Below are 124,190 nucleotides of genomic sequence, written 5' to 3' on the forward strand. Positions count from 1 at the left end.
GTCGTCGAGGGACAAAGTTGTATATTCGAAGGCAACATCCGAGGGACTATAATTTATTTTATGATGAGTTAACCGAAGGGTCTTTGCTAAGGGTATCCCCATATTCGCGGGACATGACCGTTATACCGTAAGGCAGCAAAAAGAGGTCCAAGATCACTTATTTAAAGGTCATATTTTAAAGTCAATTAAGTAATTAAGTCCATACTAAAATCAATGCATTAAAATTAATATATTAAAATTAAGACATTAAAATTAACACATTAAAATTAATTAGGCCACTTAGGGTGAGTCTCCACAAGGGTATCCCACAAATAAAGTGGAAGACCTAAACAGCAATCTTTTCCTGGGACATATGAACCTTTGCAAAATTCAGCAAACGGGTTAGAATACCAAATCAGGATGCAATCGAGAGTTGCACCAAAGTAATAGGTAAACAAAGCATGGTTATGATAACACAGCGGCATCCATTACAACAATTCAAAGTATCCAGGCATATTTAAGTTACATGCAAAGCCTCAACTATATTTATGAATCTCAATTATGATATCACATGTGAATTAGGAACATAAAGCGATAATAGTAACGCAAACCTGTTTGCAATTGAGTCGCAACCTTGAATTGGCCGATCGGATAGAATTGAGCGGAGGTGACCTTGCTGCCGCCGTAAGATTAGATTCGGTAAAAAGGCACACAATAGTTTCCGTTGTAGAAACTATTGTGCAAAAAGAATCAACTAAATACCAAAAGGGAATCAGGAATTGCAAAAGAAATAGTGTAGCACTTGTAAAACACAATGCCTAAGCTGCTGGAAAAGAAGAGAAAATGCAAAGGCGAAAACGGCAAAGGAAAAAGAATCTCGGCAAAAGCTCCCCCTTTTAGGTTTTCAAGGTGGCTATTTATATTGGTGTCATTAGGTCATGCATGCTGCCCAAAAAGGTCTTCAACACGTACGTGGATATAGGGCCCAACGGATCTTCAAGTCTCCGAAGCGTTGCCTGCGCCCACAAAGTAGGGGAATGGTGTGACGTTCGTCACACCATGTGTGACGCCCGTCACAGGGGTGTGCGAGGCGTGACGCTCGTCACAGCCTCTGTGACGCTCGTCACAGATGCCACACCCGTGTTCTTGTACTTTGGGTTGGGCTTTGCTGTTTGGGTCGTTTTCTTTCCTTTTTGCACCCCTTTTCCTCCGCTTCCAAATAAACCACTTTCATATTATCATTAGGTGAGCGTGTAGCGAGTAGGCCAGTTTGAGTCATTCGCGAGCTGGGCCTTTGTTCCTTTAAGTGTCATAAAATGAGTCGGGGTGCCCTGAAATGTCTTGAAATATTAATGGGCAAATTTTGGGGTATGACAGTATAAATTATGGAAAAATAAAATGAATTTTTTCATAAAAAGGGATGAATCGTGTTATTTGGAAGGCTATGAAGGAAGGCTAATTTGTTCCTACACACGGTGTCAATGGTGTTCTAGTATACCCTGAAAAGGATTATACAAAAGAAAATTAAGAAAATGTACAACGTGGTTTGAAAGCATAAACTATCATCCCTGCCGCTTTTGGTCTTAATGAATTATTGCGAGTTTTTCACTGTGATATTGCAAAAGAAATATGGGACATCCTTCAAATTACCCATGAAGAAACTACTGAGATAAATAGGGCAAGATTTGACACATTAATCCATGAGTATGAACTCTTCAGAATGAAAACTGAAGAGAATATTAATCAAATGCAAACATGATTTACTCATATTGTGAGTCATATGAGAACCTTGTGAAAAATATTTTCAAATGAATAACTAGTTGTAAAAGTTCTTAGATGCTAAATGGTAACCCAAAGTAACTGGGATTTTTTAATCTAAGTATTTAGCAACTATGGACACACACACCCTTTTTGGCAAATTTAAGGAATATGAGATGGAACTAAAAAAACTTTCCACATATAAGGAAAGAGAAAAAAGAGAAAAAGTCTATCATGCAAAGATGAGGAATACAACTTTGATGGTGAGATGTCTCTCATAGTGAAGAACTTCAAAAGATTCCTAAGAAACTAAAAGAAACAAAGAGGGGAACAATAAAAATATGAGGAAAAATCCTCATGCATCCCAACATGTTACACATGTTGAAAGAAAGGGCGCACCAGGCCACATTGTCCCTTAGCTAAAAAGGCAAGTCAAAATAAATATACGAACCCTAAAAAAAGGGCAAGAAATCATATATTGTATGGTAATATAACAATATAGAATCCTCATACAATGAATAAGAAGCCAACATTTGTCTCATAGAAATTCATTAAGATTTTGAGGTAAGCTTTTACTTCTCGTATCATGATCTCTTTTCGCATATGTAAGAAACTAACAAAAAAAAAACAAGAACATTGGAACAAACTATCCCCACGTCCAGGGATATTGTTTCCTATCTTGAACTTAAAAATAAAAACATTGAAAAGGATGAACCTGACAAGTGCAACAAAAGTAATAGTCTGAAAAATGAAATTTGTGACATTCGAAAAACACTTTGTCTCAAAATCTAAATGTCGTCTTGATAATAGTTGTTCAAAGCATATGACCAGTGACAAAATCATATTCTCACTCTTCTTTCATAATGAGGTTTTGTCTCTTATGGAGATAATAATAAAGGAAAAGTCATAGGTTTTAGCATTGTTAGTAATGCTCCCGGTCTAATGATTGGGAAAGTTCTCTTGGTTAAAGGGCTAAATTATAATTTACTTAATATAATTTAATTATGTGACAAATGTAACAATTAAATGTTTTATTCTTCTGGTTACAGGGTTATAAAATCTCAATAAAATGAAACACTATTTACGAGTTCAAAAAGTGGTAATACTTGCACAATGAATTTAAATAAAATTCACTCAAATGATGTATTTATTTTGAGTAACAAGGATGAATCTTGGCTATGTCATTGGAGAATAACTTACATCTATATGGGTCACTTAAACAAGCAGGTCCTCAAAGTTATCGTAGACGGTCTTCCAGATTTATGTTTTTATTTCAATTTGATATGATGTGTTAACATGTCCATTATTTTCACCATGGTCACTATACCTACATCATTATATCATTTCATCATATCATTTCATGATTCATTTATGTTAGCATTTTAATTCAATTTGGTTCATATGTTTAACTAACTTTGGTTCATGTTTGTGTCCACATGTGAGTTTGAGCTTCAAGTACTATCCAAGTTATCCATTGCCTTTAACCCATTCCATTAACTTGTATTATATGGAGTACCATGTCACTTGTATGTTTTAGGAATGATACATGGTTTGTATTTGTCTACTTCATTTCCATTTCCATTTATGTTATATTGCTTACATCCCCCCATTGTAGGTCAAATATCCCCCTACCCCATGAAAATGTAATAGCCTAGGTGTATTTCCTTTATTAGATCATCATGCATGCTAACTAAAAATATAAAAGCAATGATAAAAATAAATCATTTCAAAAGAAACAAAATGTACTTGATCTAACACCAAGTTGTTTTCTAAATAAAACTCACACCATTGCAACGCGAGCGCTTGATCCAATGTCAAGTATCTCCCATCCACTCCATAATCCATGATCCACATCTCTTCTCCATTCTCTTCTCAATCTCATTCTATCTATCTCCTCCATTCTTCACACACTCTTTCATAAGAAACTTAAACACTTGATCCAACGTCAAATGTCTTTTTTCAAACCCGTTTCATAACAAACGAAATTCAAGTACTTGGATTGTCGGCCGTACCTAGCTTGAGGACCCGACACTTGACTTCTCCCTTAAAACATCTAATGATTCAAACAAGTTAGATATAGGTGCTATGAGGGAGAAAAAGAGTAGTTAGGATACCATTTTCCTCTCGACTCCCGAGTATTCTAATTTTTGGCCGTACTTAGTCAAGGGTCAGATGCTTGTCCCCCTTTAAGTTCCAATGATTAGACTTGCCAAACCTTTTTTCATAATTCAAATCTCTTTTGGATGAAAAAAATGGTTAGGATAACATTGTCCTCTCAACTCCCGAGTTTTTGGACTGTTGACTGTATCTAGCCAAGGGTCTAATGCTTGTCTCCGTACTAAAGTAAACCCCAACAAATCAAATCATCTTTTGCTTCAGTGCACTTCTTCAAACCTTTCAAAAAGGACGTGTTACTTTCGTTTTACCGTGAATGACGCATAAGCATCCATGTGTGAACAAATAATATTTAACTGCTATAGTGCAATCCAAGCACATCCACTTTACCGCAGACGTGCAAATACTTTCCGCTCATATAACAGAGTATACAAACAAGTGAACAGTAGCACACGAACGTTAATACTGTTCATAAAAACAACCAAACACATACTCTGTTTTTAGTGGAACTACGGAACAGAACTACTGTATGTGACAATATTTAATGTCTAAAAAAGTTCTCTAATATGATGTGACAACACTAATATATGCACATGAGAGAATCAAGATCTAATGGTTACTTAAGTCATCCTAAAAAAAAGAGAAGTAAAATAGTAGTTGTAATATAAAGAATAATTAATTATTGCAATCTAATTGTTTTTTTCAAAACAAAAATTGATTAAAAAAATGTGACTTAAATATTCAAAATAACTGTATTTGTAAGGAAAAGTAATTATAGAAGGATCTATTAAAAAAAAGTGACATAAATACTCAACTATGATATTAAAAGTAGAAAATAATATTGATGAATTGTGTTAAAATATTAAAATAACTTATCAATTATGAAAATAATTTCTAAAATCAGAGGACCATTCATAAGTAAAAGAGAAGGAATTTCAAAAATAAAGATTGAGATTCTTGATGAAACCACCAAACTTATCAATATTCCAAATGACTTAATTGGATCAAACACCAAATTACATGATTCAGAAGTAGATTACAAAAATTCACTTTGAAGCAACAAATTGCAGACTGTAATATTTCAAACTCATGCCAAATCCAAGAGGAAATATTAGCTAAAAAAAAGAAAATCAATCTATGTTCTTGCATTATTGAAAACTTAGTAGTAAGTTTTTTAAGAGTTGAAATCCTACTATAGCCTAAAAAAAAGTCTAACAAATGTTTTTAAAACATTTTTAATAATTAATACATTCACATGGAAGCTCATTATCGGTAAGGAAATAGAAAAAATAAAAATCATAGATAATAATTAAATTTTAAACATAACTTCTTTTGTAATCTCAATTATTAGATCAATTCATATTTGCTTGCCTTGTTATCACACATTTCTTGCTTATGCTTTATTTAGCAATAACTAATCAATAATCATATAGGTCTTTTATTCAACCTGGCATAGTTTATAGTTTTGCACATTAAGATTTTAAGAATAATGTATCATCTGTCTGTATGAACATTAAGATTTTAAGAACAATGTATCATCTGTCTGTGTGAGCGAGTTTTAAGATTTGTTTGGATTGATGGAAATGGAAGGAAAAAAATGGAGTGGAATGGTGTTATGTTCCATTGTTTGGTTCTAAAAAAATGAATGGAATGGAATGTGATGGAATCTATTCCATTAATACTACTATTTTAGCTCATATTTCATTCCATTCAATTTGGAGTGTATCCAATGAAATGAAATAAATTAGTAACATAATTACAAATTTATCCTCCAAATTTCCACTTTCGTTAACCATATTAATGTTTTTGAAGTGAAGGGTAAAAATGAAATAAAAAAATTATAATGTTTTCCGCTCTGTTCGATTCTAAACAATGGAATGTAATATTAGTTCCGCTCCGTCGTAAAATATCAAAATAATGGAATGAAGTTTATGTCCCATTCCATTCTGTTCGGTTCTATTTCGTTCCGCTTAAATAGTTTTAAATTATCCAAATAGATCCTTGGTCATGGTTTTAGGGTTGAATTTTTTAGTATTTGTGCTCTTTCTTTTCCATGCTTATGTGCATAAGTCTATTTTGTCTGTCGACCAAAAGTTATCCCTTTAATAGTATATTTGAACCCTAAGGATTGACATGTTGGTGAAGACTTGAATTCTGAGATAGTGTTCCTCTTAAGGTCTCAGATTCAAATTCCTCTAGGCAGGGACGGAGTCAGAAAATTTAGTTTGTGGGGGCAAAATTTTATATAAATTTATAACAAAAAAATGTTATTCTCTTTAACTTTAATTATAAGGCTATTTCACATTTTTTATCCTTTAATATAATATTTTTTACAAATTTTAAAGTACATTAATTTTTATTTATTAAAATTATTAATTTACTTTAAAAAAAAATATATCTATAAATAAATGATAATTTACTAATAGTTATTTTAAAAAATTATAATAAATATAATAATAACCATTTTATATGGATAATAATATTTGATTATAAATGAGATTGAAGAGAGTATATATTACGGATAATATTTATTAGAAATTAAATAGTTTTTGTGTTTTTTTTAAATTATCAAATTAGAGAAAAGTTTTGTTAATGACCATAATTAGTATTTATAATAATTTAGAATAAATATAATAATTTAGTATTGATAATGAGTTATTTAAATGTTATATTATTTAATGTGTAAAAAGATTGCATGTTTGAAATTAGATAGTTAGTAGTATTGTTTAATATATTATATACTATCACTCTAAATTTTAAAGGGGGCACATGCCTACATAAGCTTATATGTAGCTTTGTCTGTATCTCTAGGTCTTTATAATTTCTGGATTGGGACGGTTCATACAGAGTTTTACCCTGACTTTAAATGATATGAACCTCCTGCTAGTAGATTGTGGGATTTGTTCTCTTAGATTAGTGAATCGCAAAGTCAGATACCAAACTTTAAAGAAATATATGTTTGGTTTAGTGACAACTTTTTCATGTCAACTCTAAAATCATGATAAATTTTCTCGTTTAAGTAGAAACTTCATTTTGTTGCTTCTGGAAACCACATCTACAACACAGTTGGATGTGAGTTTGGAGGCTTAAATGCCAAATTAAATGTTCACTAAATTTTTTCCTTCAGTGTCTAAAGGTATACAAAAACAAGACTTTTTTAGTCAAAATGAGAGGTTTATTTTAGAGGGTATAATGGAGAATCATAACCTTTGAATTGAAAAAACAAATAAGATAATCTGGTTTTCTCTTGGCCTAACTTCCTAACATGCTTACTTATGTATGTTTTCTTGTTCACAAAGTGCCTTTGTTTTTTGTTAGCCTTTCACTGTGTATCATGTGGAGTGTTTTTCTTCAAATTGTGGAGAAATTATCTGAATGTGCACTAAAAGATTAAGCATAAGTGGGTGAGAATAACATTATCACCATTTTAATGTGTAGTTTTTTATTTTGTTGTTGTGCTATGGGTATACGCTTCAAGTCAAGCAGATAGATGGAAACTTATTATTGTTCTTTTGTTATGACTTATAGCCTCTCAAGTTAAGGTTAAAGAACTTTTTGATTGACTATCCGTCCTTTTCGGAAGTGGTTTGGTTTTTAAGAATCTCGACAATAATATCATTATATATTTTAATAGTATGCGCGATCTTGATGTTTATACTACATATATGATTTGAAAAAGATTGATAAGTGTTTATGGGCATTATTGTAATCTGAATCATTAGTATTCTTATATATGTTTGTAACATTGAAACTCTATTGTGTAAAATTCAGAACAAATCAATAAGACAAAACTATAACTATTCTATAGTTGCAGACGTAAATCATTTGACAGAACTGTGTGAACAAATCTTTTGTTTGTGTCTCTCTACTCTGACCTTTATACGCATAACTATACCAACAATAAATGTTTTTTACTCTTAGTTAATCTAGGCATAATGCTTTGGGATCTTCTTTTAGATATAGTCTACAATTCTACAAATGTTAATATGGATGTTTTGTTCTAAAATTGATTAGAGAAACCATAATTATTGTTGCATAGAAGTAAGTGCATTGAGACACTTTAAAGACAGCTTCAAATCCGGACTAGTAAAGTAATTAGGAAACTATTTATGTTTCTTCTTTTAAAGACTATTAGGAAATTTTTGAACTTGCATTGTTAACTTAACACTTGTCATAGCTTGACTTGAAACTTGTAAATTAGATACCATTTATATGCTTCTTCTTTTGCATTTGTCTTTTGAAGATTCAAAATGGTATATAAGTATTTATACAAACCAGTATAAATGAAAATTTTTGGTGCCCAACAAAAATGGGGCCCTGCATAGGCAAACCACTCTCTGGCTTCACATAGAAAACTAGTGTGATCAACAAGCTGCATTATTTTCATACAACAAACTGCATACTTGTTCATTTAAAAAAAAAGTAAATTCTTAATATTTAATGATCTATTGATTACTTTTAAAAAAGATTACAATTGGTAGCTGGTCGACATGAAAGGAGTATTAACTATGATTCAGGCTTACCAACATAACTAAATAACATTATGGCTATTAAAAATGAGCCAACCACCCTTTTGATTTCAGAGTAGTCAATAGCGGCCTTATCTAGCTATAGCGGCCGCTGTGGAAAACACTGTAGCGGCCGCTATAATGCTATAGGGTAAATAGCATGTAGCGGGAAAGGAGCAGTTTCTGTCCCGCTATCATTTTTCGACCCGAAGCACAGTAGTTTCTGTAGAGAGCAGTAGGTAAACGCTCCTTGTTGTAGAAGCACCATGGCCTCTTTTGTAAAAGTTTTGTCTTCTTCATCTGTTCATTTTTGTTTTCTTCTTGTTTTTCTCTTTTTCTTTTTCTTCACATATTTGTCTTATGTTTTGCTTTTCGTTTTAGCAATGAATCTCATGAATATGAACATTAGCTTTTTCGTATCAATTATGCGTGCGCTGAAGGTTTATGAAGTACTTTTACTTTGCATTATCAGAATCACAATTCATTTTTTTAATAAGTAATTGTTATATGCACGTGAATAGTTATAAAACTTTTTATATTAAGAGAACATAGTACATTCCAATTAGTCTCTATTTTTATATGGTCTAGGTACTGTTTCAATTTTTAATTTATTTTTTTCTCTCTTCGAATTAAATCAATAGTTATAAAAGATGTATTTTATATAAGGTGTTGATAATTTTAGCGTATACTCCGAATAATTTCACATGATATTAAAAAGAGAAAAAGGAATATGCACTGACAGTGTAAAATATTTTTATACGGTCAATCAATGACACCCATGTATTCCGTCACATCACGTTTTTATTTTTAAAATACTGTTATGATTTGACAATATAAAATATTTTGATTGGATGTCAGTGTAATATTTCTTTACACCGACAATACATTACCTTTAATCTCTTTTAAAAGACGATTAAAAATTGTGCACATTACTTTGATCATGCTGATGATGAAGCGAATATAAGTGATTTTCCAAGCCTCGCAATCTGTTTTAAAAACTAACAAATCTTTAGCATGATTAATCACGTATAATTTGAATGATTTCACATGTTCAAAGGCTGTTTTCAGAATTAACCAAATGTTTTGCACGATTAACCACATTATAACCAACAATTAACCAATTATTTTATGCGCACCAAACTGACACAATGTACACTAAATAAATGTTGTCAACCCATATTTAGAGTTTTTATATTTTTGAAAAGCTATTGAAACAAGATATATCTACTGGATCATGGCGATAGGGTGAGTAGTGGCATCAACTACGGCGACAACGATGCCAACGGCATAAGAGGGGAACTATGAAGAAGCTAGAAGTGGAGATGGCGAAAACAACTACAATAATGAAGAGATAACGAATTTTCTGAATATAATTATTTTATATTATTATTTTTTAAAATAATATATTGCAGCTTGTTTATTGTATGCTCATTTTTCAAACAAATCACTATTTGTTTTTAATCCTACAAAATAGTGATATGATTTTCAGCTACATCATGAAATAAATTTACTATCAAATGTTGATAAAAGTTGACACTTTGCGTCAAAAGATTAAGAAGAGATTTAAAAGGTTAACAAATAGAATACAATAAAACACACATCAATTGATATGTTTCACCCAAAAACACATATTAAAACTATTTTGTAACGAGATTAGAAGGATTTTGTTGAAGAAAAATGTTTAAAAAAAATTGACCAAAAGAATTTGAACACGAAGGAGAAGATCATAACATATTAAAATGACGGTAGAGAGAGAAACACTTGTGGCGGCGGCGAGAGCAGCGGTTCAGTGAAAACAAATTTTTGTGACTTATAATTTCTAACTTTTATGTTTTAGAGTTGATTCTAGAGGTGTGTTTTACTGTTATCGAAAGAAGTATAAAAGAGAATGATTGGATCAAAATTTAGATTTAATAATGTGTGAATAAAAGATTTAGAACGAAATTATATCCATTGATTCGGTTCATCGATTCGACGGTTTTAAAAAACTAAAATTGAGAATCGAAATAAACTATATCAATTTTTATTGATTTGATTTAATTTTAGAATCGAAGAAAAACAACCAATTTTATTTCAGTTTAATTTAATTTAGATTCTTGATTTAATTGATTGTTTATTACACGTGTTAGTGAATGTTTATCATTAGTGTTTAATTACATCATGGATGTAAACAATCTTCTTATTGTGAACCTATTACAATTAAATAAATAACTTTAATTACATTTAAACAAAATCAAATATTTTTATTGATGGTACAATTATGATTTATTGGCCGTATAAAATAATTTTTCACTATTCAAAACCTAAATTTATATGTTAAAGTTAACATAATATTCATTTGTATTTGAAACAAGTTAAAATGACATTTCATCTTAAAGAAAAGGATAATGTATTTATTCTAAAAAGGCAAAAAGAAATGAACACGATTCTTTCCCCCCATAATATATAATAGGACTTTTATTCAAAGGCAAATAAAAAAGAAAATTTATCTTTTATTAATATATTTGTAAAAGATATCTTATTAGAGAGTAAAAGTCAATTGATTAAGTATATGTTAGAAAATATTGAGCCTGTTTTTATCTCAAAAAAATAAAAAAATTCTTTATATTTTTAAAAATGAATTTTCTAAAATCATTTTTAAAAATATTATAAGTTTTTTTTATATATTTTTTTAAATAAAAAGATTAATTTAAACAATCTATAATATAAACATATATTATTGAATATTAAAATATAATTGAAATCGTAATTTTTTAATTATATTTTAAAAATTATTTTTATGAAAAACTATTTGAAATAACTTCAAAATTAAGTGATTTTTTTAAAATTTTGATATTCAACAAAAATGATATTTAAAATAACATTTTAATAATAATTATTCAAATAAAAATTTTATTTAAAGTTTTTATGAAAAATTTATTTATAAATAATTTTTATATAAAATTATGTTATATTATAAAAATCAATTTAAAAAAAAATAAAACAAACGGATCCATTACAACACAACTTAAAGCCAAACAAGTATTTTTGATCCTTTTTTCAAGAAGAGAATTGATTTTGAAATGAGTTGATTCTGTTAAATTAATTTTAATTAAAATGAATTGAATTTAAAATAATTTATTTTGATTTCTATATTTAACTTTTCAAAAAAAATCATACTGTTATCGTGTTGAATAAAAGCTTACCGTTGTAGTGGTAGCTTTTGAAAATCACGGTGGAACTTTGTCTTTAAACATTAGATAAAAAAATTACATTAACTATATATGAAAAATAATATTTTATTAAATAAAAATATTTTATTATTAAAATTAATAATTTTTTAAAGAATCAATCATAACAGACAATTTTATTTGAGAGAGATGGATATGCGTTATAGCACAATACACGTTTGGCACGTGGATCTAAATTTTGATTAAAAATATATATATGAAATAACAGTGCTGTTCTATACTTTATACTTTTCATCTATAAATACCTTATCTTCCTATTAAACAAATCACACACCAATCTTCTTTCTCCACCACACTATACCAAATATCTAGCATTTGAGCAAAAATGTTTGGCATCTTGAACACTAACAAGAGCCAGAAAATCAAGGGAACTGTGGTGTTGATGCCCAAAAATGTTTTGGACTTCAACGCCATAACTTCCATCCCTAAGGGCAGTGTTCTCGACGCCCCCGGAAAAATCATCGGCGGTGTCACCGGCATTGTCGGCGGTGTTGTCGACACCGCCACTGCCTTCTTAGGCCGTAATGTCTCTATGCAGTTGATCAGTGCCACTAAAACTGATGGTTTGTTTTCTATACCTTCCAAAAAGATAAACCATCAACTTTTCAACTCATTCTTCATCTTTAATGTTCCTTATCTGTTAATAAGTTTTTTTATTGACATTAATAATGCTTTTAGAATGATCACACAATTATTTAATATGCTTCCAAGCTTACTGGCCCCACCATTAAACTTGCTAAATGACAAATAATAATAATAATAATAATAATAATAATAATAATAATAATATAGTATGTATTATTTACATACAAGTGTCATTTTCTTAGTGATTTTTTTTTTTGTGATTTTAATTTGTAGCCGGTGGAAAAGGACAAGTTGGAAAGGAAACGTTTTTGAGCAGTCATCTTCCTCGGTTACCAACATTGGGAGCAAGACAAGATGCATTCAGTATTTATTTTGAATATGATGCAAATTTTGGAATTCCTGGAGCTTTTTACATAAGAAACTACACTTCTGCTGAGTTCTTCCTTGTCAGTGTGACTCTTGAAGATATTCCTAACCGTGGATCTGTTCAGTTTGTTTGTAACTCATGGATTTACAATTTCAGAAGTTACCAAAAGGACAGGATCTTCTTCACCAATGATGTAAGCTTTTTGAAGCTAAATTAAGAGTTAAATATGTGAATGAAAAGTTTAAATAAAATGTTAAATTATTATTGTTATTATTGCAGACGTATCTTCCAAGTCAAACACCAGCTGCATTGAGTCACTTTAGAAAAGAAGAGTTGCTGAATCTAAGAGGAGATGGAACCGGTGAACGCAAGGTGTATGATAGGATTTATGATTATGATGTTTATAATGATCTTGGAAATCCAGATTACGGCGACAAATTTGTTCGTCCGGTGCTCGGAGGGTCTAGCACTTATCCGTATCCTCGTAGGGTTAGGAGCGGTAGGAAATCAACCAGAAAAGGTTAGTTTTATAGTTTATAATTTTGATTCGACCATATTTTCAGATTCATTGAATAACTGATGTATTTGATAATTGATATATACAAAGGCTGTGTAGCTTGATGTGTCTGACATAATGATGGTTTTGGTGTTCTAATTTTTTTTTAATGGTATTTGATTCCTGACAGACCCTAAGAGCGAAAAACAGGGTGAGATTTATGTTCCGAGAGATGAAAACTTTGGTCACTTGAAGTCATCCGACTTTCTGATGTATGGAATAAAATCGATTTCCCAAACTGTCATGCCTCTGCTTAAATCTGTGATTTGTGATGAGTTCAGTAGCTTCGATGATGTTCGAGGACTTTACGAAGGTGGGATTAAGCTTCCTACTGATATACTTAGCCAAATTGCCCCCTTACCGGCTCTTAAGGAAATCTTGCGCACCGATGGTGAACAAGCCCTCAAGTTTCCGCCACCTCATGTAATCAAAGGTACATTGTTCATCTTAGTCGCACTGCCAATAGATATAATGTTCCTCACATTCGTATATTAGTATCGCGTTACGCAACATTAGAAGTTGTTTTTTGAACAGTTAGCAAATCTGCGTGGATGACTGATGAAGAATTTGGAAGAGAGATGGTTGCTGGTGTAAACCCTTGCGTGATTCGTCTTCTTCAAGTAAGTACGAAATGAAGAATTAATATTAACCAAGATATCTATCTATTTGGTTGTCAATTGCCAAGCATTTATATGTTTCATCTCATCGAGTTATTCTTTGATATCGCAGGAGTTCCCGCTGAAAAGTACTCTTGATACTGTCGTATACGGTGATCAGTCTAGTACAATAACAAAAGAACAGTTAGAGACGAACCTCGGTGAGCTCACAGTAGAACAGGCACTTAATGAGAAGAGATTATTCGTCTTAGATTACCATGACGCGTTCATGCCGTATCTGGAGAGGATAAACACAAGAGCAAAGGCTTATGCCACTAGGACAATCTTGTTCTTGAAAGATGATGGAACTTTGAAGCCAATAGCCATTGAATTGAGTCTGCCACACTCAAATGGGGTTCAATATGGTGCTGAAAGCAAAGTAATCTTGCCTGCAGAAGACGGCAGTGTCGAAAGTACAATTTGGCTATTGGCCAAGGCTCATGTAATTGTAAATGACTCATGCTATCATCAACTCATGAGCCATTGGTATGAAATTGATCTCTGCTAACTCCTATCTGCAAAATAACTTTAGTATATGCAATGTATGACATGATTATTAACAAAAAAAAATTCGGTCTTACAGGTTGAATACTCATGCGGTGATTGAACCATTCATCATAGCAACAAACAGACATCTAAGTGTGCTTCACCCGATTAATAAGCTTTTATATCCTCACTTCCGTGACACGATAAATATCAATGGACTTGCTCGACAAGCCTTAATCAATGCCGATGGCATTATAGAGCAAACATTTCTGCCCGGCCCAAATTCTGTTGAGATTTCTTCAACTGTTTACAAGAATTGGGTTTTCACTGATCAAGCATTACCTGCTGATCTTATCAAGAGGTAATTTTCCATGTAAATATTGGAAACAATAATCTAGTCAAATTTTCTTGTCATTTTGAATGTCATTCTTGCCATATCTAATACAATCTGTTTGCTTGATTCAGAGGATTAGCTGTTGAGGATCCTTCTTCCCCCCACGGACTTCGTCTTGCCATAGAAGACTACCCTTATGCTGTTGACGGGCTAGAAATATGGGATGCTATCAAGTCATGGGTCCAAGAGTACGTCTCGTTATACTATCCAACCGATGAAGCAGTGCAAAAGGACACTGAAATCCAACCTTGGTGGAAGGAAGCTGTAGAAAAGGGTCACGGTGACTTGAAAGACAAGCCATGGTGGCCTAAGATGCAAACTGTTCAAGACTTGGTTCAATCTTGCTCCATTATCGTATGGACTGCTTCTGCTCTTCACGCAGCTGTTAACTTCGGACAATATCCTTACGGAGGATACATCCTTAACCGTCCAACTCATAGCAGAAGATTCATCCCAGAGAAAGGAACTCCAGAATACGACGAGATGGTGAAAAGTCCTCAAAAGGCATATCTGAAAACAATTACATCAAAATACCAGACTCTTATTGATCTCTCCGTGATTGAGATATTGTCAAGACATGCTTCTGATGAGGTGTACCTCGGCGAGAGGGATAGCAAGTATTGGACATCTGATTCAAGGGCGGTACAAGCCTTCACAAAGTTTGGAACCAAACTAGCTGAAATTGAAGGGAAAATCCATAGCAGGAACAAAGATTCTAGTTTGAAAAACCGCTATGGACCTGTGCAATTGCCCTACAGTTTGCTGGTTCGAACAAGTAAAGAAGGTTTAACTTTCAAAGGAATTCCCAACAGTATCTCTATTTGAAAACTTGGTGTGGTTTTCTTATCTTGTATGAGTTTGTGCTTTCCAATAACATTGATGTGATGAATGTATGTTTATGATTCTTGTCTGTGTGTCTGTACTACTACCACTACCACTACCACTACTGTATCTGTGTGCTCTTGTTGAAATATAATAATGTGTGTGAACTTTGTACTATGTTTTGCTCTTTCTTCTTTCAACTACACCAATTGCATTTGTTATTTTTGCATAGAATCTCCAGTTTCTGAATTTATAAAATCCAAATTAACACAAAGTGACAAAGCAATGGGATGACTATGATGATTATACCTTTCAAATATAAAAATGTTAATATGACAAGTAAATATAAAGTATTTTGCATCATAATTTCAAATTAAAAAATTATGTGAAGATATTTTTAATAATTGATATTATATTATTTACTAATAGTAACTACAATTTTCATTATATAAGTATCGCCTAATAAAAAATTTAAGTACTAGATAAGAAGTATAAAATGACTTTTTTTAAATAACTATTTACAAACACAAGTCATATAGAAACTGAAAATTTACCAAATAGAAAATAATTTTCAACACTAATTGTATCTCTCAAATCTTTTATTTCATTTTCTATTTAGTCAAATTTAATTATATATGAGTGGATTTGACTTATATTGTTTGATGAACAAAGTCATTTAATTTTTTTTGTCAATTTGTTTATGAATAATAACATTCAATCAAAACTAAGGGTTCTTCACGAAGGAAAAAAAATCAACTTCATAATGAAAGAGTACAACGGAAAAAGAAAATTTTCGCGAACACATGCAATTCTTTAATGAGCGTTTGAACTACTTCTATGCTGACAAAACTTCCAATAACAAATATTTGCACTGACTTTAATGGGATCTGTCAGATTGTGGTTCAATATTTGCATTGACTTTAATAGGATTTGTTAGACTGTGGTTCAATACTATGCGAGACCTTTGCAACTCATTTCACGGTCCGGAAAAGGAAGCTAGTGATAGGAGTTGTCTTAAACGGGATAAAGCAGGGAAGGAAGGAGAAGTTACGATCTTACATCAGTCATTTCACGCAAGTGGTCGTGGAAGTAGAAGTCGCAGAGGAAGGTCTTAAATGCTGGATATTCGAGAATGACCTGCTGCAGGATAGCCCCTTTAGGTAGAAGTTGTGAAGAAGGGAAGCTCGTACCGTAAAGGAACGACTGAACATGGCTGAATCTTTCATAACCTGGAGGAGAAGTTTAATACCGGTTCGACAACCCGATCTCTATTGACGCCAATTTAGTCCGCTCGACTGGGAATTACTCTCACTAACAAAAAGATGAATTCTATTAGATTTAATTATTAGATTTAATTCATATTTAAGTTTGTTAGATATTAGATTTAAATATTAGATTTGATTCATATTTAAGTTTGTTAGATATTAGATTTAAATATTAGATTTGATTCATATTTAAGTTTGTTAGAGGCTTATAAATAGGGTGTCAATCATTGTAACTTTTAATCCTTTTTGTAGCCATCATTCTCTGAATAAGAATATTTCCATTCATCATATATTCTACCTTTGCACCAACAATTGGTATCAGAGCTCCGGTTCAGATTCATTGGGAAACACGGGAAACACGAGTGAACGTGAGGTCTTGTGTGTTTGATTTTGATTCTTAGATTCGTGTTGAATCTTGAACAAAATCTGATCAGAATTTTAATTCTGTGGGTTGGGAAACACTGTGTGAGAAATCTGAGTGTATTGTGCAAGGTAGAAAGATGAACGGAAACGGCAACATGAACACCAAACTTCCAGTATTTGACGGTAAAAACTGGAATCGTTGGATGATCCAAATGCGTGTACTGTTCGGTGCTCAAGATGTTCTAGATCTTGTCACTGATGGTTATGTTCCGGTAGCAGCAGATGCGACGGATGAACAGAAAAACACGCAGAAGGAAGTAAGGAAGAAGGATCAGAAAGCATTGTTCTTCATTCATCAATGTGTTGATGTAAATGTGTTTGAGAAGATTGCAGATTCAACGACAGCAAAGGCTGCGTGGGACACACTGGTTAGATGTTATGGTGGTGACGCATCAGTGAAGAAGGTGAAGCTTCAGTCCTTGAGAAAGCAATATGAGAATCTCAACATGAAGAATAATGAGAAAGTTTCTGAATACATCTCCAGAGTGATTCTGATCACTAATGAGATGAAAGCGTGTGGAGAAACTCTTTCTGAAGAAACAATCATGGAGAAGGTATTGAGATCCCTTACCTCTCAATTTGATTACATTGTGGTAGCAATAGAACATTCCAAAGATCTGAGCACCATGAGAATTGAAGAGCTGCAGAGCAGTCTAGAAGCGCAAGAGTTGCGTTTGACTGAGAGAACTTCTGAAAGGGAAGTAGAGCAGCAGACTCTGAAAGCAACTTCTGATAGGAGGTATCAGAAGCAGTCAGAAGCCAGGAGAAGATCTGATGGTGGTCAGAAGTCAGAAAGCTCAACCTCTGATAGACAAAAAAATGCTCAGAAGGGAAAAGAGAAGTATGACAAGAAGAAAATCCAATGTTACTGCTGTAAGAAGTTTGGTCACTTTGCTAGAGACTGTTGGTCAAACAAGGAGAGAAAATCAGAAGAAGCAAATATAGCCAGAATTTTCTGATGACGAATCTGTGCTATTGATGGCCTCTGAATCTGATGATATGGATCTGATAGACTGGTGGTATATGGACACTGGTTGTTCAAATCATCTTACTGGAAACAAGAAATGGCTGGTTGACTTTGACTCTGAAAAGAGGACAAAGATCAGATGTGCTGATGACAAATATCTTAATGCAGAAGGTATGGGAAATGTCAGAGTGACTCTGAACAATGGGAAAACAGCATTGATTCAGAACGTGTGGTATGTACCTGGCATCAGAAGCAATCTGATGAGTGTGGGACAATTAATTGAGAAAGGTTTCTCAGTTACCATGAAGGACAATCTTCTGAAGCTGTACGACTGTAATCAGAAGTTGATTATGGAGTCAGAACAGGGAAGGAATAGAACATTCAAGGTGAATGTCAGAACTGCAGACTCAGAATGTCTTAGTGCAACAAGTGCTGAGAAGGAGAGTGAGCTGTGGCACAGAAGATTTGGTCATTTGAATTTCAGAAGCTTAAAACATCTGAATTCAAAGAAGTTGGTACATGGAATTCCTGCAATTAAGAAGCCTGAAAAGTCATGCAAAGTTTGTATGGAAGGAAAACAACCACGATTGCCATTTGCGTCAGAAACTGCTCCAAGAGCAAAACATGCCTTGGGAGTTGTACATTCTGATGTGTGTGGTCCATTTCCAGTAGCATCGATGGGAGGGAATAAATACTTTGTGTTATTTGTTGATGAATTCACAAGAATGACATGGGTATCCCTTATTAAGTTTAAACACGAGGTGTTTGATGAATTCAAGAAGTTCAGAATGAAGGCTGAGAATCAGAGTGGTCAGAAGTTGAAGATTCTTAGAACTGACGGTGGAGGTGAGTATAACTCCAAAGAATTCCAGAAATTCTGTGAGGAGAATGGAATTGAGCATGAGGTTACTGCTCCTTATACCCCTCAACACAATGGTCTTGCTGAAAGAAGAAACCGCACTTTGCTTGATATGGTGAGAAGCATGCTAAAGGAGAAGAAACTTCCTCAGAAGCTCTGGGGAGAAGCTGTTGCCACTGCAACGTATGTACTCAACCGATGTCCTACGAAGAAGTTGAAGGAAATAGTTCCAATACAGAAGTGGACTAGAGATAAGCAAAGTGTTAGTCATCTGAAGGTGTTTGGTTCTGTTTGCTATAAACATGTTCCAGAAGCCAGAAGACAGAAGCTGGATGATAGAAGCAAAGTGATGATTCTGATAGGGTACCACAGTACAGGTGCATACAAGCTCTATTGTCCAGAAACCAATAAAATTGAATTCAGCAGAGATGTGATTGTGAAGGAATCAGAAGTTTGGAATTGGGATAAGTCTCAATCTGATTCTGATGTTAGAACTTCTGAAGAAAGGTCAAAGTTCAGAATTTCTGAGGTTGGAGTAAATTCTGACGTTGATTCTGACTCTGATAGTGATCCAGAATCTGATGTTCCAGACTCTGATGTTCCAGACTCTGATGTTGCAGACTCTGATGTTTCAGACTCTGATGATCCTGACTCTGATGACCCAGACTCTGATGGTAATCCAGATTCTGGTGGCAATTCAGACTTTGGAAATATGCCAGAACCTTCAGATGGTCAAAGTTCTGGAGGAAGTCAACCATCTGAAGGTAGAAACTCTGAAGTTGAAGACTCTGAACAAGTTCAGAGACCACAAAGAGTCAGAAACATCCCCAGAAGATATGCAGAATTTGACATGCTGAAAGACACTGAAGTAGACTCTGAAGGAGAAGTTATTCAGTGTGCCATGTTAGTAGACTCTGAACCCATAAGTACAGAAGAGGCTCTTAAGCAGAAGCTCTGGCTGAAGACCATGAAAGAAGAACTTGATGCTATAGAGAGAAACAAGACTGGAAGTTCTGAACAAGAGATAGCCAAGTTCAAGAAAGTTCTGATGAATGAATTCGAAATGACTGATCTAGGCAAAATGACATACTTTCTAGGGATGGAGTTCAGATACTCTGAGAAAGGTATTATTTTGCATCAGCTCAAGTATGAATTAGAACTTCTGAAGAGATTTGATCTGAAGAATTGTAAGATTGCTGTTACTGCATGCCAAGCTGTGTGGATTCTGAATCTATTGCAGGATCTGAAGATTAAAGTAAACAAACCTCTGAAGCTGATGATTGACAACAAGTCTGCAAACAATCTTGCCAGAAACCCAGTGTTGCATGGGAGAAGCAAGCACATTGAGACCAAGTATCATTTTCTGAGACATCAAGTTCAGAGGGGAGTGTTAGAAGTTGTACACTGCAGCACTCAGAAGCAGTTGGCAGATGTTCTGACGAAAGCTATCAAGACTGATCAATTTCTCAGATTAAGGGATGGAATTGGTGTTACAAGTTTTGATGGAATATGAATTAAGGGATGGTATTAGATTTAATTATTAGATTTAATTCATATTTAAGTTTGTTAGATATTAGATTTAAATATTAGATTTGATTCATATTTAAGTTTGTTAGATATTAGATTTAAATATTAGATTTGATTCATATTTAAGTTTGTTAGAGGCTTATAAATAGGGTGTCAATCATTGTAACTTTTAATCCTTTTTGTAGCCATCATTCTCTGAATAAGAATATTTCCATTCATCATATATTCTACCTTTGCACCAACAAATTCAACCGTGGAATGCATGATCTGTATAATAAATACAATCCTTTTAATGCACCACGGGAGAAGATTTATCAAGAATGTGCTAACACGAAGTTCTGAAAGGGAGGAGTCAAAAACCCATTTCCTATCAGAGAGTCATCTCAAACACGCAAGATAAAATACTACCACTTTCACAAGGGCCACAACAACATCATAATGACTGCATCCAACTGAAAGATGACATCGAAGAATTGATAAAAAGAAATCAATTGTCTGAATATGTAAAAGGTGGTAAAAGAGAGATAGACAGAAGAATCACCCAAGAGAAAGGCCCCCTCAAAAGTTATGGATGCCGTGTCATGTGGAGGAGGGGCTAGTGGCATGGATAAGGGAGTTAATAACGGGGAGCACCAATATATTGCCTCTATCACTAGAGGAACGCCCCATGCAAATATCCCACTCAAGGGGATGATGAAGATAACTTTTTTTGAAATACTGGTCGTCCATAAGAAGGATAAATATGTGAAGAAGATGTCCATCATCTATCTTAATTTAATTTTGATGACGACAAAAGCTCAACAAAGAAGATAAAGAATAAAAGTGAGATGCGAATGAATTATAAATTATGAACATAACCAAGTAAAAAAACCAAGTAAGTAATTATAATTAAAGTTACATTACAATTCATATTATATCACATTGATTCCTTAGAATTATGTATCAAACTTCATCTATAACTTTCCTAAACATAATGCATTCAAATGCATGAAGCTATTAATTAAAAAGTCATATTTTAGGAAAATTGCTAATGGTATTTGAATATCATATACTGGTATTAGATTATTGATCAAACAAAAGTAAAACTGACTTAATGGTATTCGAATATCATATATGGTATCCGAATACTAGTTGAAAAAAATGTTGATTTTTTACTTTTAAAAGAGTTGTATTCGAATACCATATATGGTATCCAAATACCAGATGAACAAAATTCAAATTTCTTGGTATTCGAATACCATATACGGTATCTGAATACCAATTTTTGAATTTTCAATTTTTAAACGTTTTTGAAGTGGTATTCGATTACCACATTTTGGTATTCGAATACCAACCTAAAACAATGCATTTTTTCATTTTTAAAATGTTTCTAACATATTGAATTGCTTCATGGAATATTTTTCAAACTTGTACATCTTTTCATAACAATGCTTCATGAACTGCTTTTCAAACTTGTGCATCCTTTTAAAGCACTGGTTCATGATGTATATAAGATGTACACTTCAAAAATTCAGATTCACCGCTTTCATAAATCTTTTCATACATTCAAACAAATTGTTCTAAGTGTTCAAAAATCTTTAAGTCATAAAATTTTGTGCATAACTTTTAAATCATTCAAAAGTTTCATACCATATTCTGAGCATTTAATATACATTAGTTTGGATTGTAATTTTGAGAAAGAGAAGAACAAATTTTCATACTTTGAATCAAGTCAATATCAACTTTATTCAAGATCATTTAAAGTGTCTGTGTTGTAACTTAATCACCAAGTTTGTGGTGATAAGTTGTTTGATGTAAAAGGTTCTTTGGATTTGTGTAATTCAAAGTCCACCATAATATTTGGTATTTATGGAAAATGTCCTTTGATTCGGGGAGATTCAAAGTCTACCACATATTTGGTGTTTATGTTAGAAGATTGTAAGAGAAGTCTTGGTGTGAGGCTTGTACAAAGATCTAACATAGTTAAAAATCCTTTAAGGTATGAAGGGACTAGATGTACTCTTGGTTTATAAATGGAAATATGATATATCCTTGTTTATTTTACTTTCTTTCACTTTAGTTTTTTTGCACTTTCATTCAAATTTCATACACTTAATTCCAAAAATAAAATAAAAAGGAAAGAATCATTGCTTAAACACATGAAAATCTAGAAAACCTAGTTCACCCCCTCTTAGGTAACACTCTCATAGTTACAAAATGCACGTTAACCAAAACCCCTAGCGGCTTTAACTAATTCCTGGTCATGCATCAGGTAATTCTCCTCATGAATCCTCAGTTGACGCGAGGCATACACCAATACTTGGCCATTCTGCATTACAACACATCTTAAACCCCTCTTCTAAACGTCACAAAAGACTTCATACTTTTGGGTAATATCCGTAATGATTAGAACGAGGGTGGTTGTCAACTTTTCCTTTAACTTCCTGAAACTTTGTCTACACTTTGAATTCCAACTGAATAGATCTTCCTTGCGAGTGAGTATGGTCAAAGGCAATGTAAATTGAGAAAATTCCATGATGAATCTTTGATAATAAACAACTAATCCCAAGAAACTTCTAACTTCCGAGGAATTTTTGGGCCTTTCCCAAATTATCATTGCTTCCACTTTCGAAGGGTATACCGCCATACCTCATTGAGAAATCACATGTCCAAGGAATTTCACCTCCCACATCCAGAACTCACACTTGATAAATTTTGCATAGAGTTTATTTTCTCGCAAAACTGAAATAAAAATCCTCAGATCCTCTTCGTGCTCTTGCAGAGTACACGAGTAAATTAAGATATCATATATGAAAATCACAAAAAACTGGTCCATGTACGGTCGGAACACTCGGTTCATGTAATCCATGACAATAGAGAAGCATTTTTTTACTCCAAAAGGCATTAAAAAGAACTTGTAGTGTCCATACCAGGTTCTGAATGCGGTCTTCGGTGTGTTAGAACTCTTCACTCGAATATGGTTATACCCCGACCATAGATCAATCTTTGATAACATGCTGGCTACTTTCAATTGACCTAGGAGGTCGTCAATCTGAGGAAGTGGATAATTATTCTTGATAGTAACCTTATTAAGTTGCCAATAATCGATGCACAATCGCCTCCCACCATCCTTCTTCTTTTCCAACAAAATCATAGCACGCCATGGAGACACACCCGATCGAATGAAGTGCCTCTATCAAGTCATTATTACCACTGGATTTTATGGCGTCCAAGGTGTAAACTCTTCCTGCTCCAACTGGCACCGTTCTTAATTCTCCTTTAGTTTTATGCTTAGGATAATCTCTCGCCATGTGGCCTATCTCCTGACAATGGTAACATTTTCACTCTTTGGTCTAAAATCTTTCAAAATGAGGTTTCTTGTAGGAATTACACTACGGTGGTTGCATTGACCTTGCACTCTAACTATGCTTTCCCTTCGAAGGAGGTCTCATGGGCTTTGGTTCTTGATTAAATCTACCATAGTCTTTTTTATCCTGATTTGCTTGATTTATTTCCAGATGGATGTTCTTCGGATTGTTCTCGGCTACATACCACTGATGCAATAACTCTATATAAGTATCAAATATATGATATGCTATGTTGTGCCCAATCTCTCCCATGAGGCCAAATTTAAACTGATTGATTTTCAACTTTTAATCTGGTGCATACAAATCTTGACTTGAGTAAGTCGCCATATCCTTAAATTTCTCCACAAACTCTTCCATTGACATGATTATATGTCGAAGTTGTTGGAACTCTAACTCCTTCTGAGCTCTTAAGAAATTTGGGAAATACTTATACATGAATATTTCTTTGAAATGTTCCCAATCCTTCATAAGGTTTTGAGTTGTCCTTCACTGCTGGTCCTCTCAGCATATGATTGGCGAAATCCACTTTTTCTTCTAGATCTTAGGGATTAAGACTCCATACTAGTAATCCAGTCATGATCCAACATTGTATTAAGACTTCCAGTGAATTTAAGTGGATTCAACCGGTAAAAGTCCCAGAAGTTCCTGTTTCCCGATCCTTGCTAAGGAAACTGAGGTTGTGAGGTACTCTGCATCTGCTGCACCATTTTCATCATGAACTTCATATGCTACTGTTGTTGCTAGTACATCATTCATGCATAACGATATTCCTTATTTTCCCCTCCCTGATTGAATGTCATAGTTTAAGCATGAGCTTCTCTAGGTCTCAATGTCCTCTTGGTGGCTAAACCAAGTCCTGCATATCACACTCTCTCTCTCTCTCTCTCTCACACACACACACACACACACACACACACACTCTCTCTCTCTCTCTCTCTCTCTCTCACACACACACACACACACACACACACACACACATACACACACACACACACACACACACACATATACACACACATGCCCATATATATATATATATATATATATATATATATATATATATATATATATATATATCAAGTTGATCAATCTCAATAAATTAATACTATAATAAGATAAATCAGGCCGACAACTCATGCATACGAGGAAGAAAAGATTTACCTAGGACCGGCCCAAAATATTTTAAGGCCCTGATCTAATCTTTCATGTTAAACTCTAATAAAAAATATTGAAAAAAGAAATTAAAATTTTATTTAAATTGTAAATAATATTAAAAGATATAGTACAAAATGATTATAAAAATAAAATTAAATAATAATATATCTTTAGAAAAGTTATATTTCTTTCTATATAAAAAATATCGAGTCATAAATAATATTGTGTGATAATTTATCATAAAAATCTAATAATAAATGAATGAGTTATATGATTGATCTTTAATATTATTTAAAAATTTTAAAATAATTAAAATGGTGACTATTCTCTTTGTTCTAGAGTTTGTATAGTGAAAAGGTTAAACTATACTCCCCTGTTCCTTTTTAAGTGTCTCTTTTTTGAAAAGTTTTGTTAGGTCATGACCATCAAAATATTGATACAGTTCCGCTAAGCCACTACATAAATATCAAACATATATTTAATAAACTATGTATATAATAAATATTTAATGTATTTTTAATACTTGAGGCCCCTAATTTTTTAGACTCTGTGCGGTGGCACACCTCGCACACCCACAGGGCCGGCCCTGGATTTACCTATTGATGTTTTATGGTTGGGTCGAGGATCAACCTGCTCTGATACCAACTGTGACACCCCTAATATGACATTATCTAGAATTGCCATATTCAGAGTATTAATGGTACTGGTACATGCAACAACATATGATTTTCATAAATACATGAAAAACATGTAGTATATAACATGGTGCATACATATATAACATGTCCAAACAAAACACTAAGATCAAAACACACAACGAAAATAAACATAAACAACAGGGTCTTTATTGCTCCTCAAGCCATTTTGCCTTTTCCCTTGCCTGGTACCTGCTCATTTGAAAAATATTGAACAATAATGGGGTAAGATATTACCATCTTAATGTAGTTCTACGAAACCATAAGTCCTCTCAGTCAAAGGTTCATAATATTATTTTACTCTACTAGGGTTAAAATTCACGTGTCAGATATATATGGAAAGAAGGGTATTGATACCTATTTGGTCTCATGCAATGTGTGAATATTAATACACTTGTTATTACATACCAAGTCCACTACAGAATATGGATAGACTCACAGAACGCTCCCCTGCCTACTAGTACTCCTCGAGCTTAGGTTTATGGAATCAAATTTCCTACTAAACATTTCCATCAAGATCGGATTTATGGTGTGACCTATCTCCGTGAATGGATTTCCCTTCTGATTACAAGGATAATCCTAGTATGCCAGGGAGTCTTAATATTCATCACATATACGTACTTGATTTCTTTCAAAACCAACGTTCAGAGTACTCACCAACTCGGAGTACGACTAAGTATCCAAGAACTCAATATTAGATGTTTCTATATCATTCTAGGATTACTTACATGATTTACTCATTTCCATTGATCATTAATCAAAAATCACTCAGTCAACAAGGTTCATTATTCACTTATGATATTACTTACCCTAGGTGATTTTACATGTTAATCCAATTCTTTCAATTGCAAATCATTGTATACAAGCATGGACAAGCAAATCAAGCTCATAAGCTAAGGTTGAGACGAATGGAGAAAGGAAGAAGTTATGGGGTGGTTACATCCTGAACGTAATGGGAATTACGACCCGTAATCCCTCCAAGACACCTTCCCCATACAAAAACCCGTGAGCATTACAACTAACACGTAATGGCTCTAAGATTTAGAGTTTCCTGCATTTTCGCATGATTCAACCATACTAGTCCATTCCAAGCCCATCACACCCAATTTAAAATGCATGGAAATCAATTGTAACATATAACATCAAACATATTCACATGCAAACAATTTTTAATACATAATAAAATCATGAAATTAAACAAAATGAATCAAACCATAAACTTAAAACCCTACCCCAAAAATGCAAGTTTCCTAAGAGCTATCCCCAATTCAGAATCCTAGGTAACCCCATCTCTTTGAAAGAAAATTTTGAGATGAAGGATGATGAAGGTGATGCTTGATGGTTCAATCACTTCTATCTTGCTTCTTCTTCAAGAATTCAAGAATCTCTTACACATGCAATTAAATTCTTCAAGTTGATCAAACAATTTCCTCTTCTCCCTATTTCCTATCTTGCTCACCCTTTCTCACTTTCAAATTCTTTTAAGGATGAAATGAGGTGAAAGTATGATTTATTTCTAAACTTTGGGCTTATATACTATCTAGGTGAAATTACCAATAGCCCTTGTACTATTAAACTTAATTATAACCATGACCTCTTATGAGATTATACCTATATTCTTACATGCTTAACTTAATATTTTTCTTAAAATCTCTACTAACTATAATTAAGGCAAGTGAAGGATTATTTCTCTTAATATTTCTACAATCATACTAAAGAAAATAAGAGATATTATAGTTATAAAATCTAAAGTAAATTAATCATTATAAATTCTCAATTTTAGATAAAAATGATATAAATTAAAACATATAAAATAAAAATTATTGTAACTTTCATCATATAATTCCTAATATACAATTTTACACATATATTTACTTAAAAGAAATTGATAAATAATATTAAAAAAATTATGCACACTTATATATGACCAAAACAAATTGCTTCACATTCTTTAAAAAATGTTAGGTGTCGTTTGGCCCAATTTTTTTGTTGACTTATCTTCTACTTAAAAAAAAAGTAGAGCCAAACAATATTTAAAAAAAATTCCTTATAAAAAAATAACTTTTCTATTAAGAATAAAAATACAAATTAAGGAGCTTCTACTAAAATAATTGAAAGAAACTTTATAAAAAAATTTCGGAACATTTACATGAACATAACTATATATATATATATATATATATATATATATATATATATATATATATATATATATATATATATATATATATATATATATATATATATATATATATATATATATATATATATATATATATATATATATATATATATATTGAATTTCAATGAACACACATTATAAATAATTTTTCAATTCTTTACATCAACATACATTTTCATAATTCATAACTATTCCCATATTATTTTATTTTATCTAATTTTAAAAAAAAAACTATCCATTCATGTGCACCATTGATATTGTTGTGCAATATTTAACTACGATGGAGGATTATATAATTTGTTACTTTAATTTCTTAAGATTATTTATTTTAAAAATATAATTTTTTTCCATGAGGTCAATTATTTTTCTAATTAATGATTTATTCACTTACACACATTTTTAAATATTTACAAAAAATATTTATTTAATTTTTTTAGTAATATAGTAGTATTTTATTTTAATTTGTATTCATTTTTGTGTAAAAAATTTCTCCATATATATTTAATATTTTATTATTTTTATAAGTATGAATCCAAATCAATACTTTTAATTACAAACATTCACTACTACAACAAACACATTTAATGTCGCACGCGAAGTTGATTTAACCTTGATTACAGATGCGAGGTAACGAAGGACGTTATGAAAATTCTCCACTATACCCATCAGTTTTACAATAACCTATGAGAAAGTTGAAATGATCATTGGTTCGATCTCCAATAATAACTTTTATATATTTTCAAAACTAGCGCATATACCTCTTGGTTTATGGCCAAAACCAAAGGGAAATATATATATTTTTTAAAATATTGATTACATTGTTTACAAAAAATATTAATAAATTAATTTGTTTACAAATTATATTGTTTACACATAATATTACATTGTTTACACAAAATATTAAAGTAAAAATATATAACAAATTTTGAATCTAATTCATCGTCATCAATGTTGGATGCAATCTATTTTATATGGTTTTTGCATTCATTTGCTTATGATATAAAACAAAAAGGTTTAGATAAATAAAATAAATATTCAATTATATAATTATTTAATAACACGAACGTTGAATCCAGATAATTTTCTACTCTTACAATCCATCTTAGAGAACTTTTCCAAATTTCTTTAAATTTCAATATTTTCATGCCAAATGTTTCATTATGAAGTTTTAATATTCAGAAAACTTTTATAATATATTTTAGGTTTCACGGGGATCACTAATGACAGTGTCTTGAGCATTGATACTTATTAAATGAACAATAAATATTTGTTTAAGGATCGTGAAGAAACTCAATAAACACATATTTTATCTTGGTTATTACTCAAAACTGAGGTAAAATATGTTTCTTCGGAAATAAAAAGTACACTAAAATATGTTTTATCTCATTCGTCACATACCTCTCGGTTTCAGTAAAAATCCGAAGGGAGTCAACTTTTTTTTCCTAAAATTACATTGTCTATACAAAATATTAAAATAAATTGTTTAAACAAATTTACATTCCGACAATGGATTTTTGGAGAACAACAAATCTTTTCAAGTTCAATGAATTGCATGCATCAAATTTCTGAAAAATTATCTTTTTCAATGATGAGAATTTTTTTCCTGCACTTGCAATCCATCCTAGAGGTCTGTTGAAAGATTTCATTATCTTGAGCAAATATTTTTATGGCAAATCTTTCACAAGAAAGAGAACAAGATACATGTTCTTGCAATTTACAATATTTTTATGAATAAATTTCTCAATATTGTCAACTCATGAAATCAATAACTTATGAAATGTTTTCTTTGATTGACAATATAAGAAGATTATTCCCAAAATACAGCAACAACATTAACACCATTATATTGTGATGGATTGCAAGACCAGAAAAAAAAATATTTTATTCAAGATAGAAGAACATTGAAGAATTTTTCTGTCTTACAATCCATCCCAAAGTATGATGCGTTCAAGTTTGGAGTAGTTACATATAAGTTAGATTTATGGTAAAATCTGATTAACAAAGGTTTTTATAGTAAAATCTGACTATCTAATCCCTCATTTATGAAAGATAATTGAAAAAATATATCATTAATTTAAAAATAAATAAATAAATAAAAAGAAAGACATCACTTTTAAAGAAATAAAAACATAAACTGCATTTTCTGCAATTCAAAGTATATCATGAATTATTTTTCTCCTCGGTTATATTCAGAAACCGAGAGAATATATGATATTTATTTATAAGAAAATAAAACATGATGCACTTTGCCATTATACCTCAGTTTTTTGTTGAGTGGAGTGAAAATTTTATAATAAAATGTATTATTTATAATAGTGATTATACTAAAATATTCACTAAATTTAAAGGAAAATCATATTTTATTTTATTTTCACTTTTTTATATTAGTTCATCCATATATCAAATAAAATATTTTAAGGTATACTACCTCCGTTTTTTATTATAAGTCGCGTTGGAAAAATATTTTGTACCATAATATAAGTCGTTTTATAATATCAATGAATCATTAATGTTATTTTTTCTATTATACCCTTAAATATTTATTATTCTCTCTCCATTCAATTATGTTAATTTGTATTTTCAATATCATTAATGAAGAATAATTTTGTAAAACTTTTCATATCATAATTATTACATTTCTTAATATGTGTGAAAATAAAAAGCGACTTATAATAAAAAATGGAGGGAGTAGATCAAACGATTTGTACTTCAAAATTATATTTAAAATTGAAAAATATAAATATTATCAAACAACTTTAACTTTATTTATAAAACTTATATTTTAAACTTTAACTTAAAAATAACTTTTACAACAAAAAAACTCAGCCAAACAATATCTTAGTCTTATTTAATATTCTAAAATTGAATAAAAAATATGATTGTCTTCTCTAAACTGTCCTCAATTATAACTTGTTTCTCATAAAAATAAAAGAGCTTATGGAAAAAATAAATTTACATTAATTTAAGAATATTGTAAGTATAATAGTATAAGAGTAATGCTATTTGACATCAAATTTTACACCTACCAAATTTTATAAATATTATATTTTAATTTTGATTTTATTTCAAAAAAATATTATTTCTCATATCTATGCAATAAATACGGGTGTAAAATTTGGTATATCATTACTTATTAAATACAATAGAATTGTTAAAACCATGCCAAACATCACTCCTCATTTTCTTAATATATAGTGGAAGTTGAATTTATTATCCATACCATGTGTTATTTTTTATAAAACATAGACCATATACATGGGTTGTCATTGATACGAATCTTTTTCTAAAATGTGAGCATTAATTTGCATATCCAAATCTTACATGTACTGCTCACTATCACCACCCTACTCCCTGGGCCATTTTTTTAATGATCCATTATTCTTCCACCACCTACCAATAAATTAAACGAGAAAGAGCCATGAATTCAAAATATTACTAGCACCATGATTATACAAAAAAAAAAGTGCAAATGCTAATTAATTATAACACTAATTATCATTTAATAAAGATTGTTCTTAATTTCCCTTTTATTCATCGACAAGTGAGTAAGCTGATTCCAATTTCTTCAAGAGTATTAATGATAACTTGTGCAATTCACTTATACCTTATTGTTCTACTTCTAAGGTTGCTAGACATAGAATATTAGTTGTTTGTGATAGGAAAATTTACGATAGATAAAACTTTCAACAATCGTTAACAATGTACGATTTCTTGTTAGTTGCCTACGATTTCAGAAACAACATGTTGAATTATTTATACAGTGATAATTCTTAATGGCCAGGTTCATGTTCCTTTGCCAAAAAACCTAACCCATGTTGAATTATTTATTCTATCTTGCATAAACAAAATTGTACTATATGTTTTCTGTTTCAAAAGGTTTGACATAAGCCACTTGTCTATACAAAGAAAACTTTTCTTTTCCAGGTAGCAACAACCAACACAGTGACAACTAGTATCAGCTTTTAGAAATCATATAATGCAAACACCACAACAACAACCACTAACAATGAACTTCATGATATTATTCATAAACTAGATCCTAAAACTAATAGAAGAAAAAAAAGAAGAAGAAATCAACCTAGCTTAACAAACAATGATCTAACAAAGAGAAACTCAAATTTTACCATAAAATTGCCCCAAGAAGAAAGACAATGGAGCGGAAGAGCGGTGGAATGCGGAGGATTATGGAATTTCTAACTACGAAGGATTGTTAGGGTTTCATATCAACATCTATTGAGTTCAATTGATTGTTAGGGCGGATGATTGTCAAGGTGAATAGTTTTAGGGTTCAAATTGGATTGGGAATGCAGATTGAAAAAGGAAGAAATGACAAATATATTTGGATTGTGACAATGAAGAAAAATGTGTTATGTTAGAGACGAAAAGGGAAAATGTGAGCTTCTTAGGGTTATTTTTAAATTCTTTTATTATTCATTATTAGAGGAGGCTTCTAATTTGTTTTTTAAAATTATTTAAATAATGGCGGTTAAAACGGCCATTTTATTATAATTCACTGTGAATTTTGGTGGTTTATTTTAAACGCCACAATTAACTACCGTAATCTATACCATTTTTTTTTGTAGTGAAACATTTCCCATCAGGCTAATCCTTGGGGTTTTAGGATCAAACCATTAGAGCTCTTTGAATAAACTAGGTAGTCTGTCTTTATAGCATCCAATAATTTGAAATATCAATGAAGTTTTTTATTTTATTTTAAATATTTTTCGATATAGTAGGATAATACTTCTTTAAATATTTTTTATTTATGTTTCAACTAAGTTCTACACCTTCCATATTCACTAGTTGATAAGCTCGTTTATTATATATCTTACTATTAATGAAAGATCCTTCCATGTTTGGCGATCATTTTTTCTAATTTAGCTCCCAGCTCAAGTCATGATCTTCTTTGAATTATAGATTCTAGCTAAGGCCATAAGTCAATCTTTATCTAGAGAATCTAACTCCATTCACTACTATAAAAAATATATTTATATTTTATGATGGAGATTTCACCTCACGTATTGAAACATTGATGTATAATTTCTACAAGTATATTTTTTTTTATAAAAAAGATAATATATTTCGTCAGTTATTTTGAAAACCGAGAGGTAAACATATTTAATGTACATGCTTCGAAACCGATCAACCTCAGTTTGTGTTTTTATCTCATTAAAAGGGACGTTTTCTTGAATATTTTATTATTAATCTAAAAGTATGCTGCTTTTCACCCCGATTTTCTTTCAAACCAATGTGAATATATATATATATATATATATATATATATATATATATATATATATATATATATATATATATATATATATATATATATATATATATATATATATATATATATATATATATATATATATATATATATATATAACTTTAGCTTGTAGTATCCAATTTCATTTGTCTAAACAACACAAACAGAATCCTAACGAAGAACCCTAATCAATGAGAGTCATAAACACATACCATCTTCAAGACGAAGATGTTATGTGCTTAATGCTCTCGTTTCTTCTTCAGAGATCCAAATCATTTCCTTTTACTTCTTCTTCAGAGATCTGTTACGTCAAACACCATTCCTCATACTATTCTTAATGTTGTTGTTGTTGAGATCTGAAATCCTAGAGGTTTTATCTTGTTGTTATTGTTGTTGTTTAAACAAATTTATATTATAGGTTTATTGATATTGTTGTTGAGACCCGTTATTGAGACCCTAAACCCTAGAGGTTTAATATTGTCGTTGTTTAAGAAAATTTATGTTATAGGTTTATTGACGTTGTTGTTGTTGATGTTGTTATTGTTGTTGTTGAGATCCTAAACCCTAGAGGCTTAATCTTGTTTTTGTTGTATAAACTGATTTATGTTATAGGTTTATTGATGATGTTGTTTTAGTTTTGTTAAAAGATTGTTTTTATGAGTTGTTATTTAATGTAAGCTGTTGTTTTTGAGTTGTTGATGTTATTATTGTTCTTACTTAGTTGTTTTACTACCCAAAGTTATGAAAATCTATATGTTGTAGTTTAGTTGTTATTATTGAGTTTGAATTTTAGATTGACATTGATATTGAGTTTATGTTTTTCATGATTTTTTGTGCATCTCTCATCTTGTTCCGTCGAGTTGAGTTAATTATATCTAATGTCGATTGTTTGTTTCACTAACCCCTATTTGAACATATAACCTAGTAAATTAATTTTGAAAATAATCATATGCAAAATTATGTTTTATTTGAAACTTATCTTACACTGATTAATGATTTTCTAGTATTCGGCAACTCATCATTCATCTCATGCTGTTTTATCGTTAAAATCTCTCAAATACTTCTAGTTTTCGTTCAACTTTCTTCCATATTTGTTCATTTTTTAAAGCATCGAATCGTATTCTTTCAAGAATGAATTTGTAGAAAAGAAAGTGTTGAATAAAAAACTTGTAACATTTGAGAGATTTTAACCATAAAACAATGTGAGATGAATGATGAGTTGCAGGATGCTTCAAAGTCACTAATCAATGTAAGTTGTTCTTCAAATATAACAAAGTTGTTCATATAATTATATTCCTAACCAATTTTGAGAAGCTATATATTAAGTATAAGGTTTATTGAAATAAGCAGTCCACATTATATTTAATAAACTCAAAATTGTTTTACACATCAGTTTTATTAGATAACTGAGGTGAAAATATGGTATATCCGTCATTGAAATTACAAAACCAAGGAGGCATGTGTTTTCGCCATTCCAGAATTCCAAAAAGGTCTCCATGGGGATCGAACCCATGATCTTTTCACATACACGTCGGTTATTTTAAATCCGAGAGATAAAGTATGCACTTTTCATGACGTCCTTTGTTACCTCGCCTCTGTAGCCGAGGTTAAATGCATTTCACGTTTGAGATTAAATGCATTACGCACCCGATGTTAAATGTGCTTTTTTTAGTAGTGATTGGCATAAATTGTTGACATTCATTAATACTGAGTTGATTTTGTTTGAAAAATTTGAGAGAAACTACATTAGTTTCTAGAGGTAATAATGCATCCCGACTATAAGTGAGCTGCTAGAAAGTGAAGCCAATTGTAGTCATTTTGAAATTCTTTATGGACCAAAGGAGTTTCTCAGAGTTTCATGTCATTTCCTTGGTTTATCCTTGATGTTTTTCTTGATTAAATTAATGATATTTAAATTGGTCGCCACAACTTGTTTAGTGGTTTGAGCATAGTAAGGGAAATGATGTATGAGTTTAATTCCAAATTTTTGCATAAAGTAACCACATGACTGATATTGAACATTGTTCCTTAATCAGTCGTACTTATTGTACAAATACCAAATCTAAATATGATTTGATTAGGTACGAAATTCATAATCACATATTCTATTCATTTTTCATCGATTGAGCCTCTAATAATTTGGTGAAGTAGTTGTAGCTACTGTTGAGATATTAGATATAATCCAAGTTGAGTTGTGTGGCCCAAAGCTAATTAGGATTTATGGTTGTTACTTAGTTTGTTATTTTACTTAATAGTCAAGTCACTCAGGTGTAAATAAATAGACACTTTGTAATTCAGTTTTATTCAATTCATTAATACAATCCTTATTTCCTTATTCTCTATCTTTCTCTCCTCACTAAAAGTGCTTCAAGCACTAACAAATTGGTATCAAATCTCCAGTTAGATTCTTGATCGTGTTTTCAAGAATCACACGTCAGAGATCGTGCTTCCGGGATCATGGGTTATTGTTGATCAATCGCTGGAAAGATGAATGGAAACGGAAATTTACCAAACCCCCTTCCAACTCTTGACGGCAAGAATTGGCTTCGATGGAGAAAACAAATGCAATCTCTATTTGGATTTCATGAAATCATAGAAGTGGTTACTAAAGGTGTTCCCGTGTTTCGTGAAGATGAAATCGACGCACAAAGAACCTCTCACAAGGATGCCAAGAAGGAGGATTGCAAGGCAGCATTTTACATCTAATCGGCGGTTGATGCGGCTAATTTCGACATAATCGCTCATGCTGAACCGGTGAAGGAGACATGTGATATTCTTGTCAAGTAATATGAAGGAGGCGAGAAAGTCAAGGTTGTTAAGTTGCAAACTTTTCGACGATAATATGAATTTATGTCGATGGGAGAAGATGAAAAGATTATAGGTTATGTGTTGAAGTTGTAGAAACTCGTCCATCAAATGAAGGGTTATGGTGAAACTGTAACTGATAAGATGATAGTTGAGAAGGTAGTGTGTACGTTGACCTCTCACTTTGATCACATTATCATAGCAATTCAAGAATCCAACACCCTTCAAACCCTACAACTGGAAGATTTGGTTAGTTCGTTGGAGGCACATGATATTAGGATCTTCGAAAAGAAAGCAGTTCAAGACTTGATACAAGCACTACAAGCCCAGTCATGGAAGAAGAATGGTGGTTCCAACAAGTTCAAAGGAAAAATCGACAAGACTCGGGGCAAGAAGTCTTGGTCGAATCCTCACAAGAATAAGGTCGACGATAGAGCTTTTGAATCCTCAAAAAGAGGAGAAGAAAATTCCTATCAGAAAGACAAAGAAGAGGAAAAAGGTGTGCAATGCTATAATTGTGAGAAATGGGATCACTTGGCCAAGCATTATTGGTACAGGAAAGACAAGGGATCGGAAAAAGACAAGGATGAAGGAGAGAAACTTGCACGTCAAGATTCACATGCTTATGATGATATGGTTGTTATGGATGCATTTGCAGATGACCATGTCGAATCCAAGATCTGGTTCCTCGACTCAGGATGCTCGAATCACATGACTGGTCAAAAAGTATGGTTAGTAGATTTCGACGATTCAAAGAAGAGCAAGGCCAAACTTGCTGATAATAGCTCATTGCAAGCTGAAGGTACTGGCAACATAATTATTCAAAGGAGTAATGGAGCAAAAGCCTTGATCAAAGATGTACTTTGTGTCTCTAGAATGAAGTGCAATCGGCTAAGTGTTGGACAACTGGTCGGAAAAGGGTTCTCAATGGTTATGAAAGATGGAGCCTTAGAACCTTTCAACATCTAGAATAACTTGGTCTTGAAATATCCTCTATCGAAGAATATAACATTTAAGACCATGATCAGTTCGACTGAGGTACAATGTCTGAAAACATTTGTCGACCATAAAAATAGTTGGCGGTGTCATATGAGGTTTGGCCATCTGAATCTTAGGCTGCTCAATCAAATGATCACTCAAGATATGGTAACTGGTATACCAAGTCTTGAGATGCCCGACAAACTCTATGAAGGTTTTCTAGTCGGAAAGAAGTCCAGAAAGTCTTTCGTTTCGACTATGCCAATGAGATCATCCTACATACTCGAAGTTTTAAATTTAGACGTATGTGGTCCTTTTGAGGAGCATTCCATTGGTGGAAACATGTACTTTTTTGTTTATCGATGAGTTTAGTCGAAAGTTGTGGATCTATGTGATCAAGAGAAAGGACGAAGTATTCAAAATCTTTAAGAGTTTCAAGATGCTTGTTGAAACCAAAGTGAAAAAAATATCAAGGTTCTACGAACATTTGGAGGTGGTGAATACACACCCAAGATATTTGAAGCATTATATGCAGAACATGATGTTTATCATGAGGTAACTGCTCCTTATACTCCTCAACATAATGGAATAGCATAAAGAAGAAACGATACCATATTAGACTTGGTGAGATGTGTCCTGAAGCAAAAGAATTTGCTAAAATCCTTATGGGGTGAAGCTGTTTCGACTGTTGTTTATATGCTGAACATGTGTTCTACCAAGAAGCTGAAGAACAAGGTTCCTAAAGAAGTGTGAAGTGGAAAATGACAATCAGTGATTCATCTGAAGGTGTTTGGCTCTATGTGTTACAAGCATGTTCCTGATGCAAGAAGAAGGAAGCTTGATGACAAGAGTGAACCTATGATTTTGGTAGGATATCATAAGACTAGAGCATACAGGTTGTTCAATCCAATTAATCAGAAGATTATGATTAGTCGAGATATTATGATTGATGAAAGTTATTCCTGGGAATGGAATTCTAGTAATGCAATTGATATGCCATTGATGAGTTATGATTTCGGCAAAGCAAGTAATGATGTTGAAGTCGAAGATATTATCGATATTATAGTTGAAGTTGAAGCTGTTAGGACATACCCAAAACAATCGAAGTTGGAGAGGTTATGGCTAGAATAAGTCAGAGTCCTCACAGAACTAGAGCTCGTCGTAAGATTGGAAACTGTTCGACTAGTAGTAGCCTTGACATGTAAGCAAGGCTGGTCGACATTTCACTTAGATGAGAGATCAAATTATTTTAATGGACCTTTATATGAAGAGGTGTATGTCAAACAACATCATGGGTTTGTGATTCAGGAGGAAGTAAGGAAAATATACAAGTTGCACAAAGCGCTCCATGGTCTCAAGCAGGCACCTAGGGCATGGAATAAGAAGATCGACTCATACTTGGTCGAATTGGGATTCATCAAATACAAATATGAGTATGGTGTCTATGTTCAGGTTGTCGCACAAGATATAACAATCATTTTCTAATATGTGGATGACTTGCTAGTAACTGAAAATAGCTTGAAGAACTTGTCAAAGTTCAAAGAGCTGATGAACAAGGAATTTGAAATGTCAGATCTGGGTAAGTTGTCATCCTTCCTAGGCATGGAATTTCAAATGTCAAAGAAAGGTATAATGTTATATCAAAGAAAGTATGTCAAGGAGATGCTCAAGATATTTAAGATGGATGATTCGACTCCTGCATCTTCGCATATCGAACCAAATTTGAAGTTGGAGAAGCATGGAAAGGAAGACAAAGTCGATGCAACTTTGTTCAAACAAATTGTCGGATCTATGAGATATGTGTGCAACAGTCGACCTGATATATGTTTATCAGTCAGATTAGTGAGCAAATATACGAGTGAACCAAGGGTGTCACACATGAGGGTTGCAAGAAGAATCCTGATATACTTAAAAGGATCGACAAACTATGGAATTTTATTTCAAAGAGACTTTGAAAGCAAAGAAGTTATGGTTACTTGTTATTTAGATGCTGATTGGTGTGGAGATAAGGAAGATTGAAGAAGTACTACAGGATATTTCTTTCAAGTATTTGGTGCCCCAATCTCATGGTGCTCGAGAAAGTAACCCGTGGTGGCATTATCATCGTGTGAGGCTGAATATATAGCAGGATCCTATGTTGTGTGTCAAATAATTTGGATTAGATCTATGCTGGAAGAGATCGAGGTCGAAGTGAAGAAACCTCTGGTACTACAAATCGACAATAAGTCATCCATAAATCTTGCTAAGAATCCAATTTTGTATGGAAGAAGTAAGAACATAGAAGCTAGATTTCACTTTTTAAGGGAGAAGGTGAATCGATGTGAACTTGAAGTAAGACATTGCTCAAGTGAATCACAATTGGGTGACATTTTCACCAAAGGATTAAAGATCGACAGGTTTCTAACATTTATATATAAATTAAGAATAATTCAGATCAGCAATGATTAGTGCGTTTCGAAAACTTGGATTATAAATGGTATGTTGAGATATTAGATATAATCCAAGTTGAGTTGTGTGGCTCAAGCCCAAAGCTAATTAGGATTTAAGGTTTGTTACTTAGTTTGTTATTTTACTTAGTAGTCAAGTCACTTAGATGTATAAAAATAAATATTTTTTAATTCAGTTTTATTCAATTCAATAATACAATCCTTATTTTTTTATTCTCTCTCTTTCTCTCCTCACTAAAAGTGTCTTAAGCACTAACAACTACGATGATAAAAGCACACCTCTTAAGAATGAAGTAATATGGCTGGTGCTTTTTGTACTGGACCATGCAATTGACTAACTTCACATCCTATAGTATGTTGGAGGCAATCAATTATTGTGATTGCCAAATAATATCCATGATAATGAATTAACTACTTCATCATGAGATGAGCCTTGAGAAATCCATAAATTCCTTCCTGAACCTCTCTCATAACTTAGAGAAATCTAGACTTTTCAATATACTTGGAGAACACTATTGACTCATCTCTTATGCAAATTACCTTCCAATAGCACGTAATTTAGCATCATATGTTTTAGTTAAAGATCGATCGGAGTGACAGGGTCCTTAAATAGTAAACTAGTTATTTATTTCATGCACCAACCACTTGTATAAATCCTTCCATAAAATGTCTCAGAGTTTAGGATGTGCATAACTCATCCCTAGAAAATCGGCTTAAAATCGACTTGTAAGGTGGGGATTACCCCCACTTATAAATATCACACATGTCATATCTCTTAGCAATGTGGGACTAAATTCACCCCTTCAAAGTCAACACAATGAAGGTGTTATGGGTTACTATGAAGACAAGCCAAAGTGCCGCAATTAAAGCGACTAGGGGAAGACCGCAATTAAGGCGGAAATTTCAACACCCCCTCACACTTGGGCTTCAATGAATCTGAAACGTGGACGATGTTGGAAGCCAAACAATGGATCTAGGATAAGTTCTGATACCATATCATAATTTGGGTTGGACCTAAGTCATCTCTACAAAACCTGCTTGTAGGTGAGGATTGTCCCCACGTATAATGAATCTTAAAGGAGACTTCGATATCATCTTAAGAATATGTGGGTTGGGCGTATCTCAACCCTACAAAACCGACTTAAAATCGACTTCTAAGGTGAGGATTACCGCCACTTATAAATACAACACATGTCATATCTCTTAATAATGTGAGATTAAATTTACCCCTTCAAAACCAACACAATAAAGATGTTAGAGATTGCAATGAAGACAAATCAAAGTGCTGCAATTAAAGCAACTAGAAATGGATAGCAATTAAGAACGGAAATTCCAAGAAAATACTTGTATGTATCCATTACATCTGCCACGAGGAAAATCAGTCTATCTTTTAATTAATTACGATTTCAAATGACACATGATTTAATTTTACGTGTTATCAATATATTTCAAAACAAAATATCATAGTTTAATCTACAATGATACCCTTCTAATATTATAAAAATACATCCTCATCTAATCCTTATTATAATTCATGTTTAATTAATATTTCACGTTTGCCATGCGAAGCTCAGCTTCTGAATAAAAAATATATGGCATCGTGTTCATACTTGTATCTTCCATCTATAAATACATCAGCTTCCTCATAAACCAAACCAAGCTTCTTTCTCTATAACTCCATCAAATAACCAGTGTTAATTTGTTTGATCAAAACAAGAGCCATCAAACATGGCAACAAAGGTGTTTGGCATATTTGATAAGGGCCAAAAAATCAAGGGGACTGTAGTGTTGATGCCCAAAAATGTTTTGGACTTCAACGCTATAACGTCCATCGGTAAAGGCGATGTCTTCGACGCTGCCGGAAATTTAGTCGGTGGCCTCACCAGCATTGTTGGCGGAGCTATTGACACCGCCACCGCCTTCTTAGGCCGTAACGTCTCTATGCAGTTGATCAGTGCTACCAAAACCGATGGTTTGTTCTCTTTTTTAAATTATTCAACTTATTCATATATATATATATATATATATATATATATATATATATATATATATATATATATATATATATATATATATATATATATATATATATATATGTATATTTTTGCATGTATTAAACAATAATAAAATGTTTTAGGTAAACAAGTGCTGACACGATAGATTATATATTTGGTGTCTTGTGATTATTTTTCATGAGTTGAATATAAACAAGTGGCTGGCGTAGTGTACTTTATTATTTCTTTGGTCTTGAACTTGACAATAATAATATATTACATATTTATTGATTTTTATTAGATTACTGGCTCATTTTTATTAATGTTTTTTTTGAAATTTTCTGTTTGTGATTTATTTCTAATTTGTAGCAAGTGGAAAGGGACTAGTTGGAAAGGAAACGTTTTTGAGCAATCATCTTCCTCAGTTGCCAACATTGGGAGCAAGACAAGATGCATTCAGTATATTTTTTGAATATGATGCAAATTTTGGAATCCCTGGAGCTTTTTACATAAGAAACTACACTTCTGCTGAGTTCTTCCTTGTCAGTGTGACTCTTGAAGATATTCCTAACCGTGGATCTGTTCAGTTTGTTTGTAACTCATGGATTTACAATTTCAAAAGTTACCAAAAGAACAGGATCTTCTTCACCAATGATGTAAGCTTTGAGTTCTATAAATTTATGGTTATATAACTATGTAAGTGAGAAAATAAAATAAAAATTAAATAATTATTTGCAGACATATCTTCCGAATCAAACACCAGCTGCATTAAAGGCATTTAGAGAAGAAGAGTTGCAGAATCTAAGAGGAGATGGAACAGGAGAACGTAAGGAATATGATAGGATATATGATTATGACGTTTATAATGATCTTGGAAATCCAGATTCCGGCGACAAACTTGCTCGTCCGGTCCTTGGAGGGTCTAGCACTTTTCCTTATCCTCGTAGGGTTAGGAGCGGTAGAAAACCAACTAGAAAAGGTTTGTTTTATATTTTATAATTTTGATTTCGACCTTTGAAATATAATTGTTAGAATTTACTAAGATATGTCTTTTGATCACTATTATGAATAAAAAATTCAATTTTTCAGATTCATATTCATTGAAAAACTGATATAATTGATATATATATATATATATATATATATATATATATATATATATATATATATATATATATATATATATATATATATATATATATATATATATAAAGTGTACATTTTCACGTAACAAATGTTGTCTAGCTTGATATGTTTGACATATTGATGGTTTTGGTCTTCTAAATTTTTTTTATGGTATTTGATTCTTAACAGATCCTAAGAGTGAGAAACCTGGTGCAATTTATGTTCCAAGAGATGAAAATTTTGGCCACTTGAAATCATCAGACTTCCTTATGTTTGGAATAAAATCGCTGTCGCATGATGTCTTGCCTTTGTTTCAATCTGTAATTTTTGACCTTAATTTTACACCAAATGAGTTTGATAGCTTTGATGAAGTGCGTGGACTTTATGAAGGTGGAATTAAGCTTCCTACTGACATAATTAGTAAAATTAGTCCTTTACCTGCCCTTAAGGAAATCTTTCGTACTGATGGTGAACAAGTACTCAAGTTTCCACCACCTCATGTAATCAAAGGTACATTTCAATCTAACTCAAGTACTATATTACTATTTTTTTGACAAAACTCATGTATTTTTTTATTTAATTCTATTTGACAATTACTTGTTTATTATTTTGAGTAGTTAGTAAGTCTGCATGGATGACTGATGAAGAATTCGGAAGAGAGATGGTTGCTGGTGTAAACCCTTGTGTGATTCGCCTTCTGCAAGTAAGATTTCTTTGTTGTTGTGAGTAGTCAAGTATTCATATATTTATTTGAATCTAATTATTCAATGATATGACAGGAGTTCCCACCAAAAAGTTCACTAGATGCCACCATCTATGGTGATCAATCTAGTACAATAACAAAAGAACACTTAGAAACCAACCTTGGTGGACTCACAGTAGAAGAGGTAATGATATAAATATGTTATAGTTAACAAAAACTTACTAGCTTATAAATCAATTAAATCTATGAAATAATTATCATGTGATTGTAATTACATTTTTGAAACAGGCACTTAATGGAAAGAGATTATTCCTCCTAGATTACCATGATGCATTCATGCCATATTTGGAGAGGATAAACATTAGTGCAAAGGCTTATGCTACTAGAACAATCTTGTTCTTGAAAGATGATGGGACTTTAAAGCCCTTAGCCATTGAATTAAGTTTGCCACACTCAAATGGGATCCAATATGGTGCTGAAAGCAAAGTATTCTTGCCTGCAGAAGAAGGTGTTGAAAGCACAATTTGGTTATTAGCCAAAGCTCATGTTGTTGTAAATGACTCAAGCTATCATCAACTTATGAGTCATTGGTATGCATTCTCCTTTACATTTGACATGCATTTTTTTAGTGCTTAGTATAGGGCTATTAGCGTTGGTATACGCGTCTTTTACCATATGAATTTGAATTACGAGACTATATGACATGATTATTAATAAGATTTATAATTGCGTTACAGGTTGAATACTCACGCAGTTATGGAACCATTCATCATAGCAACAAATAGACATCTAAGTGTGCTTCACCCGATTAATAAACTTTTATACCCTCACTACCGCGATACAATAAACATCAATGGACTTGCTCGACAATCTCTAATCAATGCTGGTGGCATCATAGAGCAATCATTTTTGCCGGGACCAAATTCCATTGAAATTTCTTCAACTGTCTACAAGAATTGGGTTTTCACTGATCAAGCATTACCAGCTGATCTTATCAAGAGGTATATAACTATATATTAGTGTACAATGTACATTACTATTGGAAAAACAAGGAGAAACTTCTTAATTGTTATTGATAACATACTATTTTCTTGATTCAGAGGATTAGCTGTCGAGGATCCTTCTTCTCCACACGGCCTTCGTCTCGTGATAGAGGACTACCCTTATGCTGTTGATGGACTAGAGATTTGGGATGCTATTAAAGCATGGGTCCAAGACTATGTCTCCTTATATTATCCAACTGATGACACTGTTCAAAAAGACATTGAATTACAAACTTGGTGGAAAGAAGCTGTCGAAAAGGGTCACGGTGACTTGAAAGACAAGCCATGGTGGCCTAAGATGCAAACTGTTCAAGACTTGGTTCAATCTTGCTCCATTATCGTATGGACTGCTTCTGCGCTTCACGCAGCCGTTAACTTTGGACAGTATCCTTATGGAGGATATATCCTTAACCGTCCAACGCTTAGTAGAAGATTTATCCCAGAGAAAGGAACTCCAGAATACGACGAGATGGTGAAAAGTCCTCAAAAGGCTTATTTGAGAACAATTACTCCAAAGTATCAGACCCTTGTTGATCTTTCTGTGATTGAGATATTGTCAAGACATGCTTCCGATGAGGTGTATCTCGGCGAGAGGGATAACAAGAATTGGACATCTGATTCAAGGGCAGTACAAGCCTTTGCAAAGTTTGGAACCAAACTAACTGAAATTGAAGGGAAAATCCATAGCAGGAACAATGAGCCTGGTTTGAGAAACCGCTATGGGCCAGTGCAATTGCCCTATACTTTGCTTCTTCGTTCAAGTGAAGAAGGTTTAACTTTCAGAGGAATTCCCAACAGTGTCTCTATTTAAAAAATGCATGTGTGGTTTTCTTATCTATTGTGTAATTTTTCTTTCCAATAACATCTATGTGATGATTGTTATGTAAAATTACTGTCTCTATGTTTGTACTACCACTACTTAATCTGGGAAGTCTCATTCTCATATAGTAGAGTGTGTACAATTTCCACTATGTTTTTTCATTTTGTATTTTCACCTATATGAATAAAAAAGTTTGGGAAGGAATAATTTGTTTTATAAATTTAAGAAGAACCAGTGAAATTAAAAAAGACTAAAGAGTATCATTGTTGAAAGAGCATTTCAAAATAATCTCTGGACAGGACTTGCCAAATAAGTCTACACATGCAAGCACTCTATATATTTTTTGTTTCTGGATCAACATACAAAATGCTTTGGTAAAGCATTTAATTTAATTTTTTTCTAGAATATCTTCTCATGCATTTGTTAAACTTGATTAGGTGGATTTACAATATGTTATTTGGTTTTTTATTGACATTTTTGGCTTATGACATCCAATAAAAAGGTTTTTTAAAAAAGGGAGAATTATGGCAGTTATATCACTATTATCATTATATTACGTCAGTTTAACCGCCATTATTAACAATATTTTATTATATAATTCATTCTATACATTATTTCTGTTTGACATTATATAAGGTTTTGTTTTCCAACTTTGGATCACTTAACATTTGATTTTTCCTCACTTTACTATTTTAATTTTCAACTTATTTTCTTTATTTTTTTACACTTAAAATCTACTTGATTTTAATCAAAATAAAAAAGAATATAATAATGAACCCTTAAGCTGCATCGATTCATTCTATTCATCTCCAATCTTTATATTGCGCAGATCCTTTCTATTCTTCTACTATCCTTAAGGTATGTCAATTCCTTTTATTCATCTGAAGTCGTTCATTACCGACGAATCCTCCCATTCATCTCCAACCCTTCATTGGCGTTGATTCTTCACATTCATCTTCAAGGCGCCGATTCCATAAACCTCAGTCGGCACCACCACTAATTCTATCAAACCATATAGAAACATCACCCCTAAACCCACAGTTGCCCGATTCTGGAACCCTAACAAAACATCACCCTAAACCCTCAATCACACTATTCTCAAACCCATGTATCTCCAAAACCTGACTTCGGCTCTAATCCAACTTTCATGAAACCTCTCTCAAACTTGAGCTGGTCTTCGTACTGCGCTTCATATTCACATTTATTTGGTCCTATTACAATCATAAAAGCTAATTGCTTGTTCATTCTAAAATTTTCTTTTTCTTCTTCAAGATGAGATTTGTATTGTTGAAATTTATTTACTGTTTCACATTTACATTCCTATTAGAAATATTTATTTATAATATTTTTATGACTCCTTACAATCTTGGCATTTGAATTAATTTTTAAATTTATTTTGTTGATAATTTATCAAAAATAGAAATTTTAGTTAATTATGTCAGTTCTAACAACTTCAATAGCACTTTCGTAACCGCCATAATTAGCATATTTTTTAATGTAAGTAAAGTATTATTTCATTTTTGATTAATTTTTTCACAAATTTATTGGATTATATTTTTCAAAAAAAATCAAAATAGTGGCCGTTGTAACCGCCAAAATAAGAAATTTTTTAATTGTTAAAAACTTAATAATGCTCGGGCGGTATAACCGCCATTATTTAACAATGCAGAAGTGCCATTCTACTCAAAGTACGACGACTTTTATGACGATTTAAGACAAACTGCTAATTTTACCCGGAGACAACAAATTATATGGCGTTTTTAAAAACCATCATTCATGTAAAAAAAGTGTTTCTCCAAACCGCCGTTAATTTCAAAAATAGCCGCCACAATTACTCTGATTTTTTTTGGTAATAAATGTTATGTTGTAACCGATATACCATCTTTTATGATGTTTGCAATATACGAGGAGAAGATGATGAATATGGATCCATATATGTGACTTATAAGTTCTGTTCATTTTACTTTTAAAAAAATAAATTTTTCTTTATACTTTTAAAAGTGGAATTATAATTTTTTTTATTTTTTTCTTAAATTAAAATAAATATATATTATTTTAGATTAAAACATTGTTGAAATCGTAATTTTTTTTAAAAATTTGTATTTTAAAAATGATTTTTTAATAAAAACCTATTTTAAATAGCTTCAAAATTAAATATTTTTTAAAATTTTGATATTCAAAAAAATACTTCAATAAAAGAATATTTTAAAAATAAATATTCAAATCAAATTTCATTTGAAAATTTTATGAAAAGTTTCTTTATAATTTTTTTTTACAGAAAATTATATTACACAATAAATATTATTTTGACTTAAATGCACTTTTGGTCTCATGTATGTTGATTATATATGTTGGATCATTTTAAGGAAATTTCTTTTTTCACCATTAGGGTGTGGCACACACCTCTGAAAACTCTAAATTGCCCCTATGTGTTTTCGGATATGCATCTCCTGACGCACCTTAGATCACATCTTCCTTCGTAAATCAAGTAGTCACTCCAGTTTTGCCAAAAATTAGTCTGAAGATGCATCTGCAAAACTTTTTGTGGTGTATTCGGTTATGCATCTCTGAAAACACAATTGAGTGCATTTTAAGCTATTTAAACGACATTATTTCGGATATGCATATCCAAAAGCTTCCCTGCATGCATCTTGGGCATTAATATTGCCGGAAGTTTGTATTATTTTAAAGTCAAAGTCATTTTAATCCGATTAACATTGTCATAATTTAATTCAAACAATAATAAACACCTACATTATAGAACAAAGTAATGCATAAATTAAAAAAAAAACATCCCATAACATTACAAACATTATTATAAAAGTAGGGAAAATACTACTAAAACATCCCAAAATTCCAAAAAAAAAAATATAACTTATCGCGTATACCTAATCTTATCCCTCTGGCTTCTCCTTTGTCACCGGTAACCCAAGGAATTCTGTGACTCGATAAGAATGACATAAGCAAGGGCAACTGCATCATCGTCACCTCTCTTAAATAGCCTATACTCTACGCCCTCATACATAAGCCGCATAATATTTTGATAGATCGGTAACACATCAATAGCATGGTCATCCCTGATTCTCCAAGATCTTCCCATGAGTTGGCGTAGATGGGCGTCTGGTGTAATGACAAGGTGTGACACGTTATAGAACCAAGTCATGTAACTGTCTACATAAGACCACTAACCTGTTCCATACATCCTCTGATACTCCTATAGTACTAAATGAGTCTCATAATCCGTCAGTATGTCATCAAGATGTTTGTGGATGATGCTGTTAGGAGCAGACTCGAAGGGGGATCTCAGAATGATCTACACTTATCCAAACTGGCGCATGCATCGCTCTGAAAGAGACCTACACATCATATTCATCCCACATGGAAGCCATCTAGAGTATAATGAAATGGAATCAAAGGTAACAATGTCTCAGTGAGCAGTGTATGGTGTCTAGGTGATGTCATCCATTGTCGTCCGGTCAATATACACATGGAACGACCGCACAACATCATTCCTTCTGCGTGGGCAATACATGCAAGCATGTGGCCAATCCTCAGTATACCCTACCACATGATCAAACTCATGTATGCAGTGAAAGTGGGATAGGATACACCTCTAAAAATGAATAAGAAAAAAATAATAGTAACAAGTGTAAAAAAATGTTTTTATAAAAATGAGTAATAGTAGCTAAAAGAATTACCTTCAGCAGGGTGCTGAAGCTTGTAGTTTGCCTTGTCGTCCAAAGACAATCTTTGCCCAGCTTGGAGTAGAGGTATACCAAACAGGAGGCCCCTAGTTCCACTCGTGAATGGTCGACAAGTCGATGAAGTGTTTAAGGTATGCCACATCGACGTACGTTGCACTTTTATGCACAAACATGGACGTGCCAACCAAAAATAGGAGGAAACACCTCAAAGCATACTCCCGATGGTAGATAACCTGTAGATCATCGTCGTCGACATCATCGATAACTCCAAGTTTTCTTCATATATCTTTTTCAAGTATGAAATATTGGCATGAACATCTCTGGTACTCTCACACTGCATCATGGCATCAACTGGGTTAGCTCCTAAATTAATTACCATTATCTTATGAGCTTTATCATGTTTGATCCTGAAATGATCAAGTAATTTGCCCCTAATGGGAAGGTGTAAAAGGCAAGTCACGTCATCTAGTGTAATCCTCATCTTGTCAATGGGAAAGTGGAAAGATGACGTTTATTTATGTCATCTCTCAGCAAAAGTCCATTGCATGTCATGGCTATTGGTCTTGTACTCATAGTAACACAAGCATGTAAGACTTTAGTATCGGAGGCCACTCTGGAACCAATCGGCCTTAGGATGATAAAGCTGCAACTTCAAACATTCGCGTTCGTGTTAAAAAAATATATAAACAATATCAGTCATTGGGAATTTGTATAAAACATCTAAGGCTTAAATGCATTTTTTGTCCCTCTAGTTTGAGCATTTTAAATCCCTTATTACAAAACCAGTAGGCCTTGGGATTTTTGTGGTCCCTACTATACTTTGTACAAATGTCCTTCTCATTTATGGGGTGGTACCTAGGGATGACAATGGGCAGGGGTTTGGCAGGGTACTATAGTACCTATCCCCATACCCGCGATTTGAAAAAATCCTGTGCCCGAGCCCATACCCGCTTGAATGTCAAAATTAGCACCTGTATCCGTGCCCTATGGGTATGTAAGTACCCATACCCGTACCCGTGACCCGCATTCCTATTAAAAATAAATAAAACAATTATAAAATATCATATAATTTTAAGTTTTTAAAAACATTAAAAAGTTTTCAAACAATTTATTGTTTAAATAAAAGAATACTCATATTAAATACGTAATGGTTTAACATTGATATACATTTTATAATTGATAGACATACATTTTCATATAATAATATAAACTAAAATATATAAATATAAATACATAAATATATAGTGTGCGGGTATGAGGCGGAGTGGGTACCAAGGTGTCAATATAAATACATAAATATATAGTGTGCGGGTATGAGGCGGAGTGGATACCAAGGTGTCCATACCCGCACCCACTTATTTTTATGGGTAATTACCCGAGTCCATGTCCATACCCATTTTTGTGGATATCTGTTGTTTGGGTAAATTTGTGGATGCCCATTGGGAATGGGTCAAATTGTCATCGCTAGTGTTACCATGCCACAATTTTTCATATTTTTTCTAAATAATTATATTTAAATTTAAAAACACTTTTAATCATATTTTGTCTAAATAATTATTTGTTTAGAAATATCTTTTGATATTCATTAATTTAAATTTTTAAAAAATTTAAAATTGGGCTTTGGGACTTTTGACCCATACATCATTTAGAATATTTTCAATCTACAACATGACAATCTAGTAAGTTTATATGAGATATATAAAGATTAACATTATTCAAAGACAAAACGAAGTGGGACTCTACAATGAGTTATAGCAACACAACACATATATTGATACATCATTAACACACAAATACATGTATTGATACATCGTTAACAAGACTTAGCAGTAGTTTGAAATTGGATTGCAAAACATGAGTTATATAATCACGCTTGATTTACATGAGATCACAGTGCAGTATGCCACTGAAAATCACAGTGCAGTATGCTACTAGAGCAATGTATGCTACTGAAAATCACTTTTGGTTAACATGAATGCCTAGAGCATTGTATACTACTGAAAAATCACATTGCAGTACATAACTCATAAGGATTGATTTACATGACATCACTTTTGGTCCTCCTCTGAATTGTGTGCTACTGAAAATCACAGTGCATATCATTTTTTTTCTTTAGTGTTTATTCATGCTGAAGCTAAAGCCATGGAAATTAAAGCACTAGAGCATTGTATGCTACTGAAAATGTCAAAATCACAAGAAAAAATTATGTTTACCCTATATAAATTCATGGCAGGCTTGAGTGAAACCAAAACAATGCTCACAAATCTTTGCAACTCCAACAGGAAATTTGTGCAAACTGCACATGTAGATACAAAGATACTCCCGATGGAAACAACAAGACTTGACACACCTATGCCATCTCAGGTATAAATTTCCTCCTTGAGATTATAGAGATAGAGCTTGCAAATGAATATTTGAGTCAACACTTTGGTCTGTTTGAAATGTATCTTAAAAACTCATTTTTAGTTTTTGAAAATTTAAAATTTAAAAACTTGTTTGAATATAATGTTTTGTAAAAGTGTTTTTAAAAACTCTTTTCTATTTTTCAGTTTTTAAAAGCAAAAAAGTGAAACAGTTTAATTGTGTTTTTAGTATTATAAAACTTGAAAAAAAAACATAAAAATTTATAATTTTCATTAATAGCATTAATGTAATTTTAATAATTTTTATATTTTAAAAATAAAATAGAAAACATATTTGAAAGAGTATGTTATTTCTTTTATTTATGCTCTTTTTATGTATAAGTAACCTTTTCAAATATATTTATTTAATTTATTTAATTTTTTTTTGTGTTTCTTAATTATTTTCACTATATAATTTTTTTCTATTAAACGTGGAATCCCATTTTTTACTTGTTTTTTTCTTATTATTATTACAAACGAGTGTTATGTGATTTGTAAAATTACAAATTAATTTAATCCAATTATTTATATTTGACCAAATATCAATTAATTTTCTTAAGTTTGTAATATTTTATACAATAAAATAGATTTTAAAAGTAAATGACAAAATATGTATTTTTATTCTCTTCTTAAAATACTATTAAAATATTAGATTATCAAACAAGTTTTTTCATTTTCATATTTTCAAAACAGTTTTTAAAAATTAGTTTATCAAACAATTTTTTTTTGTTAATTTTCTTCTTAAAAATAGTTTTTTAAAATAGATTTTGAAAACAAATTTTAAGAATTAAAATTGAAAAGTGTTTCAAACAGGCCCTTTGTGTCTGTATCCTAATATTTTGAATGCAAGGAATGTCTTTGAATACTATGGTATAGGCCCACATTATTTTTGTTTGATTTATATTTAGTGTTTATATACTTATTCAAACCATTAAAATAGACTACTTATGGATTGAAAACAAGCTAGGAAAAATTGGGCCTAAATAATTATCTCATAATTGACACATATACAAAATTGAAGAGGGACTACAAAAATCCAAAGGTCGTCAAAACTAACAAATATACCTCTTTGATCCGTGTCATAGGACCCTTGCAGGTGCAGGGACACCATCATGTGCAGGAGAAGTTTCTTATGCACAGGCCCTCAGAGCTTCTGAAGTCTACCCCCTACGTCGAACGAATGCGTAATGGATTTTACAACCAAAAAAAGAAAATGACAAAATCAAAACATTTTCGGACATGCATCTCTGAAAACCACGAGGACATAATTAGGAGATACGTCTCCGAATAAGCTCTTCATGCATCTCTAAAAACCACGAGGACACAATTAGGAGATACGTCTTTGAATAAGCTCTTGTTTTTAACAATCGAAGAAGCGCAGATCAGTCTTGCCCTAACAACCCAAAATAGAATCAAATGAAAGTGCTTGTCTGAAACAATTACCTATTTAGAATATCCAAAATAGAATCAAATGAAAGTGCATGTCTGAAACAATTGCCTATTTAGAATATGACTACAACCTAATGCATTTAACACAACATATTTTACCTGATACATTAATCAAAACTATAAAAAAAAAAGTTAAATGAGAAACATATTCAAAAAAGTGTATGAAACATGTTGAATGTAGTAAGTGGAGTGAGTCGAGATTGAAACCTAATGCATTTAAAATAACATATTTTACCTGATACATTAATCAAAACTAAAAAAAAGTTAAATGAGAAACATACTCAAAAAAGTGTTGAGGATTAAACATGTTGAATGTAGTAAGTGGAGTGAGTCGAGATTGAAAATCTTTAAGTAGAGGTAGTGTTGATCCTTGAAAAATAGACTGGAAGAATGTTGCTCACGACCTCCAATAAGGGTATCTCAAAAGTTTCAGAAAATGAAGAAAGAGAAGAGGGGTTTGTCTGTCGCGCGTTATATATTAATTAAACACGTTCGAATATGCATCTCTAAAAAAACACTTGAATTTGAAAATAAGGGTTACTCGTCCCTGTTAACTGGAATTGACGTAACGACCTAGCTTTGTCGTTACTCATCCTAGTCAACGGGAACTGATGTAACAACTAAGCTTTATTGTTACCCGTCTAAGTTGATGAGAATTGACGTAAGTCTTCAGTGTCATTGGGAATCGTCTTTGTCCAAGGGTGGGTTTCCCTTCCCTGCCCACAGGTTTTTATCTTGGTTCAAGGTGGACGTCTCACAGGCTCAACCGCTTACGCTCTTAGAGTGGCTAGATCCTAAGAGAAGGGTGTGCCAGCTGCATTTTAGCACGTTTTTGTCTTTTATAACCCGGTTTCACAAAGATAATTTATGTCGCATCGACATGAAGTATAATATTATTTGTACTAGAGGTATTGTATTAGGTAAAGGATTCATTTATTCTACTTTCAAATAACCTCAAAGTGTGTATTGTTATACTTTGCACGGGCTCTTTTGTCGATCGGATAGGATGTCGACTTTACTTTTGATAGATGTCGTGTTAGTGGACTTTAGGCACATGGTTTCGAGGCCACTTGAGGGGTTGACTTATCCTCCGCTAAGTTGGGGTTTCGACTTTTGTAGGTTCACGTTCTCAGTGTTTGTACAAGATAACAACCTTAGATTTACCTTCGAGCTTCTTCTCTTCTCACGTGTCGAGGTGGATTATAGAGATTCTTTCCCAATTTCCCCATATACGTCCATTAGTTGCAAGCATATCTCAACTTCGTTATCGATTCGTTGTATGTTTTGATAGTCCAGTTTTACTAGCATTTATTGACATCTACTTTACCATTCCCTTCAGATGTTCTTTCTCAAGGAGGTCAATGGACAATTTCCTTTGTTCTTCGATAAGGTTATCCTCATCCGAATGGTAATGAAATGCGTGTTTGCAATTTCCTTATTACTTAGGATGGAACTAGATTTGACAAGTACGTAATATTTTGAGGATTGCTAGAGAATTCCCTAGAAGCATTTTCTCTTCACCGCCTACTCGTCCTATGTGCTCAGAACCTCCTTTTGTGTTCCTTCAAAATAGGATGAACCATATGAGTTCTAATTGCTGCATGAGTGTTCTAGAAAAGTGTGACTTGTTGTGACGATAGTGACAAACTTTGAACTTTGCATCAAAGATTTATTTCTTCTGTTGCGATGACATTATTTCATAACTTCTTTTGATTTAGATTTATGATAGGATGAGATCTAGCGTTAGAAGATCGTTATTGTTATATTAATTACTATACTCGAAGCGATGTTGGGTCAAGAAGTTTGAAGGAGTTCCATGGCACGAGGTTGGGGGGAATTCCTCCTTCCTATGCAATTTAATCATGATCTGACTTTTGGATTAAACAAGATCTAATCCAAGAATTTCACAGGAATTCGTTGTCGTTTCCCACATATAGCGCCCCTATTTCGTACTTGAACCAAAATTGAAATTGGATTATGATGATGGACTCTTGGGTCGGTAATATGAATCTTCGACGCAATGTCGTGGAATTGGATATGCAAAGTTATCACTACAATACTCAAGCCAGTTACAAAGTCCAAAAATAAGTAAAGTGTGTATGTTTGAAAAGGGAGTATGTACCTTATATCTTTCGTATGTCACTTATATATGATGGGTAATTTTAACGAGCTTTGTATTGGGCCATCAGGTTATTCAAAATAATTAAATTATTACTTATTTTAATATAAATATTCATTAATTTTATAATAGAATTATATATATATATATATATATATATATATATATATATATATATATATATATATATATATATATATATATATATATATATATATATATATATATATATATATATATATATAATATTCTTAAAATTATGTGATATTTTATATTTGATCGTTTAATTTTATTTTAAAAATACGAAAAACGAATTCAGATATTGATACTTAGGTATTCATAAAGTCTGAGTATGAGTTCAAATATTGGTGTCTATATATGTATGAGCTCGATCGAGTATAATTTTTTTTTAAAACGCAAGTATGGAGAAATGTATAATACCTTGTCCAAATCATATTCATTGTCATTTCTAATTACACTAATCCCATTGCATGTTAGTAGGGGTTTATTTAAAAATTCTTGGTCGTAGTTAATCTTTGGAGTTAATAGGTTAATAAATATTTCTCCTTCAATCTCAAAATAAGTGGCGTATTTAGAAAAATTATTTATCCTAAAATATTTGTCACTTTATCTTATGAATTAAATTTTAATTTTTATCTTTTAATTACAATCTCTAATTAATATTAATTAATTTATTGTTTTCTCACTATGCATTAATGGTATTTCAAATATATCAATAGTTGATAAGAACAACTTAGTAAAATGATTATTATTCTCTTTTTCATTTATTGGATTTTTTTAACATATGTGAAATGGTCAAATATGACATTTATTTTCAAAGAGAGTGAGTAAAAAATATGAAAAATATTTTTTTTAACATTAATGTAGGAGTGATTACTAGCTAGGCATAACAACATAACTCATACCATGAGAACCCACCTCGAATTTGTCCGGGGAAATCGATTCGCTTTAACTGGGTTTGGATTCGGGTTTGAGTTTTTCTCAATTATAAATTATGGGGATATATCGGGAAATGGGGATAGTAATATTCACCACAAACTCGCTCTGTTTATTTTATTACGTGATTTATTATTTTGATTTTGATAATATAAAATATTAAATACATGATTAATGAATTGATATTTTGATTTGTATTTATTATTTAAATTATTTGAAATGTATATATGAAATTTTTTGACATTTTATTATTTGTAATATAATTTTATTTTAAATAAATAAATAGTTTTATTAAATAAATAATTTTATTAAATAGATAGTGGTGGTGTGGGGATATCCGAATTCAACCTGAATCCATTTGAATGAATTTGAGTTTTAAATCGAGATTGAAGGAGGTGACTTACATCTAACAGCGATCAAAGAGGAGGTGACTGTTACGGAAATTCTGGTTCTTAAAGGGTTGTCGGATATTTGGAGATCGATGACATAGAGTAAAATTCAATTTTTCGGTTGGAGATGTTTGCCGGATAGATTACCCACAAAGCTGCATTTATTGAGAGGAGATATTATTTTAAGTAATTTCACTTGTCCGTTTTGCTTTAATGTCAATGAACTCTATTTCATCCTTTCTATTATTGTGATGTGGCTCATTTGATTTGGGAGTGTCTTTTTGGATGGCTTAGCATTGAGTTATGTGGGGAGCATAATTCTTTATGCTCATTGTTTTTACATTTTATGTTCAAATACATTCAAAATTGGTTTCATTGTTGTATGTGATTAGAAGTTTGCTGGGTCTTGTGAACAAGAAGGGAGATTGAAGGAGATGGACATTTTAAGATCATTAAATTTTTGTCTAAAGAGTGGTTTTGGGTCAAATTTTGTGGACATGGATCATCTGCAGTGGTTGAATGGTCCTGCTTCATCTCAACCACTCATTTTGATCAAATATAAAAAATAATTAATATTAATTACTGCATAAATGACTAAGATGAGAGCAACATGAAAAACATGAAAGAACAACATGTGAGGATTTGTGTCCAAGTTTTATGGACAAATTATTATTGATCCGTTGGTGTGGCAAAACCATTTGTCGTTCTATTTAATTGGGTAGTGGTCTTTCTTCTCTTTTTTTCATTTTATTTGATGATTTCTTACTTTGTAAGGATTGATCATCCCTTACACCATTTTAATATGTTTTGTTTGCGTATAAAAAAATCGAGATGGAAGCTAGGAACGAAAATTATTTTAAAATTTATATGTTGAAGTTGGGGGAAGTAAAAACTATCCCGCAACATCGCGTTACATTTCAACCTGTGTCGCAAAGATCAATAGGCACATATATTTTCCTATATTTTATTCTAATTTAATATTTAATTTTTTAATCTCTTTTAGTTTTATAAAATCATCGATTTTCACATATGCATCCTATAATTTATTTTTGTCTTTCTCTCGATCATTAGTTAACAATAATGAATGGATAGTGACTGTAGATAAGTACGTAGGCTTAGACCAATAAAGGAAAAGCTTGTTGAGATGTTGAAAACAACCATTGATTATTTTAGTGCATCTTCTTCCATGATCAATTGATCACTGAGTTGTCTATCCAAAGCGTGGCTCGCGTGTGTATTATAATATTACTATTTTCTCTTGTTATAACAAACAAGGACAATTAATACAAAAGCCAAAAATGTATATGATCATAATACGTGTCAAAATATAATTGATCATGCAGACAAGAGAGGATAATATATTTAAAGTTATGCAATAACAAGTGCAACAAAAATAAAGTTGACATTTTTTATGCTGTTTGGAATAATGGAAGGGACCACGATGACACAACCATCTAGACAATATGCAACAGATCAAGAAGGTTATAGAATCACATTATTAGGCAAAGGAAAACAGCTCACATCACATGATTCACATTTTGTATATAATGTATTAAAAATCTAAACAATGTTGAAAGTAGTTGATATAAAACTTATGTAATATGTACTCATACAATGTAAAAACACAATACTATTTTATTTAAATATTCTTGCAATTAGTAGAATGATTATCAAAAATATTAAAAGAGTTTCTCTTTATTTGTCAAACGTAACATAGTAAAGTTTTATATATTATGATGAGTTCATTATTAGGAATAAGTGATTTTATTTTAGTTAAGTAAGGATTTAACTTTGATTTGTTGACCGAAATAAAGAAGGTTGTCATGAAAATGCGCCACATTTTTTTATAGTTCTTAATCATCAAAGACATTTCATATATGCAGTTTCTTGTTCTTGTACAATATTGGAAATACGAGTATTGCATGTCCATTTGTGACCGATGTGATCGTGGTCCTATCACTAATAGATTGTCACGTGCCACCAAATGGAGGCTAGACATTCTCATTCAAAAGATCTTCAAGAGTATAAGTAGATAATTGATGCACTGACATTAGATTATGTTATATGGATACCTTATAGAGACTATATAGTGCATCAGGAGTTCTATGACGCAACTCTTTTTCTGGATTATCTGTAATGGAAGAGTTCTAATATTAGATATTTATTAAAGAGATGTTTATGCCAGTTTGTGCATGTTCAAGGCATCTGTAGACTATACCATGTTGTGTCATCTAAGGGTATTAACAGATAGTTTAGGTCTAATACTATCATCATCGCCTTATTAGAGAAAATGTAATAGGGTGCCTTCTCTTGGGTCGTGTGGTTGGTTACTTAGAGTATTATTTTACAATATCACACATTTACACCATCCCACACGCTTTAACCTGCAGATAATATTGGATCTTCCCATGATGGAAGACCTTCAGCTGAAGTGAGACCGCTTCCATCTGGTATGATCGACCAACACCAATTCAGAGGACAACACTTCTTTCAAATAATCTCATAGGTTTAGTAAACTTAGATAATGAGATCTATGTATAGTTGTTTGAGATACACATGTTTTCTTTGGTGGATCTGAGTAAATTTTATTAGTTTATTTCCTTTATGTTTGTTTTGGGTATGTAATGAATTATTTTATATTATCTACATTTCATTGCATTAAATGAAAAGTAATCAAAACACAGGAGGTGATGTGGGTGTATAACGATGGTAGCTCAACAGGAAGTGCCATTATTAAATAAGTCTGTACAATAAAGTTAGATTAATCAATCGTATCTTACAAAAGGTTCAATCAAAAATTTTAATTTCTAACGAATCTTCATTACCACTAAATACACTAAATATGAGAGTGAGCATTGGTTATATATATATATATATATATATATATATATATATATATATATATATATATATATATATATATATATATATATATATATATATATATATATATATTACATATTACTCAAGTCTATGTCTTACTCTCCGTTTCATAATAAAGTATATACTCCATGAAAAAAAAAAATCTTCGCACCTATTATAAATAAAATGCATTAATTTTTAAACTAATTAATGTTTGTATTATTATTAATATCATTGATTTAAGAGTTTTATCTTAGGATATTATAGTAAATTTTATTTTAATTGTACAAGAAAATTAATTACACATAAATATTTTCTTAATCACTAAAAAATAATTATTTGTGCTTATAATTGTGACTAGAGAAAATATATTTTTAGAAATATTAAATATATTTATTATAATTATAAAATTAATATTATTTATTAAAATACTTTAATTAATAATAGTTAATTTAGTAAAAAATTAATAAACAAAAGTATATTAATGAAAAATAAAGTAATAAATATTATATTAATAAAAATAATTTATTTTGAGATAAAAAATATAAATGAAATTCTTTTTATTAATTTTGGTAAAACGATCTGGTCTTTTAAATATATCAACTTTACCGACATTATTCATGGAAAAAAAATTAAGTTTGCATTCTCGAATTTATATCTATTTAATGTCGTTTTTTTCTACAAACGTGCCATCGAGCTTTTGTTGGACAGACATCGTTGCCATGCCAACTTTTTAGGCGATGAAGAGAGCATCTATTAAGTAAAGGGAGAGAAAATCAATGAGAAGATGTAATTTCCTTTATTTAGAACAAAAGAAAAAGATAAAGAAAAGAATGCTTTGCTGGTTTACGTGAAACCGGACGGAAAGTAGGATTTAGACATATTGATTGATGAAATGACAATGCCCTAATCCATTAATATTCCCAGTTTCAAATTATAAATCATTTTCTTAAAAATACTTAAATCAAATTAGAAAACCAATTATGTATTTAAGCTAACAAAAACTACTCTTTAACTGCGTGCAGGTGACCGAATAAAATACTGTAGTATTTTATTTTATTTTATTTTTGGTATAAGTGGTAACTATTTACTACAGTACTAGTATGTCTTTAAGACAAGTTGAGAAACAAGATATTTTAAATAAATTTATGAGAAATGATCCGTTTGATAATTATTATTTTTTGCCACTTCAAATTAAATGCATGCAGGTGGATGGATAAAGTAATCGAAACACAGCACGTGAATACGTGATGTGAGTGTGTGTAACGATAGGTACCGTTTTATAGGTTAGATAATAAAAAATAGCTTAATAATATCTTATATTATAGAGTCACAAGAAAAAGACACTTATTTATAGAAAATTTATATTAAAAAAATTAATTATAAAATTAATTTTATACCTTTATTAAAATCAATGTACAATTTTGAACATAAAATTATTTTTTTTAGTTTTTATTTTGTACCTTTAGGTCACAAGTTAGCATTACGCTAAAAAATATCTTATTTTAATATAAGATTAATTACTATACACTGTCGGTGTAAAAAAATTTACACCGTCGATTCATCATCATCCATTTATATTATTTTATAGATTTTTAAAATAAAAATCAAATTTCTTTAATATTCGCCGTCTATAATTAACTGACGGTGTAAAATCTTTTTACACTGTCAGGGTATTTCAATTAAACTCTTTTAATATTACGCAGCTTTAAAAAAAATTAGATTCTTGACTTTAATTATAAAATAAATATTTTTTATTAATTATAATTAATAAAACAGTTGAATAGTAAAAATTAATAAATAAAAATAAAATAGTGAAAAAATAGTAATAAATGTTACATTAATATTGTAAATGAATAATTATTTTGAATTATAGAAAAAATGTAAATGACATATTTTTTATGAAATGAAAAAATATCTAAAGTTTTTTTTCAAAAAAAAATTATAAAATGTTTTTTATAATATTATAAATATTTTTTATATTAATTTTAACATTTAATAAGATAAACATATATTATTGAAAATCAAAATATATTTAAAATCATAATTTTTTAAAAAGTTGTATTTCAGAAATAATTTTTATAAAAATATATTTAAAATAAAGTAATTTTTTAAATATTTTTGATATTCAAAATTGTTTAATAAAAAATAAAATATTTTAAATAATATTTTAAAATTAATTACTCAAAATAAATTATATTTTGAATTTTTTATAAAAAAAATTATAAATTTTTTTTACACAAAGTTATATTAAATTATAAAAATCATTAAAAGAAACAAATCAAACTGATTCTAAATAATTAGATTAATCAATCGTTTTGTACTATAGCTTCAATCACAAATTTTATTTTCTAAAAGAATCTTCATTCATTACCACTAAATATGAGAGTGAGCCTTAGTTATAAATTTTATTTTTCTTGTCGTACATGTTTCATAATAAAGTATATATGTTTCTTAAAAATATTAAGTATATTTAATTTAATAATAAAATTAATATTATTTATTAAAATATTAAATACAGTTAAGTATCTTTCGATTTAAAATTAATCTTAGTAAAGACAACACAAAATTTAATCTGAATATTAGATAGTTATGTTTTAAACCGTTATTCCTTGTGATTATATCGACGTTACATTACACACATTCTTTAATAGTTTTTCGCATACGTCTCTCGCCTAGCACTATAAGTCCATGTGTTTTTCCTGTTTTCGTGAAATTTTCATGAGAGAAATTCAAACTCTTACTTTGAGACGACGCCATCCGAAATTTATATAGGAAAAGTTCATTTTGCATCTATTTTTTGAGATACATATCCTCGATAAAGAACTTCAGTAAGAGTTTGAAAAAACTCAACCCTCAATATGTAATAGTCATCATTGTCACAAAATATCACACAAACATCCAAATCAACGACTTGTTGTTACCCATTGAATCTTACGTTAAGGTTTGTTAACTTCTGATTGGACTGCTACCGTTGTCGGAACCCTTATTCAAGGAATTTCAATCACATACCTCTTGAAGTAGTCTTTACTAAATCTCTAGCAAGTGGCTTAGTAAACAAATAAACTAAATTATAGCTTGTTTGTATATATGTCAGTGAAATGATCTCATCCTTAATCAATTTTCTCACAAAAGAATGTCTAAGACCTATGTGCCTAGATTTTCCATTATATACTTCACTGAATGCTCTAGCTAGGGTGATTTTGACTATCACAATGTATTTAAATTTTTGAAACATTGTCCTTGTGGAATCTCCAACAGAATGTCCCTCAATCATTTTGCTTTTTGTCCAGCGGCCACAAGAGGCAGAAACTCTGATTCCATGTTCGAGAGAGTAATGCATATTTGTTTCTTGCTCTTTCAAAAAACTACACCTCCAGCTAATGTCAATATCCACCCAATTGTATATTTATAATCTCCAACACTCGATATCCAATTTGCATCGGTATATCAGTCTAGTATGGTATGAAACGTACCATAATGAAGGCAAAGATTTTTGGTTTTTAAAAGATAACCGAAAATTCTAGTTATGGCCTTCCCATGTTCATCATTTGGATTGCTAGTAAATATATTAATCTTACTAACTGTAAATGATATGTCAAGTCTGGTGTATTGCATTAAATATATTAGACATCCAATTGCATTTGCATATTCCAATTGGACCATAATTCTTCCATTATTCTTTTGAAGTTTGAAACTAGGATCAAATGGAGTTTTTACTTCCTTAAAATGAAGGTGTTTGAACGTATCCATCATTTTCTCAATATAATGTGTTTGATTAAGTTCATAACACCCACTGTTTTGTTTTACTTTGATCCCTAAAATAGTGTAAACTAGCCCAAGATCTTTCATCTTGAATGTGGAAGTTACAAAACTCTTTGTTTCTAAGATTCCATTCATCATGTTGCTAATGATTGTTGAATTGTAATTCCTTGTGTCGAAGCAGGTTGCTCGATAGGATAAGGATGTGTGGAGTTGTATTAGTGTGTCGAAGTGTAGAAGCATGTTGTTTCACACATGTTTTCGACTTATACCTATTTTTAGTAGTGTTAACTATTTTGAGCTTTCATAGTATTGGATTTTGGCTTAGGGAGTAAGCTAACCTAAATCTATAAATAGAGGGAGTAACCCTTATTATTGTATGAAGAGAAGAAAGAACTCGTAATATTGTATTCACCGATTTTGCAGTTGCAAAGTGAGTAAAGAAGTTTTCCACAGGTTGTGGGAAAAAAGAAAACTCTGCAGAAAATATTCTTCTTCTTCTCCAACGTTCTTTTCTTTATTTCTAAATCGTTATTCTCTTTTCATTGTCATTGTGTGGTTGATAACAATCTTGTTCATCAAGATTCATAGAAATTCTTCATAGGTTGTGGTGGATTTCCAACATCTGGTATCTAGAGCTCCGGTTTAAGCAATTCGTGGGAAGAAAATCACGATGGAAATTAATCATCCAAACGGGCATTTTCCAGCAAATCTTCCAATTCTCAAGAACAATAATTATGAGAATTGGTGCAAGCAGATGAAGGTTATATTCTGTTATCAGGATCTTTGGGATCTTGTGAAGGAAGGAGTAACAATGCTTGCAGAAAATGCGACGAATCAAGAAAGGGTTACACATAAAAAATTGAAAAAGAAAGATTATAAAGCTCTCTTTATAATCCCTCAACGTGTTGATCCAGGTAACTTTGAAAAGGTTAGTGATGTAGAGTCAGCGAAAGAAGCGTGAGAAATTCTGGAGAAATCATTTGGAGGCGCGGAAAAGATGAAAGGTATGAGGTTACAAACTCAGAAAAGGACGTATGAGTTGCTTAAGATGGAAGATAATGAAAGCATAATTTATTTCTTCATTAAGGTTACAAAACTGGTTAATTAAATCAAGGTATGTGGAGAAGTGTTGACATCAAGGTTTGTTATTAGAAAGATCTTGAGGTCGTTGGCTCCAAAGTTCGACCACGTGGTATTAACCATAGAAGAGTCGAAAGATTTGTTAAAACTGACAAAATAAGAGCTTTAAGGGACTCTTGAATCTCATGAACAAAGAATGGCTAAAAGAGCTGCAGGAAAGTTGAAGAGTGATCTGACTTTGCAAGCACAATCAACAAAAGAAACGAAAGGCAAAGGAAGCTAGAATGGAGACAAAGGAATATGAGGCTACAACAATTCGATTGGTCAAAATCAATAAGAAGGAAACTGGTCAAATCATAGAAAATCCTGGAACCAAGGCAACCAAAGAGGTGGTGCTGCAGGTAGAGGAAGAGGCGGTGGTCGAAAGTCAGACAAGAGTCACATTCAGTGTTACAATTGTCATAAGCATGGTCATTATTCTAGTGATTGTCCAGAAAAGAAGAAGAATCGAGAAATTTATGCAAAGCTGACGAAACATGAAGAAGAAGAGATGTTGTTGATGGTTACAATGAGAGATGAAGATAAATTCAAGGACCAATGGTACTTGGACTCAGGATGCTTATCACACATGTCTGAAAGGAAATATTGGTTTGTCAACATAAAACCCTCAATGAAGAACATCGTGAAATTTGAAAATGACAATACTCTAGCAGCTGAAGGTTTGGTGATGCTCTGATTATGAGAAAATATGGCAAAAGGTCAGTAATTTCAAATATGTTGTACATACCAGGCATGAAGAGCAATTTGCTCAACATAGGGCAGTTAGTCGAAAAGAACTACAAGGTGTCGATCAAAGACAAGATGATGAGAGTTCTCGACTCAAATGGAAAGTTGATCTTGAAGGCTCTAATGTCTTATAACAGAACCTTCAAGATTGAGCTTAATGTGATGGAGCATAAGTGTCTTACAATAACAACCAACAGATATGAATGGATATGGCATTGTAGACTTGGCCATCTTAATTTCAAAGACATAAGATATTTGAAGAGAAGAAATATGGTTTCAGGATTACCAGAAATCGACATTCTAAACGAAGTGTGTGAAGAATGTGTGTAGGTGAAGCAGCACAAGAACAACTTCATTAAAGATGCAGGAAGCAGGTCGAAGGAAATTCTTGAAGTCATATACTCTGATGCATGTGGTCTTATCCAGGTGGATTAGATTGGAGGTAACAGATACTTTGTTACATTCATAGATGATTTCAGTCAAAAACTGTGGACTTACCTGATAAAGAAGAAAAGTGAAGTGATTGAGGTATTTGCCAAGTTTAAATCTATGGTCGAAAGATAAAGTGGTTGACAGCTCAAGCTTTTGAGGACTGGTGATGGTGGAGAATTTGTGTCAAAAGACTTCGACGAATTATGTGTGAAATAAGGGATTGTGCATGAGGTGGTGTCACCCTACACTCCACAGCAGAATGGAGTCACAGAAATGAAGAATAAAACCATCATGAATATGGTGATAAGTATGTTTAAAGGCAAGCATCTATCCAAAGAATTATGGGGAGAAGTTGTGTCGATTGCAACATATAGACATACGTCCAACGAAGAAGCTAGAAGGAATCACGCCAGAAGAATGTTGGTATGGTGTCAAGCCTAGCTTGAGTCATCATAAGTTGTTTGTATCTATCGCACATAGACATGTGCCAAATCACTTGAGAAGAAAACTTGATGACAAGTCAAGCTAGATAATCCTGATAGGATATCCTTCGACTTGAGGATACGAGTTGTTCGACCCAGTGAGCAAGCAAGTGGTGATCAGATGGGACGTGATCATAGATGAGCTTAAGGAATGAGATTGGACTGAGAATGTTAAGAAGGATTTAGTGATAATATTTTACAGTGAACCAGCTAGTGAAGTCGAAAGAGAAGTTCGATAAGAAGTCATAGGAGAAGCAAGCCCAAGCAGACGTTAAAGAACAAGACACATGTCTGTAAGGTTGCAAGAATGTGTGATTACATCAGATGATGTGGTCAATGAAGAAGGTGATTTGGTGAATTATGATTTCTACGTATATGTCGAACCAGTCAATGCAGTTGAGGCATTGAAAGATTCGAAGTGGGTGAAAGCAATGAACGAAGAGTTGGCGTCAATCGAAGTCAACAACACTTGGTCACTTGTCGAATTAGGTATACAAAGTGAAGTTTAATCCCAAAGGTTAAATGACTCGACACAAGGCGATACTTGTGGCCAAAGGATTTCTTCAAAAAGAAGGAATCGACTTCGACAATGTTTTTGCACCAGTTCCTAGGATCGAAACAATCAGGTTGATTATTGGTCTAGCAAACATGAACAACTGGTAGATGTGTCAAATGTATGTGAAATGTGTATTCCTGAATGTCCTCTTAGAAAAAGAAGTTTATGTTGCACAACCAGCTGGGTTTGTGAAACAAGGCGAAGAAAGAAAGGTGTACAGGATGCATAAAGCCATGTACAGACTTAAACAAGCTCCAAGAGCTTGGAACAAGAAGATATATGGCTTTCTAAGGGAGAAGGAATTTGTAAAGTGCAAAACTGAACATGGAGTATATGTAAGAAGAAGCAAGAGTGAATTGTTTATAATATGTCTCTAATGCGATGACTTGTTAATAACAGGTAGCTACAAGAAAGAGATCAAAGACTTTAAAGGTGATCTCAACAAGGAATTCGAAATGTCAGATTTTGGTTACATTTCATATTTCCTTGGCATCGAATTCTACAATAGTGATTGAGGTTTGATGATGCATCAAAGAAGTTATGCAGGCAAAATACTCAAGAGATTTGAGATGCAAGATTGTAACCCAACTTCGACTCCAGCTGAGCCCAAATTACAACTATCGAAAGATTAAGATGAAGATGATGTCAACCAAACCCAATATAGAAGACTTATTGGGTCACTTTGATACCTTTATCACACAAGGCCTAACTTAGCATACAATGTAGGTATGGTGAGTAGATTTATGCAGAAGCGAAAGGTATCACATATAGCAGCAATGAAGAGGATACTAAGGTATCTGAAAGAAACTCTCGACTATGACATTTTGTTTCCTGCAGCTGATGAGGGAAAAGGATGAAAACTAGGGGGATACGCCGACTCATGTTGGTGTAGTGATGCTGAGGATAGAAAATCCACAGTTGATTATGTGTTTATGCTAGGTGGTGCACCTGTTGCTTGGAGTTCGAGAAAAGAGCTAGTAATGGCATTATTGTCCTACGAAGCATAATACATAGTTGTTTCCCTTTGTGCATGTCAAGCAACATGGATGGTGAATCTGGTAAAAGAGATAACAACGAAGAGTCACGGGGCAATTACCATGAAGATTGACAACATGTCAGCTATCAATCTGGCGAAGAATCCGATAGCACATGGTCGAAGCAAGCACATCGAAATGAGGTTCCATTATCTTAGAGAGTAGGTAGAAGATGGGAATATAAATTTGGAACACTACAGAAATGAGACTCAGATTGCAGACATCATGACGAAGGGAGTGCAAGTCGAAGTATTCATAAGACTAAGAACTTTGATGAAAGTAGATAAATTAGACACGACGAATTAGGTGGTGTGTTGAATTGTAATTCCTTGTGTTGAAGTAGGTTTCTCGATAGGACACGGATGTGTCGAGTTGCATTAGTGTGTCGAAGTGTCGAAGCATGTTGCTTCATACAGGATTTCAACTTAGGCCTATTTTTAGTAATGTTAACTATTTGGGCTTTTATAGTTTTAGGCTTTGGCTTTGGGAGTAAGCTAACCTAAATCTATAAATAGAGGGAGTAACCCTTATTCTTGTATGAAGAGAAGAAAGAACTCATAAAATTGTATTCACAGAATTTTGTACTTGCAAAGTGAATAAAGAAGTTTTCCACAAGTTGTGGACTAAGAGAAAATTCGGCAGAAAATATTCTTCTTCTTCTCCAACGTTCTTTTCTTTCTTTCGAAATCGTTCTTCTCTTTTCATTGTTATTGCGTGGTTGATAACAATCTTGTTCATCAAGATCCATAGAAATTATCTATAGGTTGTGGTGGATTTCCAACAACGATCAACATATCATCAACATATAAACACAAAAATATTACAATGTTTCCACACACCTTTGTGTACAAGCATTTGTCACAAGAAATTGGAGTAAATCCATTTGAAAGTATGACATTGTCAAACTTTTGATGTCTTTTTTTGTGCCTGTTTCAAACCGTATAGGGATTTAACAAGTTTGCATACCTTTTGTTCAGTCCCAAGAAGCATGTAACCTTCTGGTTGCTCCATGTAGATTTCCTCATCGATCTTCATTTAAGAATGTTGATTTAACATCCATTTGATGAACAATAAGGTTATTCAAGGAAACTAATGCAAAAAAATACTATAATTTTCCTAGTTCTTGCTACTGGTGCATATGTGTCAAAGTAATCGACACCTTTCTTTTGTCTAAAACCTTTTTCTACTAATCTACTCTTATAGGTGTTTAATGTACCGTCATTATGATAATTTTTTTCTAAATACTCATTTGCATCCAATGGGCCTTGATCCCTTAGGAAGATCGACATGTTCCCAAGTGTGGTTTGACATAATTGAATATATTTCGTCTTGGATAACATCCTTCCAAAAGGAAGAGTCTATTGATTCTACTGCTTCTTAGGTTTTAGGATCATCCTCCACTTTAAGAATAATAGAAATCTGATTAACATTATTCTTGCAATTTTCTTCAACTAGATAAAATGAAATAAGTTGAGAATCAATTTCATTTGGTCTTAGATCTTTAGCTTTTTGAGCCTTTTTACTTATCCTAGGATCGAGTTATGTTTCAAAAATTTGAGAAAAATCTTCATTACGAATTATTCATTCATGGGAATCTCATATTCCTTATCCTTTGTGATAAGGTTTTCGAAGAATTCCACATCTCGGGATTCAACAATTATATTAAACTCCAGATTTATAAGTCTATATGCTTTACTGTTGGGTGTATATCCTATGAAAGCACATATGATCCCTCGAGGACCCGATTTAGTTCTTTTAGGATACATGTTCTTGTAATATGCTACACACCCCACAGTCTAAAATAACCAATATTTGGTGATCAACCTTTTCATATTTCATATGGAGAAATACTAGTTATTTTCAAAGGAATCATGTTCATTATGTGACTTGCGGATAATAATGTTATACCACACAAATTAGATGGAAATTCAGAATGCATTAATATAGAATTTATCATTTCTTGATATGTTCGATTCTTTCTCTCGGCCAGATCATGTTGTTGTAGTGTATGAGACGCGGAACATTCATATATAATGTCATGTTCTTCACGTTATGCATCAAATTATGTAGAAAAGTAATCACCATCCCTATCACTTCTAAGGACTTTGATACTTTGCTTAATTGATTTTCTACTTCCGCTTTATAAATTTTAAAAGCATTAAATGTATCATATTTATGCTTTAAAAGGTATACATGTATGAACCTAGAACAATTATCGATAAAGGTTATGAAATACTGGTTTCCCCCACGGGCTAATATGTCATTAAATTCACACAAATTAGAATGCACAAGATCAAGCAGATTTGATTTTCTTCCAATACTTTGGAAAAGTTTCTTGATCATTTTTTATTTAACACATATTTCACTATTTTCGAAATCATGAATGTTACATGAGATCTATCAGGATTTAATTAGTCTATTCATAGTACTAATCTCAATATGTACTAATCTAGAATTCCATAAAGAAGTATATTCAAGCATATAAGCATAATTATAAATTTTATTAATAATATAATCGGTAGTACAAAGTTTGATCATTCCTTCATTGAAATATCATTTTCCTACAAATACACCATTACAGGTCAATATTACTTTTCTTGATTCATATGCAGACTTAATTCCCGGTTTTTCCAACAAGTCCCCACTAACAAGGTTCATATTCATGCTTGGAACATGAAGCACATTAACAAGAGTGGCTTTCTCTCTGGAAGTGAAGTTGAGTTCGACGAATCTTGTTTCAACGACTCTAGATCACACTTCATTTCTCATTTGTACTTCTTGTTCATCGTTAACTTCAAAATATATTTTAAATGCTGCTTTGTCATAAGATACATTCACGGTTGCACATGTATCATACCACCATCCTTGAATTTTGCCTTTGATTATTGTAACATCCTAAATCCCGTACATAAAATTATCATAGAATTTTATTAAAGATACTACAACCACCCAGGGTGTCACACACTATAAACCCATAATGTGCTTAGTAACATGGGTTACAACATAATAGTTTAATACACACATTTTTACTTGGGACGTATACACGACATCCAACTAATCTTATTTGTTTTGGAGAGTTTACACGACATCCAACTCATCTGATATGTATCATATACTCATGTAAAAGGCATTCAAAACGTATCATCGCATACTCATCCAAATATTTATGGTGTCATCATAGTGGGATCATTAGTAAAGCAATTAACAACAATATTGTAACTCACAACATTTAGTCTCATAAACGACAACTTCATAACATAAGCAAAAGGATTTTATAACATTCAACTCAAAACAACTTAGAAATATCAACAACATAAATAGTCTTGAGTTCAAACATAAAACAACATAATAATCAATTCAAACAGTTATCCCTAACCCGATGTTACATGATCAGAGCAAGACACCGCTAGTCAAAATGAAAAACTAAACAAGTAACTCCAAGAGCTATCTTCTACTTACTTCAGCAATGCTACTCCGGAGTATCTGCACGATGTCATTGTAAAGGCAACATTCAAACAGAAGGGGTGAGAAATCACAATTAATAATAACAAGCATATATTGCAAGGTAAAATATCGACACAAAACATATTCTACACAATCTCAATCACAGTATATCAATTATTTTCCCACACCCAACTCACCAAATCAATCACAACTCAACAAATATGTCTCAACAAATGCATATATGACTCGTTACTGCAATGTAATTCGTTTATGCAACTCTATGCATATGCATGTGGTACCAACTCAATCCTCTTTTATGTCTACCTGCGATTTTCCAGGCTTTCCATCCTATTGAACATATTTTAAAACTCGCATATTTCACCTATTTGAGTTCTAACCGCCCTAAAAAACATACCTATCAGACTCCAAACAAGTATATACCATGATTCAATTATTATTTGGAAAATTCTCCCCAAAGGGAAAAAAACAAGAATCATCACACAATTACAAAGCAAATCAGAGATCCCAAAAATAAATGGTTATTCTTAACCTTATCACATTAACCTTGCTTTATCAAAGGCATCAACATATGTATCAAATCAAAATACAAGAATGCATACACATAACTCAATAGAGCATAAATAAATCATAAAAATAATAACACAACAAAACAGAATTTACACAATCCTTATTGGAGGTTAAGGACTCCTCTACCCTACCCCTCATGCATAAGCCTTTTCTATTAAAATTTATTCTCCCCCTTACATTGTATTTCTCTTGCAATTTCGTCTAAACTTCTCCGATGGGTGCTTTTCTATGCCCTAGCCTTCTCCTTTCTCTTGCTTATTTTCACATTTTCTTTACGTAGTGTCAAACTCCACTTCTAATTCTCTTTTTACTCTAAAAACTTAATCTCTTAATTATGATGTTCCTACTTTGCCCTTAATTTTCTTTAATCCCCACCTTGCCCCTAATATCTCTACAACTTCTATTTTCTTTTTATTCTATTTATTTTATTTCAATAATATAACCAAATCATTCTTTTTAATTAATAAAATAATTTTAATTATTCTTTCTTCCTCTAATTACTCTACATTCCATATCATAAGGCCATACACCCCCACTCCCATCCATATTTATTTAATTACCTACACATAATACTCTCTTTGTCTTATAATAAGTGTCTTATTTGAGCTCTGCACGATTTTTAAGAAAATGATTAAATGTGTTGATTTTAATGATAAAATTAATATTATTTATTATACTCCCTCCGTTCCTTTATAAGTGTCACTTTCTTGTAAAAAATTTGTTTCTTTTTAATTGTCACTTGCAAAGTTCAAGGTAATATTAATTGCAATTTTGTCAAAATTACCCCTAGATAATGATTGCAGAGAGAGAAAAAGTAAAGTGAATGTAATAATTAATTAAGGGTATTATAGGTAAAAGAAGAATTATTATTTGAAAAGTAACAATAATGATTAGCTTCCTTGGTATGTGTAAAAAGTCAAAAAGTGACACTTAAAAAGGAACAGATGGAGTAATACTCTTTTTTATTATAATTAGTGGAGTTGTTGAAAATAGTGAAATTTAATAAATATGAGTATAGTAGTGGAAAAAATTATAAATGTTGTATTGGTATTCTAAAAGAACATTTATTTTGAGACACTTTTTATGAAACGGATGGAGTAATTAAATTAATACACAAAATCATAATTAAATTTAAATAAAATAACTTACTAAAAATGGGGTGTTACAGTTGTCATGATTTCGCTAACCGTAGCAATTACGTCTTCATCAACATGAACAACATTAACTTCATTTTTAGGCTTGTTGTGCTTGTAGTCTCAAGCACAGTGGTCTGGTTTTCCGCATGCATAGCAGTCGGTTTGTGTTCTCTTTAGTCCGCTAGAATTCTTGAACTTGTTATGTTCTTTCTTAGGGCCAAGATGGTTCTCCATGCCATCATATTTTCTTTTTCATTTTGCAGTAACAACATTAGCTTTAGAAAATCCAATAGACTCAAAATTTTCTCTTTCCTTCATCTCCTCCTCGATTCAAAGGTGTTTCTAAAGTTTCTCCAATGAGAAACTCTCATAACTATGCAATAATTTCTTCCTGTATAGCCTTTCCACAAAGGTGATAATTTTGCAATAATTGTACCGACTTAGAAAGCTTCTAGAATGTTTATTTTCACAGCTTTTATTTTATTCACGAGAACCTATAACTCGTGTACTTGTGCAAGAATCGGCTAGGAATCTAACATTTTAAAATCAAGTATCCAAATATTAAAATTAATTTTGTACCTTTTTCTTCAACCTTGAGTTTGAATTCGGGTGCTTTCCAGATCTCTATTGCAGTTGGGTATCTATGTATAGATCATAGAGACGATCAAATAGTATGTTTAGAATATTTCCACGACATAACAATTCATCTTCCTTTCCTTTCTTTCGTTACTTTTTTACTTCATCAGTGTCATTTTCTGTTGGTTCTAGAATTGATGCCAAATCAGGATCTAAGAAATACTGAATCTTCAAGGCAGTCATGAAAAACGTCATTTTGTCTTGCTAACAGGTGAAGTTTGCTCCATCGAAACAATCCAAATTAACAAGGTCCTGGTTCATCACTTTGATGCTTGAAACTGAAGCGTCAGTAGCCATGATTTAAGATATCATAAGACTGTTAGATAACATTTTGATGTTGAATGGATCTAGGTTGTAATCGAATATCTTAGAGTTTTTATACAAGAATACCTAGGATAATTCCGTTTTCTCTAGTTTGCACAAGATGGATGAAAACTCGAATGTAGAGAATCTGAAATTTATTCTAGAGGATATGTATTTTTGTTATGATTTTTCTGAATCCGGAATGAAGTATTTATAGGCCATATTAATGTTGTTTCACAAGGTTGCAACCCACATGTCTTTAGAAATAATTCTTATGTTTATAAAAGGAATCATGTCTTTAGACCCACATGCATTTATTGTAATACAAAAGGTCATACTCTTAATGCTTGCTACATAAGAAACTATGATATTCGTTATGGTGAGTATGTATGGTTAATAAAGGGAACTACCCCGAGAGGACCCGGAGAATATTGAGTACCTAAAAAGTATTATTAGTTGTTTTGTAAGTACTTGAAGACCATAAACTAGTATTGTCGAATCAAGATTGGTCTTTCAAGATACAAGACCATATGATATGATAGGATTTAAGTTTTATTTGAACAAAGATGATTTGAATAACATCAATATGGATATCATCATTAACATCAAATTATTGCGAAGAAGATAAATATTTTTATATCTAATTGTAACATTTCCCTTATATATTATGTTTCTTTGGATATTACTCCTTTTCTTTTTGATAATGTCAAAAAGGGGAAGAAGATATATGGGTTTTTGTTACTTTCAAGATATCAAATACATATCATATATTGCAAGATAAAGGAGGAGATATCCAGGATGGAGGGAGATATACAAGATAGGGGAAATCAAGTTTCAAGTAAAAACTTCCCATCAAAATGTTTTGTCATCGTCAAAAAGGGGGATATTATTAAGAAGATGTTTATCATCTATCATAGCTTGGTTTTGATTAAGACAAAAACCTATCATAGAAGAAATATCAAAGAAGAAAAAGATTGGAATCAAGTATCATGATTGCTTAAGCTTTGTTATTCAAGAGATTAAGCCATGTAATAAGGTACCAACGACAACTCATTTGTGTATATACTTTAGGTGCTCAATCTCATTTTCATCTAAATCATTCTTAACATTTTTGCATCAAATAATTTCAAGTTGCATCTTTGAATTCGAAAATTTTCTTTATTTTAAAGAAGTCAATCAAATTACCCCTAGCATTCAATCAATTGACATGTTCTCAGTAAATCAATTTTTTTTGAAAAACCAAAGCATCAATCGATTGACATCCATATTACAATTAATTGAACATTTCAAATTTTCCTATGTCAATCGATTGACAATTCTATTCAATTGACTTATTCGATTATTTTCTTCAAAAAAAATTATTGTTGGATGTGAAGCAATCAATTGACATACTAGATCAATCAATTGACACCTATAACATGTTGAAAAATTCTGAATCAATGTCATACCTCTTCATTGCATATGATCATGATACCTTTCCAAATCATTGCTAGTACTTATGTTCATTTTCTCAAATGTTGATACTATTTTCTAGAGGTATCTTGTGATATACAAATATCATAAGTTTTCATATTTCAAATCACCTTTTTCATCAATAATTTTCATACAATTCATTTATGCAGTTTGCAAGAACTCTTAGAAACTTTACTGCATAATTTTTATTAATCAGAGAAAAGTTTCTTGAGCACATAGATTTTTAATTTTGAAATATTATATTGAAAGAGAAAACAAAGTTTGAATTTTGTGGATTATCAAAATTCATTTGTATTCAATTATCTTTATTAGTGTATTATAACTTGTTTGCCAAGTTTGTGGAAACAAGAGAAGTTAGGAGAAAATAGGATTCTTTCACTTTGTATTGCAAAATTAGAAAGTGGTGTGCTTCTTTGATTGTGTTAGAGAATTGAAGAGAGTCTTAGTGTGAGGTTGTCTAATTTCTAACATAGTGAAATTCTTCACGAAGTGTGGAGGAACTTGACTACCCTTGTTTGAAAAATTGAACTAGAATATATCTTGTGTCAATTAATTTCCTACATTTTATTAACTATATTTTGTTCTTAATTCTTCACCATAATTTCAGAAAAGTTAAAAGAATCATATTATTCGAAAAAGAACGAGAAAAAGTCTTGAAACTTTATTCACCCATTTGTAAGTGTCAAATATTGTTTAGAAACTTACAAACAAATAAAAAATGAATACTCATGTACTTTAAAAGTTTAGTTGAGAATTTATCTATTATCTAATTCTTAAATATTATATTAATTTTCTATACTTATTTATTTTAAGATAAATTAAAATTTTAAATAGATTTTATCTAAAAGTACCAGTGTTTTACTAAAATTATTAGACACTTAAGAATTTATTCAAAAAAAAAAATTAAGGTCAAACCTAAATAGCTATATCAAATATTTAAGATAATTTTAACATCGTTAAATTTTTTATTATCGTTCTTTTAATGGTAAAATAATATATTAATGGTGGATGAAAATCACTAAAATACAAAGAAGATAGTCCACTACGCCAAAAACTGGAATAGACAGCGCACCTTAGAGGGCGCTTTATTACAAAAGCGCTCTCTAAAGTGAAGCGAAAAATAAGGAGCAATAGACAGCGCACTTTAGAGGGCGCTTTATTAAGAAAGCGCCCTCTAAGGTTATCCTTAGAGGGCGCTTTTACTAAAGCGCTGTTATAAGTCCATGTGCATTTCCAGCTTATAAAGCGCTTCTGGAAAGCCTTAGAGAGCGCTTCCATAAGCGCCCTCTTAGGTCCCCTTTAGAGGGCGTTTTTTTTCCACAAGCGCCCTCTAAGGTGAAACGAAAAAATAAGGAGGAGATAGAGGGACAACAATACATGACACTTTTTAGAAAGCGCCCTCTAAGGTTACCCTTAGAGGGCGCTTTTAATAAAGCGCTGTTATAAGTCCATGTGCATTTCCAGCTTATAAAGCGCTTCTGGAAAGCCTTAGAGAGCGCTTCCATAAGCACCCTCTTAGGCCCCCTTTAGAGGGCGCTTTTTTTTCCACAAGCGCCCTCTAATGTCCCCTTTAGTAAACATTAAAATCATAACATACTGCGCGTTTTGTTATTTCACTATCTGTTATTTTCGTTCTTTTTAACGTTAGGGTTCTAAGGCGTTTTCCTTCCACCTCTGTTAGATCTACATTATTACTGCGCGTTTCCTCCTTCTATCAATCAAAGGTACACGATGCATACATTATTACTTGCACTATTGCTTTGTTTTAGCTTTGCCCAATTTCAGTTTTATGTTATTGTTGTCTATGCTACGTTTGTTTCGACCTGTAAAGTTTCAATATTCATAGTCATTTAAATAGTTTGGGTTTATTAGGAAATTGACGGTTGGTTTTTAGTGACCATGATAGCGCATGCAATGGGACTACATTACCCAGTAGTTAGGGTTATACGACCTATGAACATATGATTTTGTGTCAACACCAGTATCATTAGAAACCTAGGTCCGAATGTGTTTGAACTCTTCTGAAATTGTTTTTTGTTTATTCTAATTAGTAATGGATAATACATGGATGTCTTCCAATCGATTGTCGAGAGAGTACGAGAATGGGGTATCAGAATTCGTTAAGTTTGCCGTTGCGCACGCCGAAGACCCCAGTAGAATGATATGTCCTTGCTTGGGTTGTTGTTATGGGAAACGGGTTGACGCAGTTCAGTTGACATCGCATCTAATGAGGCATGGAATTGATCGAAGTTATACATGTTGGAATTTGCATGGTGAGAAAAGTAACGAGAATGTTGAACCGGGGGATAGTACGACCTATGCCTCAAACTATAGTGGCGCAGATACATACGATTGTGATCGAGTTGAAGAGATTGCAGAAGCACTTGAAGGAGATCTTAAGGATTGTCCCGAAATGTTTGAGAGGTTGGTAAGTGATGCAGAGAAACCTTTGTATGATGGTTGCACTAAATTCACAAGATTGTCTGCGGTATTAAAGTTGTACAACTTAAAGGCGGGCAATGGATGGTCGGATAAAAGTTTCACAGAGTTATTAGCCCTTTTGAAAGATATGCTTCCTGAGGATAATGTTCTTCCCAATCGAACATATGAGTCCAAAAAGATGTTGTGCTATATTGGCATGAGCTATGATAAGATACATGCATGTCCAAACGATTGCGTTTTGTTTCAAAATGAGTATGCATCGTTAAATGAGTGTCCTAAATGCGGTGTCTCGCGATATAAGAACAAGTTGTCTCCAGCAAAAGTCTTGTGGTATTTTCCTATTATTCCGAGATTTAGACGCATGTTTCGTAGTGAAACCGATTCAAGACACTTGACCTGGCATGCAAATGAAAGAATTATAGATGGAAAGTATCGACATCCGGCAGATTCACCACAGTGGTTGAAAATTGATAATGATTATCCTGAATTTGGAGAAGAATCAAGAAACCTTCGCTTGGCATTATCTACTGATGGAATGAACCCACACGGTATCCAGAGTATCTCACACAGTACATGGCCTGTGATTATTATGATTTATAACCTACCTCCATGGCTATGTATGAAGCGTAAGTACATGATGTTGTCTATGTTGATTTCTGGATCTAAACAACCAGGGAATGACATAGATGTGTACTTGAAGCCCTTAATCGAAGATTTAAAGATTTTGTGGGAGACTGGTGTGGAGGTTTATGATGGATATAGGAAAGAAAGTTTCAACTTGAGGGCGATGTTGTTTGGCACAATTAATGATTTTCCAGCATACGGAAATCTATCAGGGTATAGCATAAAAGGTCAATGTGCGTGTCCTATTTGTGAAGATAAAACAGATTGGAAGCGCTTGGAGTTTGGTCAAAAGAATGTCTTTCTCGGTCATCGGAGATTCTTAAATTCAAATCATCACTACCATGGATGGAGAAAGGCGTTCAATGGAGAGACAGAACAAGGCAGAGCTCCACCTATATTGACGGGTGATAAAATTTTTGAAAAGGTGAAAGATTTGGATACTCAGTTTGGCAAGCCTTTTGCCCACACACTTGTCAAAAGTGGGTGGAAGAAGAGGTCAGTTTTTTTTGAATTGCCGTATTGGAAGTCCTTGTATGTGAGACATTTTCTTGATGTTATGCATATTGAAAAAAATGTATTTGAAAGTGTTATTGGCACGTTACTCAATATACAAGGAAAGTCTAAGGATGGCCTTAAGGCAAGAAAGGACTTGATAGCGATGGGAATAAGAACTGAATTAGGACCCTTGAAGAAAGGAAAACGAACATATCTACCTCCTGCTGCTTATACTTTATCTAGAAAGTTGACCAGAAGGTTGTATGGTTGAAAGATACATTGTTGAAGAAGCGATTGAGTTTTGTATTGAATATTTGTCTAATGTTCAGTCAATCGGACTCCCCAAGTCTCAGCTTGTCGAAAAGAAAGAAGGAAAAAATCTAATTGGAAATAAAATCGTGGCAGTATCAAGGGTCGAACGGGATCAAGTGCATTTGTATGTTCTGCACAATGAGAATGAGGTTGAGCCGTATGTTGAAACTCACAAGGATGTTCTCCGAGGTTTAAATCCCAATAGAAATGAAAATTGGATAGCACGAGAGCACAATCGATGTTTTATACCTTGGTTTAAGGATCATATTTATTCAAAGTATTATTCAGATCCTGCTTCAATAACAGAAAGGTTGAGATGCTTAACATATGGTCCAAGTTTCCATGTTTTTTCTTATAGCGCATACGCGATTAATGGATACACATTTTATACCAAAGAACAAGATGATAAAAGTACTATGCAGAATAGTGGTGTCACCGTGGTAGCTGAAGCAATGCACATATCAAGTGTGAAGGACTTAAACCCCAAATTTGCAAATCTGTCGTATTTTGGTGTTATCGAGTGTATTTGGGTGTTTGATTATGAGAAGTTTCAGATTCCTATATTTGGTTGCAAGTGGGTTGAAAATAATAACGGCATTCGAATGGATAAGTCATGATTTTTGCAAGTGGATCTTAATAGGGGGGGATACAAAGATGAGTCTTTTATTCTAGCCTCTCAAGCTAGACAAGTGTTCTATGTCAATGATCCGAAAAGTACGAAATGGTCTATAGTTCTTTTTTCCAACAAAGTAATTGATGAAAACATTGGAGATCAAGGTGATATTGATGTTGAGATTGAATCCTTTACCAGAAATGATCAAGATGAGAATATTATATCAAATGATTCATATATTAGAAATGATCATAATGAGGGTATTTGGATCAATCCAACCGTCCGTGTTGTTAAGAGACATGTAGAACATATTCCAACCAAGAAAAGAAAGAGAACTTAGTGAAAAAGGTACAGGTCAAATGATTTTAATTGTTTTCTTTATTACAGGTAAAATGACTTTTATGATTTTAATTGTTTTTACATTTGTCATCTGATTTTAATTGTTTTCTTTATTACAGGTAAAATGGCTATTATGAAGTCAATCATTCGTGCAAGGGGCAAGGGATACTCGAAAGTATCAATTGATATTTGTTTAGATGGAGATGTTCCATTGTCGTCAAGCCTCATTCGCGTAGATGATGATGCTGGATATTTGAAAGTATCCCTCTACGACAATGGAACATGTCCATCTAAACAAATATCAATTCTATCTTCAAAAGATAAGAGACCAAAAATATAAGGGGATTACGCAGCAAATCGAGTCAGTTGCATCAAAAAAAAAGGTATAAACACAATTATATGATATTTATGCATAGAAAATGTTAATTCTTGATCTTATACATCACCTAACTAATTTTATGATATTTTAGGTTCATGCTATTGATATTGAACAAAAAGAGGTTGTTGCTAAGAAGACTGCTGCTAGCAAAAAAAACATACATCTCAGAGATGCGTTTGCTACTTAGTTTTATTTCTTTTTAAGTTATGAATTGGTTGTATATTTAGAATCTTTAGAAGTTAAACGATTATATATCAGTGGATTGTTGTATATGTATGGATTGTTGTATATAAGGCTTGTTGAATGCAATGTGTGAAAAAGGGCTTCAAATTATACAGTTTTGGGTGTACTGCTTCAATATACAGGTTGTCTAAAATAAATAAATAAATATAGCGCTTTTTAAAAAAAAAAATTTAAATAACCACCCACTTTAGAGGGCGCTTCCCAAAATAAGCGCCCTCTAAACCCTTTAAATTTCCACTTTAGAGGGCGCTTTCCAGTAAAAGCGTCCTCTAAACCCTTAAAAGTTTCCACTTTAGAGGGCGCTTTCCAGTAAAAGCGCCCTCTAAACCCTTAAATGTTTCCACTTTAGAGGGCGCTTTCTTTAAAAAGCGCCCTCTAAAGTGGCCCTTAAAGGGCTTAAAGAGCCACTTTAGACAACGCTTTCACCAGGAAAAAAAGCGCTGTCTTTACCTATGCCAGCGCCAGATTAGAGGGCGCTTTAAAGCGCTGTTATAGGCCAAAAAAAGCGCCCTCTTTTCCCTTATTTGGCGTAGTGGTCATAAAGTACAAGAAATGCAATACAAGAGCAAAAAAACAATAAAACAACCCAACCAGCATAAAGGACTAAAGGGACCCTTCAGATAAAGATCGAAATAACTAAAAATTAATATCACTAGATACATACTAGATCACACAGATCTATCATCATCATATCAGATTTCATCAATAGAGCATTAAAATCAAATGTAACATCTTCATCAGAACCAAGGAAAACACTCAATCCACTATTGGTGTCATTAGAAGATAGGATTCTAAAATCAATCATATAATGCACAAATGTTCACCACTGTTCTACTAAGAAATCAATTTCAGACATAAAAATACTCTTATCTTCCATCTCTTTTAAAATATTTAGATTACAACATATCAATCATAAGATAATCAACATATACTTTATCATGTCCCAAAGAAAGTAAAAAATTCAAAAAGAACATTAGGATCATCTATAATATAAGAAAACAAAATGCTTTGAATTACTAATGTTGCCCTTCGGTCTTCATCGGGCACCTCACACTTTTGGGACTAATTTTTGTCTAACTCAACTATTATTCGACTATGTTTCTTGTTTGGTTTCAAATTAACCGATTTATTATTTTCAATAAAATACTTTTGGGCCCACTGCCCAGTCTCTCTCTAACTCAAGTGATATTAAAAAAAACTTTACCATCACTAATTTGTGTTTTTCAAATTAAATCAATAAAAAAACCTTTATCATCACTAATTTCCAATTTAGATCTTCTAAATTGACAATATCATAATAAACATACCCATCTTTTCCTACATCTCTCTTATCTCATACTCCTCCTCTTCTTCATCTCTATTCTCATCCAACCATGCGTAAATCAACTCATTAACCATTTCAATATTTATTTTGCTAAATCCGTTTTCTCAAAACCTCCAATTTTATTTTATGGTTTTCAAACCCTAATAATTTTTTCCTACTATTATATTATCAAGAATCAATTTTCAGATCTTCTTCTCTTATATCACAGAAAACCGCTTAATTTCTATATTTCATTATCAAATGAAGGTTAATCGCTGGATGTCAAAGTCAATTTCATTTTCGTCGCGAGAATCGTTTGATTGTATTTTTATTTTATTTTAAAATTATAGAATTGATTATATGTTTCTTAGATTGAAACTTGTGTTTTTTTTTTGTCTTCCATTTAATTTTTCAGATCTAAAGAAGATTGTGGATGAGATATTGGATTTTGAGTCAATAAAACATCTAAAGTATTATCTTCAAACTAAAAAAAAATATTTTTGATTTTCATATGTATAGCCATAAAATTATTGTTACCAAAATTTTGTATATGGATAGAAAATTAGTTGAAGTTTCATACCTTCAAACTACGAAGTTAGAGAATAATTTATATTGTATATCTTTTATTTTTTATACTCATAGATCCAAATAATACATGACGAGTTTAATGAGTATTTAAATCATAATGAACGGAAGAAGTTTGAGTTTCTTATTAGGATTATCAATTTGAGCTCCATTAAGTTCAAAAGGAAAAGGTAATTTGGTTTACATGTTCAAATTATTTCTATCATATAGTGGTTTGTATTTCACAAAATATATTTATCACAATTCTTACTCATTGTTATTGGTTTTGTAGGGTTGTGATTTTCTTATTTCATATATTTTGTTTCTTGCATTCTTGCAGGGATGGCTAGGTCTTTTGAATTCCTAAAAGAAATTAATAGAAAATAAATATTTATGGATATTTTGATAGACTTATGACTCTCTTTGATAAAAATATTGGTTGATTGATAAGCTAGCTTGTAGCTTATAGTTTATGATTGATTGTTGATGGTTGATGACGGATAACTTATAATTTATAACTGATGGTTGATGACTGATAGTTGATAAGATAATTGAAGTGTTTGATAAAATTAACCGTTAACTAACTTATAAATATAAAATGATATAAAAGATATTTAATACTTTTTTTTAAATTAAATTAAATATAAAGGATAAAAGAGATTTTTTTGTTAAAATAATAAAGATAAAAATAGAAGGGAAAAAATGATAAACTATAAGTTAAAATGTTATTTAAAATAGCGTCTCAAAAATAAGTTATAAACCAAATAAAATATGCTATAAGATCAGGATGAAAATACCATTATCAACCATCTCTAAATTATCATACGAGGTAATAAGCTATAAACTATAAATTCGAAAATATGATTTACCAAATAGAGCCTAAATGTCATAAATTATTCTAGTTTTATCTAATATGTTAATAATATAGTGATTTGATTTTGATTATGAATATATGAATGTGTTGTATGTCATATGATTGTAATAAAATATGATTAAATATAATATCATATACAACACATTCACTGTTTTGATAATCATATACACAAGTGACATAACACTTATAAAATTTACATATATCTCTGTTTTGCTGTTAGTTTTTTTCAACATGAGCCTAATAATAATATGCTGGAATGAATCCTATAGAATAGGAAAAGGAAGAATAAGGTTTCTATAATTCATTGTCCTTTTTTCCTTGCATATTTTTTTTTTTTTGGTTTTGGTTTATGTATTGGCATATTGCCATGGTCAGAAAATTCTACATAGAGATACGAAACCTCATGATATTTTGGCTACACTCAAAGTAAGTTTCGGAATCGGAAAAGTAAGACTACGTGACCTTGGTTCAACAAAAACTATTGAACCTTCTCTTTCACCATACTCTATTAATGTATGATAGTTTAGTCTCTTATTTTTTCTGCTTAAAATTGCATGTAGAAATATATCTCAATATCATAATGTTTTGAATTTGAGTCATATGATGTAAATAGTAATAAACCATCAAAATTAATGTGTTTGTAATTTTGTTTTACTTATTTTATTTTCAGATGGGGACGTAATTCTTGCTAAAAAGCACCTGAACTTTAGATAGGTTATACCAAATATTCATGATTATTTGATATCTATTCTAGGAGATGCATATTTGTTGAGATTATTAAGCTCCAACCTTTTTTCATTAGTAGAGATGAACCAGGAATGTTGACTAAGACATTTTAGAAATTTCATCAATAATATTGACTAAGATATTTTGGAAATTTCATCTAAAGAAACTATTTGTATATATATCATACAATATATTAATTATATTGAACGTTGTGAAATTATATACTATAACTATAAAATATTTTCATGATTTAAAAAGTTAAAGAAACTATTTGTATATATATCATACAATATATTAATTATATTGAACGTTGTGAAATTATATACTATAACTATAAAATATTTTCATGATTTAAAAAGTTATGTCTTTGCAGGGTCAGAATTGATCAAACATTACAATTTGATCTTTGATAAATAAGATATTATGCTTAGAAAGTTATGCCTTTAAACAATTATCATGAATAAATTAAAAAATAAATATTAGTTAGAGAAATCAAAATAGGATTTTTTTTAATTTATTTTATAATTTAATAAAAGTGAAAATAATAAAATATATAAAAGAATTTAATCAATTATATTAAATAATTATTTTTGTTTTAAGTTTATGATTTTTTGGAAATAAAGCAAAACTTTATTAAATCCAAAAATCAATACATCCGAGTCTTTCAACCTTTACCCCTTACTATGCCCAGTCATCCATATCAACTCTTCATTCCAACCTCTAGGGGTATGAATAATTTGAGGTCAATTAAACACATAAAACAAATCTCTTTCAACAGAACATCAAATGTTGTAAAGTCTTTGATTGCCTAAAAAACATGCAGAGATTATTATCAACAAAACCAAATCTATATCTATAGAGTCTTCTTTTAGTGGCAAGTTTACCACGATAATTGATTCAAACATGTGAAAATAGCTCTAGGTCTAATATTGTTCCCATAAAAAAAACATACTTAACTCTACCATTTAATGTTATTTAAGTTTATGATTTAATAACACTAAATTAAATTGTAGAGTTAAGTATGTTTCTTAACTTTTTATATATAATAAATTTCATTTTTAATTTCTTAAAAATATTAATACTCTAAATATTTTATTACCAATTTTGTTTTTTTAATGAAATTTCAAGTCGTTGCATGTTCTAAATGATTTTTATATAATGTTATTAATAAAATTTGAAATATTACTAATTTAATAATTTAATGATTAGTCTTTAATTAATTTAAATATAATTTCAAATTAAATATTAAAATATTAATCTTTTTTCCAGTCTATATTCTTCGATATTTATTTATTTTCCTGTTTTAAATATAAAATATACCAACTATAATTACAAATGTCATTTGTTAAAATATAATAAATAGTATTAAATTTTAAATATATGATAAAGAGGTTGTAGTGTTGATTAAAAGAATGATTATATAAGTTAATATTCTTTTTATGAGTGATCAAATAATTATCATGGATGTTATTCTATTTTATCTATAGGAAAAACATAAATTTGGTGTAGTTTTTTTTTTCTTTCAAATATACTCTTTTCAATTTAATTTTAAATCGTAACTTCTCTTTTCACCGACGGCGGTTATATAACGGTTTATTATTATTATTATTATTACTACTAAATATTTTATAAATATTTTATAAATAATTAAAAATAAAAATAAAATTATATAAAAATATAATATAATTTATATTTTATGCGCATCAATATTTGAGAAAGTGGATAACCGAACACGTGAGATGTGCCCGTCTGGACGCGGGTTTAAGTTAATGTTATTTCATATTTGTTTAATTTATGCTCTTTTTTAAAAATATAATATATTATCTAAAATTATAAATTTTATAATATATTAAAACATTATCAATTGTTTTAAATTTTAGAATTATGATAAGGTTTAATATTATTTGGTACTATTTATACTAAACAACACTTATTACAATAAAGATTATGATTTTTGTGTAATTAATGCAAGTATAATAAAATATACCCTTTATATTGTATTTTAAAAAACAATTATTATTTTTAATTTAAATTTAAAATTAAATAGAATAAAATGTCTAACTTAATGACATATTTAATTCATCTTAAATATTTTTTTTATTTAAATTTAAAATTTAATAATATTTCATTCTAGAATTAAATATTTTTTAGTTTTTTTACACAATCAAAATCAATTCATATCATTAATCATTAGTCCAAGAATTGACAACCTCAACTAATGTGAGCAACTGAACTCTCTTGGTTCTCAACAAACTTCACCTCGAAGTTGGGATGAGAAACTAGAAAGTTCTTAATACAAGAAATAATTAACCCAAACTCAGAATTATCACCAAAGTTATTGTATACCGCTTGCACCATCAATTGATAGTCACTCTTGAAGATTCTATTATCCAATTGCTGATGAATGGCTGCTTGCACGACTTCTTTTAGGGCTAAAACTTCTCCCTCTATTAAGAATAATAGACCAAAATTCCAGACTATTCTGATGTTGATGAACCTCTCACTACTATCTCTTAAACACCAATCCCTATTAATTATTCTCTTACTCTTATCAAATCATGCATCAATGTCAACGACCCTACGTTATATGGGTGCCAAACCAGCGCATGACCATTGGATTCATTAGGAGAATAATAGAATTTTTGGGTTTGAAATCAATCCTGTCGGATATGAAAAACTTGCATACCCAATTTGTTCCAATTATTCATATTATTCCACGTAACCCACTAATATAACATCAATTCTCCCCACTACATGTCTATCTTCCTGATGTCAAGAAGGATAAATTTTGCATTAGTAAAAAAAATAATCTAGGAGCAATAAGATAGTTCAAACATGCATCTATCCAACATTGAAGAGTTGGACACCTAAAGAAAACATGTCAATCATCTTCCTCATTTAGTCTTTTGAATATAACAATTTTGTTTTTCATGGTTAAGTATGTTTTTAATCATATAGAGTATGGTTTTGTTTAAATAAAGAAGATAAAAAATTTCACAATTATTCTATTTTCTAAGCTTATAATATATAAAAAAATTAGTAGTGGTAAAAGTAAGTGTTACTATATTTTTTCTAATTAATTTTTTAATATTTATTTATAAAATAACATATAATGTACAATTATAAATACGGTAACAAATATATTGGTGATCCAAATAGTTTTATAAATATAAAACATGTATTATTAATTTAAATATTTTTATAAATGGTATTTTTTTATAAACCAAAATAAATATATTATTGATCCAAATATTTCATAAATAATATCAAACTAGGACAATATTTATAAGGGAAAAATATATTATTAATCCAAATATTTTTATATATGAAAAAAATTATATTTATTATCTAAATATAAATAAATAAATAAAGTGACACTTATAAATTAAATAAATATATTCTAAAATTTATTGTTTGATTGAATCTATCTACAGATACACTTACAAAATCAATACCTATTTATATATACATATTTTGTTGTTATGCATTTCATTTTTCACATATACTTTTTTTAAAAAAAATATTTTTTTTGGTTAATCAATTTTATTTTTGTTTCATTTTATTTTTATTATATTTTATAAATAAATAAATATATCATATCAGTACCAGTGCCTAAGAAGAAATTTACTCCTACTTAATATAATAACTATCAAGTATCTCAACCATCAAAATATCCTATAGAGAAGTGCTATAATATCACGCAGACCGAATCATCTCGCAAACAACAAAAATGTGAAAAACCGACCCAACCAAATTCTCTCACGTGAGATGTTACTAGGATTACAAATCACCCTCTCATATTTATTTATTTTGTTTCATAGCACGTAGAATTAAATGCATGTAGGTGAATGGATAAATAATTTGAACGCAGCACGCGTGATTGACCATGTGGGTGTACAACGATAGGCAGCAACCACACATAATGCTAGTTATGTGGCTACCTGACTCCGTCATGAAAATTAAAATCAGTAGTATATTTTTAAAGTTATATATATATATATATATATATATATATATATATATATATATATATATATATATATAAAAAACATCAAATTAGATATTTTTTAATGTACTTTTATGTGTTTACAACTAAATATAAGATAATATCTGTGGATACACTTTAGTAATGGTAGTATTTCAGATCTAAAAATAAGAACTGTATTTAAAAAAAAAATTATTAAAATTTTATTGATGGAGAGTAAACCTTGTTTTAACTTTTCAAAGTCTCTTTCTTATTTAACAGAAACAGATATTAAAAATAAATTAGTCGTGTAAATTTCAAACAAAAAATAATTAAGTAACTATTATTTTTAATCTCCGTCAAGAGGGGAAAACTTTGCTCAACAGTTTTATTAAGGTTTATAATTGAACAGGCCCCCTCGTTTTTCTCGTGGCTACAATTTTGAGAGTTTTAAACTATAAAAAGGTAATCCGAAAGTGACACATTCTGAAATAATTATTACTATTGTTTTTTCTTCTGTTTTTGTCAGCTGGACGGTGATGTGGGTTTGGTGGGTGGTCTGATAAGTCACCACCATAACTCATCATGCTTGTTTGTACGGTGCCAGCAGCTACCATGAAAGACCTTAATAATTCTCACACAAGTGAGTAGCATTTTCGGTATATATATATTTTTTAATTTCAAATATCTAATGGTGATTTTGAATTGCCATTTGCCACAAATTTTCAATAATTATTAAAGGTTAAAAACAAAAAATAATGAATGAATTTTTTCCCCGAAATAATCCGTATTAAGTAGTAGTATTAGTTTTGTTAGAATGGTGTGTAACAATTTACTGTAATCGTTTTGGAAGAGTATTGAAATTTTTTTATTCTCTTTCTTCTTTCATCTTCATCTTGTGCACCAACAATTTGTATTTATAGTTATGGTTCTGATCCACATGGAAACACGAGTGAACTATGAGGCGTTGTGTGATTGATTTCGTTTCTTGAATTCATGTTAATTTTTTTTATCATAATCGTAACATAATCACATTTCTTAATTCTGCAGGATTGAGAAACACTAGTGGTTGGTGAGATCTAAGTGAATTGCACAAGGTTGAAGATAAACGGAAATAGTAATATGAGTAATAAGCTTCCAGTGTTCGATGACAATAACTGAAATTGGTGGATGATTCAGATGTGTGTGTTGTTTGACGCTTAAGATGTTCTTGATCTCGTCAACGACAATTACGTTCTGGTTGCACTTCCGTCAAATGCAATGGATAGGCAGAGGAATGCTCATCGTGATCAGAGGAAGAAGGATCAAAATGTGTTGTTCTACATCTATTACTGTGTGGATGCGAATGTGTTTGAGAAAATCGCTAATTCGACGACGGCGAAGGCTGTGTGGGACAAACGGGTACTGTGATGCATCAGTTTAGAAGGTGAAGCTTTAGTCTCTACGTAAGCAGTATGAAAATCTCATCATGAAGAACAATGAGAAGGTACCTAACTACATATCTAAAGTGATTCTTATCACAAATGAGATGAAATTGTGTGGAGAAACTCTCTCTAAAGAAAAGATCGTTGAGAAGGTACTTAGATCTCTTACTCTTCAGTTTGATTACATTGTTGTAGCAATTGAACATTCTAAGAATCTTAGCATCATGAGAATTGAAGAGCTGCAAAGTAGTCTAGAGGCACAAGAGTTGCGTCTAACTGAGAGAAACTATGAAATAGAGGTAGAGTAGTAGACTCTAAAAGCAGCTTCTAGTAAGAAATATGATAAACAGTCTTAGTCAGAAGCCATAGAGAAATATGATGGTGTTCAGAAGTCAGGAACCTCAACTTTTGAAAGGCAGAACAGTGCTCAGAAGGGGAAGGAGAAGTATGACAAAAGGAAGGTTCAGTGCTACTGTTGTAAGAAGTTTGGTCATATTGTTGTTGATTGTTGGTCAAACAAGGAAAGGAATTCAAAAGAAGCAAACATAGCCAAATGAGATTCTGACGATGAACATGTGTTACTGATGACTTCTGAGTCTAATATTGCGTCTTTGGAAGACTAGTGGTACATGGACACTGGTTGTTCAAATCACCTTACTAGAAATAAGAAATGACTGGTTGAGTTTGACTCTGGTAAGAGGACCAAGATAAATGTGTTGATGATAAGTATTTGAATCCTGAAGGAATAGGAAATGTCATACTAGTTCTGAATAATGGTAAAACTACATTGATTCAGAATGTGTGGTATGTTCCTGACATCAAAAGCAATCTGATGAGTGTAGATCAATTAATTGAGAAAGGTTTTTAAGTTAATATGAAGGAAAATCTTTTAAAGTTGTATGACTGTAATCAGAAGTTGATTATGAAGTCAGAACATGGAAGGAATAGAACATTCAAAGTGAATGTTAAAACTACAGATTCTGAATGCCTTAGTGTAACAAGTGTTGTGAAGAAAAATGAGTTGTGGCACAAAAGATTTGGTCATATGAACTTTATAAGGTTAGGGCATATGAATTCAAAGAAGTTGGTACATGGAATTCCTGTAATTAAGAAGCCAGAGAAGTCATGCAATGTCTGCATGAGAGGAAATCAACCAAGACTGTCATTTGCATCTGAAATGCCTCCAAAAGAAAAGCATGTTATGGGTGTGGTGCACTCTGTTGTGTGTGGAAAATTTACATCAACTTCACTTAAAGGGAATAAATACTTTGTATCATTTTTGATGAGTTCACAAGGATGACGTGTGTATCCCTTATAAAGTCCAAACATGAGGTGTTTGCCGAATTTAAGAAATTCAGAATCAAGGCCGAGAATCAGAGTGGTCAAAACCTGAAAGTTCTCAAAACTGATGGTGGAAGTGAGTATAACTCTATAGAGTTTAGAAAGTTTTGTGAGAATAATGGAATTAAGCATGAGGTGAATGCTTCATACTCTCCTCAACACAATGGTCTTGTTGAAAGAATAAACTAAAATTTGCTTGATATAAAAATGAGCATGCTAAAGGAGAAGAAGTTACCTCACACCTTGTGGGGAGAAGCGGTTGCCACTTTAGCATATGTTCTTAACAAGTGTCCAACCAAGAAGCTCAAGGAAATTGTTCATTTAAATAAGTGGACTAGAGATAAGCAAAGTGTGAGCCATCTGAAGGTGTTTCGTTCTGTTTGTGACAAACATGTTCCAAATGCTAAGAGAAGGAATTTGGATGAAAAAAAATAAAGTTATGTTTCTTGTAGGGTATCATAATATAGGTGCTTATAAGCTCTATTGTCCTGTCACTAACAAGGTTGAATTCAGAAGAGGTCTCATTATGAAAGAATCAAAAGCGTGAGATTGAAATAAGTATCAATCCAACTATGGTACGGTGTTAACACCAGAGTTAACTTCTGAAAATACTTCAGAATCCGAAGGTTCTGAAGATGAGTCAAAATCAGAAGATGACTCTAAAGGTGACTCTGAAGGCGAGTCTGACTTTGAAGATGAGTTTGACTCTGAAGATGAAGCTGATTCTGATCCAGATTCTGATGGTAATTCAAACTCTAGTGGAGATTCAGACTTTGGGAATATTGCAGACTCTGAAGGTGGTACTTATGGGGTTCCATCATCTGATAATGTTCTAGCGTCCAAAGATGATTCTGAAAAATTTTAGAGGCCACAGAGAATCATAAACATTCCAAGAAGATTTGCAGAGTTTGACATGCTGCAAGATACTGAAATAGACTCTGAGGGAGAAGTCATTCAATGTTCCATGTTAGTAGACTTTGAACATGTTAGTTTTGAAGAAACACTCAAGAAGAAAGTGTGGTTGAAGGACATGAAAGAAGAACTTGAGGCTATAGAAAGAAACAAGACTTGGGAATTAACTGAGCTTCCAAAGAACAAGAAAGTCATCAACGTCAGATGGGTTCTGTCATACGGTGAACTGGACTTTATTGGATTTGTAATCGCAATGTCGCGGTTAGCAAGAGTCGCCACCGACTTTTCTTTTATCCCATAAGGAAAGGCGGAAAAGAACAGGAAAGACCTTAATTTTAAATTCTTAGGTTCGGGAGGTACTTTATACAAAGGGAAGGTGTTAGGCACCCTTCGTATCCATGGTTATCCATGGGCTCTTAATTGCTCAATCATTTATGTTTTCTTTGTTTGAAAAAAAAGTGGTTGAGAAATGTATGAAAAATGTTTTGAAAATGAGAATTTAACTTTGTAATGATTCTTGCATGAATGTATACAAAGTGGTTATCTCGTTTTAATTTAGAAAATAGTTTAGAAAAAAATATAACTCGACAATGATCCTAGTGCGGATGTATGCTAAGTGGTGATTTTCCAAAAAGATGTTTGAAAGGTGTGAGGTGAAAAGTCTATTTTTTTTGGTTATGAATGAGCAATTTAGGTTATACCTGTCCGAGGTCTTTCCGGGCATTTCCTATCCTTATGAGGGTAAAACTGTCCTTACTATTGAGAAGTAAGTAGTTTTTATCCTTGGGATGTAGAAGGGTCATCGTAGGGTCATCGATTGGTCATTGAAGGCAACAGTTGTGAGGATACCTTAGCGTTCGAAGGGACTATCATCATTTAACCGTAGGCTACACCGAAGGGTCATCGAGGGACAAAATCGTATTTTCGAAGGCAACATCCGAGGGACTATGATGATTTAACCGAAGGGTCTTTGCTAAGGATATCCCCATATTCGCGGGACATGACCGTTATACCGTAGGGCAGCAAAGAGAGGTCCAAGATCACTTATTTAAAGGTCATATTTTAAAGTCAATTAAGTAATTAAGTCCATACTAAAATCAATGCATTAAAATTAATACATTAAAATTAATACATTAAAATTAAGACATTAAAATGAACACATTAAAATTAATTAGGCCACTTAGGGTGAGTCTCCACAAGGGTATCCCACAAATAAAGTGGGAGACCTAAACAGCAATCTTTTCTTGGGACATATGAACCTTTGCAAAATTCAGCAAACGGGTTAGAATACCAAATCAGGGTGCAATCGAGAGTTGCACCAAAGTAATAGGTAAACAAAGCATGGTTATGATAAAACAGCGGCGTCCATTACAACAATTCAGAGTATCCAGGCAGACTTAAGTTACATGCAAAACCTCAAATATATTTATGAATCTCAATTATGATATCACATGTGAATTAGGAACATAAAGTGATAATAGTAACGCAAACCTGTTTGCACTTGAGTCGCAACCTTGAATTGGCCGATCGGATAGACTTGAGCGGAGGTGACCTTGCTGCCACCGTAAGATTAGATTCGGTAAAAAGGCACGCAATAGTTTCCGTTGTAGAAACTATTGTGCAAAAAGAATCAACTAAATACCAAAAGGGAATCAGGAATGGCAAAAGAAATAGTGTAGCCCTTGTAAAACACGATGCCAAAGCTGCTGGAAAAGAAGAAAAAAATGCAAAGGCGAAAACGGCAAAGGAAAAAGAATCTCGGAAAAAGCCCCCTGTTTAGGTTTTCAAGGTGGCTATTTATATTGTTGTCATTAGGTCATGCATGCTGCCCAAACAGTCTTCAACGTGCGCATGGATATAGTGGATGCAGGGCCCAACATTCCTCAACGGATCTTCAAGTCTCCGAAGCGTTACCTGCGCCTACAAAGTAGGGGAATGGTGTGACGTTCGTCACACCATGTGTGACGCCCGTCACAGGGGTGTGCTGCGTGACGCTCGTCACGCCTTCTGTGACGCCCGTCACAAGGCTGTGTTGCGTGACGCTCGTCACGCCCTCTGTGACGTCCGTCACAGGCACAACATTTGTGTCTTGCGCTTTGGGCTGGGCTTTGCTGTTTGGTTCGTTTTCTTTTCTTTTTGCACCCCTTTTTCTCCGCTTCCAAATAAACCACTTTCATATTATCACTGGGTGAGTGTGTAGGCCAGTTTGGGTCATTCGCGAGCTGGGCCTTTGTTCCTTTAAGTGTCATAAAATGAGTCGGAGTGCCCTGAAATGTCTTGAAATATTAATGGGCAAATTTTGGGGTATGACAGCTGCCCCTGTTCAATATTCTTGAACCGAGAGAGTAGAATGGTATGTGCCGTTCGTGGTCTGGAGGTGAAAGATTATTGAACACTAGAATGCCCCGAAATTTTGCACTTGCCAATTAGTCTTGGTGGAGATGGGCTTAAAGATACCATCCAAGAAACTTGTTGAGGAGATTTCCAGATTGTGTCGTACATTAGACGATATCTAGAGACCTGGGTGTCACACCGGGTCATACATCAGACCGTATAGTGAACCCTCCATTATGCTGTTGACTTCGTCGGGGAGTCAGAGTATGCTATACTGCTGGGGATAAGGGATCAGAATGGATCATACATTAGACCGTGTCTGAAGACCAGAGTGGGCTATCCATTAGGCAGATGACTTTGCTGAGGATGAAAAATCAGAACGGATCGTACGCTAGATTGTATCTGAGTTGAAGATCCAAATGGGTCTTACGAGAGACTGTATTGGAGTTGCAGGATGAGCCGTCCATTAGGCTGAATCTGATGATAAAAGGGGGTAGTCGTACACTAGACTACACTTCAGAAATGTACCGTACACTAGGTAGCATCTGAGGAGACAAAGGTCTTAATTGGGTCGTACATTAGACCGTATCAGAGCAGAATGAGCCGTCCATTAGGCCGAATCTGATGATAAAAAGGGGGTAGTCGTACACTAGACTACACTTCAGAAATGTACCGTACACTAGGTAGCATCTGAGGAGACAAAGGTCTTAATTGGGTCGTACATTAGACCGTATCAGAGCAGAATGAGCCGTCCATTAGGCCGAATCTGATGATAAACAGGGGGTAGTCGTACACTAGACTACACTTCAGAAATGTACCGTACACTAGGTAGCATCTGAGGAGACAAAGGTCTTAATTGGGTCGTACATTAGACCGTCTTGAAATAGTTGAAGGAATCATATGTTGGGCTGAATCAGAATGACCCGTATGTTAGGCTGTATCTGATAATATCTGTACATGTTGTACTTGCAATAAATGTCTGGGATGGGCTTAAAGATGCCATCGTTAGGAAGATACTGAACTGTAGTCAGAATGAATGTCCCGGGAATTGTATCTGAGATACATATCTGGATCTTGTACGTAATTGATAGAGGTGTCTGTCTGAATGAATGTTCCCGTGAATTGCATCTGGAATATGTATCTGAATCTTGTCTGTGATTGATAAAGGCGTCTGCCTGGATGAGCCTTTTACTTTGACTATATCAGGAGGATAATTAACCTGCAAAGAAAGGTTAGCTTTATGCCATGTCATGATGCATGAGATGTTTTATGCTTTCGAAAATAAATGCGAATGTTGTATGCATGCGTATGATGTGAAATGATGTAAGGAATGAGTTATGCGTATGAGAAGTTCTGCTTGGAGACTCTACTGGGGAAAATAAATCCCCATCTACTGATTGGAGATATTTGTAACGATGACCCTTTCTCGGCAGGGGGTTCTTGATTCTGTCTGATGGTAGAAATATTCCACAGATCTTGGCTGAGGATGGATGAGATGATCAATCTGTCTGATGATGCCGACTCTGTTGGGGAGTAACTGGCTGTGCCGGGGAATACTGCTAACTTCTTCTGAGGAATAACAGACTTGCTGGGGGAATAGAATTGGTAGCGGATTCATTGGAAGCATGGTTAGACCTTCTCCTCGATCCTGAAGTCGGGTAGTAATTGCTATTGCTATTCTACGCATATATTTTGGTAAACATTTATCATATTCAAATGCACATATTAATTCAAATTAAATCAATGGACATTTACGCAACCAAAACAGAAAAGTAAAAACAAAAGCATCTTTTTTTTTTGAAAGAGGGTTGTATTGATTTTGAAAGGAGGCCTATAAACAGGCAATTTGTGTACAAGGAGACAGAAATCCTAGTAAGAGGAAATTGTCGAAACAAAGAGAAAACTATGCAGAAAAAGTCCTATTGATTTTAAGTCCACTACGGCCATTATGTCTTCAAGCATCTCATCCTCTGCTGTCGGATAGAAGTGATTGGCTTGGTCAGTCCCTTGAACTTGGATGAAAGTTGACTGAAAACGGGACATAGTCATACGCTTTAATCCCTAACTTTTGCCTGGACCGCCTTTTCAGGTTTTCAGTCCAACAGGATACCCTTTTTTGCCCAAGCCGCCTTTTCAGGTTTTCGACTTGCCGGGTGTACATCTTTTATATATATATCCCTAATTTTTGCCCGAACCCTTTTGGTTCGCCGGGATGCCCTTACTTTTGCCTAGATACGTCGATCTAGCGGGTCTTTTTTATGCGTAGTATTTTTTAACTATGTCTGCGTTCACGGGATGTGGGAAGTCTTCACCATCCATTGTAGCAAGTATCATGGCTCCACCAGAGAATACCTTCTTAACTACAAATGGCCCTTCGTATGTGGGAGTCCATTTGCCTCTGGGATCACCTTGGGGTAGAATGATACGCTTGATCACCAAGTCGCCAATTTGATACACCTGTCTCTTGACTCTTTTGTTAAATGCCTGGGTCATGCGCTTCTGATATATCTGTCCATGACAAACAGCCGCAAGTCTCTTCTCATCGATCAAGTTTATCTGATCGAGTCGAGTCTGAATCCGTTCATCTTCATCTGAGCTTATCTCTTTCCTGATTCCTAGAGAGGGAATCTGAACTTCCACTGGTAAACGGCTTCCATTCCATAGACTAAAGAGAAAGGGGTTGCCCCTGTCGAAGCGCGGTAACCATGAAGAGCAAAAGGTAACATCATGCCAGTCTTTGTATGTTACTGCTATATTCTTGATATTGTTAGCAGCCTCCACGGCGCCGTTCGTCTTTGGCCGGTACGGAGAAGAGTTATGGTGTTTTATTTTGAACTGCATGCAGCGTTCAGTTTAGTACCATTATCAGTGATAACTCTTTCAGGAGACAGCAGGTTTCTCGAATGTATATTTGATAAGATCCATCTTAGAAATCAATAAAGTGGTATGATTCAACATATACTGTCTTAGTCGGCGAGCAGCCCAAGCCAAAGCGCAGCAGGCTTTCTCGAGCTGTGAGTATCTTGTTTCACAGTCGGTACCTTTTGCTAAGGCAATATATGGCATGCCCTTTTCGACCAGACTCGTCATGTTGCCCCAACACACCTCATTGAATTTTCTAACACGGTCAAATACATGATGAGAGGTCCTGGCATTCATCATTCCATACCATCTCTTGATTTTTCTTAGTAATTTGAAGATGGGTTTGCAGATAGCAGTCAAGTGGGAGATAAATCGAGCAATGTAGTTCAAGCGCCCCAAGAAACCTCTGACTTCTTTCTTGTCTATTTCAGTACCCATTGCAATTTCAATTGATTCCTCCTGCGGCTGTATGGTCTTTTCTTCTTGTAGTAACAGTCTGACAAGTTCACCAGGGACTTCACAATCTTCCTCGCTTCCATCCTCGGTTTGGTAGATCGGATTTTCAAAGTCATAATGAACAGTAGCAGAACTATTATCAACAGGATCCAGAGTGGATATGGATCGGAAAACTGTTACGTGCGTGTGTGCAAGAAAACATAGCTTGTTTTGAAAAAAATGACAGGAAAGATAAAGAGCGCAATATTTGAATGCAAAAAGTCCATTGATTTATTGAATATGAATATGCTTATGAAATGACAAAACCCTTGAAAAATTAGCTATTATGCCCCGGGTATAGACACAATGCTTTGAAACACCAAAATAGCAATAACAATTACTCCTGACTAAAGGAAATCGGGATAGTGTCTTCAGCCTTCCAATTATTGGGTCCGTCACCAATTGTTGGGAAAATCCAGCTATCCAAGTCATAATTGTTATCAGTATCTTCCACAGCATTGACAGTCTCGTCATGATTAGGCAGAGGGGCAGTGATGCCATTAGGAGTCTCCGGAGGATCAAAGATAGTCGCCTGTATCTTCCCACTTCGAATGCCGCTCTCCACCCGTTCACCTGTCAGTATAAGTTCAGTGAAACCTGATGAGGAACTCCCCAGTAGGTGGCTGTAGAATGGGCCAGTCAGAGTACCCATGAACAGGTCTACTAATTCTCGGTCAGTCATAGGGGGTTTGACCCTGCCGGCCAAATCTCTCCATTTCTGAGCATACCCTTTAAAGCTTTCTTTAGATCCCATGGCCATATTCTGCAACTGTAGCCGAGTAGGTGCTAATTCAGAATTGTACTGGTACTGCTTGTAGAAAGCCGTTGCTAGATCAGTCCAGGTGCGGATGTCAGAGCTCTCGAGCTGATAATACCATTCCAACTGAGTGCCAGATAGACTCTCTTGGAAGAAATGGATCCACAGTTTCTTATCAGTGGTATGCGGCTGAATCTTTCTCACATAGGCCCTTAGATGCATCTGAGGACAGGACGCACCATCATACTTAGTGAAAGTGGGGATTTTGAATTTGCGGGGAATGGTCACATCGGAGACCAGACCCAGACTTTCGAAATCCAGACCAGGTGTCTTCTGACCCTCCATGGCTAGCATGCGTTCTTCCAGCAGTTTGTACTTATCATCTCTTGGAGAGTACTGTTCATTTTCATACTCTTCATCTTCATCCTCAGGGTTAGAGAAATCAGGATTCTCCTCCTCTGAATCAATTTCCGCCCCCTCTTCTGGACCATTCGGGATTCCAAATTTGATTCCCGTAGCCTGTCCTTTACGCCTTCTGCCCGGGTTAATGAAGCTCACAGCTTTCTTGTCCTTCTTCTTTTCGGCCAAAAGAGCCTTCAGTTCCTCCTGCCCCTTGGATAAGCTTAGCATCATCTCCTTGAACTGAGCATTCTGAGTCTGGAGATCTTTGACAGTTTGCTCGAGATCCATTTTTCTGTGTGGAGGAAAACCGTGAGAACACTGATCCCTTTAGAGTACCTGTTATGCTATGTTATGCTATGCAATGCATGAAATGTTTTCAAGGCCTTTTGGAATTTAACTTTGCATAAACTACCGAAAAGGGAAACTTTTTTTTTGTTTTTTTTTTTTTTTTTTTTTTTTTGTTTTTTTTTTTCATACAAAACAGAGCAAAGTTAAATCCCTAAGTCCTTGAAATGGTTAGTTCAATGTTATGATGTCATGATGTTATGATGTTATGATGTTATGAGGTTAAATAAATAACAAGCACAAGCAAGTCACACAACCATCATTCCTAAGTTTTAAGGCTTGCATGAGTTCCATAGGTAAGTACCCTCCCCACTGAAGTTTGGTTGGTTCAACCTGTCCTAGAATAGTAACCGGGTTCTAGAAGGATCTCCAATCATTGACCTTTCTTTAAGTCCACTTCAGTGCAACACCAAGTGGTTGACCAAAGCTTCCCTAAAGTCCAATCTCAAAGAGTGTAGTATCGAGTCTCAACCAACCCCAGTCGGAACCGATGTCAGTTATCTCACTACTTTCTAATGGCTAGGATGAGTCAATTAGGGTTCTAAAGGTCTGGTTAATGCTTTGATGACACCACGCGGAAGCCAAATTTTTCCTCAAGTAACATGAGGAACATCAGGACAACCAAAGTGTCACATTAACCGTAGCTATCATTTTAACCATTCCAGTATACGCCGGATAGTCGCGATGATCTATTGCTACTTACCTAAGGTACACTAGATCCGGGTGTAGGATCTTTCACTCAAAGCCCCCTTAAAAGAAGGAATAATAAAACATAAATGATTTTTTTTTTTTTTTTTTTTTTTTTTTAAGATGGACCTCTCTTTGTAGTCCCCAGCAGAGTCGCCAGTTCTGTCATACGGTGAACTGGACTTTATTGGATTTGTAATCGCAATGTCGCGGTTAGCAAGAGTCGCCACCGACTTTTCTTTTATCCCATAAGGAAAGGCGGAAAAGAACAGGAAAGACCTTAATTTTAAATTCTTAGGTTCGGGAGGTACTTTATACAAAGGGAAGGTGTTAGGCACCCTTCGTATCCATGGTTATCCATGGGCTCTTAATTGCTCAATCATTTATGTTTTCTTTGTTTGAAAAAAAAGTGGTTGAGAAATGTATGAAAAATGTTTTGAAAATGAGAATTTAACTTTGTAATGATTCTTGCATGAATGTATACAAAGTGGTTATCTCGTTTTAATTTAGAAAATAGTTTAGAAAAAAATATAACTCGACAATGATCCTAGTGCGGATGTATGCTAAGTGGTGATTTTCCAAAAAGATGTTTGAAAGGTGTGAGGTGAAAAGTCTATTTTTTTTGGTTATGAATGAGCAATTTAGGTTATACCTGTCCGAGGTCTTTCCGGGCATTTCCTATCCTTATGAGGGTAAAACTGTTCTTACTATTGAGAAGTAAGTAGTTTTTATCCTTGGGATGTAGAAGGGTCATCGTAGGGTCATCGATTGGTCATTGAAGGCAACAGTTGTGAGGATACCTTAGCGTTCGAAGGGACTATCATCATTTAACCGTAGGCTACACCGAAGGGTCATCGAGGGACAAAATCGTATTTTCGAAGGCAACATCCGAGGGACTATGATGATTTAACCGAAGGGTCTTTGCTAAGGATATCCCCATATTCGCGGGACATGACCGTTATACCGTAGGGCAGCAAAGAGAGGTCCAAGATCACTTATTTAAAGGTCATATTTTAAAGTCAATTAAGTAATTAAGTCCATACTAAAATCAATGCATTAAAATTAATACATTAAAATTAATACATTAAAATTAAGACATTAAAATGAACACATTAAAATTAATTAGGCCACTTAGGGTGAGTCTCCACAAGGGTATCCCACAAATAAAGTGGGAGACCTAAACAGCAATCTTTTCTTGGGACATATGAACCTTTGCAAAATTCAGCAAACGGGTTAGAATACCAAATCAGGGTGCAATCGAGAGTTGCACCAAAGTAATAGGTAAACAAAGCATGGTTATGATAAAACAGCGGCGTCCATTACAACAATTCAGAGTATCCAGGCAGACTTAAGTTACATGCAAAACCTCAAATATATTTATGAATCTCAATTATGATATCACATGTGAATTAGGAACATAAAGTGATAATAGTAACGCAAACCTGTTTGCACTTGAGTCGCAACCTTGAATTGGCCGATCGGATAGACTTGAGCGGAGGTGACCTTGCTGCCACCGTAAGATTAGATTCGGTAAAAAGGCACGCAATAGTTTCCGTTGTAGAAACTATTGTGCAAAAAGAATCAACTAAATACCAAAAGGGAATCAGGAATGGCAAAAGAAATAGTGTAGCCCTTGTAAAACACGATGCCAAAGCTGCTGGAAAAGAAGAAAAAAATGCAAAGGCGAAAACGGCAAAGGAAAAAGAATCTCGGAAAAAGCCCCCTGTTTAGGTTTTCAAGGTGGCTATTTATATTGTTGTCATTAGGTCATGCATGCTGCCCAAACAGTCTTCAACGTGCGCATGGATATAGTGGATGCAGGGCCCAACATTCCTCAACGGATCTTCAAGTCTCCGAAGCGTTACCTGCGCCTACAAAGTAGGGGAATGGTGTGACGTTCGTCACACCATGTGTGACGCCCGTCACAGGGGTGTGCTGCGTGACGCTCGTCACGCCTTCTGTGACGCCCGTCACAAGGCTGTGTTGCGTGACGCTCGTCACGCCCTCTGTGACGTCCGTCACAGGCACAACATTTGTGTCTTGCGCTTTGGGCTGGGCTTTGCTGTTTGGTTCGTTTTCTTTTCTTTTTGCACCCCTTTTTCTCCGCTTCCAAATAAACCACTTTCATATTATCACTGGGTGAGTGTGTAGGCCAGTTTGGGTCATTCGCGAGCTGGGCCTTTGTTCCTTTAAGTGTCATAAAATGAGTCGGAGTGCCCTGAAATGTCTTGAAATATTAATGGGCAAATTTTGGGGTATGACAGGTTTTCAAGGTGAAATTGAAGCCATGTGGATCAATTGGAAACATATAAAGCAAGGTTAGTAGCAAGAGGATTTCTACATAAATCTGGGTTAGATTACTTTGAAGTGTTTGCGCTTGTAGCTAGACATGAAACAATCAGACTGGTGATTGCTATAGCTCCTAATAAAAATTGGCCTTAGATGAATCTGGATGTGAAATCTACATTTTTGAATGGTGTATTACAAGAAGAGGTATATGTGTCACAACCGTCTAGATTTTTCAAAAAGAATTGCTATAGCTCCTAATAAAAATTGGCCTTAGATGAATCTGGATGTGAAATCTACATTTTTGAATGGTGTATTACAAGAAGAGGTATATGTGTCACAACCGTCTAGATTTGTCAAAAAGAATCAGGAAGGGATGGTGTAATGGTTACATAAAGTACTGTATGGATTGAAACAAGCTCCTAGAGCTTGGAATCTGAAAATTGATTCATTTTTCAAGCTCCAAGGATTCAGAAAGTGTGAGATGGAGTATGACGTCTATGTTCAGCATACTTCTGAAAGAAATATGATTCTGGTGTGTCTATATGTTGATGACATATTGCTGACAAGAAGTTATTCAGATGAGATAATAAGGTTCAAGAAGGTGTTGATGAATGAGTTTGAGATGACTGATCTAAGAAATCTAACATATTTTTTAGGTATGAAGATTGTGTACTCTGATAAATGTATCATTTTGCATCTGCTGAAGTATGAACTTGAGCTTCTGAAGAGATTTGAGCTGCTGAAATTCTAAGGTTGTTGTCACACTTTTAGAAATAAATAACAAATTGGGTTCTGATCTTGAGGGCGATGATGTAGATGATGGAACTTTCAAGTAGTTGGTTGGATCTCTGAGGTATTTGTGTAATACCAGACCTACCATTTGCTATGTAGTTGGAATGGTTAGTAGGCTCGTGAGTAAACCGAAGTGGTCTCATTACCAAGTTATCGTTAGGATTCTGAGGTATATTAAGGGAACTCTGAAGTATGAAGTGTTGTTCCTTTCTGGTGAAAAAAATAATTCAGAGCCGATGTGTTACTCAGGATTTGATTAGTATGGAGACAGAGTTGACAAAAGAAGTACTTCTGGATATTTATTTAAGTATCTGAGAAGCCCTATTTCTTTGTGTTCTAGGAAGTAACCAGTTATTGCTTTATCAACCTGTGAAGCGTAATACATTACAGGTGATGTGGCTGCATGTCAAGCTGTCTGGCTTCTAAATTTACTGCAGGATCTGAAGATCAAGATAAACAAACCTCTGAAGCTGATGATTGATAACAAGTTTGCAATCAATCTTGCCAAGAATCCAGTGCTACTTGAGAGAAGCCATCATTTTGAGACTAAGTTTCACTTTCCGAGGAATCAAATTCAGAATGGATTGCTAGAAGTTATGCACTGTAGAACCCAGAAGCAACTGACAAATGTTCTGACGAAAGTGATCAAAACTGATCAATTTCTCCATTTGAGGGATGAAATTGATGTTGTTAGTTTTGATTAGCTGAATATGAACTAAATGATGGTGTTAGAAGTAATCCATATTCAATAGTAGTATTAGTTTTGTTAAGAGTAACCCAGTTAGTGTAGGTTAACATTTTCGCCTACTTGACATTATTGTTTATGTATATAAGCAAGTGTAGTTGTCAATAGAGTGATGTGTGTAATCATTTATCGTAATCATTTTGGAAGAGTGATCTGCTGTCGCACACGGGTCAAAAAACGAGTAATAAAGTATAGTAAACGGGAAGCGACACCTCGAGTATCGTATCGCAAGAATCCTTGTATTATTCTTAACCTAATGAAATCGATTTAAGGGGGGTTTATGTTTTAGTGGTCGATTTAGAAAACAAAGCAAAAAAGTGATTAAAATAAGCGATTATAAAATAACCCAATCTATTGTTTTCGGATTCCGGCTAATCATTGGTTTTTACCTACCAATTCCCTAAGCGGCTTCGATCTCTATTCGATTCAAATTCGATTGACAAGCGCAATAGATATATGACAGATTTATATTCCTATATTCCGAATTAAGCAAACGGATAAATACAATTGTGAATTAAGCAAACACGATTTACAAACGCAATTTAACGACAAAGCAACGAAAATGACGATTAATAGTTAGGAATGCAATCATACGAATTTAATCAAAACCTTTCCACAAAATACAGATTAAGCAAATGCAATTTCATAGAATAGAATTGAAAGAAAACGAAATTAAATTGATAGAATAAAAACCTCAAAGCCTTGGAAATTCGATTACAACAGATTGATTCTAGGAGATTAGTTCCTTTTCATGATCGCACAAAAGCAAAAAGTTATCGTGAATAATGTGTAATTGATATAGTACCACAACTTCCCTTTTAAACAAAATAAGGGTTTCACTTATAATTCAAACTGGGCCGAAAAACCTAAATTCGGCCCAACAAATGACCCAAAAGAAAATATTTCCTAAAGTACGAAACTTCAACAAATTATTTGAGACGTTTTCACTCTGAATCAGCTTTTGGCTTCAACATAAAAGTTGTATCTCTTTCTCTTAGCTTTCCAACGCATGTCAGAACTTGCAAAACGGTATCCCGTAGCTCGGGTTATGATCCGAACACTGGACATGTATCAAATAGCCGCTAAAACTGAAAATAGCAAACGAAAATAGATTAAAGGCAACATGAACTTAAATCTAAAAACATAATAAAATAGTAAAATAATAAAAATAAATTAGATAAATGCCTAAGTACAATTATAGAAGAATGTGCATCAAAATGCACTGATCAAATTCCCCCACATTTGAACTTTTGCACTCCGAGCAAAATTACACTTTCAAAACAAAAGAAAAGAAAACAGAGCATGCACTTCCAAAAGTTTTCAAGATACAAGGTATAAGCATAATTCTAAGTCTAAGCTTCAAGAATATGGTGTTAGTAAGCAACTTTTTGTGACATTCAAAGCAGATAGAAAAACAAATTACCAAAAAGTACATCAACAGCAGTAAGATCCTCACAGGATATAATTCACTCAACTCTCAAGTGTTTAGATTAATTGTTTACACTCAAAGCACAACACGAAAATTAGTACTACCATAAGCTTGAAAGGACTATAACATCCACAATTGAAATACATGCACACATAGATCAAAAAGACTTTTATTTGGTTATAACGTGGCCAAGGTAAGGGTGAGATAAATCCTAAGGGGTACTACGCTAAAATCCAAAGAGATAAAAGAGACTTGAAAGAAACTGCGGGAGTTGAATTTATAAAATATTTCATTCACTTGAATAACTTTATAGCAATTGTTTTCTTTTCTCCTTCCTCTTTTTATTCATTTTTTTCCGAAGGAGTATGTATTGACATGTATTGAAATATTACAAACATAATTCCTTTTTTTTCTTCCTCTTATCCTTCTATTTTTTCATTCCTTTTTTTCTTTTCTATTTTCTTTTTCTATTTTTTTTCTTTTTCTACCATCTTTTGAAATATTACAAACATAACTATTCAACCTCACACAACTCAAAACAAGACTCTTTCATCCCTTTGAATAGGGTGATAATATTGTTTTTCACTTCTCGGCTTGTAATGAGTTTTAAACAAAAAAAGGAGAATAGGCTCAAGGGGGTTTCAAATAAGGGATGAAATTATTTAAGGGTTGGCTTTTTTGCTAACTGGCTAAAAAAAACAAAAAAACAAAAACAAAATTGCCGTTATCATATCAGTGTGCACAAGTAAACAACAACATCAACAAGAGTCAATTCAAGTTCTAGAGACTAACAAACATGAGTGAATCACACAAGAAAGAAAGAGATGGATTTTTGTATGTTATCCATATAAGGCTCAAAACTCACCAGGGTTAATGATCTACTGCTAAAGATATACAATTTAGAGTCTAGTCCTACCTATCATACTAAAAATGCACAGCAATTTTTCACATCACACCACAAGACTTTAGTCAAGAGAACTAAGAAAAATATTCATAATTGTAACTTAAAAACCAAAGGAAAAAGCATGCAATTTTTTTTAAGAAAGCAAACAAAAACCAAAACAGAGAAAAACTAAAAACAAAACAAATAAATGGTTCCCTCCCCCACACTTAAAACATACATTATCCTTAATGAAAGAGCATAAATATAAAATAAGAGTGAGAGAAAGGAAAGAACACACCCGAGGAGTCAAGGCAGATAAATGATCGCATAAGCAACCTTTCCCAAAGAGAGCTCTTCTACAGTCTCTTCTTCCAAAGTCGGGTTCTCATGGAGTAGCTTTGGGTAGTGTCCATTGACCTTGAAATTTTGATTAGTGCATTTCCTTGTATTCCAGGATCAAAAAAGTATCTTCGATAAGTAAAACTGTTGAATGGGCACGTGAAAGTGATCTCCTTTTTCACAACATTAATAATTAAAGGATTATGGGGTTGCCTCACTACTTTTGTTTCATCTTTAAGTGAGATCCTATGCATACATATGGATGAGCTAATATCACGAGTGTCAGCCAAGATCCATCCAATTCCCTTCTTATATTTCTGCTTAAGTTGAAGCTTTGCTGAATCATATGAATCCTCGGGTAGTGGTTTAGGCTCTAAAGAATGTGGTTGTTCAGTGGATTGTATGTTTGGGGCAGCCGAAATGTCAAGAGCTTCAGCCACATAAACAATTTCGTTTATTCTATCACCCTGCAAGGCAGCATGAATCTCAGCACAAACAGCATAATGGTTAGTGTTAGTACAATCATCACATGAGTAAATATCATCAAAACCAGATAAAGTTGGAAAATCAGCTGAAAACAAATCAGAATAAGCTTCATTAACAACTTCAGAAAGCAACTCTATTTGGAAAACATAATGCTCTTCCTCGTCAATCTTCTTATTTTTCAGTACTCCTTGTGGGGAAGGGGTTGGTGATACATACTTTTTTTCAACCTCAACAACAATAGAAGGTTCAAGTTTATTCTCAAGTGTTACACTAACAATGTTTTTATTTTTTTCTGGGGCTGGTTCTGCAATTTTTTCAGATCTCAAGGAAATTGAACTCACATTGGGGACTTGTGGATTCACTACTGTTTGGGTAGATAGTTAGTTCGATCCTTGAGTTTGCTGCATGGCATTCATTGAAGTGGAAAGTTGTTCAATTTGTGTTTGCAAAGTCTGAATACTAGAATTTGTTCGCTGATGAAATTGGAGACTATTTACAATCATTTGCTTGACAAGTTCCTCTAGTGAAGGTTCAGAAGGTGGAGAGGTGGTTACTTGTGGAGGGTTATATGGTGGCGGTGGTGAAATGGGTAGCATCAATTGTTTCACTAAAGAGGTAAGTTCATCAATTCTGATTTCTAGAGCTTTGTTGGAAGAAGAAACCTGAATCTCATTCGCACCTTTTGCTTGGACCATAAAATTATCCCTTATTGTGAACTGTTGGGAGTTAAGTGACATCTTCTCAATCAAGGATTTGGCAGCAGTTGGAGTCTTATCAACAAGTGTTCCACCACTAGCAGCATCTAAAATGTTTCTTTCCATTGATAGAAATCCCTCATAAAAGTATTGTATTAGTAATTGTTTAGATATATGGTGGTGAGGACAACTCGACACTAACTGCTTGAATCTCTCCCAATATCTAGCCAATGATTCCATGGCAACCTGTCTAATACCACATATTTCTTTTCTGATTGAAGAAACTCTTGAAGTAGAGAAAAATCTTTCTAAGAAGATTTTCTTCATATTATTCCAACTTGTAATAGAATTTGGCTCAAGATAATATAACCAATCTTTTGCAGCACCTTGTAGTGAGAATGGAAATGCTCTAAGATTGACATGATCTTCAGTAATTCCTTGAGGCCTCAATGATGTAGAACATATAATCTGAAATTATTTTAGATGCCTATGAGGATCCTCACCTGCAAAACCATTAAACCTTGGCAACAAGTGTATTAAACCAGATTTCAATTCGAACGGTACAACAGCAACAGGAAATTCAATACATAAAGCATTATAATTAACATCAGGGGAAACAAGTTCTCTGAGGGTTCTTTGGTCAGCCATGTTAAACTCAATAGAAAATAAAATAAAATCAACAAACAATGAGAAAACACAACTAATTCAGCAATGCAGCAACAAATAGGAAAATGCCGACAATGTCCCTATTACGAAAAAACAATTGAAATACAAAAAAAACGATTAAAATAAAATACAATACATACAAAAACACGAAAATTAATCTAATAATGTCAATTAAGAATTTTGAGAATTTTTGCGGAATTTTCTGAAACTACCAAAATAGAAAATAAATCATAAAAAATAGAAAAATAGGGAATTTCGATTTTTTAGGAGGCTCCCACTAAATAGAGGCTTTCGATCCTTAATTTTTTCCTAGTTAATCGACAAAGAATTTGAATAATTTGAGATGATTTTCTAAAAAAACAGATTTTTTTAATCATAAAACGCAAAAAGACCAAAACGCAAGAAAGTTAGGGCAAAAAAATGCTAAAACACAACGCATATGACTATAATAATAGTTATACTATAATAATGGTTAAAATCTACAAGAATCCCCGACAACAACTCCAATTTGATCCGCTGTCGCACACGGGTCAAAAACGAGTGATAAAATATAGTAAACGGGAAGCGACACCTCGAGTATCGTATCGCAAGGATTCTTGTATTATTCTTAACCTAATGAAATTGATTTAAGGGGGGTTTATGTTTTAGTGGTCGATTTAGAAAACAAAGCAAAACAAATGATTAAAATAGGCGATTATAAAATAAGCCAATCTACTATTTTCGGGTTCCGGCTAATCACTGTTTTTTACCTACCAATTCCCTAAGCGGCTTCGATCTCTATTCGATTCAAATTCGATTGACAAGCGCAATAGATATAAGACAGATTTATATTCCTATATTCTGAATTAAGCAAACGGATAAATTCAATCGTGAATTAAGCAAACACGATTTACAAACGCAATTTAACGACAAAGCGACGAAAACGACGATTAATAGTTAGGAATGCAATCATACGAATTTAATCAAAACCATTCCAAAAAATACAGATTAAGCAAATGCAATTTCATAGAATAGAATTGAAAGAGAACGAAATTAAATTGATAGAATAAAAACCTCAAAGCCTTGGAAATTCGATTACAGCGGATTGACTCTAGGAGATTAGTTCCTCTTCATGATCGCACAAAAGAAAAAAGTTATTGTGAATAATGTATAATTGCTATAGTACCGCGGCTGCCCTTTTAAACAGAATAAGGGTTTCACTTATAATTCAAACTGGGCCGAAAAACCTAAATTCGGCCCAACAAATGACCCAAAAGAAAATATTTCATAAAGTATGAAACTTCAACGAATTATTTGAGACGTTTTCACTTCGAAACATCTTTTGGCTTTAACATAAAAGTTGTAGCTCTTTCTCTTAGTTTTCCAACGCATGTCATAACTTGCAAAACGGCATCCCGTAGCTCATGTTATGATCCGAACAGTGAACATGTATCAAATAACCGCTAAAATTGAAAATAGCGAACGAAAATAGATTAAAGGCAAACATGAACTTAAATCTAAAAACATAATAAAATAGTAAAATAAACAAAATAAATTAGATAAATATCTAAGTACAATTATAGAAGAATGTGCATCAAAATACACTGATCAAAGAATAATGGAGGTTTGTTATTCTATCTCTTCTTCCATCTTCATCTTCTTCATCTTATGCATCAACAATTTTACGTTGATAATGGTAAAAAACTAAAGAAAAAAAAAACTGACATTTAACGTCAGTTTAAAACTGCTATTAAATAGTTGCAATTAAAAAAATACTATTGAACACGCTACCCGTTCGATAGACAGCATCTCTGTACATGAAAAGAAATAAAGAAGTGAATTTTTTAGTAGATAGATAAAGTATATATTTGGTTTCCTTTTTGGTTTTAGTTTTAAGAGTTTAATATAACTTTAGAAAATGTAAAATTGATTTTGAAATTAATTTTAAGTGTTTAGTTATTTTAAAGCATAGTTGATTCGACTTTTAGTTATTTTTGTTGAGTTAGTTTGCTAAAAATAAACTATTTAAATTCAATCAAAATTAATTTTATTAATTTTATTTAATCAATTCATTCAATTTTTTTCCACCGCATAATCGTACAAGCAAACAAACGCAAAGACATTTTAGTTTAAAGATGAATTGTATTTTATAAATTACTCAATAGCATAAGAAGCTTTAAGGCTAAATATTAGTGTATAAATTTTTTAGTCATATTAACTATTATCCTGTGGATAGTAATCATATTTTAAAATCAGTAACTTTTATTTCTTTTTATAGAAATAGGATGTACAATTTCTAATAACAAACTTCTAATTTTAATACACTTAATTTCATTTTTTTCTTAATATTAATCTAATTAATTAGAAAATTCAACAAATTATCAAAAGATACTTGTTAATGAATTATATTTAAAAATATTTTCTTGTGAATTTGATAAATTATTGCATTTCAAAACTAAGCATTCATGAAAATTAAATTCCAATAAAAAGTGATAAAAAAATTATTACAAAAATATATTTTACATTAATTAAAATATATTTTATAAATAGTATCATTAAATAAAGGGAAATTATGTTGGATATACTACTATCTTCGTTTCTTAATTTTCCAATTTTAAAAGTATTAAAAAAACTATAATTATTGTTGTATAAAAATAACAATTATAACGAATTTTATAAAATAATTTTTATTAATGGCATGAAGAAAATTAAATTTACATAATAGAAAATAATAATATTTAATAATATAATAAAAAATATAACATTATTGATTTATTATTATTATAAAACGTCATATAATTTACTACACTTCATATATATTACTGATTTAGGAGTAATATTTTTGAGTTTTAAACATGTGATTTTTACTTTATATCTATAATTTATGACACCCTTAAGTTGGAACAGTGTTGGTGCCCTTGTAAATTTTTTAATTTCATATATTTATATATCTTCTTATTTATCGTTCAAAATTTATAATAGAAAATAAGGTTTAGGATTCAGGATATGAATATAAATTATTATTTTTTATTTATGTGTTTAAGAGATTTTTTGTAATAATATATATATATATATATATATATATATATATATATATATATATATATATATATATATATATATATATATATATATATATATATATATATATAAAGAAAAAAGAGGGGATTAGATCAAGACCTTTTATAGTGAGACGATAATTTAAAGAAAGACAATCCTAGTCTATTCTTTATAAACTCTGCTCTTAAACATAAGGTAGTGTATCAAATTGGACGATATGTATAACTCTGACACCTAAGTTAGTAAGGGAGTTTGCACAAGTATTCTGACAATTTCTTAGCAAGTGTACCGATAGTGTCACAGTAATAAAAAAAGTATTGAATCCATAGAGATTGTTATTTAACAGAGCAATAGTTGTGCAAGTAGTAACCATTGGGGGGGGGGTTCAAGTTGCAATCGAAAATAAAAGAAGTGTTTTGATAATTTAGAGAATATGGTCAGGTTTTGCATATAATCCCTTATTTCTCCGCTGTTGATGTCTAATGCACCACATAAATCAAACGTCGTTATATTTCCACGGCGAGTTAACAAGACCACTATACTCAATCCATTGATGTATAGCTCACTGATTCCTACTAGACGTCTCTTATCCCTATTCAACCAGCGTAAGTGAAATCAGGCGATGAAATAATATGTTAACTCTAAGGCCATTACTCGAGGTCTCTTATTCTTATTCAACTGACATAAATTGCCCTAGATCAGACGCATAGGCTAAGGGTCGGTATTCCTTATACGTCCATAATCACATTACAAAGTATCTCAAATAATGCGCTTTAGGTCAAAGAAGCAATTAAATAGAAATATAACTAAGATAATTCATGCAACATCAAATTAAACACCTGTTCCAACAGGTTCAAAACAGGTTCATTAGACAAAACCTAACCTAAAAGTGTTTAGCAACTCATACTGATAAAATTACAATACCAATTGATAGGAAAAAGATTGCATAATAATTCCTTGAAGATCTGGCGTTCAATGGCTTCAAATGCGCTCCAAAACTCACTTCTGGTGTTTTAAATCGTACTCTCCACTCTCCAATCGTAGAACCCCTAAAAAGTACCAAGTCTGCCTTTTATAGCCATCAAATCGTATCAGAAGGCATTAGAAATTGCCCAGAAAAAAGGGCTCATCGCGCGTGCAATAGTCTGCATCGCGCGCACGATGCTGTGTTGGCTACTCTTCCACGCGCGCGATGCCACTTTCCTTCTTTTCTGTCGTGTGTGCGGTAGCGCGCGATACAACACATAATTATTCCAGTGGCTTGCTCGCTTTTGCTGTTTTTTTTCATCCAAATTTCTCTAACTCCCTGACATTCATACTTGGTCATTTTTGCTCCGTTCTTTGGCCATTATTCATCAAATTTGATCACTTTCGACTTGTTTTTTTGTTTCTTTGACATAAAACATGCAATGACAGAGTGTCATCATATTCCTTTCTCTGAAAATATGAGAAACAACAAAAATTATTCTAGTAGTGAGATTGACACAATTGACCCATTTGTTACGAATCTGCCGAGGCACTTTATAGGGAGGCTTGAAAGCCTGAACCACCACAACAAAGTCAGATTCCAACAAAAAATTAACGCAACCCTTCTCATAGGCAAACTTAGTGGATGACATAGCTTCCGAAAGTTCGGCAATGAGAGAGTTTGGAACATCTAAAAATTTAGAAAAAGCTCAAAGAAAGCAACCTATGTGATCTCTAAATATACCTCCACAAGCCGAAATCCCTAGATTGTTTAAAGACGCTTCATCACAATTAGCTTTAATCCATCTCCAAGGGGCGGCTTCAAAATAACTTCAACTATTTTTAGCGCTTTAGGTGGCCAAATAGTGATCTTAAAACTTTTCAAGACAATAAAACATTGAATGTCGATAGGAGAAGCCAACTTAGTGTTATTACCCGAGACCGAAGCATCTCCAAGAATAAAGTTAATAGAGACAGCTAAAGGAATGACCTTCTCCTTGAATCTGATGTTGTTTTGAGCATTCCAAACCGCATTGAAAATATGAATGATAACCGCATGCACCACCACTCCACATTGAACAGACCTAGAGGAATGAAAATAGTCCCAAATATAACACCCTACATCATGACTCAATAATTGATAAATAAAATATAATTCTATCCAGTAGGATGTCACTTCACAATTCAAGAAGTCTGAATGTTACTTCATTTAATCAAAAATATAGTCCAAACAACGGAATTAAACAAAAGTATGACGTCCATAGCCTCAACAAATCATTCACACAAAAAGTGGTTCAATAATTATTTTAAATTAAAAGATACATAACTGAAGGAGAATTGCGGTCCAAAACGCAGCGGAAATTAAAATTTTCTCCTTTAGAGATCCTTACGAATGGTCATGATCAGTGATAGAATATTTACCTCTTGTGACGACTGAAGCCTTTGGTGCAGATCTCTTGTGACGATCAAAACCTTTGATGCAGATCCACGGAGCGATCACGAACGTTGATCGATGACAACGTCTCTACTCAGTCCACACGAACAGATTCCTTCAATCTCAGTGCTAGCTGGTACGAGTGAAGGCTTTGAGTGAGAGAGAGAGAGAGTGAGAAAACAAAAATAATGCAACCGCAATTTTTGCTTCTGCACAAGGGTTCTATTTATAGAACCACTTGTGTGGGCTTCAAGCTAAAAAGCCCACTTAAGTGTATTTTGGCTCATATCTTATAATATGCCCAAAATCACTTAAGCCCATGGTACCTTACCATATTTCGTATTCTACTCAAGTACAACGTACCTTACGATGTTCTATAATTCACTTAAGGGCACCGTACCTTACGGTATTCCTTAGTTACTCTATCTCTCATCAATCCGTCCTTTGTGTGTGACCCTGTAGGTTTTCGTGACGTTGGCAATTATATTAAATCACGTATTTAACATAATAAACAGTGAGCGGTATCTAGCAACACATCACTGCTACCCAAGACACGAAAATGTCAAGTGATCTGACAAAACCTTCTGTGATAATACTTATGTGTATAATTATCCTTTTGCCCTTATGTCTATATTGAACACAAGGCATAGACCGTGTCATCCTTGTCCAGTTCAATATTGGGCCCATAGACATTTATCCTGTTATGCAGAATGGGCAAATTCCATCTAGGTCACTCATGTCCCTCAGCATGCTTTGTGGAGTACCCATCAACTGTCTTTATGGTTATCCAGTTACGGACAACGTTGGATCAACAATAAAGCACTTGACTCCACATCTAGGATCCATAGTGGTTTCAGGTCGAAGAGTGGAATACACTATTATCACCATGAGAATAACTTATGACACCTTGCATAACTTTCTATATAGTATTCTCATAGCGGGTCAATCCGGTATAAATATTACTCCTAATATTCATACCTATGTTTAAGACTTGATAACTCTTTATCCATGATCCATGAGATGTGATCATCAGTCTACAAACATAATAGTCTTAATGCTTTAATGTTATCCCACTTCACATTAAAGCTCGACTACGGATACTTTAGGAATAGTGTCCTTATGTTTAATGTGTTCTCATGATTAAGTCACACTTAATACATTAAACGGACTATCTATTCCAGGGACTTTATTAATCAACCGTAATAAAGAGAATGCCTTTTATTATTCGATACAAGTACCAAAATGTATTGGCCTCTAGGGCTTACACCAACAATAACATGATAACATAAATAAAATAGTTTGTTCTCCGGTGTTACGTATTAGAGCAACTCCACTAGTAGACTCGACTTATAGCACAATGAGGTACATCTCTAACTACTCAAATACCTGATTGTTTGTAGTTTGAGGGAGCACAGACACAATAAACATAAAAGGGGTGAGAAATTCATTCATAAAATAAATGGTGTATAATAGGTAAGAGAGTAGTAATTATACACACAAATGTCATTCATTCACAATCACATTCTCACCATAACAAATGCACAAGCACAACATAATTTCAATGCAATTAGACCCGACAAGATTACATGATGCATGTGGTACCAATTATCATTAATGGTTCATCATACGAACCCGATTCTCCCTTCAGAATCCCGAACTCCCCCTTCTGAGTTCCGGATAAGTCTTTTGTCCCCCTTCGGACCTATGACTTATCTCCTTCAACAAATCAACAATGAATACATGGCATGATAATAATACAATTAACATAACAATCTTAATAATATTTAGTGATCCATGATCGATCACATAAATGCAACCATGCATTCGTAATCCACCCTTCTGTACTACCACCAATATAATCAAACACACCCTCTCAATCATCCGCAACACATCAAATAATTTGTCAATACGGACCTCGTCCATATTCGTCACATCATACACTTCTTTCTCACATGTCACCGACCTCTGATAAAATCGTCAAAAATATTTTTTTCCTGAATTAAATTTATATCACTCTATTTCATCTACCCAACACTTCAAACACCGTCGCAAAATGATTTATAAGTTGAAAGTTATGATCAAACTCGTGCACGAAGGCGTTACCAAAAAATTGTTATTTTTCTTAAATTTTTAGCATGATTTTCATCTTCTCCAACCCTAAAACCCCTACTAAATCATCACCAAAAATAGTTTATCCCTGAAACAAAGTTATAGCCTTCTGTTTCATCAACCAAAGGCTTCAAACCCCGTCCATAAATGATTTACAAGTTAAAAGTTATAATCCAACCCGTGCACAAAGGCGTTACCAAAAAGTTGTTGTTTTTCTGAAATTTCCAACACGATTTTCATCTTCTCCAACCCCAAAACGTTCATGAATTTATCACCTAAAATATTTTATCACCGAAACAAATTTATATCCTTTTGTTTTAGATACCCAACGCTTCAAACCCCGTCCCAAAATGATTTACGAGTTGAAATTTATGATCAAAACCGTCCACGAAGGCATTACCTAAAAGTTGTTGTTTTCTGAAATTTCCAGCACGATTTTCATCTTCTCCAACCCCAAACACATCCATGAAATCATCACCAAAAATATTTCATGGTTTTGAACTCATTCATAAACATATCAATATTAATCACTACTTATATTCATATAATCATACCAATAAATTCACAATTTCATACCATACCATCATCATAATCATCATCTCAAACCCTTAACATACAAAAAATATATAATTCAGCAACATTTCAAAATTCATCATCAACAAATATCAATTCCTATAGCCACAATAATTACAATTCATTCTTCACAATCATGATCACAAATCAACAACAATCATAACATGGCATAAGACCAACCTAAGAGAGAAGGATCTCTCCTTATCCTCTCATGATTAGACACCGTTACAGGAATAGTTTCCCCTCCCCCCATTATCTTAGAATTTTAAGCGTCAAGCTCTTCTACAATGGTGATCTTCTTCTTCCTACCCTTACCTCTTTCCCTAGCTCTTTCTTTTCCAATTCTTTCACATACGTTCCTCAACTTTATGTTCTCTTCTCACCTTCTTATAAGTAGACCAACTAAATATCTTATTTTTAATTTATTTTTAAATCTTTATTGTTATTATTATTACTATAATATTAAATCAAATTAAAAAAAATCAAATTATATATATATATATATATATATATATATATATATATATATATATATATATATATATATATATATATATATATATATATATATATATATATATATATATATATATATATATCATTTAAGTCATATCATTAGACCAACTATCCAATAAAATAATAATAAAAGCAATATTATCTCTATATTATTATTATTCTTTTAAATAAATATTGACTTATTTATTATTACTTCTAAATTAATTTAATTAAATTTAATAGTAATACTATCAATCTCATTGTATCCAACACCCCCTACTTCTCGTAATTACTACCACACCTCTTACTTGAAATTCTAATATTTCATGGACACTGCCCTCATGCCCAAGGCTCCAATACTACCTCAACTATTTAAAACACATATAATACAATTAAATATTCTGTAGAATTAGATAATTCAAATGGAGTGTTACACCAAACATCTGTCCAATTCTGAATTTTGCGATGACGGTTTAGAATAGAAGAAAATCAATCTCAAATCTTTGAAACATAAATCAAAGAAAATTTGTTGAGATTTTGCGTGGAAACAGGACGGGTCAGAGACGATTTTTACCTCCCCTAAACTCAAACTCAAACCCTCAAATAATTCTTGTTCCCTGCCCAAAACCCAAATCAGGATGGAGAATTAAAACTCAAACATGTCCCAAATGGATTTGGATATCCCCGCCTCGCCATCATCCATTTACTGATTCATTTTTTTTTAATAAAAATGTTTATTTTTTCCAAAATCAAATAACATTATAATGAAACAAAACAATCTCAAAAAATTTCATACATACATTTCAAATATTTTAAACAATAAATACAAATCAAAATATGATTTGTTTTTTTAAATAACCTATTTTTTCAATTAAAATTCTAAAATAACAATTTTTTCAAAATATTTACCGAAATAACCATCTCTCATGAAGCATGCATCAGTTGGACTGACGCATCGATTTTGTTAATGAGCATAGGCGCCCATACCCTTGGCGCATGCATGTAATATAGCCAATAAATTGACACATACTTAATATATATCATGTGTATGCGTTATTGCATGTGGCAGATGCTGTATATAAAACTTTTTTAAATTTTTTATATTTTACACTTATAAATAAATAAATAAAATAAATAGGTAAATGAAAAACAATTATTAATATTATGATATAAAGTTAAAATACATAACAGTTGACAAGAAAATCAATGACCCGCCCGATTGAAACGCCTCATATTCCATATCCCGGTGCGTTAGCCTGCCTTCGAGGTCTCCCACGATTTTCCTGAGGTGTTTGGGATCTTTGAGTGCTGACATGATGCAATGGTGGCTATCGTGAAGGTCCGGTGGAAGGTCCAACGGTATTTTACATATTTGTCATCATTTCTCCCCAATTGTTGGGGGGGGGGGGGTCGTCAATTGTGTTGCCGTAATTGAGTTTGATTCCCATGTTGTCGTAGTTGGGTCGTTGTGGTTGGGTGGTTTGTGGGTGGTATGGTTGTCCGAATTGGGACATTGAATCATTTTGGAAATAAAGTAATGCTTCCTGTGTTATATTAAAGTCAAACAATGGTTGGGTGTTCATAAGTGGGGGCTATGATGGCATGAGGTTGAATCATATGAATTATCTGGGCTATAGACAAATGTGGTGGTTGTGTTTGGTTGTTGGTGGTTAGGGTTTGGTTCCTGATTTTGAGTTTGAGTGTGTGACATGAATTGGTTGCGAGGTTGGGTATTTGGTGGTTGGATGCATATAGTAGGGTGGTAGTGTGAGGTTGGTCCTTGGGTTAGGGTGGGTTGACATTATTCTTGGGCGGGGATTTTTTGTTGGGCGTTTGATGACGAAGCTTGTTGGCGTGGATCAATCAAATACCTTGGTTCAGACACAAACTGTGGCGTTGCAACCAACCTAAACCATGCCATATAATATTGAGTTGATCTAGCACCATGTATGATTCGTTCGTTTAAGATGTGTTGTCGTCGATTCCTTCAATGACAGTACATCTCTTTTGCGAAGTCTCTCCAATCGAAATAATCCCATTTGTCATCGACTCTTTGTTGATGCTAATCTCCCAAACACGTTGGAGGTTCTGGAGTTTGTTGTTGCATGCTGAACTGCAATTTTACACGGCCACTCTGGTGCATCTCCACAGTAGTGAACCGAATGATTGGTGTTTTTGGTGTCCAAACTGCAGCAACATCATGGTTAATCTGATGATCAAAACCCAGATACGGTCTCCAGATAAACTGTATAAGAATTTGACACAATTAGAGGATATGTAATTGGATAACTTTTTTAAAATCAAAAGTAGAGTTGTTTAGTAGTAATATATCGTCTATTCCAATATGGTCTAAAAGATTGTGATAGACTACTACAGAGTGTTTGGGACACCTTTTGTAGTTCATCCTCTTAACCGACCACCTAGATCGAAAAGATTAAAAATATATTAGTTAGAGTTAGTTGTAGTATAAAGTCTAACAAATTAGAACATTTGAGATAAACTTACTTTGTTGCATAGGGGAATGTGAATGACTTCTCGTTGATCGGAGCGAGTGACAGTATTCTTGACCAACCTCATGCTTGTAGCAAATAGGCAGAAGAATAAATTATATAAGTATTTTTTGGAATTTTTACACAACGAACTATGTAGATGAGACAAAACAGTTGAACCCCAACTATATGTGTCTACTTTATTTATGTTTCGTAACTATGGAAAACACATAATATTTACCGTATTACCAGTACTTTCAGGAAAATGCAAATACGTTGAAGGGGAGACTGCTGGGGATGGAGTTTTTTCCTAAAAAAAGTTCAATTGTTCGTTGCTCCTCAGCCTAATTTATGTTTGATCTCAAACAGACACCCTTCAAAAGTGAGTGCCTACAAAAACATTGATAGTGGTCGGCAAGATCCTCCTTCTACGCATGTCTACTGCATTAGACATTACTTAAAATTTTATGCGGGAGATCAAAGACAAAATGTTGCGGAAGAAGTTTGTCAACGTAGGGTATGCTTTAACAAAACCTTCTTTTAAACACTACCGTGAAGACATCAGATTGTCAAACGCATATGCAGTAAGGTGGATCGACAATATTCCATTGGAGAAACGGACTGGGGCATACGACAACGGTCAACGAGAGGGTCACATGACAATAAATCTTGTGGAATCAATGAACTCTGTCTTCAAAGGCATCTGAAATCTACCTATAGCCGCTTTAGTGCAAGCAACCTATTTTAGGCTAGGGGCATTGTTTGAGATCAGATATTCCAAATGAAGTTCAGTGTTACAATCTGGGCAGTTGTTCAATGATGCTTCAATGAAATTCATTAAAGAGGAAACTGCCAAAGCTAACACACATGTGGTCACGGTGTTTGACCGTACTAAAGGTTGGTACAGTGTTGCTGAGTCAATGGATCACAATGAATGCATGCCGATGGGACATTATCGAGTGGAACTAGATAGAGGTTGGCGCGACTTCAAAAAGTTTCAAGCCTTTTGTATGCCCCGCTCCTATGTCATAGCGACATGTTCAAAGGTTCGACATGATCCTTCCAACTTACTATCTAACATTTACAAAGTCCTAAATCTTTGCAATGTTTACAAAATTAGCTTTTCGGTAGTAGCAAAAGAGAATTATTGGCCTGCATATCAAAGGGACATTCTCTAGCACAATGAAATAATGCGAAGAAAGAAAAAGGGTCACCCAAACAACATCCGTATTCGAACCTAAATGGATACGGCGAGCAAAATGGTTAGATTATGTAGTTCATGTCACCAGTCCGGTCATAATCGTACTAATTGTCCCAATGTTGGAACAACCACAACAAGATAATTTTAACTGTAACTCTTTTGCTTTATATTAAAAGCAACATTCATTCCATATGATAAGTAGAGAAAATACAATAATTAAACAACAAAACAAGAAACTACAATAAATAAAATAACATCATAAACAAATACAACACATAAACAACATAACTATGCGATTACAACCATCAAAATAGTTTTGTGAGAAGTACACATCATCATGTGAACGTCTCTGTCAATTTAATATTGACCCAGAAACGAACTTCTCCATTTTGGTTGAACGTCGTATTAAGCCATTGAATTCTTCTGATCCTTTCACCATCTGTAATTTCTCCATCTAACCAACGGTTCATGGTCATGTTAAGATGTTCAAACGTATCTATATTCCAAAGTCGGATTTTGATCGTAGACTGCACTGCTGAAAAAATTAAATTGACATTTGTCTTGTGAATATAAGGACACAAGTATGAATATGAAGATATTTTAAAGAAAATCGAAGGAGATTGAAGAAAAATGGAAGGAGATGATAAGTTGTGTGAAAATTTATGGGAGGGTAATGTTGTATTTATAGATGCAGTGGTGGAGCAGTAGCCACATGCATTGGCGCACACATATAGTGAACTATGCAGACGCCATTGCATGTGGCTCCTACGCATGCATGCACATGCATGCGCCAATCCTACTGATACGTAGGTCATGTATGCGCCAGTGCATATGACGCCAACAACTAACATTTTTATTGGATGCGTCAATGCAATTGGCGCCTATGTTAGATGTTTTTTGAAACATGGTTATTTCGATAAATATTTTGAAAAAATGGTTATTTTAGAATTTTAATTGAAAAAATATGTTATTTTAAAAAAAATCTCAAAATCTCAAAACATTGACCAATATTTAATATTTTAAATTATCAAAACTAAATAATAATAATATACATAATAAAATAAACGGGACGGGTTCGGGGATAGATACTAGTGTCCCAATTACCTGAACCGTCTCCATATTTTGTAATCGGAAAAAATTCAAACTCGAACCCAACCCAATCAAAGTGGGTTTTTTTCGTCAACTTCGAAGAGGTTTCAGATGGGTGGGTACCTGCGAGTACGCGTTATATTATCATGCCAAGAGAAGATTCTTCTTCATGGGAACACATTACAGACAAAAATGGAAGAAAAACTCAGTCGCTTGCAGGTTCATTGGTAGGGATTTTCTTCAAAATGGCTTCAAACCATAACCGGTTTCGAATTAAGGCGTTAAATTGTTAGACTAAATAAACGAACGCCAACTGATTTCAGAACTTTCACAAGCTTGAAATCATAAACTTACTTAAGAGATAGATCATCCAAAGAAGAAAGATTCCAACTGATCTTATCCCGACAAAAATCATAAGGAATGTAACACCTTCAAATAAAGTCTTTGACTGAATGTGATATTAGAGAGTTAACGACGGTAAAATTCCAATTCTGATTTAAAATCAGCTTAATAACAATGATACTATCATTAATAATGGAATCTCCCATTATTTGTCAAGGGGGGCCATACCATATGTGAAACCATAAATTGATTGAGTTTAAGACATTGGAAAACACCATAGAAACATCTAGTTTATTTATAGAATGACCACTTTGAAATGATTCTTGTCTCTTTGCATGTCTAATTAATTGCATGGGAGACTGATAAAGTAATTATAAAACACATCATGTGATGTGACCATATGAGGAGAAGGATATGGATACCACATCAACAATTATGACTTATATGTTTGGTTTGGCGATAGTAACAAAAAAAAATTACATGGATACCTCCATGTCAAAATAAAAACATTTAAAATTCTTTTACACATATTAAAAAAAAAGTAAAATATTAATGATTAAAGGTAATACTTTTACAAAAATATTCTTACTTATTATTGATTATTATAAATTATTATAAATAATTAGTGAGATTTGATGACTTCAAAGTAAAGTAAAAAGTACTAATTAAAAGTAAATTTGAAATAAATTACTTAATATTATATTAAAAAGATAAAACAATATTTATTTTAAAACAAAATTCTTTTTGTTAAAATAAAAAATACTTTCTTACCACATTTGGAATAACACTATTTATTGTCTCAATGAATTGAGGAAAGGAATCTTGATAAGAATGTTTTGAAAAGAACATAATATTTATGGAAAATGCAATAATGAGATTAAAATTATGATGGAATATATTATTTTATTGGATGATAGTATAAAAATATTTTTTATGTTATATTTATAATTAGGTTATTTAAGTTTTTATATATTGTGTAAGTTATATACTGTTTTACCATTACAAAATAATAATAAAATTATTAATATTTATTATTAGATTATATTAATTATTATTTAAGTGAAAATGTAATATATCTATCTTATACATTTTCAAAGAAGGTGATCATTATTAAAAAATGGTTTACTAAGTGTGAAAACTTTGATTAAACCATTTTTTCAAGGTTTTTAGTAGGCTGGTCCCCCACGTTTGCGTCGTGGCTACAGTTTTGAGATTCGAACATGACAAACGACTTTTACTTTTATAAATCATTTTTGGAATATTATTATTGCTTTGTTTTCTTGTGTTATGATTGGTGGTGACGTCGATGACTTAATTACTCACCATGGTCCACTAAACTTGTGTTTGATTATGTGATAAAAAACTTGGTTTTGAATGGATTGATTTTATAAAATTGAAACTAAGTAAGTAAAAGTGAAAAGGAAGAGTAGATTATAATGTAAAAAAAAGAAACTTGGCCGGCGGTTGCTTATCAAACTAATTTTGTTTTGGTTATAAATTAGGGTTTATTGATCCATTAGATTTATAAAAGAAGCCCTGTTTTGTGTATTTTTTTCTTTCTTTCTTGACCATAGCATTTATTGGATTTGAACACCTTTGACTAAAATATCTTAAAAAATCTTTGGAAAAAAAATTACAGCACATCAAAATGTGGAATAACCATATTTTTAAAATAATTCAAAATAACTATATTTTTCAGAAAAAAATATCAAAATAACCATACTTCAAATAAAAAAAGTCGCACATAAGAGAAGTAGGAAAAAAATATAACACATACATTCGTTTTTATACACAGGCGCCATGCAAAATGACATATACTTATAGTGACAGTCAAAAGACGTAGGTAAAAGTCTATTTAACGTAGGTATAATTCGAAACACTTATTCCTACGGCAGGTACAACAACTTATATGTCATAAAAAAGTGTAGTAGATATAAGTATTTCCTATTATACCTACGGTAAATAAACTTTTACATACGTCTTTTGACTATAACTATAAGCATGCGCCATCATGTTGTATAGGAAATTGAATGCATACGCCACAGTAAATAAACTTCTATTTACGTCTTTTGACTGTCACTATAGACATGCGTCGTCATGTATGACAATTATATATAAAAATAAATGCATGCGCCATAATATCGGACTACTCTTTCTGTGTACGAACTTTTTTTTTAACATGGTTACTTTACTATCCTTTTTGAAAATATGATTAATTTTTTTTCTAAACATGATTATTTTAAAAAAAAAAGCACTCTCAAAATGTTATAACTCTTAATTATTATTTTCATTTAGTTATCAATTATAGCTTTTTTCCATTGAAAATTAACTATTATATTATAATAAGATAATTTTTATTATAAAAAATAATATATTATTTAATGAAATCGGATTGAAACTCGGTTCAATCACAGTTGAACCTTATAATCCTAAATTTATGTTTACGCCAGTTCAATATCCGATATGATTTTAATTACCTCGATGATGAGATATGAGATGGGCCACTAAATATTAGTATTATTATTAAAATTATAAAAATATATTTAAGTGTGTTTTTTTTTATTATTGAATGCATGGATACAAATGTATTTATAGATTAAATTAACAAATAAAAATACATTTGATAACCAAGTTAAGTTAGAAAAAATATATTTAACTATATCGGGTGGACAAATTTGAACTGTCTGTTTGCAATTGACTGACTTATTGCTTTATTTGTGCAAATGGATCAGACCAGGTCAGATGTCGGATTGATCCAAATTGCTTAATTTGAATAGTATAAGGATGATTATAGGGATGTTAACGGGACAGAGAATGCGTGAAGGATACTTCTTCGCTCCCTTCCCAATCCTTTAATGTTTTTTCGATCCCTGCCACGAGAAATATTTTCCTCCATCCTTATCCCCACAAATCTCCACGAGAATCTTAATTTGTTTATATTTTTTGATCAAAACTATTACATTAATATTTCATTATTTTTTATAAAAAAAAATATATATTTTGTATTTTTTTATCAAAATAAAAACACATCTTGCAT

The 124,190-nt window shown here is 32.6% G+C and overlaps 3 protein-coding genes and 1 long non-coding RNA gene across 4 annotated transcripts; 3 read left to right on the forward strand and 1 right to left on the reverse strand.

The window, feature by feature from the left end:
- The first annotated feature begins 11,827 nt into the window (after positions 1-11,827).
- On the forward strand, positions 11,828-15,633 carry LOC127076331 (seed linoleate 9S-lipoxygenase). The gene is made up of 8 exons (XM_051017953.1): positions 11,828-12,153; positions 12,449-12,735; positions 12,822-13,062; positions 13,229-13,531; positions 13,633-13,718; positions 13,828-14,240; positions 14,338-14,601; positions 14,706-15,633. Exons 1-8 carry the CDS (start codon positions 11,916-11,918, stop codon positions 15,457-15,459), a joined length of 2,586 nt encoding a protein of 861 aa, XP_050873910.1. The 5' UTR covers positions 11,828-11,915; the 3' UTR covers positions 15,460-15,633.
- A 20,425-nt stretch (positions 15,634-36,058) lies between these two features.
- LOC127138069 (uncharacterized) lies at positions 36,059-36,916 on the forward strand. Its single transcript, XM_051064474.1, has one exon. It carries the CDS (start codon positions 36,059-36,061, stop codon positions 36,914-36,916), a length of 858 nt encoding a protein of 285 aa, XP_050920431.1.
- Positions 36,917-40,933: 4,017 nt separating this feature from the next.
- On the forward strand, positions 40,934-45,261 carry LOC127076330 (seed linoleate 9S-lipoxygenase). The gene is made up of 9 exons (XM_051017952.1): positions 40,934-41,344; positions 41,736-42,022; positions 42,105-42,345; positions 42,681-43,001; positions 43,109-43,194; positions 43,271-43,378; positions 43,483-43,784; positions 43,932-44,195; positions 44,295-45,261. Exons 1-9 carry the CDS (start codon positions 41,101-41,103, stop codon positions 45,046-45,048), a joined length of 2,607 nt encoding a protein of 868 aa, XP_050873909.1. The 5' UTR covers positions 40,934-41,100; the 3' UTR covers positions 45,049-45,261.
- A 5,249-nt stretch (positions 45,262-50,510) lies between these two features.
- On the reverse strand, positions 50,511-51,185 carry LOC127076332 (uncharacterized). The gene is made up of 2 exons (XR_007786800.1): positions 50,975-51,185; positions 50,511-50,841 (listed from the first exon to the last, which is right to left on the reverse strand). It is a non-coding gene; the product is annotated as an uncharacterized LOC127076332 (long non-coding RNA).
- Between the last annotated feature and the right edge of the window lie 73,005 nt (positions 51,186-124,190).

The sequence above is a fragment of the Lathyrus oleraceus genome, chromosome 4, assembly GCF_024323335.1.
Source record: "Lathyrus oleraceus cultivar Zhongwan6 chromosome 4, CAAS_Psat_ZW6_1.0, whole genome shotgun sequence".
NCBI lineage: Eukaryota > Viridiplantae > Streptophyta > Magnoliopsida > Fabales > Fabaceae > Lathyrus > Lathyrus oleraceus.

Coding starts and splice junctions, on each gene's coding strand:
- LOC127138069 (XM_051064474.1), top strand. CDS start 36,059: ATGAAGGGTTATGGTGAAACTGTAACTGATAAGATGATAGTTGAGAAG.
- LOC127076330 (XM_051017952.1), top strand. CDS start 41,101: ATGGCAACAAAGGTGTTTGGCATATTTGATAAGGGCCAAAAAATCAAG. Junction 43,785..43,931: donor CATCAACTTATGAGTCATTG/GTATGCATTCTC, acceptor ATTGCGTTACAG/GTTGAATACTCACGCAGTTA. Junction 44,196..44,294: donor CCAGCTGATCTTATCAAGAG/GTATATAACTAT, acceptor TTCTTGATTCAG/AGGATTAGCTGTCGAGGATC.
- LOC127076331 (XM_051017953.1), top strand. CDS start 11,916: ATGTTTGGCATCTTGAACACTAACAAGAGCCAGAAAATCAAGGGAACT. Junction 12,154..12,448: donor CAGTGCCACTAAAACTGATG/GTTTGTTTTCTA, acceptor TTTAATTTGTAG/CCGGTGGAAAAGGACAAGTT. Junction 13,532..13,632: donor GCCACCTCATGTAATCAAAG/GTACATTGTTCA, acceptor TTTTTTGAACAG/TTAGCAAATCTGCGTGGATG.